The sequence below is a fragment of the Macrobrachium nipponense genome, chromosome 22 (genome assembly GCF_015104395.2).
Source record: "Macrobrachium nipponense isolate FS-2020 chromosome 22, ASM1510439v2, whole genome shotgun sequence".
NCBI classification, from domain to species: domain Eukaryota; kingdom Metazoa; phylum Arthropoda; class Malacostraca; order Decapoda; family Palaemonidae; genus Macrobrachium; species Macrobrachium nipponense.
In genome coordinates, this window is record NC_087213.1 from 77947097 (window position 1) to 78074732 (window position 127636).

General features: G+C 41.2%; 2 protein-coding genes across 2 annotated transcripts; one reads left to right on the top strand and one right to left on the bottom strand.

Annotated features, from left to right (window-relative positions):
* Positions 1–12990: 12990 nt before the first annotated feature.
* Positions 12991–14341, top strand: LOC135198326 (golgin subfamily A member 6-like protein 22). The gene has a single exon (XM_064225896.1). The coding sequence runs from the start codon at positions 13010–13012 to the stop codon at positions 14339–14341; it is 1332 nt and encodes a 443-aa protein (XP_064081966.1). The 5' UTR covers positions 12991–13009.
* Positions 14342–38268: 23927 nt separating this feature from the next.
* LOC135198816 (3-ketoacyl-CoA thiolase, mitochondrial-like) lies at positions 38269–120475 on the bottom strand. Its single transcript, XM_064226783.1, has 9 exons — positions 120320–120475; positions 103231–103397; positions 102534–102665; positions 79004–79126; positions 67301–67442; positions 62231–62406; positions 55085–55285; positions 49524–49678; positions 38269–38560 (listed from the first exon to the last, which is right to left on the bottom strand). Exons 1-9 carry the CDS (start codon positions 120336–120338, stop codon positions 38479–38481), a joined length of 1197 nt encoding a protein of 398 aa, XP_064082853.1. The 5' UTR covers positions 120339–120475; the 3' UTR covers positions 38269–38478.
* Between the last annotated feature and the right edge of the window lie 7161 nt (positions 120476–127636).

Sequence of the window (127636 nt, forward strand, 5' to 3'; positions counted from 1 at the left end):
AAAAAAAAAGTCATATCACAACCACTGATATACATTACCAAATAGATAGGAGACACCTATCACTAGTAGTATCGCATAAACATAGTCCTTACATTATCATTTCAATATTAAGTTGAAGGTAGTTGCACTATTCCATTTGTTAAATTTTACAGAAAACATTTGAATCTCACAAAATGTTATCAAATAAAAAAAAAAAACGATAACCTAACAGTGTGAACCATGAGACCTCACTATTCCTTTTGATGTCGTTATATGCACGGGAATCTAATGTCAATGTGTCATTTATCGGTCTAAGAAACATCCCTCGATGAGCGAGAGACAATTATTGCATTGCATTCGGTGCAAGTTCCTGTTGGAGAGATATCAAGAAAGCTTAATAAACTGGAGAGAATCATACATAGATGAATCAAATTGTTTAAAGAACGGCAAAGTTTAGAACATGGGCCTAGAGGTGGAACACCTCGAAGCACCGCAAGAAAGCAAGATAATACAGTAGTGTAAATGTTGCTGAGCAACATTCATTTGTGAATTTTGAATTCTAGTGCCTCGTCACGATATTGCTGAACCAGGAGTCATGACTAGCTCTACGCTTATGACTGGTGTCTGATGAATACTTTAAATGGAGAGGAAGAGATTTTTAAATCTACATTTGAAATCTTTGATAGGAGTCTAATGAATAAGCAAACTTATCTTTGATGGATGAGAGATTCAGTTAGGCTTACTCTTTTTGTTTGGTTTTTTTATCGGTGGCCAGTGAATACCACAGACAGGGGGGAAACAGTTTCAATGATGCATGCATTTTTTTCTTCAAAACCTAAAAAATACATTTTATTGGGAAATACTTTATTAACATCGGCCTAATCCCTCCATCACTCCTATATGCCACCTCCGCTCTCTTCTACATCTCAGGCGACTTGATCCGACTTCTCGCCACGAACTCCATCGCGTGAAAGCATCACTAATGATAATGTTTATTTTAAAATTCTCCGCACCGACAACGGACGCCTTAAAATGCATGTTTATAAAATATTTTCTATTTAAAGAAACTTTATCTTTCATTCCCCAAAATATGTACATACACTCGTGTTACACGTTACACCCTGTATGATTGTTGTAGCCGTCAAAGAGCAACCCTTGATTAAAGCAGTAGGTTGTTCTTGAAAAAAAGAAAAAAAACATATGAAATAGACTTAAACGAGAACGTCACCTTTCATATTTCTTAACCTTTCAGCTACTTATAAATATATGTGAAACTAATTTTAATTAATTTCTATTTCGAAGAAATGAATAGTTACAGAAAGATCAACCTAAGAAAACTTTAATGAAAGTAAGCCTTTCTTAATGTATTCGTCAGTTTTGACTCCCACAGCTTTCCAACGTGTCCAGATGAAACAGGATAATATGCAAGGAATTCGATAAAAAATAAAAGACTGAATTATATTCGTCACAGTTGCACTTTGTTTCTCTGACCTGTTATCTTATGCTGCTGTAAAGGACTACCACCATTAGTATTTACAGAATTTTACTTACACTGATCCAGCTGACTGTAAAAATGCTGCTTTGTATGGATTCCTTGGGTCTACTGGATGTTTACCTGTCTGCTTAGAAAGACAGCCTCGTGCTACATGTCCTGGTTTATTGCAATTGTAGCACTTTCTCTCACGTCTTTTCTGCAACGAGTCTGTATACTGCACTTGCAATTGTTCACTGTGGCTGGCACCTCTGGAACTGTTTCCAATTAGAGAGAGTTTCTGAAAAGCCTGCGAGTCTTTAGTAAAAGAAGAGTAACCATGAGCTTCAATAAACTGATCAGCAAGATTAGACATTTCATCCACTTTAATAATTGCTTTCCTTCTAAGATCTTTTATAGAATTTTAAATAAACTACTCAATAAAAGGGTTTCTGAACAGCCTATTAGTTTTAAGGCCCCCAAGCTCCCTCTTTATGCCAGTTTCCCGTATCTGTTAAATGATAATTTTCGAAAAGAGTTTGCCAAGATTGTGCATAGATATTTTGGAGCCGTAAATCTAAAACCTATTCCTAAGAATCCCAAGAGCATTGGCTCGCTCTTCAAGTTTAAAGATCGGCTCTGCCCTTTGATAACGTCGGGTGTCGTTTATGAATACACTTGTCCCAGATGTAATCTGGGAAAATATGTGGGATCTACCCGGCGTCTTCTCAGGGTCAGGGCCGATTCCCATCGGGGCGTTAGTTACAGAACTTGGTGTAAATTATCTAACCCTGAAACATCTTATATAAGGAAGCACACTATTAAATGTAAAGCTACAGTCAAATACGAAGATTTTAAAATAATTGGCCAAACAAGGGAACCCAACGAACTGTTGATTTTGGAGACTCTGAACATCAAACTACGAGTTCCAACTTTAAACAACCATTCCTCTGCTGTCCCATTGTTTTTAGCCTAATTATTCTGTCATTCCTTGTGCCTCTTGACGTTGTTTACTTTAGCGTGTTTGTATCTTTGATGCTGAAAGGTTGGTTAAGTGTTGAGCTGTTTTTGGCTGTGGTTTTGTGAATATATGACTTTTACTTTTTATGATATTTATTATTACTTTTATGTTTGTGTAATTTAGCTGAAATTTTTAAACTTTCTTCTCGTCATTTGTAAGTTGTTTGGTACTTCTGGTCTGTTTTAATCAAATGTGCATGTAATTTAAGTATGAGAGTTGTAATTTTACCATTAAACTGATTTTACCTTTCAACTATTGGATCTTGTGATCAGCTCTTATTTTATGTTAACATATTATACTTTATTTTGTGGAAAAATCCCTGAAGATGTGGCGATGTTGTCACGAAACGTAGGATTAAACCATATTGTGAATCTCTTCGTGTTCCTGCCCTTGATCATCTTTATCATATATATATATATATATATATATATTAATAGATATATATATATATATATAGATATATATGTCTTGATATATGTTATTATATATATGTACATTACTGATATATATATATATTATAGTATGGTATTATATATATATATAATATATATCCTATATATAGTAGGTTTTAAGGCCATGGTTTTTGATTAAATAATGTTATTTTCTCCATGTGTTCCTGTGGACCTATGGAATGTGGAGAACAGTGCAGAGGTAACGACCTGAGAGTAGCTGATCAATGAGTTTCTATGGGAGACATGAGATAAAAATGATCAGTTAGACAAGTCAATGTACTGAGTTTATTAACTCTTCTCAAAGTGCCTTTGTGAAACTGGATGCAGCTAGAACCGCGAGGCGCTATCGAACTGTGTGTTCGTATGTGCGTGTGCGCCTCTTTCTGTTAAAAGAGTGTCATACCCAAGCCTATGAGAGATTTTGACAGAGGGTCTTCAAGTCACAGGCAAAGATGCCGTGGCGTTCGCCGGGGGAGTTTTTGTGACATAGTGTTTAAGTGTCCGGCTGTTTGGGTGAGTGTTGAGTTACTTTAGCCAAAGAGTGGCTTATTATCTGTTTGACATTTTTGTGATGATATCCAATTTTTAGCCTCTGTCTGTTAAACTTGTGTGTGTACTTACCGGGATGTGTTCTGTATCTTTGAAACAGACGGTTCTGGAATGCAGGGGGACAAAGAATTCCCAGAGGGGTGTAGACTTTTTTTGGTGACAAATGATTACTGTCAGACAATGTACATTTCAGGGTTTTTTGAGTTAGTCTGTAAGACTGGATTACTTGATTGATTGGTTTATTTATTCGTTCTTAATAAACGTTAATGTTATGACGCAACTCTCTCATTTTCATTACCTGTTAGAATGGAGAGAAAGAGGTGGAGAGAGAGAGAGGTGTCGGTGCTAGAGAGAGAGAGAGAGAGGCTGTGTGTAATGTTGTGTGTGGGTTTGCCTTCTGCTCGTGTCTCACGCTTACCTAATGAATAATGGGGGGGGAATCCCCCCATTAACAGTGGTGGCAGGCGGTGAAAAAGGTGTTATAAAAGAGTTTTTCTTTATGCCTAGGAACGCCAATGTAGAGATGGGTGGCCAGTTAGAAAATAAAAGGGGTTATGGCTTAGCGATAGTTTTCGAACAACAAAGCCTTTGTGGGATTGTGGAAAATCGTTAAACTGTTATTTTTCAGTTACTTAGTGAGAAAAAATGAGAAAATATCTCTGTTAACTGTGCTAAAGGGAGGGAAGGATTTTATTGGACTCAGCATTTTTCCCAGGCAGTCAGCCTAGAAGCAGTGAGCGCACCCAGTATGACTTTCGCTTGTGTAATGACGAGTGCATCCCGAGATGGCCGTGAGGGTGTTGTTATTACTGCCGCGTTTTACGAGAATTTCGAGTTCTTTTTGTTCCCGTTATGGAGTGGTGAGTGTTAAAAACTATTGTTATCAAAGGGAGAGGGTTTTTGTTTAAATATTTCAGTGGAATGGGATTGGTTCAAGAGGTCAAAACAATTTTTTCTTTCCCCATAGTAGAAGTGACGTGTTTTCTTTATTCATGCCTGTTTATGATAGACGTACGTATTCGTCTTTGTTTTAAACACATAAGAGTGTATTAAGATGTGTTTTTGCATGTGAACTATGCTTAGATAAGCATATCTGGCTTAGAGACAGAGCGACCACAATTTTACGGGCTCAGCACATTGCAAGGGGAGTATGGCCTGCCTCGAGGGAGGGTATTGCGAGGGTACTACTGGCCTCCCTAAGAGGGCATTGCGAGATGGGTACTAGTGTATACCTTGGGAGGGGGTCCTCAGACACTGTTCAAGGGGAGATGGGGGTACTACTGTGTATGCCTCGGGCTGTTCTGTCGCTTGACTGAGGGGTTGTTCTCAGGGGGGGAGAAACCTTTTTTTGTTTTTTTTTCTCATTGGGGGTGAACTCCTTTTTTTTTCTTTGTGTTGGGGTATGGGTTTGCCCTTGACATTGGATGCTAAGATATCAGCTGATTGATTAGTTGATGAAGTGAAACGCCCGTAGAGTCTTTTTTTTAGAAAAGATATTTTCTTTATCTTAGAGAAGAGAGGAAATAAAGAGAGAATTGAAATGCATTGTGTGGATGTATGTTTTACTTGTGCCTTGAAAGACACAAATATAAGGGGATACACAGATTATTTTTTTATTGTGTTGGAGAAATTACTTTGAAATGCCGATGATTGGTGTTGTATCTGTGTTGTGTGGCAATGGTGTTATGTCATGGTGTATGCTGGAGAAATTGTATGTCAAATAGCATAGTGTATGCTATTTGAATTCACCCTTACTTGAGATTTTGGCAAGAGAATTGTTGCTATGAAGAGTTATTATTATTATTATTATTGATAATCATTATACTTGAGATGTGTCACGGGAGGGTTGCTTAAGTATAATTATCATTACGGGAGACTTGTTTTGCGAGAGAGTTTTGAGATATTTCATGGGAGATTATTCTATAATTATTACAGATAATTATTCATGGAGAATTATTACAATGAATTAATGGGAGAAGTCTTGTGTTAATTAATTGTTGAGTTTTTGTAACTTTGGAGAATATTTCAGTGATTCATGGGGATGAGTTTTGCTGAATCTTGATGAATCTGATTGAATCTTGGTGAATTGTGTGGAATCTTGCTGAATTTTTGCTGAATTTTTTGCTGAATTTTTGGAGAATGGACAAGCATTAACATTGGTGATATTTTTTGTACTGATACTATGATTTTGATGATAGCAATTTTTTTGGTGATTTTGTGATAATGATATTTCTGATACTGATTTTTTATATACTAATACGTGGGCGTTTTAATGCTGTCAAGGGTGGTAAAATCCTTTTTCGAATTTGGGAGGAACTAACAACACATTATTATTTTTTTTTTTTTTCCTTTTTTTTATGTGTTCAGCAGATAATTGCTTGACATCTAGTGAGTCACGGGAGATAGTTAACAAGGCCTTTGATTTTTCTTTTCTCCTTTTTTGGAAATTAGCCATAGCTGACACAAGTTTTCTTTTACCATGGGTGAATTTGAGTTTGGTTTTTTCTCTCCAGTTGGTGTGAATATTTTTTAATATCCCAGTTCATGACTTAGAGTCATTGTTCGGGAACGTGTTTGTGTTTCAGCTATTTGATGCTATAGAGAAATATATGGGAGAATTTTTCTTGCATGTTTTGAATGCATACGTAGTGGCACTACATTTTCTCTCTGGATATTTGTGTTCCAGAAATTGTGAATTTTCTTGCACAATACCTTTGTTGTATTTGTGATAACTTTGTGAGAGATAGGAAACTTGGTTAAGTTTTCTAGTGACTTATGTCGTAGTACATATGGAGAAGTCTTTGCTAAGACACTTTGTATTTGGAGTTCTGTTATAATGACTTGTGGCACATTAGTGATTTTTTCCAGAATTTTCTAGACAGTTTTATTTGCCGAGTTTTGCCTTTTTTTAGCAATTATGCTAAATGGAGAGAGTTTTTATAGTTTTTGACTATAACATTGAGTTATTCTCTGGAGAATTGGAGTTATAATTGGAGGTATATATTATTTTGGAGTTATAATTTGAGATATAATATATTGGAGATATATTTTTGGCCATTGTTGATATTTGCCAATAATGTGATGAGAGCTATGTTTAGTTCAATTATTTTGCAGCCATCTTTGTTGCAAATGGAGACACATATTTGGAGATTATGGGGCAATATTTGTGAGTGTGTGAGTTAGATGCCTTGAGTGCACAATTTTTTTTGGAGTTAGGATTTCATTTTTTTTATATTCCTTTTTGGAGATATATTTTTTGGAGCCTTGTTTTGTTCCACATGGAGTTATTGGGGAAATAGAGGTAAATATTTTGTATTTGCCGAAATAGAGGTGATTATTCTCTATTCCTGGAGTGGTGTTTTTTTTTATTGACATGTGGCTATTGGAGAAATAAGAGAGAAATATAATGGGGTTGGTTATTAACCAAATGGAGGAAATATTTTTATAACTGGAGTGGTGTTATTATTTATATGGTGAAATATATGGAGTTGGAATTAATCTTTGGCGGGTGACCCTTTTTTTTTGTGGTTATGGGAGTTTTTTTGAGCCAAGAGGAGATTTCCGTAGTTCTTTCTCTTTGATTTCGTGACTATTTGGAGAGAAGTGGCATTACTGCATTACGAGTCATTTGGAGATGTGTGCATTTTTTTTATGTTCACAAGTGTGTTATTCTTGGAGGCATATATATAATTTGGGCAGAGTCATGTTGAGAGAATAAGTCTTCGAGACAAATTTTTGAACACATTAGTCATATCCTGGAGTTAATTCTGTGAAATGTGTCTGTTAGACCTTTTTCTATAGAATCATGAGTTTCCGAACTTGTGTGTCTGACTAGACAATTCCTATGCTGATGTTAGAGCATACGTCCGCAGGCGATTTTTCTGCTGACAAGCGATGTGATGAGCCGTGTGCTGACTTTTTTCCTCTGATGGTGATAGATCAGAATTTTTGCAATATCTGGAAATGTTGACAATAGCATTTCACGAAAGCGCATGTGTGAGAGTTTGCTTTCTGGCAAATTCCATAACTTTACATGGAGCATTTCTTGGGAAAAACGCGGGAGTTATGCATATTATAATGTTATTTAATGTATTTGGGTGACTGGGGAAATCTTCTTGTGATTATCCTTTTTTTTATTATTATTTTTCTTCCTTTTCCTGTGAGAGATGTAATTTGGGGATTGAGTTTAAATAGCATTTCTTTTTGGATGGGAGATGTGATTTTTCTGGGGTTGTTACTTACGTGAAAGGGAGTTTGACATTAAGTCTCATTGTGATTAATTATTGAGCAGTAAAGGGGTTTTTGCTGTTAAACATTGGAGATTTTTTTCTGATTTTGTGGGTTGTTCAGATATCAGAGCTTGAGAGAACATTTTTTGGGTCTGGGTGTGTTACGTGATTCTTTTTTTTCTTGGGTTCATTACAGATTTCTTGTGAACACATTCGAGTTTGAAATGTGAGTACAGTAGTCCGTGGAGTTGCTGTGATTTCTGAGTTGTGTGTGTGCTGATGTGTGAGTTTGGAGAATTGAGTTGGAGAACTAGAACTTGATGTTTTTTTTTCTTTGAGAGTTGTGATAATGACTTATGATTTGGTAGTCATATTAAAGGGAGTTAATTGGGAGACGTTCAGTTAGTATTTCTGACTTTTTGAGATCATTGTTTGATAGAAGTAGTATGTCTGGGTTAATTTTCTTAGATTGACCAAAGACTTGACTGACATACTAACACCAAAAAGTAGTTTCCCGATGCCAGCAAGACGTCCACCAGCCGTGAGGATGCTGCCGTTTTTGGTGATTACAAGAGTTTCCACGTGGGTGATCAAGAGAATTCTACAGCGTGTTTTTTGGGGATCTACAGAAGCTGTGAGAAGTCTTCTACAATGAGGGAGGCATTCCGTCTTCCAACAGTTGCTACAGTCTGCTACAGGAGCAGCTACTTGCAGACAAGCAAAGAGGGATATTCAAGAAATGCAGAAAAAATGAGAGAAAATGCAACTAGTGCTATTCGGAGATTAAAGCGTGATAAGACTTTATTTTATAATGCCAGAGACGTGCAGTTTTTACTTGTATTTTATTTTAAGCCGGCCAGTGTTTTGTGTTATGAGCTATTTTGCTAGGCGGGGGCTAGCATATGGGGTGGCCGAGCATCTGTAAGGCCTAGGGTTTTTGATTAATAATGTATTGGCCATGTGTTCCCTGTGACCTATGGAATGTGGAGAACAGTGCAGAGGTAACGACCTGAGAGTAGCTGATCAATGAGTTTCATTGGGAGACGTGAGATAAAAATGATTAGTTAGACAAGTCAATGTACTGAGTTTATTAACTCTTCTCAAAGTGCCTTTGTGAAACTGGATGCAGCTAGAACCGCGAGGCGCTATCGAACTGTGTGTTCGTATGTGCGTGTGCGCCTCTTTCTGTTAAAAGAGTGTCATACCCAAGCCTATGAGAGATTTTGACAGAGGGTCTTCAAGTCACAGGCAAAGATGCCGTGGCGTTCGCCGGGGGAGTTTTTGTGACATAGTGTTTAAGTGTCCGGCTGTTTGGGTGAGTGTTGAGTTACTTTAGCCAAAGAGTGGCTTATTATCTGTTTGACATTTTTGTGATGATATCCAATATTTAGCCTCTGTCTGTTAAACTTGTGTGTGTACTTACCGGGATGTGTTCTGTATCTTTGAAACAGACGGTTCTGGAATGCAAGGGGACAAAGAATTCCCAGAGGGGTGTAGACTTTTTTTGGTGACAAATGATTACTGTCAGACAATGTACATTTCAGGGTTTTTTGAGTTAGTCTGTAAGACTGGATTACTTGATTGATTGGTTTATTTATTCGTTGTTAATAAATGTTAATGTTATGACGCAACTCTCTCATTTTCATTACCTGTTAGAATGGAGAGAAAGAGGTGGAGAGAGAGAGAGGTGTCGGTGCTAGAGAGAGAGAGAGAGAGAGGCTGTGTGTAATGTTGTGTGTGGGTTTGCCTTCCGCTCGTGTCTCACACTTACCTAATGAATAATGGGGGGGGAATCCCCCCATTAACATATATATATATATATATATATATATATATATATATATATATATATATATACATATGTGTGTGTTCATGCATATATATAATTTGAAGGTCAAATCTTTCACGAAAACAGTTTTATTTCGACGATAGAAGCGATTTCACCGGTAATTAATTCATGATCAGCGTTTTACCATATCTTTCGTTGGGGGGTTACCTTCCTTCATTTGTTAACGTCAACGAGAAAATAATTGCCTGAGGGAATTCCCCCTCGTCCCCCGTAAGAATGATAGTTGGGGCAACGGGACGTCATAATTAATTCCGAAGGAAAACCTTTGCTCCCCGGAGGGAAAAAAAGAAACAAAAGACTGCTGCGCTATGTGAGACTCAAAACTCTAAGGGGATTTGGGAATTAGCCTATAAACTCGACGGAGATGTAGAGTGTTGTTATAGAGCTGTCGACAATGATATTCGAAGAACGCAGATCAATATAAAGGTTCTAGAGAAGTAAAATTTCACACACACACACACACAGACAAAGGCGTGCCGGCAAAGGGACGAGGGGCATTGCCCCATCCCTGGGTCCGAGAATCAGCTAAAGTTCGGGCAAATCGTTCGAGATATTCGGGCATTCGGAGGAGGAATTTTTTATTTTATATAAAAAATAATAAAAAATAAATAAATAACACACACACACACACACTTATAGTTTTTTCTCAAGTGCAAGAAAAAGAAAGAAAGGTGATAAACAGAAAGACAGAGTAAATTAGTACTGAAGCAATACAGGACTCTTTCTCTCTCTCTCTCTCTCTCTCTCTTATAGTCTTTTTCTCATGTGCAAAGGAAAGAGAGATGACGAGTAAGTATTGAGGTATTAACCTCACTGACCATAGTTCCCTTAAATTATCTCCCTAATAGTTTAAGGATATTAAGTAAGGATACCATAAATTGATCTTCGTAGAATTACTGAGACGTTAACCAAAGTTCCCTTAACTATAAACATATATCTCCATTTTAGTACTACAATATAGCTAACAAAGGTTCCCTTAAATTAACCCCCATATTAGTATTAGACCACTAACCAAAGTTCCCTTAAATTAACCTCCGTATTAGTATTGAGACACTAACTAAAGTTCCTTTATATTAACCTCCGTATTAGTATTGAGACTAACTAAAGTTCCCTTAAATTAACTTCCGTATTAGTATTGAGAAACTAACCAAAGTTCCCTTAAATTTATATACCTCTGTATTAGTACTATAAAACCAACCAAAGTTCTCTTAAATTTACCTCTGTATTAGTATCGAGACACTAACCAAAGTTCCCTTAAGTTTACATCTATAATAGCATTAAGGCATATCCAAAGTTACTTTAAATTATTCTCCGTATTAGTATTTTTTGGCACCTACCAAAAGTCCATTTAAACCTATCCCCATAATACTATTAAGGCACTAATCAAAGTTCCTTTAAATTTGTCTCCATATCTCCATACCCTAACCAAAGATCCCTTAAGTTTCTCTCCATAATAATAACTAAGGCATATACATAGTTCTTTCAAATTAATCTAAGTAGTATTATGGCACGAACCAAATGCTCCATAATCATTCAAAGATTCTAACAGAAAAATCCTTAACTCTATCTCCATAACAGTAGCAAGACATTAACAAAAGTTCCGTTTCTATATATATATATATATATATATATATATATATATATATATATATATATATATATATAGATGAGTAATATAATAAATAAGGGTCTTTCGCATAGCAACTGTACGCACACACACACAAGCGTACACACACACACACACACACACAAGACTTGTTTATTGCATTTACTGATATTTTTGGATCCGAAAAATTCAAATTAAGATCCTCTGAAAATGAGGGATTTCTCTGCCTCCTCATCTGCATTTAAACAAAATAAAAAGTTCAAGATAAGAAATGGACTCGGTGCTGACACGCTAAGTTGCAACAGAAAGTTATTTCTACGCGAACAGAACATACTGTGATATAGTAAAGACAACACACACACGCACGTACACAGAGGACGTTCGGTAAGCTTCTGTCTGAAGACCATGATTCTCCTTCGGGAGCCAGAAGAATCTGCCATGAAATGATTCCTGGAAATCCCTGGATCCCAACTCGATCCAAGCGACCGATTCTAAAACTATGCGTCCCTCTCGTGGGTACTTTGGTCATTCATAATCATGAATTCATACAGCTACAATATTGTGAAATTTTGTGAAATGACATTGAGTCATGCTAATAACGACCTTGGCTACGGGTTTGGCGATGTTGCCCGTAGATGTATTCTTTATAAATTGGGTTTGTTCCTCGGAACATTGTTTACACTTGGACATGTTGGAAAAAGGATTTGGATGCTATGGAAGGAGAGAGCTGAACCCACAGTTCACCTGGGGGGCGGCTGTGACAACCCTATAACGGCTCTGAAAGAGGACGACTGCAGCATGATAAACGGAAAGGCGGGATTTAAGGAAGTTTTCGATCAGAAGGTCCAGAGGTACGACGAAGAAATCCACAGACTGAAAAGTGAAAACTGTCGGTTTCGAACTCTGTTGAAGGAGAAGGAAGACCTCTACGACCAAATAATTGAAAATTTCGACAACGTGAACCATCGTACCATTGCTAATTACCAGGAGCTCAGAGCAGAAAAGGACTTAAAAATTCGAGATCTAACGGAGGAGCTGCAAAGGCTTCAGTGCGATAATGATGAAAAGGATATACGAATTGAAAGTCTTAACGCGGAAATCTCTCAACAAGAGAGAGAAATCGGATTAATAAAGGACCTTGAAGGAGAAAATATGGAAATGAAGACTCAAATTGACCAACTTAGAATAGAAAAAGTAGAGTCTGGAAAGATAATTAACGGTTTGAACATGGAAATCCAGACTTTGCTTAAGGAAAACGAAAAACTGGAAGGTCAGGCAGATGACTTGAAAGAAAAGCTGGCTAATTGTGAAACTTTGAATTATGAAAAGGACTTGCTGTGTGATGAACTAAGAAGCGACAAATTGGAACAAGAACATATAATTAGCAGTCTTAAGAGGCAGGTCCAGAAATGTGAAGAAGAAAAGGAAAAGACGAAAAACGAAATGGAAGAGAAGCTGGCTAATAGTGAAGCTTTGAATAAGGAAAATGCCTTGCTAATTGGTGAATTTATTAAGGAAAAATTGGAACAAGAACATATAATTAGCAGTCTTAAGAGGCAGGTCCAGAACTGTGAAGAAGAAAATAAAAAGACGAAAAACGAAATGGAAGAGAAGCTGGCTAATAGTGAAGCTTTGAATAAGGAAAATGCCTTGCTAATTGGGTGAATTTATTTAAGGGAAAAATTTGGAAACAAGGAAACAATATAATTAGGGCTTTGGGAAATAAGGATGCCTGGGGGCCTAATTTGGGTTGAATTATTAATGGATTGGGAACCCAGGGGGGGGGAAAACATAATAGGTAGGGGGGTCCTTAAGGAAGGCAGGGGCCGAACTGCGAAGAAGAAAAAGAAAAGATGAAAAACGAAATAGAAGAGAACAGGGCTAATTTTGAAGCTGACAATTATGAAAAAGACCAAATGATTAATAAGCTCAGGATAGAAAACCTGGAACAAGAAATTAAGATTGACCATTTGAAGAGGACGGTCCAGAATTATGAAGAACAAAATGAAAAATTGAAAAGGGAAATGGAAGACATGATGGCTGATTTTGAAGATTTGGACCTTATGATTGATGTACTAAGAAACGAAAAATTGGAACAAGAAAATACATTTTGGAGTCTTATGAGGCAGGTCCAGAACTGCGAAGAAGAAAATGAAAAGATGAAAAACGAAATGGAAGGGATAGAACAAGGGGAGTATGGAAATATGATTTGCGATTTCCTTGAACTACAGAGAGATGAGAAAGAGAAAGAGATGCAAATAAGAAAAATTGCGGAAGAAATAAATAATCTGAAAGAGGGGATAAGGATAGCAAGCCCAGAACAAGAATCAGAATTGGAAAGAAACGACGAGCAGGGAACGAAGACCCAAGAGGAAGAGGAAACTGGAGAGAAGGACGACGCCGAAGAATCAGACGATAGCGACGAATCAAAGGACGAAAGCTCCGACGACTTAAGAGCTGACGAGAATCAGCCAGGAGGAGAGGTGGAACGCGTAGAAGAACCAGAAGAGGAAGACACCTTCGAAGAATCTGTAGGAGAAGATGGCGATAATCAGTCTGGCGAGGAGGAAAGAGTCGAGGAATCAGGAGAAGCCAGCAAAACACAAGTAGAAGAAATAAACCTCGATGGCCCAGAGGAGACTGAGCTGGATAGCTTTTGTTCAGAGTCTGAACAAAAGTTGGGCTTAGGACACAAAGCCCCTGAAAGCAAAGGAAAGGAAATGGAAGATGATATGAGCCAGGAAGAGGTGGAAGAATTATTAAAGGAAATAAGAAAACTGAGAGAGGAGGAAAAACTCATGTGGGAAGAGCTATCACAGCGGAAGAAACTGGACGAGGATAAATGTCAGGAATCAGAAGACGATGATTCGGAAGACATTTTCCTTCAGTCGATGATTAATGGCCCTGAAACACAAGGGAAGGAGGATGTAGGCGAGCAGGGCCAGCAAGAGCGAACGAGATGTCAAGATGAAGAAGAGGCGACAGCATGGCATGAATTAGAGCAGGAAATAATAGGAATGAGAATGGAGCAGGAACATATGGCTAAGGAGATGTTGGAGCAGCAGAAAAAGAGGGAGGAGATGGAGAGCTTATTACGATTTATTGGAGGCGACACCCAAATGAAGACCAGGAATAAAAAGAAACATAGGAAAGGGAATAATAGGAGACGATACCAATGGAAATAGTAAAGGAAATGAAAAAAATAGAGTAACGTTCATTGACAAGAGCCAACGGCTGCTCGGCGGACAGACAAACTCTCCCAGCTGGAGTCAACGGCTGGCGAGATTCCCCCATCTTGTCAGGCGGAAGAACTCTCACTGGATGGGAGTCAATGGCTGTTCGACGGACGGACAAACTCTCCCAGCGACAGTCAACGGCTGGCGAGATTCCCCCATCTTGTCAGGCGGAAGAACTCTCACGGATGTCAGGCTTCGCGGCGGGACAAACCTCCCAGCGTCAGTCAAGGCTGGCGATTCCCCACTTGTCAGGCGGAAGAACTCTTCTGGATGGGATCATGGCGTTCGACGGACGGACAAACTCTCCCAGCGGGAGTCAACGGCTGGCAAGATTCCCCCATCTTGTCAGGCGGAAGAACTCTCACTGGATGGGAGTCAATGGCTGTTCGACGGACGGACAAACTCTCCCAGCGGGAGTCAATGGCTGGCAAGATTCCCCCATCTTGTCAGGCGGAAGAACTCTCACTGGATGGGAGTCAATGGCTGTTCGACGGACGGACAAACTCTCCCAGCGGGAGTCAACGGCTGGCTAGATTCTCCCATCTTGTCAGGCGGAAGAACTCTCACTGGATGGGAGTCAATGGCTGTTCGAAGGACGGACAAACTCTCCCAGCGAGAGTCAACGGCTGGCAAGATCCCCCATCTCGTCAGGCGGAAGAACTTTCACTGGATGGGAGTCAATGGCTGTTCGGCGAGTGGGCAGATAAGCTCTCAGGGTGAGAGACAATGGATTGCAAGGTCCCTCCCTATCACTTCAGTAGGCAGATAAAATCTCGTGACCCATTTCATCTGGAAGAGGAAATCTTACTAACAACACTCAAAGGCTTCTTGGAGCCAGGAGGACAAGCTCACATTGTGAGAGCCAACAGCTGTAAGGAGGCAGGAGGAAAAGCTCTCAGTGTGAGAGCCAACAGCTGTAAGGAGGCAGGAGGACAAGCTCTCAGTGTAAGGGCCAACATCTGTTAGGAGGCAGGAGGATAAGCTCTCAGTGTGAGAGCCACCAGCTGTAAGGAGGCAGGAGGAAAAGCTCTCAGTGTGAGGCAAGCAGCAGCGTTAGGACGGCAGGAGGACAAGCTCTCAGTGTAAGAGCCAACATCTGTAAGGAAGCAGGAGGACTAAGCTCTCAGTGTGAGAGCCAACAGCTATTAGGAGGCAGGAGAACAAGCTCTCAGTGTGAGAGCCAAAAGAGGGATTTCAGAAGGCACATAGAGAGATGCCAGAAGGCACCCAGATGGATACCTGAGGGATAACAGAAGGATACCAGAAGGCTTTTACAGAAGGGAGTTCTGTTGGAATAGTCTAGATCACCGGCTCTGCAGAAAGTCAAGTATGCTATGTCCCTTGATGAAGACTCTTCGAATAGAAGATCTCTGTCATGCGGGCAAATAGTCGGATATCTAGATCTATTCTTGCAATGTCTTCCTTCTGGTCATTCTGTTGGAATAATCTAGAAGACCGGCTCTGCAGAAAGTCAAGTATGCTATGTCCCTTGATGAAGATTCTTCTTATAGAAGATCTCTGTCATGTGGGCAAATAGTCGGATATCTAGATCTATTCTTGCAGAAGTCTTCCTTCTGGTCATTCTGTTGGAATAATCTAGAAGACCGGCTCTGCAGAAAGTCAAGTATGCTATGTCTCTTGATGAAGACTCTTCTTATAGAAGATCTCTGTCATGTGGGCAAATAGTCGGATATCTAGATCTATTCTTGCAGATGTCTTCCTTCTGGTCATTCTGTTGGAATAATCTAGAAGACCGGCTCAGCAGAAAGTCAAGTTATCTTATGTCCCAACTTTGAATGGAAGACTCTTAAATAGGAAGATCTTATTGTCATGCGCAACATAGTCAAGATATCCCTAAGATCGATTCTGCAATGTCCTTTCCTTCTTGTCATTCTGTTGGAATTAATAATAGAAGACCGGCTCTGCCAGAAAGTCAAGATGCTATTGTCTTGGATCAGATTCTCTATAAGAAGATCTCCTGTTCAATTGTGGGCAAATAGTCGGATATCTAGATCTATCTTGCATTATGTTCTGAGTCTTCCTTCTGGTCTTCTGTTGGAATGAAGACAATCTTAGAAGACCGGCTCTGGGCAGGAGTTCGAAAGTTATTGGCTAATGGTCTTGAAATGAAGACCCCTTCTCTTATTGAAGATCTCTGTCATTGTGGGGCAAATAGTCGGATATCTAAAGAATCTATCTTGTAAGATGTCTTCCTTCTGTCATTTTGGTGAATTATTCTAGTAAGACCGGCTCTGCAGAAAGTCAGTATGCTAAATGTGGCTCTTGATTGAAGACCTCTCTTAATATAGAAAGACCTCCCTGTCATTGTTGGGCAAATAGTCGGATATCTAGATCTAATTTCTTTGCAGAATGTTCTTCCTTCGGTCATTCTGTGAATAATCTATAAGACCGCCTCTGCAGGGAGGTCAAGTTATGCTAGGTCTGATGAAGACTCTTCTAATAGAAGATCTCTGTCATGCGGGCAAATAGTCGGATATCTAGATCTATTCATGCAGATGTCTTCCTTCTGGTCATTCTGTTGGAATAATCTACAAGACCGGCTCTGCAGAAAGTCGAGTATGCTATGTCCCTTGATGAAGACTCTTCTTATTGAAGATCTCTGTCATGTGGGCAAATAGTCGGATATCTAGATCTATTCTTGTAGATGTCTTCCTTCTGGTCATTCTGTTGGAATAATCTAGAAGACCGGCTCTGCAGAAAGTCAAGTATGCTATGTCCCTTGATGAAGACTCTTCTAATAGAAGATCTCTGTCATGCGGGCAAATAGTTGGATATCTAGATCTATTCTTGCAGAAGTCTTCCTTCTGGTCATTCTGTTGGAATAATCTAGAGGACCGGCTCTGCAGAAAGTCAAGTATGCTATGGCCCTTAATGAAGACTCTTCTTATAGAAGATCTCTGTCATGCGGGCAAATAGTCGGATATCTAGATCTATTCTTGCAGATGTCTTCCTTCTGGTCATTCTGTTGGAATAATCTAGAAGACCGGCTCTGCAGAAAGTCAAGTATGCTATGTCCCTTGATGAAGACTCTTCTAATAGAAGATCTCTGTCATGCACGCAAATAGTCGGATATCTAGATCTATTCTTGCAGATGTCTTCCTTCTGGTCATTCTGTTGGAATAATCTAGAAGACCGGCTCTGCAGAAAGTCAAGTATGCTATGTCCCTTGATGAAGACTCTTCTAATAGAAGATCTCTGTCGTGCAGGCAAATAGTCGGATATCTAGATCTATTCTTGCAGATGTCTTCCTTCTGGTCATTCTATTGGAATAATCTAGAAGACCGGCTCTGCAGAAAGTCAAGTATGCTATGTCCCTTGATGAAGACTCTTATAGAAGATCTCTGTCATGCGGGCAAATAGTCGGATATCTAGATCTATTCTTGCAGATGTCTTCCTTCTGGTCATTCTGTTGGAATAATCTAGAAGACCGGCTCTGCAGAAAGTCAAGTATGCTATGTCCCTTGATGAAGACTCTTCTTATAGAAGATCTCTGTCATGCGGGCAAATAGTCGGATATCTAGATCTATTCTTGTAGATGTCTTTCTTCTGGTCATTCTGTTGGAATAATCTAGAAGACCGGCTCTGCAGAATGTCAAGTATGCTATGTCCCTTGATGAAGACTCTTATAGAAGATCTCTGTCATGTGGGCAAATAGTCGTATATTTAGATCTATTCTTGCAGATGTATTCCTTCTGGTCATTCTGTTGGAATAATCTAGAAGACCGGCTCTGCAGAAAGTCAAGTATGCTATGTCCCTTGATGAAGACTCTTATAGAAGATCTCTGTCATGCGGGCAAATAGTCGGATATCTAGATCTATTCCTGCAGATGTCTTCCTTCTGGTCATTCTGTTGGAATTATTTAGAAGACCGGCTCTGAGAAAGTCAAGTATGCTATGTTCCTTGATGAGGAAGCTTATTATAGAAGATCTCTGTCATGCGGGCAAATAGTCGGATATCTAGATCTATTCTTGCAGATGTCTTCCTTCTGGTCATTCTGTTGGAATAATCTAGAAGACCGGCTCTGCAGAAAGTCAAGTATGTTATGTCCCTTGATGAAGACTCTTCTAATAGAAGATCTATGTCATGCACACAAATAGTCGGATATCTAGATCTATTCTTGCAGAAGTCTTCCTTCTGGTCATTCTGTTGGAATAATCTAGAAGACTGGCTCTGCAGAAAGTCAAGTATGCTATGTCCCTTGATGAAGACTTTTCTTATTGAAGGTCTCTGTCATGTGGGCAAATAGTCGGATATCTAGGTCTATTCTTGCAGATGTCTTCCTTCTGGTCATTCTGTTGGAATAATCTAGAAGACCGGCTCTGCAGAAAGTCAAGTATGCTATGTCCCTTGATGAAGACTCTTCTAATAGAAGATCTCTGGCATGCGGGCAAATAGTCAGATATCTAGATCTATTCTTGCAGATGTCTTCCTTCTGGTCATTCTGTTGGAATAATCTAGAAGACCGGCTCTGCAGAAAGTCAAGTATGCTATGTCCCTTGATGAAGACTCTTCTTATAGAAGATCTCTGTCATGCACGCAAATAGTCGGATATCTAGATCTATTCTTGCATATGTCTTCCTTCTGGTCATTCTGTTGTAATAATCTAGAAGACCGGCTCTGCAGAAAGTCAAGTATGCTATGTCCCTTGATGAAGACTCTTATAGAAGATCTCTGTCATGTGGGCAAATAGTCGGATATCTAGATCTATTCTTGCAGATGTCTTCCTTCTGGTCATTCTGTTGGAATAATCTAGAAGACCGGCTCTGCAGAAAGTCAAGTATGTATGTCCCTTAATTAAGACTCTTATAGAAGATCTCTGTCATGCGGGCAAATAGTCGGATATCTTGATCTATTCTTGCAGAAGTCTTCCTTCTGGTCATTTTGTTGGAATAATTTAGAAGACCGGCTCTACAGAAAGTCAAGTATGCTATGTTCCTTGATGAAGAATCTTATTATAGAAGATCTCTGTCATGCAGGCAAATAGTCGGATATCTAGATCTATTCTTGCAGATGTCTTCCTTCTGGTCATTCTATTGGAATAATCTAGAAGACCGGCTCTGCAGAAAGTCAAGTATGCTATGTCCCTTGATGAAGACTCTTCTAATAAGAAGATCTCTGTCATGTGGGCAAATAGTCGATATCTAGATCTATTCTTGCAGAAGTCTTCCTTCTGGTCATTCTGTTGGAATAATCTAAAAGACCGGCTCTGCAGAAAGTCAAGTATGCTATGTCCCTTGATGAAGACTCTTCTAATAGAAGATCTCGGTCATGGCGGCAATAGTTGGATCTAGATCTATTCTTTGCAGAGTCTTCCTTCTGGTCATTCTGTTGGAATAATCTATAAGACCCACGGCTCTGCAGAAAGTCAAGTATGCTAATGTCCCTTGGATGAAGACTTTTCTTATAGAAGTCTCTGTCATGCGGGCAAATAGTCAGATATCTAGATCTATTCTTGCAGATGTCTTTCTCTGGTCATTCTGTTGGAATAATCTAAGAAGACCGGTTCGGCAGAAAGTCAAGTATGCTATGTCCCTTGATGAAGACTCTTCTAATAGAAGATCTCGGTCATGCGGGCAAATAGTTGGATATCTAGATCAATTCTTGCAGAAGTCTTCCTTCTGGTCATTCTGTTGGAATAATCTAGAAGACTGGCTCTGCAGAAAGTCAAGTATGCTATGTCCCTTGATGAAGACTCTTCTAATAGAAGATCTCTGTCATGCACACAAATAGTCGGATATGTAGATCTATTCTTGCAGATGTCTTCCGTCTGGTCATTCTGTTGGAATAATCTAGAAGACCGGCTCTGCAGAAAGTCAAGTATGCTATGGCCCTTAATGAAGACTCTTCTTATAGAAGATCTCTGTCATGTGGGCAAATAGTCGGATATCTAGATCTATTCTTGCAGATGTCTTCCTTCTGGTCATTCTGTTGGAATAATCTAGAAGACCGGCTCTGCAGAAAGTCAAGTATGCTATGTCCCTTGATGAAGACTCTTCTAATAGAAGATCTCTGTCATGCGGGCATATAGTCAGATATCTAGATCTATTCTTGCAGATGTATTCCTTCTGGTCATTCTGTTGGAATAATCTAGAAGACCGGCTCTGCAGAAAGTCAAGTATGCTATGTCCCTTGATGAAGACTCTTCTTATAGAAGATCTCGGTCATGCACGCAAATAGTCGGATATCTAGATCTATTCTTGCATATGTCTTCCTTCTGGTCATTCTGTTGGAATAATCTAGAAGACCGGCTCTGCAGAAAGTCAAGTATGCTATGTCCCTTGATGAGGACTCTTATAGAAGATCTCTGTCATTTGTTCAAATAGTCGGATATCTAGATCTATTCTTGCAGATGTCTTCCTTCTGGTCATTCTGTTGGAATAATCTAGAAGACCGGCTCTGCAGAAAGTCAAGTATGCTATGTCCCTTGATGAAGACTCTTATAGAAGATCTCTGTCATGCGGGCAAATAGTCGGATATCTAGATCTATTCTTGCAGGAGTCTTCCTTCTGGTCATTCTGTTGAAATAATTTAGAAGACCGGCTCTGCAGAAAGTCAAGTATGCTATGTTCCTTGATGAAGAATCTTATTATAGAAGATCTCTGTCATGCGGGCAAATAGTCGGATATCTAGATCTATTCTTGCAGATGTCTTCCTTCTGGTCATAATATTGGAATAATCTAGAAGACCGGCCTCTGCAGAAAAGTCAAGTTTATGCTATGTCCCTTGATGAAGACTCTTCTAATAGAAGATCTCTGTCATGCGGGCAAATAGTCGGATATCTAGATCTATTCTTGCAGAAGTCTTCCTTCTGGTCATTCTGTTGGAATAACCTAAAAGACCGGCTCTGCAGAAAGTCAAGTATGCTATGTCCCTTGATGAAGACTCTTCTAATAGAAGATCTCGGTCATGCGGGCAAATAGTTGGATATCTAGATCTATTCTTGCAGAAGTCTTCCTTCTGGTCATTCTGTTGGAATAATCTAGAAGACCGGCTCTGCAGAAAGTCAAGTATGCTATGTCCCTTTTGATGAAGACTCTCTTATAGAAGATTCTCTGTTCATGCGGGGCAAATAGTCGGATATCTAGATCTATTCTTGCAGATGTCTTCCTTCTGGTCATTCTATTGGAATAATCTAGAAGACCGGCTCTGCAGAAAGTCAAGTATGCTATGTCCCTTGATGAAGACTCTTCTTATAGAAGATCTCTGTCATGCACACAAATAGTCGGATATCTTGATCTATTCTTGCAGAAGTCTTCCTTCTGGTAATTATGTTGGAATAATCTAGAAGACCGGCTCTGCAGAAAGTCAAGTATGTTATGTCCCTTGATGAAGACTCTTCTTATAGAAGATCTCTGTCATGCGGGCAAATAGTTGGATATCTAGATCTATTCTTGCAGTTGTCTGGCTTCTTGTCATTCTGTTGGAATAATCTAGAAGACCGGCTATGCAGAAAGTCAAGTATGCTATGTCCCTTGATGAAGATTCTTCTTATAGAAGATCTCTATCATGTGGGCAACTAATCGGATATCTAGATCTCTTCTTGCAGAAGTCTTCCTTCTGGTCATTCTGTTGGAATAATCTAGAACACTGGCTCTGCAGAAAGTCAAGTATGCTATGTCCCTTGATGATGACTCTTCTTATAGAAGATCTCTGTCATGTGGGCAAATAGTCGGATATCTAGATCTATTCTTGCATATGTCTTCCTTCTGGTCATTCTGTTGGAATAATCTAGAAGACCGGCTCTGCAGAAAAGTCAAGTATGCTATGTCCCTTGATGAAGACTCTTCTTATAGAAGATCTTTGTCAAAGCAGGCAAATAGTCGGATATCTAGATCTATTCTTGTAGATGTCTTCCTTCTGGTCATTCTGTTGAAATAATCTAGATTCTAGAAGACCGGCTCTGCAGAAAGTCAATTATGCGATGTCCCTTGATTAAGACTCTTCTAATAGAAGATCTCTGTCAAAGCGGGCAAATAGTCGGATATCTAGATCTATTCTTGCAGATGTTTTCCTTCTGATCATTCTGTTGGAATAATCTAGAAGACTGGCTCTGCAGAAAGACAAGTATGCTATGCCCCTTGTGAAGACTAGGCGTAAAACAATATGTTTTTGTTGGATTCCTGGTCATCTTGGGATCCCAGGGAATGAAGAAGCAAAGAATGCCTGTACCTAAGGAGAAATTGATGCAAATAGAGTGCCTCACTTAGATATAAATATCTCTGTTTGTAATTACGTACTGACCAACTGGTAGGAGCGATGGTCATCTCCCTTTCTTGCTAATAATAAGAAGTTAAAAACTATTATATCTCAAGTAGGATTTTGGCAGTCATCCTATCAAAGCGACAGGAGGGCTAAAGTTATTTTAACAAGGCTGAGGATTGGTCACTGCAAACTGACACAGTTTTCTTCTTGATGGTGGTAGTGCTCCAGTGTGTGTTCACTGATATAGCTCTTTGACAGTTGAGTACATTCTGGTCCACTGCACCAGTTAAGTAAATGAGAGGCAGATGTACCATCTAGAATCTAGATGGTAAAACTATATCTGAATTTTTAGGAGATAACATTGATGTTGGTCCTGTTGTGAGTTTTTTAAAGGCTTGTGGATTTCATAAATATACCTTGTAATTTTATATAGATATAATTTATTTTCTTATTTATGGCAGCCTTTAATTCCATTAGAAATCAAATTTCTAGATTTTACCATTTAAACCATTTAAATATTGATCACTAGGATGTCTATTTTAAACTCATTATTTATATAATTTCTGATCATCAGGATATCTATTTCAAACTCATTATTTGTATCATTTCCATTAAACTCATCTCTTATTTCCATTAAACTGTGGGTCACAGTGCTTGGCTTTATGCCTAAAATCACAAATTCTTGGTAATTTGTATTTTTCCTAGCTATACTTACCTCGAACTACTTTAACAGGAGAATCCTGGATGTCAATCCAGTACCGACCAGAAAAATCCGGTTATCCCTTCCACACCTAGCCAGGTACATGCCCCGAGGGTCAACAGCCATGTGACCCACGACCTCAGTGCTTTCCTCTCCTTAAGGTTCCTGCCCTAAGGTACTCAGGGCCTGAAACCTAATTAGTTTGAGGTAAGTATAGCTAGGAAAAATACAAATTACCAAGAATTTGTGTTTTGTTCTGATACCATATACTTACCTTGAACTACCTTATTAGGAGACTTATCCGTTGGAGGAGGGAGTAGCTTAGGGGGGAATGGACCCAGAGGTTGGTCTAGGGGCATACCTGTTGCAGTCCCAGCCCTGCTCAAAGAGATGCATGGGCTGGGAAGTGGTCCACCAAGGGCACTGGCTGGAATGGAAGGGTAACCTGGGAAGGCGACTACAATAAGGCAATGGTTTGCACTTCCAAATCCTATCTTATACCCTTTGTCTTACCTGAAGGCTCATTGGGTTCTATGAAAACTTGCCGGACACCCAGGGAGAGGTTAAGGAAGGAGAATGGAGGGGTGAGAAAAGGGGGATACACATTCATACTACCACTCACACCCCTGGAGTCCTATGCTTGGTGGAGGTCTAGATCTTTCAAGCAAAAGTGGATTGCCTGTTCCACACTTAGAATCTGGCTGACTGCTAGGTTCTTCAAGAAGGTTAGGGAAGCTCCAATGCCCCTGATGTCGTGAGGCCTGGCTTTCTTCAGGGGAGGAATACCCACTCCTTCATAGGCTCTCCTGATCGTTTCCCTTAACCAGAAGATGGTGTTCTTCAACACCACCTTCTTCTCCCAGCCAGTGGACACAATCAGGTTCCTAATGGCTGGCCTGAACCGGGCTGTCCTTCCGAGGTACTTCCTCACCACCTGGACTGGACACAAGAGCAGGTCCTGAGGATCCTCTGATCTCGTTATGGCTGGGATCGAGAACTCTAAGAACCTGTCGAATCTTCAGTGTCAGCTCCCTGTCTAGGATGTCCTTAAGGGGTTCAAAAGGGAGCTTCTTCAGGGAATCCAGCACCCTAGCGACATACCACTGTAGTGCTTTCAAGGCACTGGGGGGGAAAGACTTTTCAAAGCTCATGATTAGCATCAAAAAGTGCCTGGAGTTACCTATCCAAACCTTTCAGGAGGATGACTTGGCCTAGGGCGGCCCTGACCCGCTTCAAGACTGCTACTGAGAGGCCTTTGTCAAGTCTCGGGTGTACCAGGAAGTCCACTATGTGGGGAATCTTGGCCTTACAGACCTTACAGACCTTACATCTTGTTCGGGTTGCCCCAGGTCCCTCAGTGTGAGGCACCTCTAATGTCTATCAGAGAGTTGCTAGTACATCTTCCGGTATATTTTGCATCTTCCAATCTTGGATGGTCTGGGATGCAGCTTAGATATTTGTCGAGCTTATTCTTAAACACATCTATGCTCACTCCTGATATATTCCTCTGATGAGCTGGCAATGCATTGAATAGACGCTGCATTATCGATGCTGGTGCATAGTGGATTAATGTCCTGTGTGCTTTCCTTATTTTTCCTGGTATAGTTTTGGGCACTATTAATCTACCTCTGCTTGCTCTTTCTGATATTTTTAGCTCCATGATGTTTTCGGCTATTCCTTCTATTTGTTTCCATGCCTGAATTATCATGTAGCGTTCTCTTCTCCTTTCTAGACTATATAATTTTAAGGATTGTAGTCTTTCCCAGTAGTCAAGGTCCTTAACTTCTTCTATTCTAGCTGTAAAGGACCTTTGTACACTCTCTATTTGTGCGATATCCTTTTGATAGTGTGGGTACCATATCATATTGCAATATTCAAGTGGACTACGAACATATTCTTTATAATGCATAATCATGCACCAGTTCCCAAACACCGTCCATTTGTGGTCTGGTAAACAGCCGCGGACAACTTTCTCAGGTACCCTGACATCTGGGAGGCTACTCAGCAGCCACTCGATAGTCTCCACCTGTGAAGGGATAGAGCTGGGAGACCTTCGTGAAACCTCTTAAAGTGGAGCTGTCTTGAAGTGGAGCTGTCCAGGTGCCTTGCACAGTTAGGGCCTGGAGATCCAAGAACCATTCCCTGTCTGGCAACATGGGGTCCACTAACGTCATCTGCATTCCTCTTGAATTTCTTAGGCGGTTTACCTGATCACCCCAAAGGGTGTGAACACGTGTACGTCCAACCCATCCCAAGGGTGTTGGAACGCATCCTCCCAGGCCGCTGCTGGGTCGGGTACCGGGGAGCAGAATACTGGGAGCTTGGCATTTAGCTTCATCATGAACAGGTCCAGGGAGGGGGAGCCCCACATCTCGATTAGTTCTGTCGCTTCCTCGGGGGTGTAGGACCATTCCAACCCTATCACCTGCCCCTGCCTGCTTAGCCCATCTGCGATCACATCTCTCTCTCCGGGAATGAACCTCACTGTCAGGGTCGTGCCGATGCTTGTGGCCCACTCCAGGATGGTCTCCACGAGATCACACAGATAACGGGACCTCAGCCCACCCTGCATCTTGACGTAGGCTACCACCGTGGCGTTGTCGCACATCAGAGCCACCACCGAGTTCCTGATCTTGTGTTCGAATCCCAGCAGGGCTCTCTGGTTTGCCAGTAACTCCAGCCTGTTTATGTGGAGCTCTCTCTCCTGTTCCGTCCAGACCCCTTCCCTCATTTCGGACTGCAGGTGAGCTCCCCCTCCCTCCCTCAATGCGTCCGTGAACAGGAGCATCTCTGGGGGGAGGTCCGAGAGGGGCAACCCCGGAGAGTGTTCGACCGGTCCAACCACCACCAGAGGGCATCTCTGGTGGCCTGCGAGGGGAAGATGAGTTTCTGAAGGGGGTCTACTTTCGGCAACCAACCCTTTCGGCAACCAACCGGGGGAAGATGAGTTTCTGAAGGGGGTCTACTTTCGGCAACCAACCCTCCTTCAGGTTCCACTGGACGAGTCTCAGCAACCAACCCTCCTTCAGGTTCCACTGGACGGGTCTCAGCGACCAACCTTCCTTCTGGTTCCATTGGAGGGGTCTCAATTTTAGTCTGCCTTGGGGAACTAGCTTCTCCAGGGAGACCAGATGGCCCAGGAATCTCTCCCACTCCCTCACTGGGTGGTGGGAGTTTTGTAGGAATGGCTGAGCTATCTTATGTAAGTTGGTCAGCCTGTCCTTCGCTGGGAAGGCCCTGGCCACCTTCGTATCCAGATCCATCCCCAGGGTACACCATCCTGGTGGTTGGGGCCAGATGGGACTTCTCCCAGTCCAGAACTATGCTTAGGACCGAGCAGAAGGCTATAAGTTTGTCCCTCTGCTTCTCTAAGGTCTCCCTTGAGGAGGATAGCAACAACCAGTCGTCCAGGTACCGCAGGAGACGGATCTCCCTCCTGTGAGCCCAAGACGACACGAGGAAGAACACTCTTGTGAACACCTGTGGTGCCGTGGAAAGACCGAAGCAGAGATTCCTGAACTGGTAGGTCTTGCCCTCCCATCTGATCCTTAAGTACAGTGGTGCTCAAATCTCATGCGACATGATTCTTTTTGTATCGTCTAGATTCTCGATTCAAAGTGACGTTGCCAAGTAGTGTTAAACTTTTTTTTAATGTCATAAATGTCAAAAAGTTTGTGAATTCACAACTAGCCCTATGATTATATAAATATGGTTATATAAATTATGAATTGATATAATTTGTAATCTGTGCAATTGGAACTTATTTTTTTATGTTGCTTAGTTCACAGTGTGGTGTGTTAAGGTTAGTGGTGCCATCAATGAAAGCACACTTAACATGCTCCTCGTACTGGTCAACGTAACTACGTCTGCAGCATTATGACAGTAGACCTCATAAGCTCAACGGTCATAACATTTTCAAAGTAGGAATATGAATTAAAACAGGTTTTCTTTGAATTTTGAAGTTTTTGGCTGTGTTTAAGCTGCCTGTTTGTTGCAAAATCCTTTATAGGCCTAAAAAATAATCTAAGCCTTCTGAGCTGTAATCTGTTACTAATGCATTTATTGTAGAGATTACCTGTTCTTTGAGGAATACAACAGGAATATGAATTACAACCAGTTTTCTTTGAATGTTGCAGTTTTAGGCTGTGTTTGAGCTGCCTGTACATTGCAAAATGATTTATAGGGCTAGAAAAATATTCTAAACCTTCTGAGATGTAATCTGTTACTAATATTTTTATTTGTTGTGATTACCTGTTCTTTGAGGATTAAAAGATGATGATGATTTTGATTATATGGAGAAGATGGCTATTAATCGAAATATCATAATTATTAATATCAAAGCGTATGGAACACTTTTTTTGACTGGTTTAAAATATTTTTTTTCATAAAAGTTCTGCTTGCTTTTGGTGTATAATTTATTTTTGTCATAAGTAACTTGAAGTGTAATTGTGTGTAGATAACCTCATTTGCTTTCTGGCCAGAAATTGTTAATAGAGAGATGTGAATGCTAAGTGTAAAATAAAGAAATCTAACACCTAGGCCTAGGAACAATATCTTGGCTGATAAAAGAATAATTGCATAGGGCAAATATTTGGAAGTATGCCATCATTTTTGAAATATTTAAGAAATATAACAAATGACCTTACCTTACCTTACAGACCTTACATCTTGCTCGGGTTGCCCCAGGTCCCTCAGTGTGTGGCACCTCTAATGTCTACCTTGAGTCCCTTGACCCCCCCAAACTCAGGATATGGTTTCGAGGTTGGATGAGGAGGGCTGCACCCCGTGCCTCTGCATGTTGTCTTGGCCGGGGGCCTTCCTGTGCCCTATGTTGGGCTGGGTGGCTGAAGCAGGAGGCCCTGTGCAAGATAGAGTCTTGGCTTGCCTTCCTCCATCGTTTCAGGAACACTTCTACAACCTCCTCAGGGAAGAGGGACTCTCCTGTAAGCGGGGAGTTCCTCAGGGGCCTTGGCCTCTTTGTCGGGAAGGCTCCTGGGCAACCTGGCTAGGACAGCGTCTCTCCTCCGGAGGACCCAGTTGGTCCACTGGGTTGTCGGGAAACTAATCAACCTCCCCCTAATAGGACCAATTCCTTGAACTGAGGTAGCTCAGCCTCATCCCGCAAGTCGTGGTAAATGGTGAACCTGGCCACTAGCCTGGACCAGAGGTCGAGCCAGGAGGCTACGTGGACCGTAGCTCAAGCCGTGGCTTCCATTGCCATGGCCTCCAGCTGGGAAAAGGCGACTGGCCCCACCAAAAGCCTCTCCTCCGAGAGACCTGGAGCGAGGGAAGTAAGGGCCCCTTCCACGGACTTAGGGGAAGCCGCGAAGCCGTCTGGAGTGTAGTCTCCTCTGCCTGGTCTTGGCTGCCGGGAGGAGTTTGAGGGACCCGTGGGACCTCAAGGAGTTCTTGGGGCCTGCAACTACCTGGTCTACATGGGCCAGGGGCCTGGGCCATGTTCCCAGCCGGGGGAAGAATCAGAGGAGGCCTGGCCTCCTTAAGACCCCTTAAGAGGAAGTCCGCAGTTACAGACCTCTTGGCGTCAGGAGGCAGGGTGGGCTCCGCCAGATGGTTTTTGGCCCTAATGAGAGCCAGGACTCGCCTAAAGGTTGACCCCTCGTCTGTGGCGCCCTGCCCTTCCAAGGCACTCTGGATCTCATCCTGGACAAATGCCTCGTCTTCGATGTCCTCTAGGTGGCAAGCAGGGGTCGTCATGGGCAGAGGGGTAAAGGTTGGTGATGGAGGGCAGCTCCGACTGGGGGCCGCCAGTGGGAACGAGTGCTCATCTAGTCATCTAGGCAAGGAGCCTTGGAACCGAAACAGCGGGGCTGTCATGGGACTCCCACTGGCCTGGTCTTGCACCCCAATCCCAACCGGAGAGGGCGAACGGCTCTGCCTCAATCGCAAGGTGGAAGGAGGGGGAGGGATGCCAAGGAAAGGAGCCTGCCTGGCACAAGCGGCCACCAAGGGGCTCATTGGTACTGGCACGGGATCCACCGAGACCGCAGGGGGAACAATCGTGGTGGAGCATAGCCCCCAGCTCATGGGACCGTCATGGGAGCCATGAACTCAGGAGCCCTCTGCAAGGACCGACCGGTTGGGAAGCTGTGGCGCCCGTGGTGGCGCAACCAGTCACGATGGCTGCCGCTCTTACTCCAACCCCTGCGGTCCCGACTACAACAGGTAGAGCGGGAGTAGCAGGCTGGGGAGAAGGAGGAAGAACGTGCTCGACTCCTTTCGGCACGGAGCCTTCGCTTCACTCTTCGCCTCCTCAGTAGGTTTAAAGATCTGAGGACGGATAGACAAAGCTATCTCGGAAGTTTTCCTTTGCAGGAAACTAAAAAATGATGGAATTTTTGTTAAAATTGCTAACTATTGCTGTGGCTTTCATAACACAGACAATATAAATCCAGATCGAGTGCCAGCTTAGACCATGCCCGGTCCTCACAATGTCTTTTCAGTAGGGATTCCCTCCAGCAAAATCTATAGATGGTATCTCCTGCAAGACTCGTGTGGGTAACATCCTCGTAATTAGCGTCTTACTTTTGGCTTCACTTTTATCTCGTGTTTATCATCCGACAGACCTGGCAGTTTCTGAAGGTGTAGATTGAACTCTTTTATGTCATAACGAGTCTTAGGAGTGGATGGTGTGTGTATGTGTGTGTTAGGGGGTGGATGGTCTGTGTTTGGTCGTCTTTAGAAGACATCTTCACAACAATCGTCGCCCTCGCAATCGTCACAACTGCAATCCTCAAATAAGTCGCAATCATCACAACTGCAATCCTCAAATAAGTTGCAATCATCACAACTGCAATCCTCAAAGAAGTTGCAATCGTCACAGCTGCAATTTTCAAAGAGGTTGCAATTGTCATAGCTGGAATTTTCAAAGAGGTTGCAATCTTCGCAGCTGCAATTTTCAAAGACATTACAATCTTCACAGCTGCAATTTCCAAAGACTCCAAGGAGGGCCTGGCGCTCAGACCGGGCTGGAGCTATGTCCACTGGCGGCGCCTCATCTTGGGGGAGTCTCGGCCATTGGCTCAACATCACGGGAAGGAGCGGTGGCAGCCCCCATCCCTGAAACTTGTCCTCCCTCAGAGGCAATCTGAAGGGGTGCCGGACCAAGACCAGGACTGCAACTCCGTAGATCTCGTCAGCTCCTGCTGCCTCCTTTGGCAGCCAAACCCCTCAGGGGAAGTGAAAGGGAGCGCAGACGAGGTGGGCGACATACCGACAGCCACCCCGGCTGACGCTGACAGAGCACCCGGCTCCGAGACCACGCTCACTGAGAGTAGAGCAAAGGCAAACACCTCGGCCAAGAGGCCATCGTCCCCGGGCAGTACAACCTGTACGGAAGACACAGACTCATAGGGCTCTGCATTGGGCAGAGGCCCGGCAACGAACTCACCTAGGTCCCCTCACTGGGAGGGAATGGGAAGACTTCGGAAGCGAAGCTGGCGACGGAGCAGGTCTAGCAAACGAGGGCTCTTCTGAGCACGACTTCCTCATGGGAGACCTGCCCTTCTTCTTCCTCTACGGGCACGTGGACTCTGGCAAGCATGGCCCGCCTCTATGGAGGAGTTATGGAGTTACATTTGACGACGACTGTGTGTGTGTGAGAGAGAGAGAGTAATTGGTGGTTGGATGGTTAACGATTGTATTAGCTGTTGGTGAGTTCTGGCTGGGTTGTCTGCTGGTGGAGATCAGAGTTCTGTGTTTTGAGTGAGTTTTCAGTCAGTCTTTGGTGAGAGCTGGTGAGAGTTAGTAGTGTCGGAAGCAGTTATTTGAAGGCATTGGAAATTGCTTGAGTTTTGTGTTTTGTTTTGTTGTTGCTTAATTGTTGTTAAGTTAGTTTTTTTTTTTTTTTGCTTAGAGTTGTTGTGCCTGTGCTGTTGTGTTGTTTGTGCAGTGGTCTTTTGTTGTGTTGTTGTGTTTTGTTGTTATATGTGATTTTTTGTGTTGTTGTTGGTATTTCTGTAACCTCAACCAGCGGACAGCACAGGATAGCCCCGGAGTAACTGGATTGATTGGTAAGTACATGTGTTTTTTGTTTTGTTTGTTTTTTGTCAATTATCCTGCTGTATTTTGTTGTATAAAGAAGAAAGTGTGACTGAGGGTGGGTTTGGCAGCTGGAGTGACTAGGTTAATGTGGGGAGGGTTTTGCCATTCGTTTTTTTTTCTAGCTTGTGATCCCGCCATATTATTTTTTGTCACCCGAACAGGGACTGTTGGTGCGGCAGCTGCAGGGCAATTGAGGTAGTGAGTTGTGTGATTGGTGGAGAAAGTGAGGATGGAAGGGTTGAAGGAGACAGAGAGGCTGAAGGAGGAGTTACAGTTGGCGAGGGAAGCTAAGGGAAGGTTGGAAGTGGAGAATGAGAGGTTGAGGGTTGAGAGTGAGGAGCAGAAGAGGGAGTTAGAGGAAATGAGAGGAATGCTAAGGAGTGCGAAAGTGGAAATGAATGAAGAGGTGAAAGGAGCGGAAGAGAGGATGGTTGAGAAAATGGATGAAAAATTGGGGGTAATGATGAATGCAGTGCAAGAGATGATGCAGGAAATGATGAAGGGATTCGTGGGAGAGGGAGCTGTATGAGGTAGCCCTACTGGGTCTTGTGACGGGCTAGGAGTGGTAAAGAAAGTAAGAGAGCAAGTGGATGAGAGTATGAGTGACGAAGGTGATTTGGTTGTGATAGGTAAGGGAAAGAAGGGGAAGACACAGGATAAGGATAAACCTGAGGACAAGAATAAGAAGGGGGCTGGGGAAAAGAAGACCAAGGGAAGGAAGGTTAGTAAGGATGACGGACAGGATGAGATTAGGACAGAATACATTGGGGAAAGGGCTGAGAGTGATTTGGATAGCGGTGAGTGGAAACAGGTAGGTAGAAAGAAGGGTAAGAAGAGCGTAGTCATGGGTATGGACGTGAGTATGGAAGTGGATTCGCTGTATTCGGAAGAGGGAAAGAGGGGTCAGAATGGAAGTAGCGAAAGTGAGAGTGAGCAAGAGGTACGAAAGGCTGTGTATATGAGAGAGGTACCCCAATGTGCACAATATGAGGAATATGGTAGTAGGGACATAGGGGACTTTTTTAAAGAATATGAGAGGTATTGTGAGGCAAAGTATGGGGATAACAAGAGAGTTAGGTAGCTTTTTGACGGGATTCTTGTTGAGTATGTATGGGGTAATGAAGAATGTAGGAAATGTGCCATATGAGAGTGTAAAAGCTAGGATTGTAGAACAGGCAAAGAGGATAAAGAGTAGCGTTAGATATAGGAGAAAGCAAGATTTTGAAGAGGCAATAATGAATGTTGGTGAGTTGTTGTCATTGTATGTCTGTAGGTTAGAAACATTAGCCAGGAAAAAGTTTGGGGACGAAGGAATAAATGAGTGTAAGGAGTTAGTGCGAAAGTTGTTGGCAACTGTACCAGAGAGTGTATATGAGTTTATAAATCTGAAACGTAAGGAGAAAATGCAATGGACGAATGAAAGGTTAACATGGAACGACATTTTAGAAATAGTAGAGGATTACGAGTTAGATAGGTGTATGAAAGAGAGTAGAAGTGTTAGTGTTAGGACTGAAGTAGCTGAGGTTGTACCAGAGTTTAGAAGCTATAGGGAGGCAGTTTTGGAAGGGCTGAGGCAAATGGCAGAGTGAGTGGTAGATAGGAGCATTAGGGCAGGTAATGTGAGTGTGTAAGTGTTTACATAATAAAAATATGGAATGTTAGTCCATATATATAAAAGATTGCTTGCAGGAATGTGATCAGACTAGAGACGCTAAAGATGACGTATACAATAAAAGTACGCTAAGATAACATGCCGTCACCTGTAGTCATTCAATTGTTTATAAACTTTAGTCCAAGCTTCCTGCTTGAGACAAACACCGTGACCTATAGCTCAAGCGGCCTACGTGATCTGTAGCGTGTCTCATTTGATTGTGTGTTCGTATGAAACTATGTCATTTGTATGTATGTTCATATGTTCGAACTACTGTCTGTTCCTTCATAACTTGTAACAGAGATGGTAGACAGGCAGAACAGAGTTAGCTATCGTCATTAGAAGACCTGTATCTCTTTACCTAAGCTTTATCATGTAGAGAGAACAGAAGTAGCCATCATCATTGGCAGAAGCGATCAAGCTATCGTTATTAGAAGACTTGTACAATCATATCTGATCTTCAGCATGTAAAACTTCAGAAGAATATATCTATTTTTATACTTCGTGTTTTCTACAAGAACCTCCTCACCATGAGTTTAACACATCATCGTCATAAACAAGAAGATAATCCCGACTTCGTAAGTGATCTACAAACCCCAAAACACTCCATTGAAGATGGAAGTGCAATACCAACCGACTTAGCGTAAGATTATCGCAAGTCTAACATTACCTCATAGGGCGCCTTATCATACAAGGCACAAGCCCTAATAAGTGTAGTTAGCCCTAAAAGAGATAAGAGTGTGAGTGTTGGAAGAGTAGGGTCAGTTAGTCGTGAGCGAGGAGATCAGTGTTATAGATGTGGTAAGCCAGGACATAGGAAGAATGAATGTCGTTGGCCACTAGGAGCGTGCTTTGGGTGTGGGCAAACAGGGCATTTGGTGAGTGAGTGTAAGAAAGATAGGGATATTAAATGTTATAGGTGTGGACAGGTAAGGCATATAGCTAGTGGATGTCGGGGTACCCATATGAACATAGTTTGCGGCAACTGCGGGAAGAACGGGCATTATGCTAGGATGTGTAAAGAACAGCGTGCAAAAAATGTGTTGAATGTGGAATGGAAGGTCATGTGGCGAGTGTGTGTAGGCGAAAGAGGATGAGTCAGGCTGGGAATTCGGGAAACTAAGTGAAAAGGGGATTCAGTTGGGTGGGTCCTCTAGTGTGCGGCAGTATGTTCAGGAGAATGTGATGAGTGGGTGGTTAAAAGTGAATAAATGTGAGCCGAGTGTCAGTGAGCAAATGGGTCTGGAAGATCGGCAGTTAGTGTTGGTTGAGTATGGAAGAAGGCGGAAGAAGGTAAGGAAAGGGAATGAAAAGGAGAAACGTGAACTGCATGATGGAGGGGTTAATGTTAGGGTAAAAATAATGGATAAGGCATGTAATACAGATGACTTTGAGGGGAGGAATGATACATATAGCATGTGTGGGTTTGAACTGACAGGGTTTAGTGAAGTTTCACCGGGAAGGGAATCAGGTGGTAAGGTTGTAGATAGCAGTATGAATGAGTCTCTTCGGGAGTTTGGCAGGAGTGTAAATGAGGTAAATGATTTGGTGGCTGAGTTACGAGAGATGTTCGGACAAGAGTTAGAAGGGGTAGATGAGATAGTGAATGGGATTTGGGGGGATGGTAGTGAGGGAGATAGTAATGGTAGTCTAACTGGAAGTGATCTGGGAGAAGTTGATGGCGGTGTAACTGAGAGTGTGTATGAGGGCCCTCAAACAAGATCCAGGGGACCTGCATCTGAGCATCCGTGGATGCTGCGGAAGGCTATTTAGTGTGGGTGTTGTGAGTGAAAGAAGACATTGTTAAATGTAACAGGGGAGAAAATATAGAGGAGTTATGCAGTTCCATTTTGATGTGTGTGTGTGTGTGTGAGAGAGAGTAATTGGTGGTTGGATGGTTAACGACTGTATTGGCTGTTGGTGAGTTCTGGCTGGGTTGGCTGCTGGTGGAGATCAGAGTTCTGTGTTTTGAGTGAGTTTTCAGTCAGTCTTTGGTGAGAGCTGGTGAGAGTTAGTAGTGTCGGAAGCAGTTATTTGAAGGCATTGGAAATTGGTTGAATTTTGTGTTTTGTTTTGTTGTTGTTTAGTTGTTGTTAATTTAGTGGGTTTTTTTTTTTTGCTTAAGAGTTGTTGTGCCTGTGCTGTTGTGTTGTTTGTGCAGCGGTCTTTGGTTGTGTTGTTGTGTTTTGTTGTTATATGTGGTTTTTTGTGTTGTTGTTGGTATTTCTGTGACCTCAACCAGCGGACAGCACAGGATAGCCCCGGAGTAACTGGATTGATTGGTAAGTACATGTGTTTTGTGTTTTTTTGTTTTGTTTGTTTTTTGTCAATTGTCCTGCTGTATTTTGTTGTGTAAAGAAGATAGGTCACAGAAATACCAACAACAACACAAAAAACCACATATAACAACAAAACACAACAACACAACAAAAGACCGCTGCATAAACAACACAACAGCACAGGCAAAACAACTCTAAGCAAGCACTAAATTAACAATTAAACAACAACAAAACAAAACACACAATGCCTGAGGGTGGGTTTGGCAGTTGGAGTACTAGGTTAATGTGGGGAGGGTTTTGCCATTCGTTTTTTTTCTAGCTTGTGATCCCGCCACACCTCGACACAAGTTACACAGAGCGTGGGGTCTATTTTCGTAGAAGATAAGGCGGCCCCACACATCTTGGCCTCAGAAGGGCCTCGGCAACGGTGTTGAGGAGTGTCGGACTCCATGAGTGAAGGGCACGCACACACACACACACACACACACAAGGGGTGAAGAAGCCACTAACACAAGGAAATGCACAAAGGGGGAATCGGGCCAATACACGGAAGATGAGCTGACATATGTGGACGGGTCAGCTACCAGGAAAGCACAGAGGTCGTGGGTCGCATGGCCGTTGACCCTCAGGGCATGTACCTGGCTAGGTGTGGAAGGGATAACCAGATTTTAATGGCCGGTACCAGATTGACATCCAGGATTCTCCTATTAAAGTAGTTCAAGGAAAGTATATTTCGTTGAACAATCACATATTCCATTCCATTCCATAGGGTATTGAAGGCTGGTACATGGTTCACTAAATGGTCTTCACCTCCTACCTACAGAATATTGCCCATAGATCCTTGGACACTTTTTCATTGGGTCCATTGGTAGCTGCTCTAAAAGTTGTACAGCTCATCCATTGGCCCTAGGGGGACAGATTGTATCTTGTCTAAGATGCAGCAGGGGAGAGATTTGATCCTTGATTTGCTAGAACTGGCTAGATACAGGTGAGTGAGCACCCATTCTATTTTCTATACGATTGCTCTTACACAATACAAATTCTAGAGGTAGAAGCAAGTCCTACCTTCTCTCTTGCAAGGGGAGAGAGGGGTTGACAATAGAACAAGGTCGTTAGCTACCATTGGTTTTGTTTTCTGCAACAAATTACAGGTTCTTTTCCATTGTATACTGGAGTTCCTGTTGTGTCAAAGCCAGATGTTTGCTGTTGCGTAATCTTTTACTTAACAGATCAGAGGCATATAGCTTTTTCCCATGCTCTAACAGTTGACCAGGAAGTGAGCCAAACCACCAGTCATTTCTAAAGCTTACGTTATCCTCCCACCTAAAGTAATTCTCCCTATATGTAAAGACCTAGTTTGTTCCATATACAGTGGAACCTAGGTTTTCATACATAATCCGTTCCAGAACCTCCCACGAAAACCGAATGTACGAAAACCTAAACAATAATTCCCATATGGAATAATGTAAATATAATTAATGTGTTCCAGACCCCCAAAAATATTAATAAAAATAGGAATAAACCCAGTTTTACTTACAGAAGACAATGAGAAATACATACAAATGACTAATGAAATGAATAAATTAACATTTAACATCACTTACCTTTATGGAAAAACCCTGTTAGCATATGGAAGACGAAAAGGAGGGGAGATTATAGTTTGTTAGGGGAATCTCCCTCCAGAGGGACTTCAGGTATCAAGGACCTACCTGGGGTTACTTCTCTTCGTTTTTTACTGGCACTATCTGTCCCACCTTCATTTTTTACTGGCACCAGGACAGGCTTAAGAGTTACTGGACCCCTGTCGCACAACAAAACTGTCCAGAGACATTTTTTTCTGGCATTTCTTCAAAATTTGCCTAAATTTAAACACGACATTGTCATTAAACATGTTGGAAACAGATTAACACTTCTTTGTTGGGTTGATAATTCTCCACAAATTTTTTTACATCATTCCACTTTGCAAACATGTCCTTAATCCCTGAAGAAGGCACATTATATATGCCAATTCATTTTCTGAATTTTTCAAACCAGCCTCTGCTAGCCTTAAATTCACTAATAGCAACACTTGTTGGCATTTTCTGATAGCAAGCAACTCCCTCCAACACTTTGCTACTAGTTCTTTCTTAAATTCTATAGTGTTTCTCACCTTTTTTACACAAGGGTAGCACTTGGAACTTTCTTTGGCCCCATGATGGCATATTTAGCAGTTGCACTTGATTATAAAAAGCACAAAAACAACAAACACAGAAGCAGAATGGGTCACGAAAGCAGATGGGATGCTTTGTTTGGGCACTCAATACTGGACATGGTCACATGCTGGACCCCGGATGGAGCGTTTCCAAGTGTACGAAAACTGAGGAAATGTATGATAACCAAGACAAAATTTCATACTAATAACAAAATCTATGAAAACTGAAATGTATGAAAAGAGAGGCATACAAAAACCAAGGTTTAACTGTATGAACAAATGAAAAATTTTTAATCAGTCTGTATTTTCATGACTAACAGTTACTTGAGCTGGCAGACAACTAACGAGTTACGTTATATGTGAAGGAGAGGAGAGGTCAGGCTCCACTTACTCGCATGCACCACCAAAACCTTGTTCTCCTTTTTAACTGGATCCAGCTTGCTTTTGACATTTTCCCCATTTGTAAAGCCTCAGGCTTGTTAGTTATGAAAATGCATATTGATGAAAAATTTGCCATGTTAGCACAGTCCTGATACATTACTTCAACATTCTTGTTCAAAATTGTGAAAATTGCCACAACCACATGACTGCATTAGAACAACAGTGGCAAAGAAGTATTAGAACTAAATTTTCATTAGTACACTGGGAAATAAGTGATTTAGGCATTGAAACATAAGAGCACATAAGATACTCAGAGTAAAGGCTGCAGCAAAAGTACACCACAGTACTTATGAAGATAATAACAAAAATTAAGGATAATTATACAAAAATTATACAATATATATACTATATATTTGATTAGCTTTATGGCTACATAATCAAACTACGGCATAAAATTAGTATAAAATTGCATTGATACGTGCTTAGACAATGAAAGTCCAATAATAATGTATTATGAACACCTAAATACTGTATGTTCATTTAAAAAGGTGGACTTTTCAGTCTTGGATGGATTGGTAGTAATTAATGTAAGATATCTCTTAAAGGCTCTCTAGCAGGAGTGCAATGCCTTGACCACCACCAATACAAGCTGATCCAATGCCATATTTTATTCCACGGCGCCTGGAAAAGAGAGAAAAATTTGTTAATTACTTCAGACAGTGAAAGCAAAAATCTGAATACATAACCAGACAGTGAAAGCAAAAATCATAATACATAACAAAACAGTCTAAAAATTGCACTTTGCCATGTCCAGGGAGACTAATTCCTGAAAAAATGAGAAATTTTTTTAACATAATTTGTATTTTTTCTAATATACAAATCAGAAGTTTTTACGCATGGGATTTTCTTTCAGCGCAAGCTGGAACTGGTCATTTAACTTAAGACAAGGTGGTTAGTATTGGTAGTTTGCTACCAACGGTAAGGGAGGAAGCCTCACCATCCAGTTGGTATGCATTCACTTTGCCTTTTGGCCCAGGTAGCAGAATGAGGGGTGGCTAGAGGTGGGCCATTTATGTAAAGACCTCGGGTTTGTATGTTAGGAAAAATATAATTATTTAAAGTTTGTCTTTTGTTCTTCCATGTATACAAACCTTCGGTCTTTACATATGGGGGGATTTACTTCACGGTGGGAGGATTAAGCAAATCTCAGAACTGACTGGTAGTTCACCTTACCTGGGGCATCGCTTCCTGGCATGTAAGAGCAATGGAAGGAGACCCCTGCTTCTGATCTGTTGAAAATGTGGGATGTTCAACTGCCAGTTTTTAGCCTTTCAAATTAATGGGATATAGCATCACGGATTTGAAAAACTGCTGCAATGAACCCATAGTATCAGATAACCAAGTTTGTTTATTATCAGTTCCCCTCTCCCCTTGCTAGAGAGAGGATAGGACTTGCGTCTATTTATCCAAATTGAGCTGGATTAAAGACAGGATACACAGTTGTCTGGAACACCTCCATACAAGCCTATCCAGCAAGTAATGGCTAGCTAACCATCCCTTTGCCCACTGGGAGAGGAAGGGTATAAGAAGGCCAGTACTGCACACCTAGGCCAGATGCCACCATAGAACCTAAGGTAAAAGCAAGAGAAAGTGGCCTGTCATAGTACCTGTCCGACAGCTTCTACCTGAATGCGAGGGGCAGACCAATGCCCCTGACCTTGTGAAATCTTGCACGGAATGTATTGTCCACCATATTGGCTATGGAATACACCCATTAGATCATTCAAAGTCAAAAGAAACTGCATTCTTGTACACTGCTTCTAAACCAAGCCAGAACTGAATATGAGTCATCAGCAATTGTGCTTGAAAGTCAATCCTCTTAGGTGGTAACCCAGATAGTCAGGCATCACTTAGATCCACCCACCAGGGTCCTTAGATTTGTAATGATTTTACCCTGTTAAAGACTCATTGAATCAGACAGAACAGTGGGAAGACATTAGCCTCAAGACTTGTGTGCCATGGACACAAATGACATCTCATGGATGCCAATAGCATCTGGTGTTCTCAGGCAGTCACTCACCCCAGTACTGACCGGACCCAACATTGCTGAACTTGCTGATGAGACAAGAAGCGGTACCAACCATAAAGAACCAGTCTTCCCGGTAACGACTGGTGACCAAGAACGTCATGCAACTGCAAAGATGGTTGTTCCAGTTGAGAAAAACCTCACTACTGTATTTGTCAGCATTACAGATACGTATTCCTGCCCAGGTGAGAGTTAGAACTTCTCCAGTCCATGCAACTATTAGGCAGTAACCAAATCTTAGAAGTCGGTCCTGTCCTAAAGACACTGCGCATGAGAGCTCACCAGGAGATATACCCTGAATGAAAGTTCCCTAGTCAAAGCCAAGGTGAGGTCATGTGAAAACTTGGTGAGAGGTTGGATGCTCACTACAGAGATTAGAGATGGAGCTATCTGCTCTGAAGGGGTATGAAGTCTCCCCAAGAATGAAAGGGAGGAACTTGTGATAGGATTGACAGGTGAGTATTCGGAAACACTAGTCCCTCAAACCAAGCAAAGGAATCAAGTTGAACTCCCTGATGGTTGTAAGTACAGAGCGTGTTGTTTCTATCTTGAACTGAGCCTGTTGAAACGGGTCAGGAACGAAGGATCTATGAATGGTTTCCAATTACCTGTCACTTTCTGTACAAGAGGGGGAAGAATGAAGAATCTTGGAACTGGACTGTAACAATTTCCACCACATATCCATTCAGCATTGCCTTCACCTTCCCTGCATGGGAAGATTCTTCAGCATGCTGGAACGAATTTGTGGACATGGAATGGAGCGGGTGGTTGATGAAGATCCAAGGATAGGCACTCTGTGGTGTGGTGTTGACAAGCAACAGTATGGTAGTTCCATCCATAGTCAACTAGAAAGGGGGCTAATGTCCTTTTATCTCCTCAATGTGACTGGAGGTGCATGGGTGGCCAGTAGCACACTCAGCACAGTGGTCAACTAGACACTTTCCACGCAAGATGGCTGTAATGACAAGTTGAGTCACTACGGTCCGTGTTAGGGATAATTGTTCTCTGCACCTCGACACTCTAAAAGGATTGTTTGACCTTGAAAGGCTGCTGAGTTAAAAATTCAATCTTGACACACTGAAGCTGTTACTGTTCAGGTCTGTCTTTCTGGATTGAGTGCATTAACAGCCAACAGCCATACCATCATGTATGGCTGTTGGCTGTTAATGCACTCAGACCAGAAAGACAGACCCAAACAGTAACAGCCTCGGTGTATCAAGATTGAATGTCTTACTCAACTGTCTTCCAAGGTCGAACAATCCTTTCAAAATGTCAAGGTGCCGACCAATTATCCCTAACCCCGACCCTAGTGACTCAACTTGTCTGTCATTACAGCCATCTTGCCTGGAATATGTCTGGTTGACCACTGTGCCGAGTATGCTACTGCCCAGCCATACACCTGCACAGTCAAACTGAGTAGATAAAAGGCCATTAGCCCCTTTCTTGTCAACTATGGAACTACCATGGTACCATTGCTTATCAGCACCACAAAATGCCTATCCTTGAATCCTGAGGCTTTTGAAAGCTAAGGAGTTCCAGGATATTGAAGGGCACATTAGGTTAAGCTCAGTTTGGTTACCCAATCTAACCTAACATTAATGTAGTGCAGGTGACTGCCATTCAAGTCGACGCTTTGTGACACAAAGTATCACTGAAGGGACAGTGTGTAACAGCACCCAAAAGGAGATTCCTGTCATCTAATCATTAGGCTAAACTGACTGTCTTTCTTTGAGAGAGTGAGGGAAGGAACGGGAAGTCATTTGTCAAAGACCAGGGGAAGGAACGGGAAGTCATTTGTCAAAGACCAGGACCACTTCAATCAGCACTAAAGGGAATAAAGAAGCCAACCATGAAGAACCGGACTCCCTGTTGATGACAGGGGACCAGGAACTTGTTACTGCAGAGATGGTTGCCACTGTTGAAAAAAGGACAACCTCATTGCAGTATCTGTTGGCCTCGCAGATACTTATTCCTGCCCGGGTGAGTTAGAACTTCTAAAGTCCATACAACTCTCAAGCAGTGACCAAATCTGAGAAGTCGGTCCTGTCCTAGAGACACTGCGCATGAGAGCTCACCACAATCAATCAATCATCTATACATGTATACATCAGGAGATATACCCTGATCTAAAGTTCCCTAGTCAATGCCAATGTGAGGTCATATGAAAACTTTGGGAGAGGTCGGACGCTTACAGCAGAGATTAGAGATGGAGCTGTATGCTCTGAAGGGGTATGAAGTAGACCCAATAATTAAAGTGAGGAACTTGTGGTAGGACTGACATGTGAGTATTCGGAAACACTAGTCCCTCAAACCCACTGAAGGAGTCAAGTTGGACACCCTGATAGTTACAAGGATGGTGTGTGTCTTTCTATCTTGAATAAAGTCTGTTGAAATGGGTCAGGAAAGAATGATCTATGAATGGTTTCTAATTACCTGTCACTTTCTCTACAAGAGAGGGAAGGCTGAGGAAATCTGTAACCAGACTGTAACGATTTCCAACACAGTCATTCAAAATCTCCTTTTCCCTGCATAGGAAGATTCTTCAACATACTGGAATGAATTTGTGGACATGGACCGGATGGTTGATGAGTGTGTTGAGTGTGTTAAAGAACTCAAAAGGAAGTCGATATCCTACCAAAGGACATCTACTATCCAGGTTTCAGCCAATGTCACGATGCTTAAGGCCACGGGCACTCCCCCACCAGCAGCCTCTCATGGGGAAGAAAACCATTTCAGCATCTTCTTACCCTACTTCCTCTTCTGGAAAGGGAAGGGATTTGATAGGGACACCTTTGATTGCTTCTGTGATCCCAAATGAATCAAAGAACTTATCTGCAAACTGATTGATACTGAGGAGTCTCAAACGCCTGACACAATAACTTCCAACACCTCCGTTACAAACATCAACTGGAGTCATCGAGAGAGACTGACGGAACCAGAGAGAAGTGTGGTAGTACTATACTTTTGAGCTGGACTGAAGACTCAATGGTAGAGGACAGCCATGGATGACCAGTGAAAAGAGACTCCCAGTATTTTGCCTCCCGGTCAATTTGCCTTCCACTTTTGTTTTAGTTCAAAATACGTACATATAAGATAAGTATTTGCAAGATAAACAAGTAACAATACATGTAACAATACAGTTACTATTTCAGAGGAATACTAAGAGCCATGTTAACTCATTTTATTTAATATACAGTAAGTATATGAGGAAATCAAATAAAAAATTTAAAATGATAAAATGTACATTAGTAAAACCTAAAAAAAATAAAATTCTAATAATGCTGTAGGTTATGAGCTATTGATCGTAAGAAAACTATTTTATTTTCGGTACTATATCTCTCAAATTATCTGTAGCCGTTTGTTTATATTTTTATACTTTTTTGTGCCACAGATCTGACCCTTATCAAATTAAACCTTATTCAGCTGAGCTAATTGTTCTTCTTTCTTCAGTACAGCAATTAATTTCCATAAATTAGGGTGTGAGCAACTTAAAGAACTTTGTAGGGCATTGTGATAGCCCTCTAAATTGTTATTTGTGTGAGGTATCTCAGATTCCGTTCTAAAGTGGACATTCCAACGGGAAACATAGGAGTTCTTCGTTGTCAGGTTCCTCTACCTCAGACACATCCTATGTAAGTAATTTCAAAATAAGACAAGTTCTTGAGGAGATTTTCATCTCAACAAGCTCTTCAAAGCCATCAATTACATCATCGAGAGGAAGAAAGGCTAGTGCTGATAAACATCTCATTTTCATACTATACTCATTGTCATGATGGCATCTAGCCTTGAAGCCAATTTTACATATTTTTTTTTTTACACATTTTGAGAAAGATGAAAAAGACAACATGAAATGGAAGTACAGTGGTACCTTGAGATACGAAAGGCTCAACTTATGAAAAACTCTGAGATACGAAAGCAAATACGTACAAAGATTTTTGTGGCTCTACATACAAAAATTGTTAAGATACGAAAGGTTGTTGCTGTAAAGTCCGAGATTCGCTCAGACCACCGATAACAATTTTAAAACTCGCTCGCCGCCAACTAAGTAGACTCGCCACCATCCTCCCGCTCTCACATTGGTTCCTGATGCTAGTCACCATCATAAGATCCTGCTCTCCTATTGGTCAGCATCTCTCCCATCGTGCATCTACGTAGCGGCATGCTTCTTCAGCCACTTCGCGGCATCATCGGTATCGTAAGCATGAGGAATTCGTTTGTTCTATACAATTTTGTTTATTAACATAAATTCGTCGGTGATTTTGTTGTAGTACTACTTTATTGTGTTGTGTGAGAACTTTACTTCATACGTATACGTACTACATAACTTAATTATGTACAGTATATACGTAGTTATGGGTCCCAAGAAAGTTGAAGTAGGAAAGAAGAGGATGCTTTCGTTGAAGACGAAGATGGAAATCATTAAAAAACATGAAGCTGGTATGCAATTGAGTGTGATCGCCAAGGAATACGGCCAAAATCCGTCGACAATAGGCACCATCCTTAAACAGAAGGATGCCATCAAAGCAGCTACACCTTCTAAGGGCGTGACTATTTTGTCTAGCAAGAGGAGCCACGTGCATGATGAGATGGAAAGGCTGCTTCTTGTCTGGATAAAAGACAAAGAAATTGCTGGCGATACGATAACGGAGACGGTAATCTGCCACAAGGCCAGCGCTATTTTCGTCGATTTGATTGCCCAAGCTGAAGACGACGGAGAAGGGACATCGACGCCAACCCCAGAGTTCAAGGCTTCTCATGGTGGTTCAAAAAATTCCGTAAACGGACTGGCATCCATTCGGTGGTGCGACATGGGGAGGCGGCCAGCTCGGACACAAAAGCAGCTGAAGCCTTTATTAAGACGTTCGACGAGATGATACTCAAGGAAGGCTACAGTCTCAGCAAATCTTCAACTGTGATGAGACTGGCCTTTTTTGGAAAAAAATGCCTGGTCGGGCGTACATCACGCAGGAAGAGAAGAATCTACCCGGGCATAAGCCCATGAAAGACAAGCTTACGCTTGCACTTTGTTCAGACGCCAGTGGGGATTGCAAGGTGAAGCCCCTACTTGTGTATCATTCGGAGACTCCTCGAGCCTTCAAGGCCCACAAAGTGCTTAAGGAGAAGCTTCCAGTGATGTGGAGGGCTAATGCGAAAGCCTGGGTAACAAGACTTTTGTTCACCGAGTGGGTAAATCTGTTTCGGCCCAACAGTGAAGAAATTCTTGGAAGAGAAGCGCCTCCCTCTGAAATGTTTGCTGTTGTTGGACAATGCCTCTGCTCACCCTCCTGGCCTCGAGGAAGATATCCTAGTGGAGTATTCGTTTATCAAGGTTTTTTATCTTCCGCCTAACACCACCCCTCTCCTCCAGCCCATGGACCAGCAAGTGATTTCGAACTTCAAGAAGATGTATACGAAACATCTTTTCAAGAGATGTTTCGACATCACCGATACCACAAACCTCACCTTGCTTCAATTTTGGAAGGAGCATTTCGATGTTGTGATATGCATCCGATTCATCGACCAAGCTTGGCAGGAGGTTTCGAAGCGAACCTTGAATTCTTCATGGAGGAAGCTCTGGCCTGATGCCGTATCCGCCCGAGACTTCGAGGGATTCGACGTGGCGAAGCTGGTGCTGCAGATTCAGGAACAGTTGACGATCCTAAAACTGTTTCGCAACCAGATCTTGACGAGATCATTGCACTCGGCAAGTCCATGGGGCTGGTCGTCGACGAGGACGACATCAATGACCTTCTCGAGGAGCACCAAGAGGAGCTTACGACGGATGACCTGAAGGAGTTGGAGGCCATGCAACATAACGTCGTTCAAGAAGAGTTCTCTAGCAGCGGCAAGGACGACAACGACACTATGACAATGACAGAAATTAAGGATGCTCTAGCTGCTTTTCATAAGGTGTAATCATTTGTAGAAAAGAGACACCCTGAAAAGGCTTACACAGGTCGTATGCTTGCACAGTTAGGTGTTACAGTTCGATGATGTTTGCCCGAGTTGTATCAGGAACATTGTCAAAAGCAGGCAGAAGCATTCTTCCTTGTATAGTTATTTTTTAAAGAGGCCTTTCGTAGGAGTAAGCAAAAAGGAAGAACCAAGTGATACTACAAAAAAATAAAGTTGAAAGTGGTGAAGAAATTGAAATTTTGTAAAAAAAAAAAAAAAAAAAAAAAAATTAGTTTAAAAAAGTAAAAAAAAATGTAAAAATAAAAAAAAAAAAAAAATTTAATTTTAAGTTTTTTGTAAAGTTAAGTGTTACAGTTTTGTTAATGTGTTTCGTAAAGTTAAGTGTACGTACTATTAGAAGTTTTCTGCCATTTGTCCTCCTCCTCTGTCGCCACTTTTGGAAATAGCCTCACTCGAAAGATAAGCTTCCACATTTTACTACATACGTACGTATGTACGTACAGTATTTCTTGTATACCCTGTACACTAATACACTTTATTTACAGGTACGTACATATTAGTACTACTAGTACGTATTAAGTTAGGTATTGAATGGTCCAAATTGTTGTAGTATTTCATTGTTTATAGGTCAATTTAGCTTTATTATGAAATTTACTGGGGTGATTTTAGAGGGCTTGGAATGGATTCGCCATTTTACATGTAAAATGCGGTTCAAGATATGAAAAGCTCATGATACGAAGGCCGCCTCGGAACGGATTAATTTCATATCTCGATGTACCACTGTAATAAGAAACACATAAAATACTATTAATGTTGCCTTTTTCAAAATCCATCATAATGTTTTCAGGGTAAGTTCCTTGCTTTAATTGTTTTAGTTGGTTAAAAAGGAGAGTAAGTTTATTGCTTCTTGTTTGGTAGCAATGCAAATAGTCGTGGAACACTGAACAAACCTACTTGAATATGTACTATGTACAGTTGATAAAATATAGTTGGGGCACACTTAAAAGTTGCATCAACCACCCAATGTTTTGCTTTCACTAAGTCATCAAGGCCTTTATTTGTTGCAAACACAAGTAATCTGTCTTCATTAGATTCACCACTATCAAACTGCAAGAAAAGTTTGCTACTATCAAGGAACTTGTATCCATCGGGTATCACATAACCAAATCGATTTTGGGGGATTGGAGGAGCACTTTCTTTTGTTCGATGCAAGTTTCTCATATTGCAACTTACACAACTTGTTGATGGGATGTTAGCCATTTTGTTTTCATCAAGGTTTTTACAAATAGATGAAATTAATGAACGACAAGATTCTTGGGAGGGAGTTGCCTGTGTTTTTAGGTCTGCTATAGTTTTGCGCACTTTCGGTTTCGAAGCATTTGAAATATGATGATGTTCACCTGCACTCTTGATTATTACATAATCTTCGATGTGCGACATGGTGTGGATTCAAGCTTTACATGACTTGATTTCACATTTCCAGTAAGTCTTGGATCCATCGGTATTCCGTTTCTGCACTTTATATAGATAATTTAAGTCATCCACAAGTTTCTTCTTTACTGTAGTACTGTTAAACACGTGAGGCATGGTGTATGTATAATTCCTTTTTAAGTAATGACTAAAGAGGAAAGATGTTGATGTAGAAATATAAAGTACTGGAGTGATATATTCAGTTAAGTATAAACAACCAAAATAAGATAATTATGCATCTAAACAACCAAGATATATTACTGAAGTGATAGTTTCAGTTAAGTACATTAGTCTGTATTATGTGATGGTTTCATTTAACTACTTATTATGCATATAAACAACCAAGGCAAGATTGAAATTCTATTTTCTGTTAAAATTGTATACTCCTTTTATTTATCTATATTTTGGATATTTGGAGTGAATTTACCGGGCGTCAAATTGACCGGGTGTCAAATTAAGTCACCAGCCATGGGGCTTACCAGAGACATGACCATCCATCAGAGCACCAATGCTATGAGGAAATACAACTGGAGGTCTACATACACTTTAACTACAGTCGTAAACGTACAGTGATCCGAAGAAACTTATGACCACCCCAATCCCTCTCTCTCTTCCTCCTCAGTCATACAACATGAAGCAAAGACACGGGTGTGCAACATTTGCACAGACGTGTATCTTCCTTCGTTGGAAAGCTTATCTTTGGTTTAGATGTCCAGACACTGGACCGACATTGATGACAACTGCAACTGTTCTCATAAGGAAATTTGCAGGGGAAAAGTAAGCACAAGTACACTAAGAATTCTCATCCTGGTACAAAGGCAGAATTCCTGGTACAAAGGCTACACTTGGTCTTGCTCTGAAGGATAAAAGGAAGGGGATGTAGACAAAATGGGTGAGAATAACACTGACAGGAGAGACTTCCTTCTTGCGCCAAGGGAGAGGGGATTACATGGCCAAAGGCAAGCAGCAGCTTTCGTATAACGGGTTGTGACATTGCCCACTATAGCAAGAGAACCCACCTCCGTCTCAAGCCTCTCACAAGCTCTACAACATCTGACAGACTAAAACGTTACAACATTCCAAGTAATTGTGTAGTCAAAATAAAATCCCTGCTAGTTTAAGAGAGAAAACACCCAGAATAAACAAAGAAGAGATGTAGAACCAGATGTTTGATCAAACAAAGTTGAGGTGTCTACATATAGAAATCAATCAATAAAGGAACAAACAACAAGGGTAAGACAAGATCTGAGTTTGAGTTATATAAAAAAAGAAAACAAGTTTGAGAGAATATCAAAGAGAAAGGCTCATACATTACATCTCTCTCTCTCTTGGGCATGGATCAAATGGTAACTGAAGCATCTGCTCACAGTTCCCACATATTCCACCCCATACTGATAAAAAAAAACTATGCAGAAGAAAGAGCTAATATATAAAAAGAATCGTATACTATGTAAGGTTGCAGTACGCATTTTTAAATAAGCAAAATTTCTAAAAACTACAATTATACTTAAGAAGGAAAGTAGTTATGAAGAACTAAGTTGAACAGCAAAGCAGCAGAAGAGACATGTCTCTCTCAGACTATGGCCAAAATGTAAAATGGACTAGGTGGTGGGGCTTCCTCCCTACCGTTGATAGCCAATTACCAATAACAACCTTGTTTAAAGTTAAATGGCGGTTCCAGCTTGCATGATTATGTAAAGATGGAAGGTTTGTATACGTGTAGAAACAATTATGCCATGACCAGTAATGAAGACATCCCTTCTTCAATTTAGTTTTCTCTTATTTTCCTTACAAAGACAATCAGCATGCAAATATTAACACAAACTTTAAAACCCTTGGCAAAGGATTATCTTCATTTTTTTATCTAGCAGCAAATACATTAAAACTATGTTTGGAAAGCTAACTCTACCAACAAAAGTGAAACCACCCTCTATAAATTTTAATAAGGTAAAGTGGTATGCAATGAACAGTTTTCTCTGTATGATTTTCCCAAATTATTTGTTGTTACAAGAGAACTGATAATTGGAGCACAGTAAATTTAAATTATTTCTCTAGTAGGTGAAGCAAAAAAAAAAAAAAATACTATAGTCTATGTAGCATACTTAACTGGTGCCCCCTATGGGGGAACTGATACAAGTATAGTACTATACATAAATACATATATATATATACCTGATTTCATGAACAATATGAGCAGTAATACGAGAACCTGATGCTCCCAAAGGGTGACCCAAAGCAATTGCTCCTCCATTCATATTTAAAATGGCTGGATCAAGATCAAGGGCTCTTTGACAAGCAATGGTTTGTGGAGCAAATGCTTCATTAATCTGTAAAAGAATTTAGATTTAATAAGTAATAATGCACGAATAAAAAACATGCTACAATGCATGAATAAAAAAATGTGTTAAAGCAACCAAAATTCTTAATTTCCATAATTATGGTTCTATCTTCTAATATATTAAAACGCCAAATTTTACCCTTTGTAGTTTCAATGACAAACCCCTCACTTAAATTCTGTCCCAGAACAAGATATCTAGCAGCATACAACGAGGTGTGCACATGTGTGCTAATACATATTAAAAAAAAAAAAGACTGCACTCCTATTTACCAATTTTTAATATTATCCTTTAATGGACAGATTGATCCTGTAGATAAACAATATTAAGCACCATCAATTTGGAAAGAATCGGGCGGGAAAGAAGTACCAATACTTCTATAGCCCATAAATTCACTAAAGGCAACTTTTACACTGGGTAAAACCAAGAATCAGGCATCTCAAGACTCCAGTTCTGCTTGTAACTTCAAGGGAGATATGTATTACATCTCTCTCATGTGGCGTCTTTTTGTAAATTTGCTCGTAAATATACCAAGGGATTGCTGTTGGTTTTGCAATGATTTGTCACTCATGGTGATAAAAGTGAAACAAAATTGTCAATTAACCCGACTAAAATTTTTCTTTAGCAATAACACTTCAGGATATGTTTATTTAAACCATAACTCTTAATAACTCGATTTTGATCATCCCTTGAAATTTGAATATCAGAATGCCCCTAATCAAGATAGCCAATTCATCCTAATCCTCAGTCACTCATAATGGCCTCCTACAAGACAAGTTTTCTGTAATACAGAAATATAATTAATGGCTGATTTGTACTGCTACTTTAGTGACTTTAGACTTACAATTCACAGATGCAATCTGCAATTTTTTCACTCTAGGCTTAAAATTTGTAAGAACACATTTAATTCTTGTATATCTCTTGATTTTCTATCAAGTGTTGCTTTTTAGCAGTTCCTAATGGATTTGTGGGGAAACTAAATTTTTTTTCATTTTCAAAAAAATCTTTCTGGGTCGACCTGTGTTTGCCGGTGAAAAGATCCTTCTAGCCTCTTTTCTGATATAAATTCTTTCTAAATATACCAGAAAAAAAGTTAGCATTGGTATGCAGAGGTTACTACCCTCGCGCGAGCACCCAAAGGACGTCATGTATAAAGTTCGGGGCATGTGAAAGCCACTATTCACAGGTCTCCTGCCATTTAGAGTATTCCTTCCCAAAAACCCAATATGGGGTGTGCCGCGACAACGGTCACTCCCACATCGCCTCAGAACTACCACTGCTGACGCCCGATGTGAGCGCCCTCACTCAATCTTTTCTAGAAACTCTTTAGCAAAGACGCGTTCTCGCTTTGTGGTTATTTTCGTGTAATTTTGTGATTTATTTACGATGGCTTCCGCTCAGATGTCTCCAACACCTAAGTTGAGTACCCCAATTTCTGTTTTCAATATATATTATGAAAATAGCAGTCTCTTTATAGACCTGTGAGCCCGTTTATGGTATTGCGGGAACACGGCGTCACGGCCATCTTGAATGCTACGAGTGGGAACGCGTGGCATTTAGGATGCTAGTGTTTACAAGTTAATATCTTAGCTATGGCTATCTCACTATATGTACCCTTTTTCACATGTTGCTTAAGCAATACATATACTGTAGACATGTAGAATATTTCATGTAGAATACAACATAAAACAACCCATGGTTGTAGCTTTTATCATTTTGAAATATTTTCATATAAATACCGATAATTGCCAAAATTTCAACCTTCGGTCAACTTTGACTCGACCGAAATGGTCGAAAAACGCAATTGTAAGCTAAAACTCTTACATTCTAGTAATAGTCAATCATTTACCCTCATTTTGCAACAAACTGTTAAGTCTCTAGCACAATATTTCGATGTATGGTGAATTTTTGAAAAAAAAAAAATTTCCTTACGTCTGCGCGGTAACTGCCGAAAAAATCAGAAATTCTTTCATCCGATTGTCGTAATGTTTGCACCGTTTTATATTAGCCGTTACATAAAGGTTTATATATGAAAATGTGCGCAATTTCATGTACAATACAACAAAAAACAACCCATGGTTGTAGCTTTTATCAGTTTTTAAATATTTTCATATAAATAACGATAAGTGCCAAAATTTCAACCTTCAGTCAACTTCGACTCGACCAAAATGGTAAAAAAAGCAATTGTAAGCTAACACTCTTACATTCTAGTAATATTCAATCATTTACCTTCATTTTGCAACAAATTGTAAGTCACTAGCACAATATTTCGATCTATGGTGAATTAAAAAAAAAACTTTTTCCTTACATCCGCGCAGTAACTGCCGAAAAAATCTGAAATTCTTTCGTCCGATTGTAGTAATGTTTGCACAGTTTTATATTAGCCGTTACAAAGTTTTACATATGAAAATGTGTGCAATTTCATGTAGAATACAACAAAAAACAACCCGTGGTTGTAGCTTTATCAGTTTTGAAATATTTTCATATAAATAACGATGTGCCAAAATTTCAACCTTCGGTCAACTTTGACTAGACAGAAATGGTCGAAAAACGCAACTGTAAGCTAAAACTCTTACATACTAGTAATATTCAATCATTTACCTTAATTTTGCAACAAATTGTTAAGTCTCTAGCACAATATTTCGATTTATGGTGAATTTTTGGAAAAAAAATTTTCCTTACGTCCGCGCGGTAACTGCCGAAAAAATCAGAAATTCTTTCGTCCGATTGTCGTAATGTTTGCACCGTTTTATATTAGCCGTTACATAAAGTTTTATATATGAAAATGTGTGCAATTTCATGTAAAATACAACAACAAAAAACCATGGTTGTATCTTTTATCAGTTTTTAAATATTTTCATATAAATAACGATGTGCCAAAATTTCAACCTTCGGTCAACTTCAACTCGACCGAAATGGTAAAAAAAGCAATTGTAAGCTAACACTCTTACATTCTAGTAATATTCAATCATTTGCCTTTATTTTGCAACAAATTGGAAGTATCTAGCACAATATTTCGATTTATGGTGAACTTAAAAAAAAAACTTTTTCCTTACATCCGCTCGGTAACTCTGCCGAAAAAATCAGAAATTCTTTCGTCCAATTGTCGTAATGCTTGCACCATTTTATATTAGCCGTTACATAAAGTTTTATATATGAAAATATGTGCAATTTCATGTAGAATACAACAAAAAATAACTCATGGTTGTAGCTTTTATCAGTTTTCAAATATTTTCATATATATCACGATAAATAGAAAAAATTTTACCTTCGGTCAAATTTAACTCGACTGAAATGGTCGAAAACTGCAATTGTAAGCTACAACACTTACAATTTAGTAATATTCAATCAATTACCTTCATTTGGCAACAAACGGAAAGTCTCTAGCACAATATTTCGATTTATGGTGAATTTTTTAAAACAACTTTTTTTTACGTCTGTGTGTTATGAATTCATGCATCATTTTGTGATAATATTTTCTCTGTTGCTTTGATCGTTTTACAATTTGTTATATACCAAAATCATCGCAATTTAGTGTACAATACAACAAAAAAATCATTAACTCATTAGCTTTAACCATTTTGCTCACAGTGCGATTTGTATACAATTATATAAAATTTTATTTTTGCGCTGTCATATATTCCAATATTTATGTATGATAATGATATTCTTTTTCAATTCTGATAGTTGCATACTAAACTTCAGGCAATGACAAAAAAAGGAGCCAAAAATAAACTCTTAATCTTGAAAACTAAGCGTGCTGTGATTTTTTGAAAAATAAATTTTTTCAGCTTCAGTGCTCACTCCCGAACGCCGCCGGCATATGGGAGACACTTTCAGAAATACCAGCACAGCGTTTATGGGTTAAAAAGATTTTAATAACTTGAACAAGTTTAAAATTACGCCCAAGATGGTGAAAACTCCCACTCGTAAATACTGCCACTATTGGGTGCAAGTGTACTGTACGATAGTCATTTCCTTTAAAAAACCTTTTGGATGGAATTTCCTCTACCTATCCTCTGCCAAAAAAACCTTCAAACTCCTCTATTTAATTGTTCGCTAAGAGTTCCGCTGAAGGAAGACTTTGTGAACCATTTGAGGTTTCGGGGACTGGTGGATCATGCGTGTCTTCACTCCCGTTAGGTCTAACAAACTTGGCTATGAGCACCTCTCTCTCTTACTTCCTGTTCAGCAATGACAGATTTCAAGTTGTCGACTGCTGCCAAAATGGAAGTTGCTCTTTCCTTCGTCTTTAACTTAAGAACAAGCTTTTTAGTTTCGAGAAAATAGGTCTTCTTCTTCGACTTCTAGGCAGATGCATACATGATGCAGATGATCAGAATACACTTCACAGATCTGAATAAAATGTATGGTGATGATGATGATGATACTGATCATTCACACACACTGTGCTATATCACAAATGTGTGAGGGTGAGCATTCCGTCTTAGCTGATGGCCGATCAGAAGCCTTCAGAATACACTTCACAGATCTGCATAATACATATGATGATGATGATGATACCGAACATTCATACACACTATGCTATGACATCACAAATATGTGAAGCGGAGCCTTCCGTCTTAGCTAATGGCTGAGCAGGAAATTTTTCTCTCACATTCCCCCCACCCCTTCTCTCAGATACCAGCGAACAACCCCCCCAAACTAAAATACTTGGAAAAAACAATAGATTTGATACGTTTGTGGCGTGTGACTCCCAGACTTTGAATGGCTTCACAGATACAGAAAATCTATTTTTGAGAACTAGCAACTGCATTAAAGGGGAATCGCACAATTCGAACACGTGTATTTCGGGATCAGACTGTACACTGCATAAGGTTTATTTCGGGACTGGACTGTACACTGCGTAAGGTTCAGGGGTATCTTAATTTGCTCTACAAATCTCCAAAGACACTTTAATAATGCCTATAGTACACTGTATAAGGTTCAAGAGTATCCTGATTTGCTCTAAAAATTTAAAGAACACTCCCAATAAATTTGAAAAGGTAAACACACTAAAACTCCATTTGAAACACTCATTGTTACGAACACTGTTTTGATACAGTAAGAACAGTAATGCACAGTACTGTACTATATGAATTAGCCATACAGAATACCCAAATTTTCATGAATATCAGCTTGGCATGGAAAACAACACATTCTGTTTAAGGAAAATCATTCTATGAAATAATGACTATCATGGCAGAAAAAAATGAAAAATAATCCTAGTTCAGAAAAATTAATGCTGATCTCTAGATACAGAAAAACTAACACCTTCAATAAAAGACATTTTTTTCTAAGGTCTATTGGTACACTGAAAACTAAATAAATCAAAGTTCAATGATTCCCAAAGCAATTAACACTGCATTTAACTTGACAGCGTAACAGAAAACTTACCTCAACCATCCCAACATCCTTCAGTTCTAAACCTGAAACTTTTAGTAATTTCTGAATAGCTGGCACAGGACCAATACCCATAATGGTTGGGTCAACTCCAGCAACTGCATAACCTACTAAGCGTGCTAAAGGCTTGAAACCATGCTCCTTACAAGCTTCTTCTGAAGCTAATACAACTGCTCCAGCCCCATCACATATTCCCTGAAAGGAAGTAAGAATGAATTTCAGATAATATAATGATAATATTCAAGTAAAATGGCTTCCCTTCATTATATATTCCCACTAACATCGTATTGTTGATTGAATTATGGAAATTTGACAATCAAGTCCAAGAACTGGGGCACTTTCAGTATGAGTGTTTGAGACACCCAAGAGAGGGAGATGGAGTGTTTGAACAGCAAGAGGAAAGTAAAGAAAAAGGCTAAAAATTGGGTGCAGCTAGGGGCAGAGGGGAAGCTGCAAACCACCTTTCATAATGCCTACAGTGTGCTGGCATCACTACCTTTCCCCACCACAGGAACATCAGGTATTAGTATTGCCAATTACAATACCTGTTATTAATACAATACGCACTTATTGTAAGACCACTTGTTTCATTACGCATCATGGCAACACTGCATTTATATGCGGCAACACCACTATTGTTTCTCACCTTATATACAATGCATTAATCAGTTCCTGCCCTGTGGTCACTGAGGAGTGAAGCACGGAACTTCCTTCCGCCTTCACATCGCTGTAGTTGTCAATATATGGAATTTTAAGAACCTACAGTTTCATTTCTTCACCCTTCATTCCATGGACATATGTGACAGGGTTACAAGTCACACAATAACAGAGCCGACCAAAGTAACGTGACAAACTGCAAAGTGATCTTGGGAGAAGCGTGTCTTAAACAGCATGGGTTGGTGATGATGGATTTCAAAATGAGCGGTAGGAAACCCAAGAAGAGATAGAAAAGATCTAGAATTAAGATTTGGGAACTTAAAGAGGGAAGGGGGGAGCAATTTTGGAGGACTGTGAGAGAGAAACATCTGGAAAGGGGGAATGTAGAATTTGGACAGGGTAATAGAGTGGAAAATATCTGGGCAGACATGAGAGACACATGTGTGGGGAAGCAGAGAAATTCCATAACCATCAGTTATGGAGTGTCGAGAGGAGGAAAGTGGTGGTGGAATGGAGAGGTGCAATAATCAATTAAAAGAAAATCAAAAGCATTTAAGGACTGGAAAGTAAGACATGCACAGGGTGCAGAAGAAAGATACTGAGAAGAGGAAAGAGAAGTGAGGAGGGGGGTAGGTATGGCTATAGGAAGGGCACCAGAGCAGTTGAATGAAAGACTGAGAACAAGAGAAGGAGAAAACAATATCTATAAGATTTCAAACTTGAGGAAAATGAAGAATGGTAAATCACCAGGTCCATCAGTTCCAAATTGAAATGCTCAAATTACTAAGTGCAGAGGGGGACAAAAGGATGCTGGATTTATTAAAAGCCATATGTGAAGAGGAAGAAATACCAAGGGATTGGGAGGAGAGTCTAATGATGTATGTATGTATATCTATATATCTGTATATCTATATATATATATATATATCTATATCTATATCTATATCTATATCTATATCTACTATATCTATAATCTATATCGATATCTAATATCTATATCTATATATATATATATAGAATCTATCTATCTATCTATCTATCTATCTATCTATCTATCTATCTATCTATCTATCTATCTATCTATATATATATATATATATATATATAATATATATTATATATATATATGTAAGTGTTTACATAATAAAAATATGGAATGTTAGTCCATATATATAAAAGATTGCTTGCAGGAATGTGATCAGACTAGAGACGCTAAAGATGACGTATACAATAAGTATGTAGGCTAAGTTGACATGCCGTCATCTGTGATCATTCATTTGTTTTGAAACAGTCCAAGCTCCCTGCTTGAGACAACTACCCCGACCTATGATTCAAACGGCCTACGTGATCTGTAGCGTGTCTCATTTGATTGTGTGTTCGTATGAAACTATGTCATTTGTATGTATGTTCATATGTTCGAACTACTGTCTGTTCCTTCATAACTTGTAACAGAGATGGTAGACGGGCAGAACAGAATTAGCTATCGTCATTAGAAGACCTGTATCTCTTTACCTAAGCTTTATCATGTAGAGAGAACAGAAGTAGCCATCATCATTGGCAGAAGCGATCAAGCTATCGTTATTAGAAGACTTGTACAATCATATCTGATCTCAGCATGTAAAACTTCAGAAGAATATATCTATTTTTATACTTCGTGTTTTCTACAAGAACCTCCTCACCATGAGTTTAACACATCATCGTCGTAACCAAGAGATAATACCGAATTCGTAAGTGATCTACAAACCCCAAGTCACTCCCATGAATATGGAAGTGCAATACAACCGACTTAGCCGTAAAATTATCGCAAGTCTAACATTACCTCATAGGGCGCCTTATCATACAAGGCACAAGCCCTAATATATATATATATATATATATATATATATATATATATATATATATATATATATATATATATATATATATATATATATACAGGCGGCCCTCGGTTAGCGGCAGGGGTTCCGTTCCTCGCCAACAACGCCAAGCGATTTTCGACGCTGAGCGATTTTAAAGCCTACGGCCGCCGCACACCTTCTTTCGAAACTCTAGACCAGTCAAAGGGGCCGTAATCCCACAACGGCGCAATAAGTAAAATTATATTTATGCAGTATAGTACTATAGAATTTACTGTACAGTACATGTGGGTGTCTAGAGTATGTAAAGATATAATAAAGTTTATACATGTACAGGTAGCTGTAGTGTTCAGGTTACAATCATTAGTCCTTACGATAGTTCGATTTTATGAGAGATCAAATTACAATGGCCTAACTTTATCCATCTTCTAGTTACATAAGTTCAATAACAGCAAAAGAGAATGATGAAAGTATGGTTTTAACGTTATACTCGTTGCGTGAACGTGTACAACCATGAACAACCGAACGAGAAAACGACTTTTTTTTTTCTAAGTACAACCGAACTGGATAACATCTGTTTGGCTTGTATTTCGATCATCGTACTACAGTGCAACATTACCGTATTTGTTATAAATGGCGTTATGTATAGAATAGAACTGAGATATCTTAATGTAATAACTTTATTCGCTATAGATCAGAGATCAATATAGATTAAAGATCAATCGGGAAATATACCGTTAAATTTAAACCTACTTATGACTGAAGCTGAGAAAACTGTTCAAGCTGCTAATGACTATTATCGTACATCGGCAACAAGGATAAAACTGCAGTAAACGTCTGCCATCACACACAACCATAGATAAAATCATTTTAATCAAAACTACTGTGCTTGAAAGAACACATTTTACTGTTGGTTTCACGCCGATATAAGATAAATAACGTAAAGTTCGTATCACGATGATATAAAGGATTACGTATTGCGAACGGAATCACGTAATTTTTTACGCAATAAACATGCCGCCAACGTAATCTGTTAACGAAAAAAATAGTAGTTCACATTCACAACGAGACAATTCAATAAATATTTCCACCTAAAAACACGCTGTATAAGGAAAAATAACTTTGACTCATATAAGTCAAGTATCTAGATATTCGTTTATGCTAACTAGAAGCAAGAGCATTCGCTCAGAATTGCGTTATGGTGAAACAGACTCGTATTCATCAGCTGATTTCAAACCACAACATTGGCCGCTCCGCGGAATACGGGCTTAAGTTTGCCGTAGTATTTTAAAATACAATAATATGAGAATACATACAATATTCTTGGATACAGTGAAATAATGTATAACTTTTTAAAGGATTTATGGAAAAGATGCATAATTAATAAAATAACACAATGCATTTTTCGGAACTGGCGGACAAGAACGAACATGAAAAACCATCCCCTGACAACGTGGAGCGTAGTTACAAAGGCTGCCTTAATTTGTATCTTATTTCTGTACAAAAATGAAAATACCTTTACGCAATATATTTTCATACACATATTAAACAGAAAAGCATAAACATTTGAAAAATCGACAAATCGATCGCTAAATTTGCACTCATTTTTTTTTTTTAACTCTATATTTTTGGAAGAGCGGCAGACGGCGGCAAAAAAAGTGCAAATTAGCGATCGATTTGTCGATTTTATAAATGTATATGCTTTTATGTTTAAAATGTGTATGAAAATGTATTACAAATAGGGTATTTTTATTTCTGTGCAGAAATATGATAAAAAAGCAGCTTTTGAAACTCCCCTTCAAGTTATCGACTACGATGTGTTTTTCAAGTTCGTTCTTGTATGCCGCCGCGGCATACAAGAACGAACTTGAAAAACACATCGTAGTCGATAACTTGAAGGGGAGTTTCAAAAGCTGCCTTTTTATCATATTTCTGCACAGAAATAAAAATACCCTATTCGTAATACATTTTCATACACATTTTAAACATAAAGCATAAAACATTTATAAAATCGACACATCGATCGCTAATTTGCACTTTTTTTTAAAAATAACGATATTTTCGGAAGAGCGGCAGGCGGTGGCTTACAAGAAAGAACATGAAAAAACATCGTATTTGGTATCGTGAAGGGCAGTTTCAAAAGCTGCCTTTGTATCATATTATCATATTTCTGTACAGAAATAAAAATGCCTTTCACATAATACATTTTCACACACATTTTAAACAAAAGCATGAACAATTATGAATCGACACTTCCATAGCCAAATTTGCACTTATGTAACTCGATATTTTCGGCATAGAACAGCGTCAGAGGCATATATTTTACCCTAATACCTACGTAATAACTCCATAAAATTTGTTAATATAATTTGCATAACCTTTATGGTCTGAACGGCATTTCTACATATGTATGAACTCGTTAGACAACGGCGCTAGCGGCGCTGTTAACTGAAATTTGTGCCGTAAAGATACCTTTAAAATGCCTTATTTTTTTAATGAATATTTTTGACGACCGCCGTAAAACCGATTCGCCGTTGAGTGATTGCGCCGTTAACCGCGGGCCGCCTGTATATATATATATATATATAGATATATATATATATATATATATATATATATATATATATATATATATATATATATATATACTATATATATATATATATATATACACACACAAGCAGAAGGGAGATGTCATGAATTAAACTAACAGAGCATGGAGTGAAAGTTTTAGAAAGTACTGAATGAGAGATTAAGAGAGATTGTAAGGATCAGGAAACAGCAGTGTGGATTTATAAGAGGAAGAGGGACGGTGGATGCCATCTTCATAGTAAGACAGCTACAAGAAAAGAGGCTAGAGGGAAACCAGGAACTCTACTGTGCATTCATAGACCTAGAGAAAGCATATGATAGAATCCCAAGAGAAGTGATGTTTTGGTGTTTTCCTTAAAGGAAAGTCCCAGAAAAGTTGGTTAGGCTGGTCAAGATGATACGTAAAAGAACGCGCACAAAAGTAATAACAGCAGTTGGGGAAACAGAAAACTTTGAAGTTAGTGTTGGATTACACCAGGGACCAGCATTAAGCCCATTTTTGTTTGTGCGGGTCACGGATGTGTTGCGTGAAGCGATCAGGAATGAAGAGCTGTGGGCATTGTTGTACACCAATGATTTGGTGATTACCACTGAAAATAAGGAAGACCTACAGAGAAGGGTTGGAGAGTGGCAGGAACCTTTAGAGAGGGGTGGTTTAAAGGTGAATGTTAGATAAGAGGTTTTGCTGAGCAGTAGGGAAGATAGAGACAGAATAGTAATACAAGAAAGAAGAGGCTCGATTATAAAACGGGCAGAAAAGTTTAAATATTTAGGATCCACTTTAAGCCAAGAGGGAGGATGTGAGGCTGAAGCTGACAGTAGGATAAAAGCTGCATGGAGGGAAGTGGAAAGAGGTAGCTGATGTGGTGTGATAAGAAAATGCCAATCAAGCTAAAAGTCAAGATATATAAACACAGTGATAAGACCAGTGATCTTACAGTATTACTGTACAATTTGATCTCTTCTGTCTATGCTTCAAATAGAAGACTGATATATCAAATGATGAGATGGTTTGGACATGTGATGAGAAGGAATAGAACAAGTAACAGCTGGATAGATAAATATGAGATTTGGAAGTCGCAAGAACAATAGAGGGGCCTAGGAAAGCATGGAGAAAAGGGACACCATAGAAAGCATTGGGAAGGGGGACACATAGCCTAGAATGCATGAAGGGGGGGACATATAGCCTAAAAAAGTATGGAGAAGGGGGACAGCCTAGAAAAGCAAGGAGAAGGGAGATGCATAACACCTAGACTTTGTGGGAGTTCAGAGAAGAATGAAGAGAAATCCATTTCACATCAAAGCCCTTGTAGGGAAAACCACTAAAAATATGTTTATGATGATGACAAGGATAAGCTGCTATTAGTCAACAACCTCTATATGATTTTCCTTGTACAGGCAGTCCCCGGTTATTGGAGATCTGGTTTTATGGCGTTTGCCCATCGCCAAAAATTGGCAATGTTCAGTGCCATAATGCTTTGATTTCCAGTTATTGGCGCTGATAATAGAGTTATGGCATTAATACATACCCAACAGAGGTTGCCAATTTTTGTTTATTGGCAATTTTCGCTTATCACCAAGCCGTCAGAATGGAACCCTTGCCGATAACCGGGGACTGCCTGTATTGTAATACATTTTATGATCAGAGGATATGCATCCATTTTTGAGAGGCTCTGAGCTTGTGCTGTCATTTTATTGACTCAATTAATGAAATTTCTTACCACACTTTAGCTCGTTAGAATTCTAACATTTCTGTGGCATAATAAAGGTAACTGGATTACATACATATGTGTATATCAAAGAGTTTCATTTTGATGAACAACACAAAAATAACTTTAGTTCACAGCCATTACATGAATATTCACAAAAAATTCTGCATTTTCAATAGTAAATATTCAACATACATGAAAATGTTTACATTTTTAAACATTTGGTTATCACTAAAGAGCTGCTAATAAAATCCCAAACTCCTTTAGATCATATTAAAACATGTAAAACTCAATCACAAAAAACAAAATGGAAGCAGTTAACTTACAGAGGCTGTAGCAGCAGTAACAGTTCCATTTTTCTTGAAGACTGGTGGCAGCTTTGCCACACTTTCCAAAGTAGATTGTGGCTTTGGGTGTTCATCTACTGTCATATCAACAGGCCCCTTCTTAGTTTTAACAGCAATAGGTGCAATCTCAGCAGTAAAATGACCATTATCCTGAGCTGAAATAACGTAAAAAAAAAATTATATATATATATATAGAATACTATTATAACATTAAATACTATTATAATATTACTAATGTATTAAGTAATTTAACAACACCACTTAGGTGTTACTACTCATAATGCTCACCCAAAGAATGTGTTCTTAAATCATATTGAAGAAAGACAGTTAGACATCCAAGTGAATAGAGAAAAGGATAAAATAAAATTTGCAAAATCAAAGTAATGCAGCCAAGACCAAAACGACACAACGATGAACTTTTAGTACTATCTACAGTGTTCTCATAAAACATGCCACAGATATATTCCTCTGAATGTGTTCAGGTTATATTCTTGAACCCCATACATAGCTCATATATGAGCTTACATCATGAGTTGATGATGATGGGAAGGTGGAAGGCAAAGGAGATAAAGATGACTTAGGTTTAGCCTCCAACATTAAGACAGCTAGGATGTGGCTATAGTATCTATTTAGCCACTTAAATTTTTCCCTTAATGTTAACCCCTTGTTTACAGTTTTGCCTGAAACCTATCATTTACTCTACTTCATTTCCTTAAGAAGTGGTACTAAGGATATTTTGGTTCTTTGATTTACTTTCATTGCAGTGCTTGAGGAATAATAATAACCATAATAATGTAATAAGTTCTCCTGGGTCTGTCTTCAGGAATATTTTTCCTCAAGCAATTTTATCTATTTTCTTTTCAAGTTATTATTTACAGGATTGCATTTTCTCAATTGATATTTTGCAAATTTGCAAATTCAATGACAAAATTTTTGCAGCTACAGCTGTGTAAGCAGTGGCCTTTGCAACATCAGTTGAAGAACCTCTTTATTGCTTCTCTAAAATGAAGTTTCAAAACATTGCAAATTATTTCCTTGGACTAAGAGTAGAGCTGTCCAGCAGTGTGGAGAGCTTTGCATTTTCATAATGTTTTACCACAACAATAGGTTTAAAATTAAGTCATTAAAGTGATGCTGACCGGAGTATCTAGTGGGGTTGGTAACTACATGTGTTTGTTTTTTTGTGTGTGTGTAGGTGTAGGTCAATTGTCCTGCTTGTGTTCTGTAGTGTTAAGAGGAAAGTGTGACTGAGGGTGGGTTGGGCAGCTGGAGTGATTAGGTTTATGTGGGGGGGATTTGCCCGGCAGTTTTTAAGCTTGTGGTCCCCCCACAATGAGATTTGACTACTGTCGACAAGACCTAAAAAGCTAAAGAAGTATGTTAAAAATCTAGAGTACGACATGAACATAGGCATAGATAAGTACTGGGAAGCCTTTCTAAAGGAATACACAGAAAAACGCTCTAGATGTATAACATTAAGGCAAATACTAACAAATTGCAACCCTCAGCCTAAGTGGTTCAACAGAGAAATTAAAAACAAAATAAGAGAAATAGACAGATTGCACATATTAATGAACCCATACCCAACACCAGAAGAAGCAAGCAGGCATAAAGAACTTTGTAGAATGGTGGACAAATCAGTAAGAAATGCAAAGATGAGTGAGGAGAGAGAGTTGCATCAGTTTGTAAGGAAAATCCAAAAGAATTCTTTACGCATGTTAATAGTAGGAAACCAATAAAAAATAGCAAAAGTCCCTTTAGGGACAATAGAGGAAAGCTGGTGAACTCAGACTTGGAAAAAGCAAAACCTGGAGCACTCAGACTTGGAAAAAGTTAGAATAAAATTTTTACTAGTGTTTTCACAATTGAAGACACTACCTCAATACCGGAACTTGCAACTGAATATGAATGGGCAGAACCATTGGACAAAATTATATTTACAGAAGAGGACATTACAAACAAAATAGATAAACTCAATAAGTTCAAATCTCCTGGCCTGGATGGGATTCATCCAAGAGAAATTAAAGAGCTAAAAGGGAAGATAGTTCCTCACCTATATAAACTCTACAGGAAAAGTGCAGAACAAAGAAAGGCACCAAAAGGATGGAAACTAGGAAATGTGCCGCAGCTTACAAAAAAGGTCCAAGAGAAGAGGCGGGAAATTATAAACCAATCTGTCTAAAGTCAGTCGTTTGTAAGATTTTTGAGTCCATAATTGCAGATCAAATTGTGAATCACATTGATACAAACAACTTGTTTTTAAACAGCCAACACGGTTCCAGACAAAACAGATCCTGCGTATCAATCCTCTTGGAGTTTTTTCATAACATGCCTGGTATTTATGACAGTAGTAGAGCATTAGATATATTCTACTTAAGATTTCAAAAAGGCCTTTGACAAAGTTCCACACAAGAAACTAATGACAAGAGTTAGAACTTAGGAACTGAAGGAGAAATAGCAAACTGGATAGAAGACTGGCTAACTTATAGAAAGCAGAGTCGTAGTAAATGGTGAAGAATCAGAATGGGCATATATGGCAAGTGGAGTTCCTCAGGGTTCAGTCCTTGGCCCTCTCTTATTTTTCATTTACATTAATGGCATTGATGTAGGCTTAACTAGCAGGATAGCCAAATTTGCAGTCGACACCAAACTAGGTGTAAATGCAGCAGACCCACATACAGTGGAAAGTTATAGAAATATAAAGAAAATGTGTTCAAAAAGATGGCAAATGCCTTTTAACTGGGATAAGTGTGAAGTGTTACAAATAGGAACAAACAACCCACAGTGCATAAAGCAGAAAAGAAGGCACAGAAACTAGTGGGATACATAAAGCGGCAGTTCAAATACAGAAACAAGGAGAGTGCTGCAGCTCTACACATCAATAGATAAGACTTGATCTTGAGTATTGCAATACAGTTTTGGTCACCAACACTAAAAAAGGATATAAATAGATTCTATTGTGGGAACTTCTTTACATGCAAGATATGTGACACATGGAATAAACTGACACCAGAAGTTGTAAAGAGCAACAGTATGGAAGAGTTTAAAAGAAAGTTAAGACAAAATCATTAGGACACTGTGAATGAACAGTAAAACCCACTCCAAGAGATATGTGAGCACATGATGTCACCTCAGATGGACTATTAAGTCTTTGAGACACCCTAATCCTTGTAACTCTATCTCAAGTTAGCTGTGCATCACCGCAATGACGTGTGATTTTGTTCATCGTTTATGCTAAATTTTATCGTGAAAAGCTTTATTCTTTCACTTACTGTTTTGTTGAATATGGTTATCATTAAACTATACCGTGTCTTATTCAGTGCACTGAACACTGGCTCAATTAAGACTTTTTATGTTTTTGTTGTTTCTGTATTGCATCTGATTTCAGATTTTATCATGATAAGTTTATTGTGAAATTCCCTTTTTAATACATACAGTATACTATTTTAACTCTATTCTCTCCTTCTCTCTTAAATATCAACACTCCCTTGTTCAGTCTCAAGTCAACTGCGCGTGACGTCACCGTAGTGATGTATCATTTATACTAAATTTTCTATTGAAATGTCTTATTCTTTTTATTTATTTTGATGAATATGGTTATCATTAATTTATAAATTACAAGGAAAAAACATGTTAATACAGTTTTTCTTGTAGAACACAGTAGACCGTCGAATAAAAGTATGAACAAGATAATTGGTCAGTTCAAAGTACAAGTAGTATTATTTGTTTTAGAAACAATACAAAATTTTTTTTGGGAAAATTTCTTTAAAAAAATGGAATGTTCAACATAAGCAACATTTGGCAAACAAGGTACCAAAATATCAGGATGTGAATAGCATTCATAAACTGAAACTGGCTAGAGAAATCATTTTTACTGAATACTATACATATAGGACGAACAAAATTGACTGTTGTTTTCCTTTAATTATGTTAAGCAGAATCGGTTGATTTATCTTTTGATGTTGTTCTTTAATTATATTCAAAACCGTTTATTTAAGTTTTATTACCCACTACCAACAATTACTTATGCTAATTATATACGGAAATATATGATTTTTATTTGACTTTTACCCCACTATGAAGAGTAGTATGTACATATAAACATTTTTCTCTCAAGTAGTAAACAATTCAGTCCTAAAGCATACTGGCTCAGAATTAGGGCAAATGGACAACTGAGAGAGCCATTCAGCACTATGATGATCAATTATATATTTTCATAACTACTGTACAATACATTATTGATTGTGAAAATCTAAAAGTACAAATATAATTATTATTAAAAATCATAATGAATATTATAAGATAGTACTCCGCTTTTCACAGATAAGGCAAAGGATCAATAGGCCTTGCCAAACATTTATAAGTTAATATTCAACATTTTTCTATATTTTCATTAAGACACAAACAAAATGTAATATGTATTTTGTTTTTTACACTTTATATGCAAAACAAATAGACCTACAAATTTTGTGCTAAAATAAACCCTCTGCAGACCATAAAAAAAATAGTGTCAGCAGTGACAGTCCCAAGTAAAAAACTAACCAAGCTTTCAAAGATAGAATATATGACAGAACAATACAGTTAAAATCTCCTTAAAATGGAATGTTATTTAGCTGGCTACCAAGATACTGTTACCTTGGCCTATGAATCTTTATTTCACATATGGATGCTATGTGTTATGGCACTTAAACCAGGCTTGCTGCTTACACAAAAGCTGCTGCTTCTTGGCACAGATCCAATCTCATGAATGCAGACCTGTGGCTGTCTAAACTCCTCACAGATATTTAGCCAAAATTAAAACTTATTACAAATTTGGGGTAAGAGGTTAAACCATAAAAATATTCAGAGCATAAGTGTTAATATGCATACAACACCTGGATCACCTACAAATATCTTTTCAATAACTAAATTCTAACCTTGTTTTGCAAAGGGTTCAGATAGTATCTACTTAATGGGATTCCTCTTGCTGATGTTAAATCAATATTTGTTTCTATAGTCTACCACTGTATTAAAGGATTTATATACAAAAATTACAATGTCAAAACTTACCATTTTTCCAGTTTGTTTGACTTTTTAGTGCAAAATCATCAGCATCTTGTCGAGTAACATTATATTTTTCTGCCAGGTTTTCTGCAGTAACTCCCATTGGAGTTTTGCAATAAGCATCTGTTAGTGAAGCCCAGAGTGTGTCCTGTGAATATGTAAATTTGACAGGTTAATCAAACTTATGTGTGTTGAGCAATTTGAAAAATATATCAATGCATCCAGGAACCATTTTCAAAACAATATATTCAGATTAAAATTTATCCCTAATCATGAACTGATCTGCAAGCCACTTGCTTGAGCTAACATGACTCGTCTCGACTTTGTCAGAGCTGTGTCCAGAGTGACAATCAGACCATCACTGGCAGACACCGAACATTCAACGTATCAAACTAATACATGAAATAACTAAACACAACGCTTTTCCTAACTAAATACAAGTATAACAAAACATAATATCTTCCTTTCATACAATATGTGTTTCCACTTACATAAATGAGGAAAATACAGTAGTACCTCAGACTCTGAACTTAATCCGTTCCAGAAGGCTGTTTGAAGTATGATTAGCTCAAAATATGAAACAAATATCCCCATAAGAAATAAAGGGAATCAGGATAATTCGTTCCAACCAACCCAAAAACATTTTTTGGATATACTTACCTACTGTTAAAGTTAGCTATATCTCCACGCCAATCAGGCGAGTTGGCATTCACACAAAAGATGCTGTCCAGTTTACTTGTTCTCCACCCAGTGTGTTTTGAATGTTTTAGCTCTTGTCAGAATTCTCCTTGACAGACCACTAAGTTGTGGGGAGGCTGGGTGGGTCTACTTTAACAGTAGGTAAGTATCCAAACAATAAATTTTATTATGAAAATTTATATTATTTGTGATGAATCTTACCTGCTGTTAAAGTTATCCGATTCCCACATTAAGAAGAGGACGGTGGGCAGTGCAGCCAGACAAAAATCTGCTCAGCCATTCGAGCTAAAGGTTTCTTGCATGAAACCCAAAACATTCTCACCTGATCTGGAATCCTTTCTGGATTTTACTACCACCAGAAGTTGGATTCCATTCATGTAGCAAGGCTCTACATGTGCAGCAAAGAAAAGCCTTGTGGAGAAAACCATTTTGATTCAGCAGAATGAAACACAAGTGGTATGAGGGACCCTTGTGCCTGGGTCCAAAAGCCCTATAAAACTTGTCACTTAAAATAAATACCTTTATGATATAAAGGTATGCTCCATACAAACTTTGTACCTTCACGCACCTCAAAATATTAAAACCCGGGATTTAAACAAAAGAGCCCAAAGAACTGCTCTTCGGTTCAGAAAAAGACTACCTACTAGAACTAGTAGTGGATTAAGGGCTTTACTGTTTTCAAACACTATTCTGTACACTAAGGTAGTGAGCGGGTAAAAACTGAATTGCACTTCTACTGCACCACATCAATCCTATTCTGAAACAACAAATTGACTTGACACTAAATCAAGTTACAACTGCTCACATTATGAATACTTAGCTTCAATAAAGGTAGAAGATATTGAGCTAGTTCTCATGCACTAGCCTAATCAAATACGTCACAGAGGACCTCATGTTCCTTGATAAAGACGTTATAAGTTTCTCAAAAACACAAAACAAAAGGTTAACTTTGCCTCTTCCAAGCTTAACCTTCACAAATACATTCTGGGTTTTCTAAAACCACAAAACAAAAAGTTAACTTTGCCTTCAAGCTTAACCCCTTCAGCACTGGGGCATACACATGTACGTCTTTTACGGTCCAGTAATTAAGGGGGCCGGCCGGCTAATGCCATTTTTTAAGGACAGGACTTTGATATTCATACCACTTAATAAGGTGACTTGGGACATCTCCAAACCGCATATGATTTTCGCCTCTGACCTTCGGTTTTGTGACGCCAGGGCGATTTATTCCGAAAATAACCATTTTTCAAATTCTATCTCCTCCCTTGATATTTAATATTAAGACCTGGGATTACTACCATATATAGACATGATGTAGACATCCAATCGAATCGAGTTTTTTTTTTTCTAAAAGTAATTTTTTTGCTAGATATGAATTTTTCAATATGGTAAAAAAATAAACCCTATAAATCAGGAGAAAAAAATTTATAAAAAAAAGACGAAACAAAAATTGGAAAAAAGGGCTCTATTTGATTGTTCTATAATGTCTTTCTGAGTTATATACCAAATTCCAATGTTATAGCTTTAAAACTAAGTGAGAAGATAGATTTTGAAGGTCAAGAAGTATAGTTTTGAGATACGGGCGTTCAAAGTTTTCCTTCGTATTTCTATAAAGACAATGTTAATAAATAATGATTATTATGAATGTATATTTCTTTTTTGTGTATTAATAAACCAAAACTATTTTATTTATCATAATTCAATCATAAATGATGATCCCTTTGCTCATATATCGCAGCCTGGGGCACTGCTTGAGGCAAGATGGGGCACTCCTTCCTACGCAGTTCTCTCTCTCCCCTTCACTAACTCGGCTTATTACAGCGAATTTTCTTCTTCTGTATGTTAGCGAGATGTTTTCCTTGTATTTTCCTCTTTGGCATGATGAAATTCTTGCCCGAAACAAAGATAAACAAACGTAAATGCAAGAGAATGTCAGAGGTGAAACTCGAAGGTGTACTCTTTTTTTACAAAGACAATTTAATAAATCATGATTATTATGAATTTCGTATTCCATTTTGGGTATTAAAAAACCAAAACTTTGTTATTTATCATAAATGAAGATCTCTTTGCTCAAAGATCGTAGCCTTGGGCAGAGTGTGACGTGTGCTGTCAGGCAAGACGGGGGCGTTACTAAGCAACCCTTACTACGCAACCCTCCCCTCTCTCTTCACTAACTACGCGTACATTATGATATTCTGTAATAATACTAGAGCGATTTTTCTTTGTCTGTATGTTAGCGAGATGTTTTCCTTATCTTTTCCTCATTGGCATGATGAAATCCTTGCCGAAACATACATAAACATACGTAAAAGCAAGCGAATGTCAGAGGTGAAATCGAACGTGTAGACAACTTGTAGTCTGTGATCGCACTAAATCATGACTGGACTTGGTAGCTGAGCCTGAAGTCTCCTTCTCGACTCGGGGAATGTTTACAGATGCCATTTCTCCCAATTTCTTTGACAATAATTATCAAAATTTACGATAATAGAAGAAATATTGCATTTTCTTGTACAGATCAATGTTTTAGGCTTATTGAGTTACGTTAACTAAATACCTGTAACTACGAAAGTAACAGGAATTTTGACGAAATATTTTGTATACGTATTCTCAATTGCCATATGAAGCTCAATGAATTTTTTCATGACTTTGCATTTTTCGCCCTATACCACCATATACAGGCGGCCCTCGGTTAGCGGCAGGGGTTCCGTTCCTGGCCACCGACGCCAAGCGATTTTCGACGCTGAGCGATTTTAAAGCCTACGGCCGCCGCACACCTTCTTTCGAAACTCTAGACCAGTCAAAGGCGCCGTAATCCCACAACGGCACAATAAGTAAAATTATATTTATGCAGTATAGTACTATAGAATTTACTGTACAGTACATGTGGGTGTCTAGAGTATGTAAAGATATAATAAAGTTTATACAGTGTACAGGTAGCTGTATTGTTCAGGTTACGATCATTAGTCTTACGATAGTTCGATTTTATGAGAGATCAAATTACAATGGCCTAACTTTATCCATCTTCTAGTTACATAAGTTCAATAAAAGCAAAAGAGAATGATGAAAGTATGGTTTTAACGTTATACTCGTTGCGTGAACGTGTACAGCCATGAACAACCGAACGAGAAACTACTTTTTTTTTTTTTTCTAAGTACAACCGAACTGGATAACATCTGTTTGGCTTGTATTTCGATCATCGTACTACAGTGCAACATTACCGTATTTGTTATAAATGGCGTTATGTATAGAATAGAACTGAGATATCTTAATGTAATAACTTTATTCGCTATAGATCAGAGATCAATATAGATTAAAGATCAATCGGGAAATATACCGTTAAATTTAAACCTAGTTATAACTGAAGCTGAGAAAACTGTTCAAGCTGCTAATGACTATTATCGTACATCGGCAACAAGGATAAAACTGCAGTAAACGTCTGCCATCACACACAACTGTAAATAAAATTGGGATAAAATCATTTTAATCAAAACTACTGTGCTTGAAAGAACACATTTTACTGTTGATTTCACGCCGATATAAGATAAATAACGTAAAGTTCGTATTACGATGATATAAAGGATTACGTATTGCGAACGGAATCACGTAATTTTTTACGCAATAAACATGCCGCCAACGTAATCTGTTAACGAAAAAAATAGTAGTTCACATTCACAACGAGACATATTCAATAAATATTTCCACCTTAAAACACGGTGTATAAGGAAAAATAACTTTGTCTCATATAAGTCAAGTATATAGATATTCGTTTATGCTAACTAGAAGCAAGAGCATTCGCTCAGAATTGCGTTATGGTGAAACAGACTCGTATTCATCAGCTGATTTCTAACCACAACATTGGCCGCTCCGCGGAATACGGGCTTAAGTTTGCCAAAGTATTTTAAAATACAATAATATGAGAATACATACAATATTCTTGGATACAGTGAAATAATGTATAACCTTTTAAAGGATTTATGGAAAAGATGCATAATTAATAAAATAACAATGCATTTTTCGGAACTGGCCGACAAGAACGAACATGAAAAACCATCCCCTGACAACGTTGAGCGTAGTTACAAAGGCTGCCTTAATTTGTATCTTATTTCTGTACAAAAATGAAAATACCTTTACGCAATATATTTTCATACACATTTTACGCATAAAAGCATAAACATTTGAAAAATCGACACATCGATCGCTAAATTTGCACTCTTTTATAACTCGATATTTTCGGAAGAGCGGCAGACGGCGGCATACAAGAACGAACTTGAAAAAAACATCGTAGTCGATAACTTGAAGGGGAGTTTCAAAAGCTGCCTTTTTATCATATTTCTGCACAGAAATAAAAATACCCTATTCGTAATACATTTTCATACTCATTTTAAACATAAAAGCATAAACATTTATAAAATCGACACATCGATCGCTAATTTGCACTTTTTTTAAATCATATTTTCGGAAGAGCGGCAGGCGGCGGCTTACAAGAAAGAACATGAATAAACATCGTATTTGATAACGTGAAGGGCAGTTTCAAAAGCTGCCTTTGTATTATATTTCTGTACAGAAATAAAAATGCCTTTCACGTAATACATTTTCATACACATTTTAAACAAAAGCATGAACAATTATGAATCGACACATCCATAGCTAAATTTGCACTTATGTAACTCGATATTTTCGGCATAGAACAGCGTCAGAGGCATATATTTTACCCTAATACCTATGTAATAACTCTCCATAAAATTTGTTAATATAATTTGCATAACCTTTATGGTCTGAACGGCATTTCTACATATGTATGAACTCGTTAGATAACGGCGCTAGCGGCGCTGTTAACTGAAATTTGTACCGTAAAGATACCTTTAAAATGCCTTATTTTTTTAATGAATATTTTTGACGACCGCCGTAAAACCGATTCGCCGTTGAGTGATTGCGCCGTTAACCGCGGGCCGCCTGTATAGGGGTTCCGGCCGGCCCCCTTAAAGACCGCGACGTACGCTTATACGTCTTTCATCCCTCCTCAAAAAGCAAAGCTGTTTCCTACAGCTAGATGGTTTCCAGACACAGTATTATGTACAAGAGAGGTGCTGAAGCTCCACCCACAATTCATTCTAGCCAATGAGCGTCCGATGGACGTCGTGATGTCATTTTCATATGGGATATTAGGAGAGGTACTGGCCAACACATGCCAGTATGCCTCAGGCTATTATCTGAGAAGGATGATCACAATTTTGTCCGTAAATCATGTAGATTTGAATTCTAAACCTTTTTCCCTTTTGATTGCAGTTATTTTATATGTTGTTTTTCAGTATCATGTCAGATGATAGTGGTGCGATAGAAGCGTTAGCGCTCATTCTGAGGACGTCCCTAGTAACCCTGTGGGTGATCGAAGCTCAAGCTCTCGCCCTGAGGACGACCTGGTAGCACTCCCTTTGAGGGGACCTCCACCATCACCATTTAGGATGAGGCTCCACCCACGAAGAGGACAGCCAACCAGCAACCGGCCCCCTGATGACATCGCTCACGACGTCACAGGTATTGCCCAATGAAAACTGAGGAACCCATCTCCTCAAACCACCCGAATGCAATAAATAGCATGAATCCATTTGACACAGACCATTGCACTCAGCGATCCCATCCCGAAGATGGCCAAATGAGGTGGCCAAAACATGTAGATGCCTATAGAAAAACCAGAAAAGAAGAAAAAACAAGGAATACTGGATAGACCCCTGACGGCTACGGCCTGTTCCCGACCTACGAGATACACCTGTATACCTGTTGACGACCCCAGCCTGTCCCTGATAACCAGTTGCCTTTAACAGTCTGAAATTCCGTTGACGACCTACAGCATGACGAATATTGAACAGCTGCTTTATAATACCAGCATGCCAGAAAGACAAATCGTTAGAATTGAAAGAATTTTATAGCAAATAAATTCTGTGAATTCTGCCATTATTTTTAATAAAATAATAATAATAAAACAGTAATAATAGTAATAATAATAATAATAATAATAATAATAATAATAATAATAATAATAATGCGTAATAATAAAAGCAACAGCATCTCGTGACCAATACAAATACATACGGGGCAGTTTATTCACCCCCATTATCATCAGCAAGCTATAAAAAACATACATCTCATCACGATCTTAACAGGTCCCGGCCCCATGAGGAAGTCCTATTTCACCTTTTACGCTTTCCTGTAGAATGAAAGTACTCCTATGCCCGAGCATTCAATTTGTCAATTACATCACCACAAAAAAGAAAAGAAAAAAATGCATCACGTAAGCAGGTGAAATCTGGTGTGTAAGCAGGAATCCCACTGTCACCCTCCATGAATGGGGGGGGGGCTGGGTCTGGGCCCACGTCACAAGGTGGATCAGTTATGAACCGCCAACCTTCATCAACAATAGGTTCAATGTCTTCCAAACACTTGTTGTCACTGTCATCCCCTAAAAAAAAACACTATAATCATCATCATCTGATAGATTTGGCTGGTACTCAGACCCTTACTCTGAAACACTTTTGTTGAGATGATAATTCTCCACAAAATTTTGTACATTGCTCCACTTTGCAATCATGTCCTTAATCACTGAAGTAGGTATATTATGTATGCCCGTACACTTTTTTAATTTTTCATACCAGCCTCTGCTGGCCTTAAATTCACTAACATCAGCACTTGCTGTAGGCTTTTTCTCACTGATCGACATGCAACATCCTCTCCTTTTCACAAATTATTGCCTCCAACAATGAGTTCTTTCTTAAATCCTATGGTGTTGTTCGCCTTATTTACAGAAGGGCTGGAACTTGTAGCTTTCCTTGGCCCCATGATGGTTTACTTCGCAGTTTCTCATAAAAATGCACAAATACAACGAACACAAAAGCAGAATTGGTCACGAGGGAACAAGGGATGCTTTATTTGAGTCCTCAGTATAGGCCTAGTCATGGAAAGAGCATTTCTGAGCTTATTAATTCCAAGGAAAGTATAGTGTACAAATTCCAAGGAAATGTATGACAGCAGAGTAAAAATTTCGTTGGAAAAATTTTATGAAAACCTGGGCATACGAAATCCAAGGTTTGACTGTATTCTCATGTGGAGTCTTTGTAGACCGATGAACTTCTCACTGGACATGAGGGTTCCTAAGAGATTCATCCACCTGTTGGCTGAACCAGAAAAGAGAGAAAACTGCGTCATCCTTGAGTAGAGAATTAGTTGAGTCGGAATCAGTTGTGACTTTTGTAAGTTGACAAGTAAACCCAGCTCCTGGGCGAGGAGGAGGGTCCTCTGTGCACTTTTCTCTTGATGGAGAGACAAGAAGCCAATCATCTGGGTATACAGGGAGATGCTGATGCATGTGAGGTGGGGAGACTTCATGAAAGGAGCGAGAAAATGAGTAAACACCTGAAGAGCTGTAGAGAGGCTGAAGTACAGGACTCGAAACTGGAAGAGACTGCCCTGGAACACAAACCTGAGGTAATTCCTAGAGTCTGGATGTACGGGGATATAGAAGAATGTGTCCTGCATATTAATGGTTTCCAGTCAATCGCCTCGGTGAATGGGGGACAGGACTGATTAGTTCGTTTCCACTGTGAATTTTATCTTCTGGACAAAGAAATTCAAGGCACTGATGTCAAGAACAGGTCTCCAACACCCCAATGACTTGGGGACAACAAACAGCTGGTTGTAAAAGCCCTCTGTGCTGACATCCTCAACCACCTCTACAGCTCTCTCCCAAGAGGAGAAAAGAGACCTCTTCCACAAGGGCCGAATACCTCTCTGAGCCCACTGAGTAGGCTGTCAATGCAATGAGCATTTATGCTATGGGAGGATTCTCTCAGAATGGGATGGAGTAGCCCTCTCTCAGAACCTACAAAACCCACCCAACATGTTGAATTGAATTGAATTGAATATAGGATTTAGGCATTAAGCCAAGCACCTCAACATGTTGAAGTCTGGTTCCCACTGGTTTACAGAGGACTGGATTTTCACTTTTCACTTTCAAGAGGAAGATTTGGCCGAGGTCTTCTTAGGAGGTCTGGCCAAACGCAAGTTTCAGCATGGCCTGGACTGGCACCTTGCTCTACCACCAAAAAAGGACTGCTGTTGGAGAGGTGAGACTGTCTTGGTGCCAAACTATTCTGACTCTGTCAGATCTTGAGAGGACTTTTTCTGGAAGTCCGAGGCTAACTCCTGCACCGTGGTCCAAGGAAAAAGATGATGGTGATCCAATGGTGAAAAAAGGGGAGCAGACCTCTGGGTGGTAATAACCCCTTTGGTGGTAAACAAACACCAAAGTTTCCTCTTCTTTAGCACCCCCAAAGAAAACAAAGCAACCAATTCCAGAGCCCATCCGTAATGGCTTTGTCTGCACAACAGAGGACACACCAGCCAATCTCAAGACTAAGGACTCTGCAAGTTCGCAACATTCTTCGATCTTCTTTGAAAATGCTCCTATGGTCCAGTCTAAAAAGCTTAGCACTTCAAACACATTAAAAATATTCTTCACTAAATGGTCGAGCTCCAAACAACATAAAAATGATCTTGGCTGAAGCGAAAGCCGACCTGCAGGAAGAATCAATAAGGCCGGAAGAGTTCCCCTGGGAGGAGGCAGCGACTCTCAATGAAGGAACTTCCCTGTTGGCGTAGTAAAGGTACCTTCTATGTGAAAGACAAGAGGGAGGGGAACAGAAGACAGCCTTGCACTGCTCCCTCTTTGCTGAGAGCCACACTCAGATCTCACTCAAGGCTTTCTTGAACGAAAAAGACAGAACCATCTTAGGAAGCCTGGAACTCTCATCAGGTTGGTTCCTCATCATAAAAGTAGAGGCATGAGAGGCTGGGGCAGCTGGAGTGAAGAACACCAGAAAACTGGCCAAAAAGTATCTGAGGACAGCTGCGTAAGGAATAGGAGAAGGTTTGTGATCGAGAACTTCCTCATCCAAAAAAGTCGGAGGAGACAAGTACAAAGGAGCCTTTGCTGCTGTAGGAGTTCTCTGTAAAAGGCCCAAAATATCACTAAGATGGCACTGTATGGGCGCCAGTGAAGGATCATCTACCATGGATGCAGGAGAAGCCAAATCAGATAGCTGAAGACATGGCACAGAATGCTTGGAACATGGCGCCAGGTGCCTGGCAGCTGCAGCCAAGCGAATGGGAGATGGAGTCGTGTGCTCAAAAACTGGTGCTGGGCACTTGGGAGTCGCTGTGTGCTCTATAGACGATGATGGGTGGTACTGGGAAGTTGACAAGCACTCAGGAGAAAAACTTTGGGGACTGTCCCAGTAGCTACATGTTTTAGTCGTTTCGCTTTTGCGAAAGACTGTTTGTTTTTCCTTAAGACTGTCATTCGTAAGTACTTCTGGTTCCTTCTTTCTCCTATGTGATATCTTAGTAGAGTGGTTCTTCTTAAAGTAAAGGAGATGATTCAAACGGATAAGTTGAAAATAGTACAACAACTTTATTCTGAAACTCCATAACAAGAGAGACAGTTCGGTCGTGAGACCGTTCCGTTTTGACGCTAGAAATGAACTAACTTCTTAGAGCATCACGTTGATAGCGAAACATTAGCTATCTCAGCGATTCACATAAAAACATACGTAGTCCGCCGGCTCGGAAGTTACAAGTTTCCGGCGCAGGTTAACAGGTCAACCCCTTCCCATGGAAGTTGTTATGCAAAGTTATCAGTAATGCAAAACGATGACATTTCTTAACAAACTTAAACCAGGCTACTGCAGACATCGCATAGCGTGATCTAGATTTGCCTTGGTCACGTAGGACCCTCCTAATTCGCCAATGACCTCAGGTCATGGGTTTTTATTTACAGATTATGTAATTCTAAAATGTATTTATTACACATGAAGCCTGGGGGCTGTGCTCAGGCTTCTTGAACCGGAAGCGGGGAGGAGCAATCTGCAACTGCAACACACCTCTTTAATGGCTGAGATTCATCACAAAAGCACCACCAGACAATAGGCTCAGCTGAGGGGGCAACTACCCGTGGGCAAACCCCACCAACCTCCCTTGGACTTCCAGTATGCCTCTTTTCCAGGTTTAATATAAGGTCTGACAAGGACTTAAACCTAAGAGTGTCAGCGGGATGAGCAGCCACCTCCTCCAGCACTATTTACACTCCACTTTGTCCAAGAGTCCCTTTATCAATCCCCCTAAATTTCTGGTCAACTCTAAGCTTTGAGGACAATGGGGTGGGGGTCAGAAGCATGGAAGACAGGTAACGGAGTAAGATAGAATAGTTGGAGGGCTGGTTACGGGAGAAAAGGCAGTTAATGGAGAAGAGAACACTTAAATAAGCTACACCTGACTTGGGGTGGATTATAAGCTAGCTAAATTCTTAGCTTCAGTTCTAGCAGCCACTTTTCTCATCCTTGTCTTTGTCAAGTTTTCTAGATAAGTCTTTAATACCTTCCTTTTCCCTGATCCCAGTCCCTGCTTCATCACAAGTAAAATCAATTGAGCAAATCTGTCCCCTATAATTAATACAGATTGTATGTGAATAGTAAGAGGCTTTCATCAGTCTAGTTTAGCAACACTTGCTGTAAAAACAAATACTAGATAACTAGTCAGATATAGTCCATGAATAAATGTCGTAATCAGTGAACAAACTGGTCCAAAAAACCCAACCTACCTATAAATAGCATAATGGCTACCAAAAGTATGAATATTTCACCAAAATGGAGATCAAATAGTATGTATAACCATCCAGCACCAAAAAATCCAAAATGAAGCTGCTCATATAACTGAAGTTCAGTCGTTAACCAGCAGAAATTAATTAAGCTCTTCAGCTGTGTGGTACCTATTCTTCCCTGAAAGCAGGCAGGGCTAGTCACCTACACTAAAACAATAGAAGCGCTACTGCGAATTTCAGAATTTAGGCTGCCTCAAGGGTTGGAACATTAGCTATGTAATTACTGGTAAGTTACTTATATGAAATATAATTTTCTAGGCCTAGCACATATATCACATATAGTATTCAATATTTGCACTCACCTCCATTGTAAGATCACTGCCTAATCTGGTGCCAAATCTTATGTTCCTAACAGCATATGGTGCCATGCTCATACTGTCAGTGCCTCCAGTCAATACAACCTTGCTATCTCCCATGATGATGTCCTGTTCAAAACACCAAATTATATTAATAATATACCATGCATAAAATTTCCTTATGAATAGATATAATTTTCACAGTTTTACATAATCTTGTGAAACAAAGCAAGCAGTCAATTATCTTTATAATATACTATGATACCTATTAATAAACCAAAACTCATAGCAAATGAATGAAAACTAAATTCTATCCTGAAGCATCACTAAAATGTAAGTACCACAAAGCTAATCATCCCTCATTTTTTACTTACCTCTATTTGTACAGTATAGTCATACAAATATGTATATCAAACAACTTCTTTATACCAGTCCAAAACAAAAATGTTATTGTTATAATACAATTAAGTTTGTTCATACTTACCTGGCAGATATATATATAGCTGTATTTCTGACGTCCGACAGAATTTCAAAACTCGCGGCACACGTAGTGGGGCGGCCAGGTGGTAGTACCCATTCCCGCCGCTGGGAGGGGGGAATCAGGAACCCATTCCCATTTCTGTTCATATTTATTCATGACCCTTGTCTCCTGAGGGGAGGAGGGTGGGCACTCTAATTATATATATCTGCCAGGTAAGTATGAACAAACTTAATTGTATTATAACAATAACATTTTGTTCATGAAACTTACCTGTCAGATATATATATAGCTGAATCCCACCTTCGGATGGTGGGTAGAGACAGAATAGGATTTTTAGGAAACTTAAATTAAGTAAAAGATTTACTTCTTGGTTCCTTACCTGATAGCAAAGTAGACTGTGATTACTGTCACTAAAGCCTGCTTATGCTTTTATCAGAGTTGCCAGCCAGGTTTGGACCTGTAGTGCTGGTGCACTCTGGATGCTCTGTCAACGGGGACGTGACCACAATGTGACAAGACCATCTAGCCAAACATATGGCAGTAACACAGCAACTGACCACCACCTGACCAACTAACCAAAAAACCCCTGACATTAACACTAAGAATGGGAGATTTCCACAGAAGTCTCACCATCAACCAAAAACACAATAAAACTAACCTAACTAAGCTAAGGGATAGGGAGAGAGCTACCTTCAGCCCCCAAAACTGTGTCTGCCAAAATGTAAGGCCCCAAAGAACTACAGTTTCTCGTAAATCGTTCTCACATCCCGGAGGTAATGTGAGGCGAATACGGAATTGCTCCTCCAAAAAGTGCTATCAAGTATATCTTTGATAGACCATATTGCCTTTGGAAGGCAAGAGAAGTAGCTACGGCTCCGACTTCGTGAGCTTTTCACTTTAAAGAGGCTCAAATCAGTCTTCTGGCAAGATGAATGAGCCTCTTTAATGACGTCCCTCAAGAAGAAAGCAACAGCATTCTTCGACAACGGCAAATCTGGTCTCTTCACCGAGCACCAGAGATTACCTGAGGGACCTCTTATCTCTTTAGTCCTATTCACATAGAACTTGAGAGCCCTGACAGGCACAGGGCTCTCTCTGGTTCTTGACCCACGAGACTCTACATTCCTTTGATTTCAAAGCTCTTCGGCCAAGGATTAGACGGGTTCTCGTTCTTAGCCAGAAGATGGGCTCAACGAGCAGACAGCGTTGTCCCCCTTGAAGCCCACTAGGCTACTGAACGCTTGGATTTCACTAACACTCTTCGCCGTCGCCAGAGAAGCTAGGAAAAGCGTTTTTCTCGTCAAGTCCCTTAGAGAAGCTTCATGGAGAGGCTCAAAGGACTTAGCATAAGATGTTTCAAAACCACATCGAGATTCCATGAGGGCGGTCTTGCTTGTGGAATCTTGGTGGTGGTTTCGAACGACCTTAAGAGATCGTGCAGATCCTTATTGTCGGAGAGGTCCACGTCCTCTGTGGCGAAAAAACGGCAGACAACATACTCCTATAACCTTTGATTGTTTAGGAACTGCCAATTTCTGCACATTTCTTAGATAGAGTAAGAAATCTGCTATCTGATTCACAGAGGTCGTGGAAGAGGAAATTCCTTCCTTTTTGCACCATGCCCTGAAGGAGGACCACTTAGACTGGTAGACAGCTCTTGAAGAGGCTCTTCGAGCATTAGCGATTGCTCTCGTAGCTGCCTTTGAAAAGCCTCTCGCTCTGGCCAACTTTTTTCGATAGTCTGAACGCAGTCAGAGCCAGAGCGGAGAGGTTTTGGTGAAACCTTTTGAAGTGAGGCTGTCTGAGTAAATCTCTCCTCCAGGGCAACGTTCTTGGGAAGTCCACAAGGAATGTCATGACCTCTGTGAACCACTCTCTTGCTGGCCACATTGGGGCAATCAGAGTCAACCTTGTCCTTCTGAAGCTGCGAACTTCCTCATTACCTCCCCCATGATCTTGAATGGGGGGAAAGGCGTAAAGATCCAGGTCTGTCCAGTTCCAGAGCAACGTGTCCACTGCAATTGCCCCTGGATCCAGAACCGGGGAGCAATACAGAGGAAGCCTCTTCGTCCTCGATGTAGCGAACAGGTCTACTAGAGGACGTCCCCACAATGTCCATAATTGTTGACAGACTTCCTGGTGCAAGGTCCATTCTGTTGGTAGAATCTGATTTCGTCGACTGAGAAGGTCCGCCCTGACATTCTGAACCCCTGCCAGGAATCTTGTCAGGATCTTGATGCGCCTTGCGTCTGCCCATAGCAGAACTTCTTTCGCAAGGAGAAAAAGGGATCTGGAGTGAGTTCCTCCCTGATTCTTTAGATATGCAAGGGCTGTGGTGCTGTCTGAGTTGACTTGAACAACCTTGCTTGACAGTTTGTCTTCGAAGAACTGCAGCGACAGGAATATCGCTGCCAGTTCCTTTACATTGATGTGCCAGGCTACCTGTTCCCCTCTCCAGGAGCCTGACACTTCCTCCCCCCCCAGTGTTGCTCCCCAACCGGAAATGGAAAGCGTCTGAGAACAACACTAGGTCGGGGCTCAGAAGATTTAAGGAGAAGCCCTCTCGTAACTTCTGAGGGTCGAGCCACACCATCTTAAGTGGCCTTTTACCTTGTTTGAGATCCTTAGGATCGCATTCAGGTCCTCTTTCGACTTCCATTCTTCCGCAAGGAAAAATTGAAGAGGCCTGAGGTGCAGTCTTCCCAGCGAGACAAACTTTTCTAGCGAGGAAATGGTGCCCGCAGACTCGTCCACTCCCTCACCGAACAAGCTTCTCTCTCTAGGAAGGCTGCGACTTTCTCTAACCCCAGTCGCTGACGTTCCTGGGATGGAAACGCCCGAAAAGCCACTGAATCCATCTGAATCCCCAGATACACGATGGACTGTGTCGGGGTCAGATGCGACTTTTCGGAGTTGACCAAAAGACCCAGAGACTTTGCTAGGGCTAACGTAAATTGAAGGTCCTTCAGACATTTCTGCCTCGACGACGCTCTGATCAGCCAATCGTCGAGGTAGAGGGATATCCTGATCCCTGACGAATGGAGCCACTTCGCTACATTCCTCATTACCATTGTGAAAACCATCGGGGCCGTGCTGAGACCGAAACAAAGGGCTCTGAATTGCCAAACCCTGTTGTCTAAGACGAATCTCAGGTACTTCCTTGAAAGAGGGTGGACGGGGACGTGGAAGTACGCGTCCTGCAGGTCCAGAGACACCATCCAGTCGCCAGCCGTCTCAAGGCTCCCAGCACCGACTGAGGCGTCTCCATTTTGAACTTGATCTTTTCTACAAAAGATTGAGCCTGCTCACATCCAGGACTGGGCGCCAACCTGACGACTGCTTCGGCACCAGGAAAATCCTGTTGTAGAAGCCCGGTGACTCCAGGTCCAAGACTTGTTCCACCGCTCTTTTTTCGACCATCTGGTCTAACAGATCGAAAAGAATACTTTTCTTCTCTCCCTGATAAGATGGAGAGAGGTCTCTGGGAGTTGATGTTAAAGGAGGAGGATGTAAAAAGGGGATCTTGTACCCCTGCTCTACGTGAAGTTTCTTGAAAGCCCTCTTGGTCGACAGCGATGTCTTCATTTCGACGAACTCAGGGGTCTTAACGGACTTGGAAGACGAAAGTTGAGAGGGGAGGAGACCTAGGGGCTGCCGGCTGGAACTTCTCCCCGAAGGATGAACGTAACAGCCTGACAAGAACCTTATAGTCCGAGACAGCTGAAGCTACCGGAGGTTCTTCTTCGACGGAACTCCCTGGACTACTAAGTTCCCCTTCCTCCCTAAGAGGAACTGGAGAACGTCCATCAGGAGAGGGCGTACGTCCAGCAGACTCAAGCCTAAACAAAGACTTCCGTTGATTGGAAGTACCCGCTACAGGTACGGAATCGCCCTTACGACGATCCTTAGAAGGACGGACATCCTGCGAAAGAAGCGCGTCCTTAGAAGGCAAACGGGAAACTGTCTTAACAGACACGTCCCTACGAGAGGAAGTGCGAGCTTCCTGACGAAGGAGCCCAAAAGCGTTCTGCTTAGCCAAGCAAGCGTCCTGCTGAGCGTCCTCAAAAGCGTCCTGCCTCGTTCGAAAAAGCGTCCTGCTTCGAACGGCGAGCGTCCTCAAAGGCGTCCTGTCGAGAACGCAAAGCGTCCTGCTTCGAAACGCCGAGCGTCTTGCCGAGCGTCCTCAACAGCGCCCTGCCGAGAGCGCAAAGCGTCCTGCTTCGAACGCCGAGCGTCCTGGCGAGCGTCCTCTACTGAGAGAGCGAAAGATCTACTCGGAGAACGAGAACGGTGACGATCCGGAGGTGGAGAGAAAGACGAACGAGACGAGAGAGAATGAGACTGGCTTCGTCCTCTGACAGGGCAGCCTAATGTCCTTTCTACGCTTAGGCTCGACTGCTGCTGGGCGAGTCCTCTGAGCCATGAAGCGACGTAATCTGGTCCTGAAGGGACACTAGGATATCCTTCGTAGGTGACGAAGGAGCAGAAGAAGGGCAGGACTGACCCTGCGAGAAGGCGAGGGGCGAGGGGACACCTCCTTCCTTCTAGCAGGTACAGCTAACCTGCCTACTCAGGTGAAGCACGCCTGTGCGTGGAAACCAACCGTCCTCGTCGGTAGAAACCCTACCTCTCTCCTGAGGAGGAAATGCGTCATACGCATCCTCTGACGAAAGCGGAGACATAGGACGTGAAGCGTCCTCAAAACGAAAAGTCCTTTTCAACGGACGCGAGTCTCTCCGAGCGCTCCACCCTTGCGCGGGGAGGAGCTTCGGAGGACGAAAAGCAATCCTTCCAGGACACGCGCTCGTGCGCGCTCCTTGGCAGCCTGGGATTTAGCAACAAGGCCTGCCGAAGGGACGCCAGATCGGTGGGGAGACCCCCGTTAACCCTCTTGCGGCTTTCGACAATACCCACTCCCTGAGTCCTGGGAGTCCGATAGAGGTCTAGGCCTAGAGGCATTATGGGGCCGATCTGACGCCCCCTCCACAAACACTAGGGGCACTAACACAAACTTTCACAGGGCCAGTTTCTAAGGCCAAAAACTTTCAATTCAAGAGCGCGAATAGACTCAAGAATCAGAGAAAGGGTGTTACCTTCTCCAGACACAGCACTGGGCCCGAAGGCAACAAAACAGGATTAGGTTGAGCAAAATCTACCGGTGTTAGAGGAGGAGAAATGTTACATTCCTTACCTTTCGTAGAACTGCTCTTGGAGGAAGACCTCCTGACTCTATAACGCTCCAATTTACGTCGATAGGTCTCATACATCTTCCATTTATCATCAGCCAAATCCTTGCATTCATTGCACCGATCATCAACCAAGCAAACATGCCCCCTGCATTCCATACAAACTGTGTGAGGATCAACTGAAGGTTTAAGAAGCCTCACCTTACATTCACTCCTCACACACACTCTGAAACTTCCAGTACTTGATCCCGACATCATGTACACAGAAAAGCCAATCCAAAATCAAAAACCAATCCACTATTACGCGTGCCAATCCAACAATCCAGAAGTCGATACCAAAAGTCAATCCAGATAATTTAAAGCGAGATAAATCAAAAATCCTAGACGGAGGTACTGTAAACAGTTGTTTCCAGCACCGGCGACAGAAAAAATATGAACAGAAAATGGGAATGGTTCCTGATATCCGCCTCCCAGCGGCGGGAATGGGTACTACCACCTGGCCGCCCCACTACGTGTGCCGCGAGTTTTGAAATTCTGTCGGACGTCAGAAATACAGCTATATATATATCTGACAGGTAATTTTCATGAACAAATCAGATAATCAACAAGATTCAATTAAATAATACTGGCCAGCCTTGTTTGAGTTAAAATTTTTAGCTCAGTAGTCTAGCTAAACTACTCTTCACAATTAAATACCTGCATCATATTCATTTTTCACTTCCATACTAAAATTTGCAAACTAAACCAAAATCTTTATTGCTAGCCTGTTAAGAATAATAAATATGCAATTGCTGTTTCATTTCCTAAAGCATACATATGCAGGGAATGAGAAAACATGCATTGGTATCTTTATCATTTTACTTCCACTAGCAGGTACAAAATCTAATGACCAGAACTGGAAGGCAGGCAGTTTACTTTAAACCCCATTTATAAATGAAAAAAGTAAATTAATTTTTCCTTTCAACTTTGAGACAAGATGGCTAGACTAGACCAAAAGTATTCTCTACATAGGAAAAAGAATAATAATTTTAAGACAAAAACCAAATTAATTTAATTAGCAAATAAAAAACAAGTCATCTTTATGTGGTCACAATTAATGGTAGCCTGCATAACCTAAAACAGATTAAAGCTAAACCAAAACAAAGCTGAAGAATTTCAGAGTTGCTCATATGATTATGATAAATACTTTCCAAGCAATCCTCTGCCCCAACCTTCATTAAATAAAATAGCACTTCTTCACTTATTGCTGACTGACAAAAGGTGGCCTTGAACCTTGGCCCCTTCCTAAATTTTTAAATTGGGCTCTTTCTCTCGCTTTGTGTGTGTGTGTGTGTGACACACACACTTTAAGAACATCTCTTTCAGAGCACACCCTTGGCTGTGGGAAAACAGCCGGAAGCCAGGGATTGGCAAAGGTGTGGCCAGATTGACCAGGTGGCCTGCAAGATAGCACGTGTGCACGCACCCACTTAACATACAAAATGGGAAGGAATAGGAGAGGAAGCCCACGCAACTGGAAACAAGCAGAGACGATTTTGGGACCAAGGGGAAAACATCTCCTCTCCAACAGCCTTCTTCTTCTTCTTCTTCTTCTTCTTCTTCTCCCCCCCCCCCCCGCTTTCTGCCTGCCTCCTGCCAGGCGCCATTGTTGCATACTGCATGGTCAAATCCCAAGTATAATTTTACCGTGTCCCCTACCTCATCTAGGCCTCCATGCGACTTACTTCTAGTGCCAAGCCACCCCAACGACCAGGTAATGTGTTCTGTATAGATGTTCTTAATCAGTCACATTAATTTTGTAATTATTTTGATAAACCTTCGACTCTTTCAAAGAGCCCTTGTTCATATCAGCCTCACTTTAGCCAGTGTGATGTAATAGTTTATAAGTGCTTTTATTGTGTGAAAGACTTATATTAAAGCAATCCTTGGCACCTTCTGTGCACTGCCTTGACCTTGCTTGACATGTCTGCGCCTTGTCTGTCCTCAATTCGTACTCCTCTCTGTTACAGAGAGACCTTTAGCTATGGAATTCTCTTGCATTGATTGCAGCTGCCTTTCCCATGTCCTGGTACCTTGATTATTACCCAGGATCTGCTACGTCTTAGTAGTCAGTTTTACCGTCTGATCGTGTTAATGTAAATACATGTAATTTTAAAGTTATCCTAACTTGTTTATCTACAATTCCTTACAGTAAAAGCCTTCAGCTCATGTAAAAAATCCCCTTTTCTTCCTTTTTTTACAATTTCTTGCTCTTACAGCAGCCAGATCCCCGAATTTCACATGGCAAGTAATGGTGCTGTCTAAACCCAGAAACTAGCATCATCCCACAGCAGAATCATAAAAATTATTCAAGGCCCAAGAGCATAAACCTTACCAGATTAGCATTTTTGTGTCGAATAACAAGGTACTTAATAAAAAATGCTAACAACTTTAGTTGATCACCTTAACAAATGAAAATGAGGGCACTGTAAGTTAGGAAAGTCAAGATCCACTGTACTCTAACATTAATATCATTGATAGAACCAAGACATAAAATCACTACTATTACCTTTCATACCTTATTTCAACTGTTAGTTTCACCCTCTGGTTAGAACTAAAGACAAACTTCGGTCATCAAGTGAGCTGAACAAAATGCCTAAACCACATTATAGCTGTCAATTACACAAATATTCAATAGAAGAATCAGGATCACTGCTACCCAGTCCTACCCAGGCCTTCATCACACAAGTCTAATGCAATAGAATCAATAAAACGTGTAGAGCCCAGCCCATCATCTTAAAATGTGGTCATTCTCATATACAGTAAGTCCTCGGGTTACGCCGGTCTCGACTTACGATGTTTCGTGGTTACGAACGCGCCCCCATAAAAATATAAAAAATAATATTTTGCGTCGTTCCGTCTTACGCGGTTTAGCGTCGTAAGCAACGTAAACAAACGCGAACTAGTTCCGGGCGCACGGCGGAAGAATACGCTTTGTGGGGGAGAGGACGGCGTCGCTTCGCTACGCTCATTCCTCGCCCATACGCCATTTTGGTTGTTTACACTGCCTCTCTCTCCCTCGTGTTGTATCGTTTTTGTAACTTTTTGCTCTTTGTTATGGCTCCCAAGCGCAAAGGCGGACTCTTCTGATGGTAGTGCATCGAAGAAAAGAAAGGCCATCACCATGGAAATTAAAGTGGACATTATAAAGCGATCTGAGAAGGGAGAAACGCCAACAAACATTGGCCACTCGCTTGGCCTTAGCCGTTCGACCGTTGCTACCATTATCAAAGATAAAGAGCGCATCGTTGAACATGTGAAAGGATCTGCTCCTATGAAAGCGACAGTGATAACTAAGCAGCGTAGTGGTCTAATAATTGAAATGGAAAGGTTATTGGTGCTTTGGTTGGAAGCCAATCAAATTAATAAAGGTAAGGAATTGTTCTCTCGTTGTTATTGATAGGTATTTACATTAAATCATGTGGTATTTTTCAATGTTCCGACTTACGCTGAAAATCGTGTTACGACGCATCTTAAGAACGGATCAACGTCGTAACTCGAGGACCCCCTGTACTAATTATAACTTTGTGTCCCCCAGGTAGCAGTTTATTATTACGTCATGAATACATGAATAACAGCCACTCTAAAACCCAAAGGATCTAAGAAAACACACAAATTTTAAAAGTAATTTGTAATTTCCTACGATATGAACCACAGCTTTCATAACTGGAGTTTGTTTCAGATTATTGTATTGTTGTTTGCTGTTGGCGACGAAGCGTAAACGAAACACATAAAACCATTTCTTACCTTATATATTATCATCATATCTTCATATAAAAAGGCTATTCATGGAGTAATTCCATATCAGTGAAATAAACTTTTATCAATGCGAGGCCAGCCAGCTGACAAAATGTACGTACGTACGTATATGAAAATCAAATTATGGTAGCGTTTACTGCAAGAGTATCTTTCGAAATTTTAATAGTACTAGTCATGGTAGTAATAATGTTTGGAATAAACGTTACATTCATTTTCAATACAAAATATTGTTATTTTGATAGTAAATAATAGTTTAGAATGATCATATATATACACTGCATTGTTAGGAGTTTGTGGCAGCGATGAAACAAACAAAATAACATTTTCCCTTTAGGCTACCCGTTCAGGATAAACATGACATAGAATTGGCTTTGCGACTTCATTTATTTTGATATTTTTAATGATGCAATAACTATCATTTGTACTACTAACACCATCTTCACATGACTATATACAGTTCCGTAGTTGTATGATGTGCGGATCTGTTGAGTGCCAGTGTTACCAATTTAGCATTTTTAATGCTAGCTTTCATTTTCTTGAGGTAATTAGCAAGAAAATTTTCAATCTAGCATCTGGCAGGAAAACTTGCATTTGTTTTCAAATACATCTAGCATACGTATTTTGACATCACCATGTTTGATATATCATGTAAGAAAAAAGAACAAAAAATTGCAAAATCATTTTGGGAATTGAACAGAAATTATGTCATGTAATGTACAAGTACTGTGTATGTTAGAAACATGTTTGAATCGAAAAATAGAGCAATTGATTGAAATTGGCTGGGTGGCATTGTTGTGTATGATGTGAATTTTTTTTGCAATTTATGGAGCAAAATCTAGCAAGAAACTGTCATTCCCACTTGGCAACACTGGACTACCCCCATTTTTTTTATGTTTTTAAAGTGATGTTCACCGGGTTCTTTAAACTGTACCCATGTAAACGAGTTATTTATGTGGCATCCAAAAGCCCTGATTCTTTTACTCTTATGGGAAAGAAGCCTAAACGTCAGATGAAGCTTATTACATGTGTAATGGACCGCACTCGGTCCTGCAGGATCTTAAAGAAAAAAATTAAATGGAACTGGAATGCCCGACAGCAGTAGGGACAAACAAAGGAGAAGGAGCAGAGCAAAATCACAACAATTGCCTTAATATTAGTTTATTTACAAAATTTTTATTTATATTTATACTTTTTTTATATACGCTGAGACCGGGTTTAGCAAGTAAAGCAATTTACATAACATTAACATAATCAAAGAGTCAGTCCAATGAATTTAAAATACAAATAAAGCCAAGTAGTTAATTATCAAAAACTCAGTCAAAATATTAACTTGAGACAGAATTAACTACAAATTCAAAAACAATTTAGCCATATCAAACTAATTCCCATGCAGCATAAACCATTGAATAAATAATAGGCAGCATAAATAATCAACATACATCATTAATAATAAGCATATAACCATAAACAGGCAGTATGAAAAAATACTAAACAGGCAGCATACCAATTATACAATAATACATCAGTAGCAAAAATAAACATTCCACCGCACCAAACTGGCGTAAATCCAGGTAGCATTACACAGTACATTAAATCTACAAACAATCTCCATAGAGATAAAGACAGACCCAGCTGTCAACACAGAGAATGGACACAGACAGACTATCTCCGCAACACGCCAAAGCAGCAACCAACTGCTAACCGGAACAACACATCCGCAACACGCCAAAGCAGCAACCAACTGCTAACCGGAACAACACATCCATCACATAATTGATTACGGCTGAATCATCTGCTGCCAAACTGGAACAAATCCGTCCCACAGATGACCATGGTTTGATCATCTAACCATCCTCCTGCTACCAAAGCCAACAGGTAAGGTATACCCGCTGCAAACGTCTCCATGCTACTGTGCTGCCGAGGACCTGACTCTCTGCCATACTAAACCCGACTGTCGACTTTCAAGTTAAGACGACAGACGTAAACTTCCCCCAAAGAAAAACAAGAACCAGTAAGGAGGCAACAACCCACCATGGGCAAATGATTGTTCAACAACTGAACTATACCTCACACATGTAATATATTAACGTGTTGTGAAGAAGGGAAGAGATGTTTCACTGCATGCTGCTGGTAGCATTATCTTTATTATTCATCCGATTGCACTGCAAAATCATCGCCATCTTTATCAACATAGATCGTTGGTGAGTACCCTTATGAATTAAATCATTTTGATATTTTTCTTACCTCTCTCCCCCTCTTTTCTTGTAAAAGAAAAGAGGTCCATGTGAGTAGTAATAGCACATGCATATGTAGGCTTCTAGCTGTAATCCATAGGCTGGTAGGCTACATATGTACAGTAATACGTATACTACATATATTTTTAAGGCTAATGGTGTAAAATAACTTTGAAACTGGCTTGAATTTAGTTTAAGGTAATAGTTGAAGATATAATTGGTGTTTGAACTGAAGTAGGCAGTTATAAACATTGGGTGGGTTAACTATTAAAGTAGGCAGTTATAAACAATTTTTGAGGGGGGGGGTACCAAGATAACACGGGTATTTACTTATCACGTTAGGTTCTGGGCCCTATCCCCAGCGATTATCGAGGCCCTACTGCAAATGGAAAATTTCACATTTTTTAAAAATTTCTAAATATTTTCTAGCTTGTGTTAAATCAAAAACATGTTAATTAAACACACATTAATTGAGAGGTGACTTTACTACCATTTCAAATGCATCTTATATGACCCTTAGAGAGAGAGAGAGAGAGAGAGAGAGAGAGAGAGAGAGAGAGAGAGAGAGAGAGAGAGAGAGAGAGAGAGCATACCTACCGTGCTCAGTCTGGGGCTAACCTGAAATGAGCTTAATAGAACATTACTATGTTTAAGTATAGACAGTCCCCAGTTAATGGTGATCCAGTTTTATGGCACTGGTCTAGCACCAAAAAATGACAATTTGTCAAAAATTGCATTTTTCCTAACTATACAAACCTGAGGTCCTTTAACAATAGGAAGGTAACTAGCGGCAGCTGGGACGGTCGTAAGCTTCGAACAAGGGGGGAACGGTAGTTAACTGCTTGTCCGATCGTGCGCGCCCCGCGCGCCCGAGAGGTGAAGAATCACTTTTGCTTTAGGCCCATGCAAAAAGTTGCAGAGTGAGGGGTGGCATGAGGTGGGACTATATGTAAAGGACCTCAGGTTTGTATAGTTAGGAAAAATGCAATTTTCGACAAATTGTCATTTGTTCCGATACGTAATACAAACCCTCGGTCCTTTAACAATAGGAAGACTCACTTATTGGTGGGAGGAATCTGAGTCTTTTTGGTGAACAGACTGGTGTTCGTCCAACCCTGGAGTGCCTCCCTGGTCGTAAGAGCAAGGGAGGGATCCAAACCTCTGTCCGATTGATCGGGGTGTGCACCGCAGAATCAATGGTCAGACCTCTGGGCCAAGTACTAAGAGAGAGGCAAGCGTATCTCTTCGTACCAGCAAGCAAGAACTTGTTCCTGTTTGCAAGAGACAATCATAAAATGATGGGTTTGTCTCAAGTTGGCATCCACTTCCTCCCCCTTGTTTTTGGAGGAATGGTGGGGGATATTTACTCCTATCCCTACTGAAAGGGATAGGATGGTGCTCTATTGAGTAGCTCACCTGCATCTCGTCCTTACCCAGCAGGGTGACGACTGTGTCCCTCTACCCAGAGGTAGAGGGAAGAAAAAGATGGGAAGAGGAGCCAGTCACACTCTCATTCACTCATCCATTCTTACGGTCACACCAGGACTCGATGCTGTTCAGCCTGCGAGGGTCTGGGTTAACTACACAATGTGTTGAGCAACCACCACGGTTCCCAAGGAAAAAGATCCAAGGAACTGTGGGCAATATCCCAAAGGTAGAAGGAGGTGCATGCGGTCCGGTTGGACCAGGCCCCTGCCTTCACTACCTGCGCCACGGAGAAGTTCTTGCGGAACGCGAGAGAATGATGAAGAGGCGTCCACACTCATCCTGGGTGTCGAGTTTCTTCAGACAGCTCCGTCGCGCCTTCACAGGACAAAGCAGCATAGCCTTCGTATCGGAGGCGGTGAAGTTCAATAGGGAGGGTATTGTGAAGGACTCGAACCAATCGTCAGTTCCCGAAGGGTTCTGAGTCTTCGCTACGAAGATCGGTACGCAATCGAGCGTCACAAATCCCCATCCCTTTGTGCTTGACTTCTCAAGAGAAGTCATGCCGTTACCTAAGACGAAAAGAAGGGAATAGTCGTATGACCTATCCCTCTTCTCAACTTTGGTTATGTACAGTACTCATACTGACAAGCTATTAAGACGAAGTAATGATTGCTCTGGAACAACCGAACTAAGTCCACAGCATAGTTCGTAACTGACTCGGGCGCTCTGACAGCTGACGACTGACTGGTTCGGAATCGGTAGAGGCAAGTTGTCCAAGCATCCGGGTAAGTCACGTGACCTTCGCCCTTTAAAGAGTTATGCTGAGAGACGAAACAAATAATATATTTGTTAGTCACCGATGCCGGACGGCGCGGTGATGATTCTCTTAATGCATAAGCTCAAAAGGCGAAAGTCAATTGCCTTCAAAAGACCGAGGTCCCTGATGGCAAGAAAATCTCATAGACGTTGAATCTCAGCTTAAGGAGAAACAACACTATGTGACGTTGAAGACGAAGGTAGGCAATGAATGCAACCTACGTCTTCCAGCTGAATCGAGAGAAGGAATCTCAAGATTCTAAACCTGTGCTTACAAATGACTGAAAACGCTAACCGCCATTTCATTACTGTCCGGTGTGCAATGAAAGCGGGGCGTTCTTCAGTAATGAAACACAGGGGAGAGCCGCCTGAAGAACTGCTTCTCATGGGCTGAACGTTTGGAAGTAGAGCTGGCAGGTGTGGGAGTAGGCGATGTCTTTCAATACATCTGCTAATCCGGGGTGAACAATGAACAATTGCACACCTCCGAATACAAGATATTTTGAGGACAAACTCAGATTCCGCAAAAATCATTCGCATTATCGAGATACGATGCAGCAAGAGACTATTACAGAATTCTGTTCCCGTGCGGTAAACAGAAAGATGAGAGTCGAATAGATACTACTGTTTAAAATTCTCGCAATACCGAAGACGATGAATACTAGTGTCACAGCAGTAGATGGTCATTCATGTATGCGAGAATCCCCGTTAATCAGAGACTTAAGTCCGTGATTGTTGGGCAGAGATACGGTTGGTATTCAATCAAGGCAGGTGAGAAAGACATAGCCAACCGTCCATCTCAAAGCGGCAGCTGGTACTGAAATGCCTCGGGCAATTCGATACGCAGTAGCTGTCGCTGACTCGTCATCCTGAGTTGCCAAGTAATCCTTTCCACGAAGGAATGCGTTCGGCTAGAACTACCGAGCATAAAAAGATATGCTCGAGCAATTATATTTATGCGAAACTAATTTCGGTAAATATAAAAGCTTAAATGGTGTTGTTGTGACAACACCATAAGTATATAAAATTGAAACTGGAAACTCCTGGGAGGTTGCAGGCAACCCCGAGTTGTAGTTCAATTAGAATACTCGTACGTCTAAGTCGCAATCCGTAGAGTAACTAGGATATGCGCCTACCCCTCGGACAATTCAACTGCTAGCAGAATCATGTCGCGAGGTTAATATACGTAGTATATTTGTAGGATTCTGAACAACGATCTCCATCCTAAATTCTTTCCTTCAAGAAAAAAAAATAAGGATTGGAGATCGACCACCTTCGATCTCTATCAAAGAGAGTGAAGAAGTCTTCCTCGAAGGAAAGCTTCAATGGTGAACAGAATACTAAGACGATATTTCAAGCCAAACTGGATATTCCCGTCCGTTCTTCTCTATTCCAGGTTGGTCGCCTACTGTGAGATAGTCTTCTTTCAGCAGCAGTCTTCTTCCTAATGCTAGAAATTCCAGGAATTCGAGCATAGGCGAGGTTCCCGATTATCGTGTAACAATCGGGGATTCTCGTCTCGCTCACTTTGGACCGTGGTCTCGCCTAAGTGTTTGGAGATCGTAAAAAACTCGAACACTGAATGCGCTAGAAATTCCGTAGAATTCTAAGCAGTCTGCGAAACCCCCACCGAATTCGTCAAACGACATCGGCTGGTGGTCCTCTTGATTCCCGTAGAAATCGAGAATGGGGCAGGATCCCTCCTCAACGACCGGGGCTTACGTCAGGTAGGACCCGAAGGTCCCCCCGGTAGCGCAGTCCCCAGCGTGGGATTCTACAGAGAAATCTCTGTAGGATCCCTCCCCTTTCCCTCGTAGCCGTAAGGAGAGAGGGAATGGGGGAGGAATTGGATACTCGCTCGCCTTCCCAGTGGAACTAGCAGTTGGAGAAGAGTAGGAGCAGCCATCGCCTTGCAGCGATGGCCTCTCAGAGTCTGGGAAAACGTATCGTCAGGAGAAAACGTTTTCCCGAGGAGGGTTACGAACTCTCACTGTAGATAAGGGTCTGCCGCCACTGTGAACGTCGTCTGGGTGGGGCTGATCGACACCTGACAGGAGAGAGCCGATACCGTCCTCCGACTCATTCCAGTCCTCGTCGAGGTCGAAACCTCTCAGGAGGACCGAAGGAGTATTTAAATACGGTGTCCGAAGACACGTAGAAACGCCGCTGTCGCAGTAGAGGAGGTGGAAGTAGCTTGATCGACCGGGCAGAACTGAGAGAGCCTTCTTGTCCGGAGACGAGAGACTCTGGTTCAAGACAGAATCGGCAAGCTCTGATCGCGGCAAACCCACCGTCGGTTTGGGTTCCCTCTCGGGGCCCCAAAACGACTCGAGCAGAGACATGGGCTCTGCTGGTGGGAGCGGTGATCCTTCCCCCAGGTAGTTGTGCTGACGAATCAGTGCAATAACCTGGGCAAAGTTACTCTGAATCTCGGAAGTTACAGGGTCTTGAGGAGTAGGACCGTCCAGTCCCTCCAACAAGAGCAGCTCCCAAGACCCTCCTCCTTCAGAAGAAGGACCAGCAACAGATCCCTGACGGTTGTCGCCAATCACTTGCGCATACGTCCTGGCTGGTCATAAGACCATACCTGGCACGTGCGGCGTCGTGACGGGATCGTGAGCGGCGCATTTCTCACGATCACTCCTATATACCTCGCTCTTCCTGGCGTATGCCGAGGAAGTTGAAGGTATCGGAGAGACAGAACTGACGCTACCCCCTCCCCCCCTGACGGTCGCCTCCAATCACTTGCGCGTACGTCCTGGTTGGTCCTAAGACCATACGTGGCACGTGCGGCGTCGTGACGGGATCGTGAGCGGCGCATCTCTCACGATCACTCCTAATATACCTCGCTCTTCCCGGCGTGCCCCGAGGAAGTTGAAGGTAGTGGAGACAGACCTGACGCTCCCCCCCCACGCTCACTGGCAGGACCAGCGTACGTGGGGGGCTGCAGCCGATCACCAACCCGCGGTGAGGATCGATCTGCAGGCCTGGCCGTGCCGCTCACCTGTGGCGAGCGGCTCGACTGAGCACGTCGACCCCGGTCCCGTGCGTCAGACGAGCTGCTGCTGGTTACCGTATCCGCCCGGTCCCTGTGGGAGCGGTGGTCAGGTGACCTGCAGAGCTCGCTTTCGCGGTGAGACCGGTGAGCGTCCTCGCGGCACGTCAACCGCTGGTACCAGCCGAGGCTGGTACCGTCGGTCGAGGGGACCTGGGGAACCTCTTCGCAGCCTCCACCCGTGGCCGGTCAGAGACCGTCACGTCCACCCGAGGTACCGGCTGGTCGCTACGGGAGCGGCCGCTGGCCTGGCGAGTCACCTGAGCGGCTCTCGACAGTCTTCTGCTCCGTGCCTCGGTCATGACGCTGAGCGAACTCAGGCGTCTTAACTTTGGCTGCACGGTCACCCGAAGGAGACCGTACACCCGGAACTTCTCGCGGACGAGAAACCGAGCAGGTACCTGGCTTAGCAGCAGAGTTGCCAAGACCAGGCGAGGGTGTACCAGCGGTAGCCAGCACACCCTTGGTCCCCATCTTCTTCTTCTTCTCAGAAGAGGAGATGGGCCCCGTTCCCGAAGGAACAGGAGGACCAGCAGAAGAACCCCCCCGTCACACCGGAGTGAGACGAGCCCTTCGAAGTTCCCGAAGGAGTCTTCTTAGGGGGAAAACCCCGGGTTACCAGCTGGTCGCTGCGAGAGCGGCCGCTGGCCTGGCGAGAGTAACCCTTGACGGGCTTCTCGACACCAGCCTTCTTGCTCCGTGCCCGCGGTCCTTGGCGGCCGCGGCGAACTCTGGCGCCGAAACTTTGGCTGCACAGTCTCCCGAGGGAGAGCGTACACTCGGGATCTCCCGCGAACGAGAGACCGAGCCGGAACCTGGCGTAGCGGCATCGCCGCTAGCACCAGGCAAGGAAGTACCAGTGCTAACCGATACTCTCTGGTCCCGTCTATCTCTTCCTTACGGAAGGGGAGACGGGCCCCGCTCCGAAGGAGCAGGAGGACCAGCAGAAGGACCCCCCGTCCCACCGAGGTGGGACGGGCCCTTAGAAGTTCCCGAAGGAGACTTCTTAGGGGGGGGAGGCAGCCTTCTTCTTCTTCGGCTTATGGGCCTTAGAAGTCGAAGGGGAAGAGGCAGCAAGCAGACGAAGACGAAGATGACACCTTCCTTCTTCGTCAGCTCACGCAGGACAGTCGTCAGGTCCTCCATCCAGGCCGGAGTCGGGCCTATTGCCGAAGCAACACGGCACCCGACTGCACCTGTCCGGAAGGACCTGGGACTGGGGAAGACACACCATGGGCAGACCAGCATGGGACAGGCGCAGGAACCAGGAGCGACAGGAACAGCAACCAGCTCAGGAGCGGCAGGAACAGCGGCAGCGGTAAACACAGAAGGGACAGCCAAGCCAGTAGCGGGAACCACATCAGCGGCAGGTACGGCAGGCCCAGCCATCGCCTCGTAGAATCATCGGCAGCCAGCAGGAACCTGGGTACTGGCGGCCGGTCCAGGGGCGAGCTGCTGGAACAGCGGAAGTCTGGGGCAGGCAACAAGAAGAAAACACAGGCGGCGGCGGCATACCCCTCCTCGGTACAGCAGCGACCGGCCCTAGTAGCGGCAGACGGCGTCACCCGACACAGCATGGGGAGTAGACCAGCGGGGGGAAGCAGCATAAGCGGCCGTGGAGGTTGTAGTGGAGACCGCTCCCAGGTCACCGCCCCAGACCTCGCTAGACGCTGCAGCAGATCGTGGATGCTAGGCACGCTCTGCAGCCGCAGTGGCCCATACCTGTCCAAGGTCGTCTCCCACGGATGTAGCACCTGCGGTAGCACAGACAGATTAGTAAGAGGGGTTCCCTCACGCACGGGGGAGAGACATGCCCCACCCCGAACGCAAAGAAGACCCCAAATACAAAATACGAGGAAGCTGAGCGGGGGGCAGGAAAGAAGACGAAGAATCGGATACCAAGGGAGTCGCGGGAGAGCTTTCCGACGACTTCCTGGCAGACCTTCGCTTCCCCTACCCCCGCACAGCAGTGAAAAGTAATATGAAAATGAAACAGAATACTGCACTTGTGATTCACTTCATAGAACTTAAAGGGGGAAAGATCAATTCTCGGGTAAGAGCGGAAACTTGATCCATAATAATATGATGTTATCATAAAATATATATGAAAATGAAACAGAATACTGCACTTGCGATTTTCACTTTCACAGCAATAAATCGTAAGGATTAATTCCCGGGTAAGAGCGGAAATTGATCCAAAATTAAATTTGATGCAATTAATAAATGAAAATGAAAAGAAAACTGCATTGCGAATCCACTTTCATTGCATTCTATTCATACAAAATAAGAGGCTCGTGCCGAGCGCAATCACGCTCTCGGCAACGAACGCACAGGGCAAAAATATAATGAAAAAGAGTACTTACATCTTTCAATTACACACTTTCGCCCAAAATACATGACTCGGCGCGAGTGCGCCCGCCCTCGGCACCGAGACATAATTCAAGTCAATTTCATGAAAAAAGCGGAAATCGCCGCCTCTACGGCGATAGCTCCATGTTGATTCATAATTAAGTAATGAAAATGAAAACAGTGTACTTACAGTTTCATTTTCAAGTCAAACAAACCATTAGTATACTGAAAACACAATATAAACAAAGCATACGACGATGAAGAGGGCAGAGAGCGATGACGAACACGTCCTTCACACCCGCGGCCGAAAGCAAAAGTGATTCTTCACCTCTCGGGCGCGCGGGCGCGCGCACGATCGGACAAGCAGTTAACTACCGTTCTCCCCTTGTTCGAAGCTTACGACCGTCCCAGCTGCCGCTAGTTACCTTCCTATTGTTAAAGGACCGAGGGTTTGTATTACGTATCGGAACAAATGGGTGATTTATGGCATCATAATGGGCCAAGTTTCAGTTATCGGTGCCATAACGTGCCAATAAAAGAGTTATGGTGCCATATCGTGCCAATAAAAGAGTTATGGTGCCATAACATACCTAACAGAGGCACCATAAACCAAAATTTGGTGCCATAAATCACAGTTTCGGTTAATGGCAGATTTCACTTATCAGCACTCCACAGTGAATAGAACCCCCACAGATAACTGGGCACTGCCTGTACACTGAAAATCATTTTTATCATAAAATCTGTATTGAGTCACGAACAAGATATGAAAAAATATACTAATTAGTGAATAAAGTGTTGCTATAAAAAAAAAAAAATTAGTGACCATCTTAAATGTTTTACGACTTTAATACTATGAGAGAAAATGGCTTATCTTATGTACAATAGACCCCTGTATTCACTAACGATGGGTACCAGATTCCCACTGCGAATAGCTAATATCCGCAAATACTTAAAACCCCTCTAAAAATGCTTAAAACTGCGTATCTTGATAGTTAAAACATACAAAAAAAAAACCTAACAATTCTTATACTACTTGAGTTTTTCAATGGTTTTATCACAAAATGACAAATTTTTATTTCAATTGGTATTTTTCATAGCTAACAAACCTGGGGTCTTAACACAGGATAATCTAGCGCCAGCTGGATAACAGTTAAAAAACAATCAAAGATTGTAATGCAAGGAATCTGTGGCATATGGCAACTCATATGTATAAGAGGAGGAAGCTGGTCATTGACTGGGCTTGGAACCTCATGATGCGTCAAGTCTTTCCTTAACTGCCTTGGAGAGTTGATTTTTGCTTTGCTCTCCTCCCCCCCAAGTTAGCTTTTTGAACTAAGCCCATGATCTGTTTCACATTTATCATGCCCAGAAGTCCCGTGACCGTCAACATTTTTAGACAGCCTTCCAGGATTCCTGTGTTCTCGTTCCTTTGGAGCTGATGCAGATTTGTCATCAGCTGTTTTATGTGTAATGCTGGTCCACTCCCAAGGGGATATTGCCCCTTCAGGGAGAGAGGGGCCAGCTTCATTTTGTTCTTTAGCATTTTACATTTGTTATAGTGAAGATAAAATTTGTATTACACCACTAATGTTTTATTTATATGTGATTTTATCTAGTTACACATTTTCTGGTAAAGTGGTAACGTTTTAGTATGCATTTAGTCACAAAAATCATATGAAAATTCCGTAATTTGTGAATGTCTCAGTAAAAAATACTGCGAATAGGTGAATTTTCTGCAAATAATGGGTATACTATATGGTCCATAGAAAAATCTGTGAATGAGTCTGCGAATCTTAAGTCCGCTAACAGCAGGGGTCAATTGTATACAGTACAGGGGTAACTTGATTAGTTGTTGAAGACTCTTTAAGACAGATTTATTTAGTTTGTATTAAATATTTACACATTTAATTTGTATTAAATGTTTTATAAATATTTTGCTGTTTACATTAATATTATTTTAAAATGATTAAGATATTTTGCTGTTTACGTTAATATTAATAATATTTTAAAATGATTAAATAATTGTTATAAGCATTTTATGTGGTACATACACTTAAGAGTAACAGTTGTAAAAAGGTACTAATCTAAGATGACCTAGGATGCTTTGGGATGATGGTTTGCGGTGTATTTTTGTTTGCAATCATATTAAATTGTTTTAGTATGATGATTTCAGGTGTAATGTTGTTTTAACTATCAAATTAAGCAGTGAAATATTAAAATAGACAGTTATAAGCATTTTAGTTTAAGGGGTACTGGGTATTTGGCAGTTTCAAGCATTTTGAGAGGGGATTTTTGCATTAACACAGGTTTCCATGGTTAGGTCCTGGAACCTATTCCTGCACAAAAGTGGGCGAGTGCTGTGTTCCTAAATGTTATTATCCCAAGAACAGTCAATGTAGCAGGAGTAAGGGGTGGCACAAATTCATGTTGGAGTATCACCTGGGGAAAGCCTAGCATTTGCATATGGCTCATCATTAGAAGAGAGAGCAAGGAGGTTGCTCACCTTCCCCCACACACAATCCCCCTTGGACCAGCCAAAGAAGAACAAAGGAGCAGGGAGGTTACTAGAAGAGTTGGGAGGGAAGGAACTGAAAAGATTCCAAGGTATCGATGGAGGAACATTGCCCATGACAATACTGGCAAATGCTCCTCTTCCACCCAAACCTATTGCACTGAGAACTTGAACAATCTTCCCAGGGAACGTCAGGGGGTGCAGGTTCTACCCCTTCAGAAAGAACAAGATCAGTGGGGACCCACAATCATAAAAGACAACAACCATACACTCATCCACTTCAACACATTTTTTTCCTCCCCTCTTTTCTTAGATGCCTTCATTAGAAAGCATATAGAGTGTATCTTAAATACAAAAAACAGGAGAAACTTAGAATAGAGTCAAGCAGATGGCAGAAAATCTATACCTCACAGCAGACGAAAATCAAACAAATTTCTAAGACAACAGGCCGACCGGCATTTCCCGCCTATTGACCAACCTACCACCAGATAATCTCCTATAACCACATCCCAAATATGCAACTCAATCTCATTGCTGAGGAATACCCCTTAATATTAGGCTGTGATTTCTATTCCCATAAGAAAAAATTTTCAAGTGACATACCACTGCTTTTGCTACATACAGCAGCTGAATTTTGTAGATGTTATATTTACATCTATGTTCTTTGTGTAGAAATGAAGTCCAATCAATATAGTACTACATTGTAACAATGAATGCCTCAACAATACAGTGGATTTTATTTCCTTAATCATCATTTTCAGCAATAACAAATCTGCCAATTAATCATGTTCTATAACCAGTATGAGAATAATTTAAGCTTGACCTTTAGATGTTTATGAACACATTCCCAGCCCTATGCTTTAACATCAGCAGCCATGTTCACAATCACGGAATGTGCAAGTTTCCTTCACTGCACATTAAAAAAAAATGATGCCAACAGTCCAAATAGACAACAAGACGAAGGTTTGTATCCTCATGGGAACAAAAGCACATTATTTTAGAAATAACAATCTTTAAATAACTGAGGCCTTAAATATACTGTATAGTTATAACGTTCTTAAGACACAGCTGACAGAAGATGGTGACTGTAGACTGGAAAAAGTGGTAGGTGGTGTGGACTGACAAGGGTTTAGTGCAGTTTTTGGCCAAATTGTATGCCATGAAACAAATAAAATAAATATATAACCAATTTCTGTAACTGAGGGTGTAGAGAAATGAAACAGAAACAATACTTATTAGTTCCAAACAGAAATTTAAGATAAACTAAAGAAAGAATTTATCAATATGAGGATAAACTCCGCAAAAAAAAAAAAAAATTTTTAATATGAGGATAACCTCAGCAAAAAAAAATATTTTTTTAAAGACACCATCAACTTTCATGCCTACATGGTTTTATTGTTATCTGAGTTTTCATCAAGTTATCAATTTCAAAGTTAATTTTCATTACAAATCTATTTCTTACAAGTACTTCTATTCAACTATCTCAATTCCCCTAATTTTGTAGGCAAAATTTCTTATAAAAAAACATGAACAGATACTTTGTCTAGTAAAGAATCTTTAAAAATGTGTTAAGCACGGTGCAAAAATTGTAGATAAAAAATTATCATGCAGAACAGAAAACTGATACTTCTGTAGCATAGAACAAACACCGTAATAGCAGAACAAATAAAAACTTACATGGGCACCGTTCACAACTGATTGGAATCCAGATCCACACAGCCTATTAACAGAGAGGGCTGGAGCACTAATGGGAACTCCACATCGAAGACCTACATGTCGAGCAGCATAGATTGTATCCGTATGAGCGCACTAGAGAGAAATTTTTATTAGCTACTAAAAATAATAGAAGACAATCTTACTTTTGAACAACTTATTTAACTCAGAATAAGTTGAAAAAGCATTCCTGTAACAATATTTCAACTCTAAATAGGATTCTAAGAAAATTATACAAAAGTTTATAGAAATTAATACAAAAGATTAATGACTTGACAATATAGGCAAAGGCTAACTCATACTACAAAAGCATCACTTCAAATTTGAAAAATTTAACCCCAAATCAATAGATCCAACTCATACAATCAGATAAGATATTGCAAGTGGTTTCAAAGAGTACATCAACTGCTAAACTATCTGAAATGTAAAACTTAAAAATAATGGTAAAACTGGATACATACTCGTACACAACAGTAAGCATTCAAAAGATGACTTCAAGTATTGCATCATTTATCTACAGGTCTAAACTTCAAACATCCACCAGTTTGAACCTCACATTCCTATACAGAATTCCAACTCAAATATAACCAGTTCTTCAAATTCTATATTATCATAACTGAACTGATGTTTAATTAATAAATATACAAATGTATCTACTCACCCCAATCACATTACCAATAATAACTGAATCAACGAGTTCTGGGTTAACATTGGCAGCTGACAGAGCTGCTTTTGCAGCTACTTCTTGCAAATCAGTTGGTGTACGATTAGCCAATTTACCACCAAATGTGCCAAATGGAGTGCGTTTTGCTCCAACCACAAAAATACCTACAAAAAAAAAAAAATGATATTGTTATGATACAATAAAGTTTGTTCATACTTACCTGGCAGATATATATATAGCTGTATTCTCCGAAGTCCGACAGAATTTCAAAACTTATGACACACGTAGTGGGAGTCAGGTGGTTAGTACCCATTTCCGCCGCTGGGAGGCGGGTATCAGGAACCATTCCCATTTTCTATTAAGATTTTCTATTCCCACTGTCTCCTGAGGGGAGGTGGGTGGGCACTTTGATTATATATATCTGCCAGGTAAGTTTGAACAAACTTTATTGTATCATAACAATATCATTTTGTTCATGAAGCTTACCTGTCAGATATATATATAGCTGAATCCCACCTTTGGAGGTGGGGAGAGACAGAATAGGATTTTAGGAAACATATACATGCAGATGATTGACATCTTGGTTCCTTACCTGTTAGCATAGCTGACTTTGTGATTACTGTCACCCAAGTCTGCTCTGCTTTACTAGTCTCTCCATGTAGCTGGTGAGTTCTAGATGATCTGTCAACGGGGGCGTGACCACAATGCGACTAGACCATTTGACCATACAATGAGGGCAACGAAGCAAAAAATACCACCTGGCCTAGCCTACCAAAGGTTAAATCCCACATAACTAGGCGGTCGACCCTACAACCATAAACAACACAAAAATTAAAAGCTCACCTAAACAATCTCTATAGGATAGGATGAGTGCTACTTCCTGCCCCCAAAATAGTGTCTGCGGCGACGTATGGCCCAAGCGAATAGCAGTTCTCGTATGTTGTCTTCACCTCCCGCAGGTAGTGTGAAGCGAACACAGAGTTGCTACGCCAAAAGGTGGCACTCAAAATGTCACTAAGTGCCATGTTCTTATGAAAGGCTACCGAGGTAGAGATAGCCCTTACTTCGTCGGCGTTCACTTTAAACAGCTTCATATCACTGTCACTACAAGAAGAATGCGCCTCTTTGATGGTGTCCCTCAAGAAGAACGCTAGAGCGTTCTTAGACATTGGCAGATCTGGCCTCTTGACCGAACACCACAAGTTACCAGAAGGCCCTCTACAATCCTTCGTTCTCTGCAAGTAGAATTTGAGAGCCCTGACAGGTCAAAGGACTCTCTCTGGCTCCCGACCAACGATTTCGGTCATACCCTTAATCTCAAAAGTGTTAGGCCAAGGGTTGGACGGGTTCTCGTTCTTTGCCAGAAACGTCGGGCTCAAAGAACAAACGGCTTTGTATTTCTTAAAACCAACATGCTTACGCATAGCTTGGATTTCGCTAACTCTCTTTGCCGTCGCCAGAGCAGTTAGGAAAAAAGTTTTTCTTGTCACGTCTATAAGTGAAGCAGCGTGAAGCGGTTCGAAACGGCTGGACATAAGAAACTTTAGAACCACGTCCAAGTTCCATGATGGTACTTTTGGTTGAGGTACCTTCGTTGTCTCGAAAGATCTTAAGAAATCGTTAAGGTCTCTGTCGTTAGCCAAGTCCAGGCCTCTGTGTCGAAAGACTACAGACAGCACACTTCTGTAGCCTTTTATCGTCGGGACTGCCAGCTTCAAGTCCTTCCTCAGGTAAAGGAGGAAGTCAGCAATCTGGTTCACAGAGGTCGTGGTGGAGGAAATGCCCTTCTTCTTGCACCAGCTCCTGAAAGCGGCCCACTTCGTTTGGTACACTGCAAGAGAGGAAGCTCTTCTTGCATTGGCAATCGCTCTTGCCACAGGTCTTGAAAAACCTCTCGCTCTGGCCAGCTTTTGGATAGTCTGAACGCAGTCAGACTCAGAGCGGGGAGGTGTTTGTGGTACCTCTCGAAGTGGGGCTGTCTGAGTAGATCTATCCTTGACGGAAACGTCCTCGGGAAGTCTACTACGAAGGACATGACCTCTGTGAACCAGTTTGTCGCAGGCCAGAAAGGGGCGACTAGCGTCATCCTCGTCCCCTCTGAAGCTGCAAACTTTCTCAGAACTTCCCCTAGTATCTTGAACGGGGGAAAGGCGTAAAGGTCTAGCCCTGTCCATTCCCAGAGAAGGGCATCTATCGCCACTGCTCCTGGATCCAGAACCGGGGAGCAGTAAAGCGGAAGTCTCTTCGTTCTCGACATCGCGAAGATGTCCATGAGAGGACATCCCCACAAACTCCACAGCTCCTGGCATACATCTTGATGTAGGGTCCATTCGGTCGGCAGCAGCTGACCTTGCCGACTGAGGAGGTCTGCACGGACGTTCTCGACGCCTGCGACGAACCTCGTAAGGATCGTGACGTTGCGTGCCCTCGCCCACAACAAGATCTCCTTCGCTAGAGTGAACAGGGACCGAGAGTGTGTTCCTCTCTGCTTCTCGATGTATGCCAGAGCTGTGGTGTTGTCCGAGTTGCTTTGCACTATGCGACGAGAGACTTTGTCTTGAAAGAACTGGAGCGCTAGATGAATGGCTGCCAGCTCCTTGAGGTTTATGTGCCAGGACACCTGTTCCCCTCTCCAGGTGCCTGACACTTCCTCCCCCCCCAGTGTTGCTCCCCACCCCGTGGCAGACACGTCGGAGAACAACACTAGGTCGGGGCTCTGAAGCTTGAGGGAAACTCCCTCTGCCAGCTTCAAAGGATCAGACCACCATCTTAGGTGTGTTCGTTTACCTCTTCCGAGATCTCCAAGATCATATCCATATCGTCCTTGTTTCCAGTTGTCTGACAGGAAAAACTGAAGAGGTCTGAGGTGCAGCCTCCACAGGGAAACAAACTTCTCAAGCGAGGAAATGGTCCCCAGCAGACTCATCCATTCCCTCATCGAGCATGATTCTTTCCCCAGAAAGGCTGACACTTTGCTTAAGCATTGCTGCTGACGTCCCTGGGACGGAAAAGCCCAAAAAGCCACTGAATCCATCTGAATCCCCAGATAAACGATGGACTGCGTTGGGGTCAGATGTGACTTTTCGAAATTCACCAGAAGTCCCAGGGACTTCGTTAACGTCAAAGTAGTGTGAAGGTCCTCCAGACACCGGGCTTCCGAAGAGGCTCGAATGAGCCAGTCGTCTAGGTAGAGAGAGATCCTGACGTTTGAAAGATGAAGCCACCTCGCTACGTTCTTCATTAACAAGGTGAAGACCATCGGGGCCGTGCTCAATCCGAAGCAGAGAGCCCTGAATTGAAATACCTTCCCCTTCAGGACAAACCGCAGGTACTTCATCGACTGGGGATGGATCGGGACGTGAAAATATGCGTCCTGGAGATCTAATGACACCATCCAATCCCCCGGTCTTAAGGCCCCAAGAACTGACTGAGGCGTCTCCATCTTGAACCTCTGTTTGTCAACAAAGAGGTTTAGAGTGCTTACGTCTAACACCGGTCGCCACCCTCCCGACTGTTTCAGCAGTTGTAAAAGCCTGGGGATTCTAGGTCCAAGACCTGTTCTACCGCTCTCTTCTCGAGCATCTGCTCTAGCAAATCGTAAAGAATCTGTTGTTTTCCCGATGGTAAGAGGGCGACATATCCCTGGGTGTCATACACAGCGGGGGTGGTTTCAGGAAAGGGATCCTGTAACCTTTCTCGATGATGTTCAGTGACCAGCTGTCCACATCTCTCTCTCTCCAGGCTTCCGCAAACAAATGAAGTCTGGCTCCTACCACTGACTGAAGGACTGCTTGCTTATTTCTTGCCCCTGGGTTTCGAAGGGGCTCTGCCTCTGGGAAGGCCTCTTCCTCGAGGAGACGGTCTCGAGGAAGATCCGCCTCGAAAGGGCTTCGGTTTCTTTGAAGCTTGAACTCCCGAAGACGTCGAAGGGACTGCAGGTCGTCGAGAAGATTGGGCAAGCAGGTCCTGAGTTGTTTTCTCTTGCAAGCTGACTGCAAGATCTTTGACCATAGCCTGGGGGAAGAGATGGTCCGAAAGAGGGGCAAACAACAACTCCGCCCTCTGCGAGGGAGAAACTGACTTCGCCGTAAAGTTACAGAACAGGGCTCTCTTTTTCAAGAGTCCTGTGCAAAAGTGCAAAGCCAGCTCCTCCGAACCATCCCTGACGGCCTTGTCCATACACGACATGACGCTGGACAGCTCCCCCAGGATAATCGAGTCCGGACTCCGTGACTGGGTATCCAGTACCCCCAAGCACCAGTCCAAGAAGTTAAACACCTCTAACGTGCGAAAGAGGCCTTTCAGATGGTGATCTAACTCCGAGGTAGTCCAAGTCACTTTAGCAGATGAAAGAAGTGACCTCCTCGATGCATCCACCAGGCTGGCGAAGTCCCCCTAAGCAGAAGAGGGAACTCTCAGACCGACGTCCTCTCCTGTCTTGTATCACATACCTGCCTTACCGCTAAGTCTTGACGGCGGTAGAGCAAAAGAGGTCTTCCCTTGACCCTTCCTTAACTCCATCCAATCATGGACCTTGCAAAAAGCTCTCTTAGTTGACAGAGACTTCTTCATTTTGACGAAACCCGTGGTCTTGCTGGCTTTCGAAGACGAAAGTTGAGAAGGTGGAGAGCGGGAGCAGAAGGTTGGAAAGTATCTCCAAACGCGGTCCGAAGAAGGCGGGTAAAGACCTGGTAATCCGAAGAAGCAGACGTAGTTGGTTGCTCATCGTTAGCTTCCTCCGAAGCGCTGCTCACCTCACCTTCTTCTGCAGGTGAGGTAGAAGGGACCACCGAAGGCAGAGGTAAAAGACCTTTAGGCCCAAGTCTTAAAGAAGAGCGTTGCTGAGACGACGAAGGCAAAGCAGCAGAGTGAGTCTCTTCCAAAACTCCACAGCAGGGTCCGGAACTGAAGTAGAATCTTCCTTAAATGAAGAAACACGGCGCGCCTCTTGAAGGGGGGTAGCGTCTTGAAGAGCGTCAGAAAGAACGCGCGAGCTTCCAAGTCAGCGTCCGTCCGAGCGTCAACAGAAACGTCCGGTAAAGCGTCATGCATAGCGTCCTGACGAGCGTCTATACAAGCGTCACGATGGGCGGCCATACGAACGGCCCGTGACGCGGTCGAAGGAAAAGAGTCCAACTTCACATCTTGTAGGGCATCATGCTTAGCAGCAAGAGCAGCATCCTTCAGGGAAGAGCGAGAGACATCTCGGCGAGTTACTCGACTGCGCGAAGCAGCTTGCACGGAGGCGATCTTAGCAGGAAGAGCAACATCCTGCTTAGCAGCAGAGAACGTCGCGATCAGGCGACGGAGCGTCACGCAGCGAACAAAGGGGAACATCCTGAGGAGCAGGAAAGCAGTTCTTGCTCCGAGAGCTACGATGTTGCTCCTTCTCGACGGAAGAACGTTTAGAGAAACATTCCTCGCGCCCTCTAGATAGCCGCTGGGGAGCCGCACGAAATCTAGAGGGCGACGAAACAGGCGAAAGAGACGAGCGAGGAGAAGGAGAGGGAGACTGTCTGGTCCTCTTAATGGGCAGTCTGTCATCCTTCCTCCTCCGACGAGGTTCCGCCTCTCTCTTCGACAGCAATGTAGCAAGTTGTTGCTGCACAGAGCGGATGATCTTCTCGGTAGGAGAAGACTCCCTCTCAGGAGAAGGGCTGATTCTGTGAGAAGACGAGGGGCGAGGGGGACGCCTTCTTCCTTCTCACAGGAACCGCCACAGTATGATCCCTGGAGCGACTGGGGCGCTCGAAGGCATCATCATCGGATGACGTCCTAGTCCTCTTCTGCGGCGGGAAGGCTGCGAAGCTATCTGGGGATGACCGCAGATCAGCAGAAGCAAAAGGACGTAAAGCGTCCCGCTCACGAAAGCTCCTCTTCAACGGGCGAGAGTCCGACCGAGAACTCCACCCCTTGCGCGGGGAGGAAGCCTCGGAGGACGAGAAGCACTCCTTAAGGAGGCGTGCACGCGCACGCTCCTTGGCAGCCTGGGAAGCGCCAACAGTAACTGCCGAAGGGACGCCAGATCGATGGGGGTTCCCCGTAACCCTCCTTCGGCTTTCGACATGCCTTCTCCCTGAAACCGGCAGAGGTCCAGGCCTAGAGGCGAAATAGGGCCGATCTGACGCCCCCTCCACAACACTAGGGGCACTATCACTGCACTCGGATCACTTTTGCCTTCCAAGGCGAGCACTTTAGATTCCAGATTACGTAGCGATTCAAGAGTCACAGAAAGGGCATTACCCTCCACAGACACCATTTCAGGGCCCGAAGGCGTCACTACAGGGTTAGGAGTTGCAAATGCTACTGGAGGGTTAGCAGGAGAAACATAAATGCCCTGACGTTTACTATCTGATATACTTCTGGAGGAAGACCTCCTAATCCTATCCCGCTCCAACTTGCGAACATAGAATTCATACGCCTTCCAACCCGAATCAGACTTTCACACTCCTTGCAGCGATCATCAAACATACACAAATGTCCCCTACAATTCTTGCATACTGTGTGTGGGTCTACCGATGCTTTCGGTAGCCTCACCTTACATTCATCCTTACAACAAACCCCGGCGCTAGCCGAACTAGACCCAGACATCTTAGTTTAAGGAAAAATCAAGCCAAAATCTAAAACAGTCCACAAACAATGTGTGCCTAGCCACAGATCCAAAGTCAAATAATCAAAAATCAATCAGGATACTTAAGTAGCCAAAAGTTTTCCAAAATCCAAATACGGAGGTATTGAAAACAGATGTTTACAGTACCGGCGACAGAGAAAATCTGAATAGAAAATGGGAATGGTTCCTGATACCCGCCTCCAAGCGGCGAAAATGGGTACTAACCACCTGACTCACACTACGTGTCGTAAGTTTTGAAATTCTGTCAGACTTCGGAGAATACAGCTATATATATATATCTGACAGGTAAGCTTCATGAACAAAATAAAAAATTTTGGTCAAACAATTCTCTAATATGTCGTCTGCTTGCAGGTGCTTTTGGCAGCCATATGTATATACAGGGTGTCCATAAAGTCCCAATACCATTACAAGTATTTATTGCTCAGAAACCATATAACATAAGAGTAATACAGTTTTTTGTAGAATGTTCTACATTCAAGTTTACATTCGGAGCACTTCATTCTACAAAAACTGCATTACTCTGTTATATGGTTTCTGAGCAATAAATACTTGTAATGGTATACTGAGCCTTTTTGGACACCCTGTACATTAAGACAAACTGTTCCCGCCATGGCTACGCTGTCAACACTTTCTCAGCGTATTTCAAGAGCAATTTGGAGTGAGTTAAGAACAAAATGTGTATAATTATAATCAAATAAGCACTGTGGAGTGTCATATGTGATGGCAGTAAGGATAAAACCACCAATTACAAGGTAATAATGAATTCAGTTCTAAGACATCTCATTCTTTCACTAATATAGGCAACTATATGTTTTACTGTGCTGATTACAACTGCAATCTTGAGTAATTTCAATAAACGTTACATATATATGCTAATATTGTTCAAATGAGCGCTGGGAAGCAGTGTTGCCAGATCTACCGAAATTTCATGAGATCTACTGAAATTCTGATAGATCTCAAGAAATCCCAAATCACTAATATACTCTAATGAATTCTGAAAGGTTCTCTAGAAAATCTACTAAAATTATGCTTCCCTGCAGTTGAAAATATAAAACTCTGCCTCAATTTCATTATAATTTATTTCTGATAGCTTGTTTGTATGGTGTTTTAACGTTGCATGGAACCAGTGGTTATTTAGCAACGGGACCAACGGCTTTACATGACTTCTGAACCACATCAAGAGTGAACTTCTATCACCAGAAAAACACATCTCTAACCCCTCAATGGAATGCTCAAGAATCGAACTCGCGGCCACATTTCTGATAGCTTTAATGATGATGAGACTGATGATTAATACTGTGATGCATTTATAGTTAAGTTTTGTGTGAAGGAAATTGTGATCAGTAATTCAGTAAGTTAATATCCAAATGATAATGGAAGTTACATTTTGTGAAAAAAAAAAAGTTTTTCTTCAACTATTGAAGTAAGATGCTAATAAAGCTTTGCCTTAATTCATTAAAGTTATTTCTGATGGCTTTACTGATGATGATGATGATGGGGCTGATAATTAATATATGATGCATTTATATTTAATTTTTGTGTGAGCAAAATTATGATCAATAATTCAAGAAGTTATATCTGGATAATATTGGAAGTTTTACTTAGTAAAAAAGATTATATTTTTTCACCAACCGTTGAAGTAATCATATAAAGCTTTGCCTTAATTTAATTTATTTCTGATAGTTCTAATGATGATGATAAGACTGATGATTAATACTCTGATGCATTTGTAGTTAAGTTTTGGGTGAACAAAATTATGGTGACTAATAATTCAGTATGTTAATTTCTGAATGGTATTTGTTTTATTTTGTGAAAAAATTTATTTTGTTTTGTAATATTTCACCAGCCATGGCAGTAAGATATTACATATACAGCTTTTCCTTCATTTCATTAAATTCATTCCATAAATATCTTAAGGTCCAATATAGTGCGTGCATCTCTCTCTCTAACTATCTGAATATCTATCTACTATATCTCTCTGTCTATCTCTATATGAAGCCCATCTATGTCTACCTACCTGTCTGACTTTATATATATATAAAATATATATATATATGTCTACCAAATTTTTACCTATACCTAATGAATGTTTTATTTAATTTCTCCTGAAATTTCCTCTGCACCATCTGGCAATACTGCTGGGAATGCTGGAAAGGATATGATACCGATGTCGGTTACGAATGGGACCGGATGCGATAAGACGCCATTTGGATTAAAAAACTGCCTTGAAAACATATTTTACAAAGACCTCACATGCTTATTTTAGTTTGTATGGTGCTTTCATATATAGGGTAGAATATCACGACAGGCCAACCCTCATCACGGTGGACGGCTCTTATTCACTCGATATTTAATTGGTGAAACATGAATACAATTGCAACTCTAAGCATACCATTTAAAAGACTGAAGTTTCGTCAACATATTGTGATATATGAAAGCCCCATACAAACTAAAATAAGCATGTGAGCTCTTCGTAAAATATGTTTTCAAGGCAGTTTTGAAATCCAATTGGCGGCTACGTTTTGCATGGACGGTTTCTCATCAGTGACGGCCACCATCTTTCCCAGCCTTCCCAGCACTCATTTGAACAATGTTAGCGTATGTATGTAACGTTTATTTGATCTTACTCAGATTGCAGTTGTAATCAGCACAATAAAAACAAAAATGATATTGTTATAATACAATAAAAGTTTCATACATACTTACCTGGCAGATAATATACATGCTAAGACTCCGTCGTCCCCGACAGAAATTCAAATTTCGCGCCACTCGCTACCGGTAGGTCAGGTGATCTACCTGCCTGCCCTGGGCGGCAGGACTAGGAACCATTCCCGTTTTCTATCATATTTTCTCTCTTCCACCTGTCTCCTGCGGGGAGGCTGGGTGGGCCATTAATCGTATATATCTGCCAGGTAAGTATGTATGAAACTTTATTGTATTATAACAATATCATTTTCATACAATGAACTTACCTGTCAGATATTACATATCTGATTGGCACCCTTTGGTGGAGGGTCAGAGACAGCTAATATTGGAATAGACAGGTAACAACATATGTTGTAGGTATAAAAGAAAAACCTTGGTTTCCTACCTGATAGGTGGTAGACTTCGTGGCTGTAGCCCGGTAGTCTGCATCACCTCAAGACTTTAGCGAGATATTAGATCTATGGCTGAGTTCTTGTGGGTCTGTCGATGGGTTATAAGAACCGCTTACTCGGCAGAGCCTAAAAGGACTTTGTCAATGGGTACTGGACCACTTCTATGACAACACACCTTGTGAAGGAGCATAACCAATCCCGACCACCTGATCCTAACCAACCATGTTAATATATAGAATTGCTCTGAGTTATCCCCGAACTCATAACAAACAACCCATAACTCGAAACGAAAAACTCATTTATACAAAAATTCTCAAAAAAAAAAATACTCCGCTAAAAGATATCACAAGAGTTTTCCTTACTGAACAACAGTGACTGGCCGCCAGTGCAGCACCGAGCCCTCTTTGTCAGCAGGAATCTAGAACATATCTAGTAGAAGGTAAGTACAAATTTAAGGATTGGTGTTTGCTCCCGTACCCAGTATTGTATCCGCCGATACAAATGGTACCCAGAGAAAACATTTCTCGTAGGTCACGCGAACGTCTTTAAGATAGTGAGATGCAAAAACTGAATTGCACCTCCAATATGTCGTGTCAATGATTTTCTTTAATGACATATTCTTCTGAAAAGAGAGAGACGTCGCCACTGCTCTAACTTCATGGGCTTTTACTCTTAAAAGCGGAAAGAGTCGTCAGGACAGAAACTTGTGAGCATCCGTAATGACGCTCCTAATGAAGAAGCTAATGCGTTCTTAGACATGATTCTGTGGGGTCCTTAATCGAACACCAAGACTTTGTCTAGAGCCTCCCATTTGTTTCTTTTCTTTGTAAGAAGAACTTCAAGGCTCTTACCGGGCAAAGAGACCTCTCTGTTTCTCTCCCTACTAGACTCGATAAGCCTTTGATCTCGAATCTCTTGGGCCAGGGATTCGATGGATTTTCATTCTTCGCTAGAAAAAAGAGTTCTAAACGAGTAAAAGCCGAGTCTTTGTTAAGCCGACTTCATCTTCTAGGGCATGAAGTTCGCCAACTCTTTTGGCTGTCGCCAAAGATAGGAGAAACAAGCATTTTCTTGTTATATCCCTGAACGAAGCTACGTGGGGAGGCTCAAATCTGTCAGACGAAAGGAACTTGAGAACTACGTCCAGGTTCCAGCTGGGTGGAGTTAGTTCCTTCGATTTTGTCGTTTCAAACGATCTAATCAAGTCGTGCAGATCTTTATTCTCAACAATGTCTAGGCCTCTGTTTCTAAATACTGCCGACAGCATGCTCCTGTATCCTTTGATTGTCGATACAGACAAATGAGAGCCTCTCTCAAGAACAAAAGGAAATCGGCGATTTCGGTTATAGAGGTACTGGAGGAGGACAACTTCTTAGACTTACACCACCTTCTGAATACCTCCCACTTCGACTGATAGACTCGTCTAGTGGAAGCTCTGCGGCTCTAGCGATAGCGCTTGCAGCTTCGCGAGAAAACCCCCTCGCTCTGACAAGTCTTTCGATAGTCGAAAGGCAGTCAGAGCGAGAGCGGGGAGGTTTTGATGAAATCCAAATCTCGAATGTGGCTGTCTGAGAAGATCCATCCTTTTTGGAAGGGATCTTGGGAAGTCTACTGTCCACTCCAGCACCTCTGCAAACCAATCTTGTGCTGGCCAAACGGGGCTATCAGGGTCATCCTTGTCCCGTTGGACGCTACGAACTTTCTCAACACTTGTCCCAGGATTTTGAAAGGGGGGAAAGCGTATACACGTCCACATGAGACCAGTCCAGCAGGAAGGCGTCGACCACGAGAGCTCTTGGGTCTTCCACCACTGAACAAAAGACTTCCAGCCTTTTGGAAAGGAATGTGGCGAACAGATCTACGTGAGGAGTGCCCCAAAGATCCCAAAGACTCTGACACACCTCTGAATGAAGAGTCCATTCTGTGTGAAGGACCTGGTCTTCTCCTGCTCAGTCTGTCCGCCCTGATGTTTCTCGTCCCCTGAACAAATCTTGTCAGGAGGGCGATGTTTCTTTGTGGCGGCCCAAATTAGCAGATCTCTTGCTATCTCGTAAAGCAACACTGAGTGTGTTCCTCCTTGCTTCCGAATGTAGGACAGGACTGTAGTGTTGTCCACATTCACTTGGACCACACTGTTTCGTCACAAAGGGTTGCGAAGAACTTTAGCGCCAGTGAACTGCTAGAAGTTCTTTGCAATTTATGTGCCAGGACACCTGTGCTGCCTTCCAGGTGCCTGACACTTCTCTCGGTCCTAGTGTTGCTCCCCAACCCTTCTCCGATGCGTCGGAATACAACACTCGGCTTGGGTTCGGAACTTCCAGAGAAATTCCCTTGTTCTCTTTTAGAGGGGACAACCACCATTGCAGGTGTGGTTTCATCTCCATTGGAAGGAGAAAACTGTCGGAGAGAAGTCCCGTCTTCCAGTTCCAAGATCTCCTTAGGAAAAACTGAAGAGGGCGAAGATGTAGTCTTCCTAGAGGAAAGAACTGTTCGAGCGAGGAAAGGGTGCCTAGTAGGCTTAACCATTCCCTCGCCGAAGTCCGTTCTTTCCCTAAGAAGAGAGAGACTTTTTCCAAGCCTCTCACGATTCTCTCTTGCGAAGGAAATACTCGAAAACCCCGAGAATCCATCTGAATCTCCTTCTACACCTTGTGGAGAATCGGCCTGAAAAACGAGAGGATCTTCATCCCGTTCTCTCTCTACTGGTGACAAACTCCTACTAGGAGAGGGGCTCATAGAGTGCACCGACTCTCTCTCACGTCTAAAAGAAGTCTCGCGTCTGCTTGACTTCTCGCGCCTGAACAGCTCCTCGCGCTTGGCTGGCGCCTCGCGCTTGTCTGGCGCCTCGCGCTTGTCTGGCGCCTCGCGCTTGTCTTGCGCCTCGCGCTTGGCTGGCGCTTCACGCTTGGCTGGAGCGTGTAGCCTGGCTGGCATCTCGCGCCTGGCTGACGTCTCGCGCTTGTCTGGCGCCTCACGCAATGTTGACTCCTCGCGCCTGGCTGGCGCCTCGCGCTTGGCTGGTCGCCTCGCGCTTGGCTGCGGCCTCGCGAATTGGCCTGAATCTCACGCCTAACTGGCGCCTCAGGCCTGAGCGTATCCTGATCTAGAGCAACTCGCTCGGATAGATCCTGACGTTTGTACGACTCTTCGCGCCTGGAAGACGTCCCATGTCTGGCGGACGCTTCACGTCTGGCTGGTGAAAGAAGACGAGACTTCTTAATAGGAAGTCTAGCGTCCTTCTTGCGAGGGGGATCCCTCGAAAGAACTCCAACCAAAGAGGCAATCTGCTCTTGAACTGCAAGCAATATCCTCTTGGAAGCCACCCCAGCGTCCTCTTCAATAGAAGAAGCAGAAGAACTCGAAGGAGTGCGATCCTCAAATACTGCTCTAGGAGGCGTCGAAACCAGCTTAGCCTTCTTGATAGAAGAAGGAGCTTCCTCCGAGAAGCGTTCCGGGCTCGAGTCGAACGCGCGCTCTTTCCAATGCCTTTTCAGTGGCCTAGAAAGATCCGAGTCCTTCCACCCTCGTTTAGGTGAAGGAGAACCGGACGACGAGAAACAATCTCGTAGGACGCTTCTATTTGAGCAGTCCTGAGCAGACTGTAACGAAACAGAACCTGCTGAAGGGACGCCTGACCATTGGGGATTCCCCACAACCTCCGTACGACTTTCGACTTTCCTACTCCTCTGGGTATGTGAGTTTGGAAGAGGTCTAGGCCTGGGAGCACTCACTTCACTTAGTAAATCACAATCACTAGCCTTACCTTGCATGGCCGCCATCTTTGTCTTCATTTTACAGAAGAGTAGCCTTCAGAGTTGGCGATTTCAGAAGCCGAATCCGAATGCAAAGCCTGTGAGGATTCAGATACATAGGAGAATCATATTCATTAACAAAAGGAGAGTTAGACTCAGAAAAAGGAAAAGGCTCAATAGGCCTTGTACTCACACTCTTTTGTGCAGCCGCCCCGTCTAATCCTATCCCTCTCTAACTTCTTCAAGTAAGAAGTTAGAGTCTTCCATTCATTAGCATCCAACTTTTCACACTCAATACAGGTGTTAGCCAAAGAATAGTCAAACCCCCTATATTTACGACATACAGTGTGAGGATCAACCGAAGCCTTCGGTATCCTCACCTTGCAGCCTACATTCACACACACTCTCACACTAACACTTGAATCAGACATTCTATTAGAAAAATCAAAAGCAAGTCCAAATCCAGTCCACAGTAGCGAATGCCAAAACAACGATCCAGTACGTCACCAAGAAATCCAATAAAGATGATCATAAATCTTGAAAAGCGAATTCCAGTCAGGAGGCAGTAACAACAATGTTTGATACCACCGGCGACAGAGAAAAATATGATAGAAAACGGGAATGGGTTCCTAGTCCTGCCGCCCAGGCAGCAGGTAGATCACCTGACCTACCGGTAGCGAGTGGCGCGAAATTTGAATTTCTGTCGGGGACGACGGAGTCTTAGCTATGTATATATCTGACAGGTAAGTTCATTGTATGAAACAACATTTTGTTGCCTATATTAGTGAAAGTATGAAACTTGTTATTCCCGGGGTTATGGTTTGAACTGAATTCATTCTTACCTTGTAATCGGCGGTTTTTATCCTTACTGCCATCACAACTGAAACTCCACAGTGCTTATTTGATTGTTATTATACACATTTTGGTCTCAGTTCACTCCACATTGCACTTTAAACCCGTTGCTGTTCCTGGTTTCTAAGCGCGCGCGCCATAAACACAATTACGAACAGCAGACGACGACAGACGACGAAACTGCAAAGTTTTATTCCCTAAACTGTTTACTTTACTCGTTATTTAGTTTAAATTTACTTTATTTAAAAATTTTGATTTAATTCATGTATATTATCGCTTTTTTGCAACCAAATTACCCCGAAAAATTACAGATATTTCTAAAGTAGATAAAATCAAATGTTTCTAACGTTTTCGTACATCTGGCTGCCGAAAACCATAGAGGAACGAATACGGAAAAGTGCATAGAGGAACGACTTACTTTTTTTTTTTTTTTTTTTTTTTTTTTTTTTTTTTTTTTTTTTTTTTTTGCTTTTTTGTTTTTGCTAGCACTTTTCATTGATTTCAGTCTTTATTAGTATTTTGAATTTCTTTAATAATCGTATGCCAGAAATAAATGTAACCTTTAATGTTTGCATGCTTTAATGTTTGCATGCTAAGAATGGCAAAATCATCGTTGCCACATTAGTGGAGGCTTCACACATACGCCGTTCCATTATTATAAACTGTTTCCATGAATTCTAGTTGTCATAGTAATGCAATAATGATAAAATTGCTTTAATATTTATGTATATATACTTCCAATACATAGCCTAATTTCACCAATTTCAAAGTTTTTGTGTGTAGTCTTATACCCAGTTTGGAGGTCAGCACATACCGAATGGCAGACAGAGAGAGTAGAGAGAGAGAGAAAGGATGGCGAAGGAACGAAGAAGAAAAGGGATGGCGGTGGAGGGGGGGGGGGGGGGGGTTGGGGTTTAGAGGGTAGGTGGAGCTTTATACGCGTGTTCGTATCCATTTCTTTTATCGATTGTTGTGATAAAAGTGCTCCAGCGTCTGTGGGTACAAGTGGTGTGCGGATTTATCACAGGAAATGGAAAGTTTGTTGACACAAGTGACTCCGTAAACATCGAGATGGCGTCAATCTTCGAAACATTTTTAGTTTAAGTAAAAATTTCTAAAGCGTTTTGGTGAGATTTCCACTGCCGTGGGCGCCATTTTCAGTACCCTCTGTTTAAATCTTAAAATTTGGCCCAAAAAAAATTAAGGTTTCTAACTTTGGAGAAAATACTTACTTCGAAGGAGAGTAGAGGTCTTTAGCTCCGTTTCTCACCAACAAGAAGTCGCGACTGATGCCCATCTCGGGTGTCAGGACGCGTTATAATGTACTTTTTCGGAGGGTGGCTAGCGTTGATTGTAGGTGGCCTGCTTGGCCTGCTGTGATATTTTACCCTATCACATTGTTGACGAAACTTCAATCTTCTGAATGCTATGCTTAAAGGTGTAATTGTATTCTTGTTTCACCAATTAAATAGTAGGTATCGAGTGAATAATGGTGATCTGCCTGAGTAAGGTAGACTCAAGGTGGTTGTTTTCACTATCCACTGCTTTTTGTTTGTTGTCTCTCTGATACCCGCGGCATGGTACAACACAGCACGCTACAGAGCTTTTCAGTACAATTACCAAGGTACTACCTTGGTATCATATCAGCCTGAGGTAACCAAGAGTTCAAATAAAACTAGGTAGTACCTTTATGGAATTCGACTTAGATAGCAAAACCCTTTTACCAGTTAAGGATCCCACCCCCCCCCCCCCCCCCCCCCCCCCCCCCACCATGACAAAGATCATTTCCAAGATGAAATCAACCTCAGATCCAACCACTGAGTAAAGATGTAGGGTAAAAAACCGCATGTTACAGGGGTGGACCATGTACGATCAATGTGTACAACCCCATGAAAAGTACAATGTGTACAACCCCATGAAAAGTACATTATAACGCGTCCTGACACCGGAATAGAGGTCTTTAGCTCCGTTTCTCACCAACAACAAGTTGCGTCTGATGCCCATCTCCGATGTCAGGACGCATTATAATGTACTTTTTTGGGGGTTGTACACATTGATCGTACATGGTCCACCCCTGTACCATGCGGTTTTTTACCCTAATCAACCTCAGATCCAACCACTGAGTAAAGATGAAATCAACCTCAGATCCAACCACTGAGTAAAGATGAAATCAACCTCAGATCCAACCACTGAGTAAAGATGAAATCAACCTCAGATCCAGCCAGAGTAAAGATGAAATCAACCTCAGATCCAACCACTGAGTAAAGATGAAATCAACCTCAGATCCAACCACTGAGTAAAGATGAAATCAACCTCAGATCCAACCACTGAGTATACTTAGGCCACGGATTTACGGTAGGCTCCTCACTATTCGGTAGCCTACTTAGGTATCTCTCAAACGAAAAGAAGGCCGGCTCATCCTGCTAATGGACTACAGTAGGCTAGCCTACTAGCTATACTAAGCACTAGGTATTACCTAGTAGTATATTAATGACCAGGAGTATTGAATAATAACACAGATGTCCCTTTAAACAGGGCAATCTGAATATATATTGAACGTATGTTAAGCCGGCCGGTCTGTAAAGCTAACGAATCCTGGCTGAACCTCAATAGTACCTAGACTTGCTACTTATAGTAGCCAACAATAACTTAGGCCTGGGTTAAAGTTGGTTCTTTAGTATAGGTCTGCATAAATCACATCAATTCGTAGATTATACTATTAGTAATTAATGAAGTTTCATTTTTGGGCCTACCTCTTGTTAGAGCTGCCATTATTCCTTAAGAATCGCAGTAGATACACGACAGCCTACAGAAAACCAGTCTTGGGCCTGAATAATCAAATTGTCTCACGAACTTTGGGACGCGTTCAAAATTGTAGTGTTTCTATTCCTCTGGTCGTGGCGTTTTTGTGCCATAAAGAACCCTTAAAAACCATTTGATTAATGATCAGAGTATTTGAACTAAATAACATATAGTGTTATATTTTTACAACGATTAAAGACGGGTTATAGGTAGATATTGATTCAGAAACATTATCAGCAACAAGAGTGGACTCTCTTCTTAAGTTGTAATGCAAGCATAAATGTTTTCGATATCAGCTGACCGGAATGGCAACAAATGAAAATAAACTTGTTTCTATGTGAGGGAAAATGACCCTTTGGCCGATGAATGCTTCTGTGGTAAGACAGATTTGCAAGATACAATTTATTTAAAACAAATTACTTTAGCTGTCATGTATTTTTCTTATCACTGGATTAATGAAAAGGCAACACAGTTTAACATCCAGTCACAAATTTTGTATATGGCAACTCGTGACTTAATGTAAGCTAGAATCAGAGTGATTATGCAGTTTAAAAATTTATACGGGGCAACATTTAATACCAGAAACGAGACCTCAAGCACCGAGTGGTTATGGGTTTTTATGTCCGATATTAAAAGCAAAGTAAGTTTTAGTTGAGAATTAAATCTTTTGCGTAATACTGTAGTAATTGCAGAGCTTATAATATACTACTGACTTTGGCAGTTGTTTTATGATGCAAATGTTTAACCTCTCTTTTATTATAATACTAATCAACAGTCCTATGTCTATTGCTTTAAAGTAACTTATTACCCGTGAACTTGTATTAAAAAAAAGGACAACGTTAAATCTGGCCAATGCATGAGTAGCCAGCTAGGACAGCAAGACGGTTTCGGCCCAAATAAATGAAGTGAGCTTGAGACAAAAAATCATAACATTCACCAGATCTCTGCATTGTAGCCACAATGACTTCTTAACGTCTCGTTTTCCAAATATTCTTTAAACAATTTTCGCTAAAAACCTTGTCATTAAAAGAAGTGAATGGAGAAATTCTCCTTCCAAGATAAGAACAAAATAGAAGACCAAGGTAAACGTTAATCACAAATATTTATGAAAAGCACACACACACACACACACACACACACACACACACACACACACACACATGACCTATATATATATATATATATATATAATATATATATATATATACGAATATATATATATATATATGAATGTTGTATCCGTGAAAAATTGTGCCCTAGAAGTATATAAATAAATATATATATTATATATATATATATAATATATATATATACATACACACACACCACACACACACACACACACACACATATATATATATATATATATATATATATATATATATAATACACACATATATAATATATATATATATATATATATATATATATATATATATGTGTGTGTTTATTTATATATATATATATATATATATATATATATATATATATATATATGTGTGGTGTGTGTGTGTGTGTGTGTGTATGTTATATATATCTATATATAATATATATAATATATATATATATATATATATATATATTTTATATCTTCTAGGGCACAATTTTTTCACGGGGATACAACATTCATTGAATAGAATGGCTTTTTTACTGTTTACCAGCTTTTTTGAAATTGATTCATATTTTCTAATTATTTTCTTCACTTCATTGTTCAGGTTACTAATGGACACATAATGGGGTTCTTCCATTTACCCCAGTATTTTTACAAAACGCGACAGCTGTTTCGTCAACCTATACGTATTGACGTTATCAAGCGTACTGATACAAATATGTTGTTTTTGATTTAGCTGACCTTGTGTCAGCACGGGCTCTTGCTCACAGAGCAGCCCGTCAGGGCTGCCAGATTTCCACACTGAGGAAATCCACACACGGTCTCAGACAGTTGCCAGTTATGCAATATATTTGACTTAATCGAACTCGATGGAATGTATAAGTTGTTTATCGTGATCTTGTAAGTGCTCAAAACTTACGTCAAGGGTAATGAATTCCCAACCAGAAGCTTTTTTCTTTTATTTATTTTATATAAATAAGTTTTTAGCTAATATGTTTAAAACATTTAGTTAGATTTTGATTCTAGTTTTTTTTTTTTGAGAGGGTAAAAGAAACACTTCTCAAACAACAGTCGGTACTCCTTTAATTTGATGATGAACAACTGGAATGACACTTATTTATAATTTGACGATGAAAAAAGTAACATAGGTGTTTTACAACAAGTTTATATATATAAGGCATCTTAATCACATCATCGTAATGAAATGTAACAACAAATTTATAATGATGTTCAATCCGGCATTATTGCCATAAATATAATGACTAGACCTATATCTTGGGCCAACTAACACTGTTGTTATATGCTCGCAAGTGAACTTGAAAAAATAATTATCACTGTACTGTATCATTGCTATTACATAATTACAATCACTTTCATAAAGAATTGAAGCTGCAAATGTAATAGTAAGCACCGGTGTTATAAACTATGTCTTATTTTTTAGAGAAAAGTAAACTGGCAACGTATCCTGGACTTAGTCTAATGTACTGAACCATTTAATTTTACATGAAGATTTAATTACCACTGCATTATGCAATTTCTCACTTTTATCGTTGTTATACACACATTCATTTAGGGCAATATCAACTGACAACGAAATCATGAGCGGTATCATCTATACTGGTAAACTAGGCCTATGATTTTTGCTAAGGCCTTACGTTATACGAATTATAGTTATGAAATCATTAAGCCCGTTCATTTCAAAAAGTTTATGTCACCGTAGTTGTAGAATAACCAAACTGATTATACAGGCACATTAATCATTTCACTTGCAAAATTTGCAATGTGTATTGCAAAGCTGTAAAGTCATCGCTGAAAAATAATTGGCTACCAAATGGCAGTATGAATGTATGCATATATTTCACAAAATTTTCAAGAACATAAAACTATGAAAACTAGCAAAATAAGAATACTCTCTAGTATTATGAAAAAGAATAAATGTAGATTTTTGTTGAGGACCAGATTGAACATAATTTTGAATAGGTAACTGAGGCTGGTTGGAGCTGAACCAGCCAGTTCGTACGGTTCAAGATCTAGCTTACATTCTAGGTCTTGGTTTGCACATGAATCAACGGTCAGCGTTATGCATCTGATAAACACCCAAACGCATCCACAAATTAGAAAGGATAAAACTAATTTTTTTATTTTATGATGGATTTTGTGTGTTGAGACTTATAAAATAGAATAGTAAAAAATTTTCATAACTTATTATTAGATTTTAACTAGCATACGCTTTTAGAGTAAAAAGCGTGGAAATTTTTACGTGTGGATTCCACACTCCACACCTAATCACGATGTGGACAAGATAAGCCGTATTAGTGACGTCATTTCCACACTTCGGCAGCCCTGCAGCCCGTAAGATACAAATATGAGCCTACATGCGTTTTGTGACGTCATGAGGACGGAAAGGTAGTACAATTGCCAGATACCTAGTTTTAAATATTTACAAAAGACTATAGTGAAACATAAAATAAGACAAATAAATAAATAGTTAACAGAAATTATATCAAAAGTTGAAAGTAAGTTATTATATACAAATTTTACATAAATATATATTAATTACATATATGTTTAATTAACAAAATGTCAGTGTGCGCTCCTGTCCGCGTGCGGTAGTGGTCTTGTTCCACGCGGCTGAAGGGCTGCCCTCCTACACGAGGGCAAAGATCGGTCTGCCTCGCGTTGGATGTTAAGGTTTGGGCGTTGCGTGGCGATGCTGACGGCTTCTGATATCAATAAACGATTGTAGTTGCCTTCCTTGTGGATTATTTTGGTGTTTGTGAGAAGTTCTTGCAAGGATGGTTTTTTATTGTGGGTATCCACAAAGTGCTGGTGAATAGCACCTTGGTTTCTGTGGGCCTGCATGCGACGTTTGAGTGTAGTTGTTGTGTGTCCCCCAAAAATGCTATATCGGACACACAACAACTACACTCAAACGTCGCATGCAGGCCCACAGAAACCAAGGTGCTATTCACCAGCACTTTGTGGATACCCACAATAAAAAACCATCCTTGCAAGAACTTCTCACAAACACCAAAATAATCCACAAGGAAGGCAACTACAATCGTTTATTGATATCAGAAGCCGTCAGCATCGCCACGCAACGCCCAAACCTTAATGCTAAGGTCACACATTCACGTATCAACGCACGCACGGCCACGCATGAGCGGAAATTGGTAGTTGGCAACAGCTCACGTCACTAAACCGTAAATGTAACGTAAAACACACGTAAAATCGTAAACGTACGGCGACGTGTCGTCCGGGTGCTAAGCTCCGCCCACTAGGGCGCCGTAGCCCACTCCAGTTTTGAAATGTTCAAAACAAGCTGTGGGTGGTCACGCCAAATGTCTCCTGACGTAGCTCCAGCATTGCACGTGGGACCCACGGTGACTGCTCGCGGGGTACGCGCTAGGGTCACCTGCATTGTTCGCCTCGTCGTGTTTTCTTACCCGCCGCGAAACACGTGGGCCTCCTAATTGCGCTGCAGCCTACGGCGAAACCGATTCACACATTTACAACCCTGTACGACATGGCAACGCTGTAGCGTGGTATAAAAGGTCAGGTCGGCGCCCTCGGTCATCTGTTGGAAAATCAACTTGAAAATATGGCCACAGGATTATCCCAAGACCTGACGGTCTCAGTTATTTCTTTCATTGACAATGGCGGATTTTGGAATAATCCTTTAGCACTGGCTCCTAATACGATTTCCACTTTCTCCTGACTTTTGACCGCTATCATCAATCAAACAATGAATTGGAATCTGTCAGAGGGATACAGGGTAATCCCAGCTCTATTCCCAAGGTAGTATTCCAGCGTTCCGGTACACAAATCTCAACCAGAAATCAACAACCGGGTCATTTTTCGTCAACAGGATTCCGGCATCTACCGCCTATACGTCGTCTGTCACACCTGCTCAGTAAGAAATTAATTTATGATTAGCAACGCAGGAACAGTAGAGGAGTTGGGGCCTGGTGTTATTGTAAGGTTTCCTTTAGGCCATGAATAATCCCGGGTTGGACGAGTACTTATATGGACCCATGCAGTGCGAACCATTTGTGTGGGAGCAGGACTAATGGCTTCATAGCCCAGGGGCTGTTTCTCTGTGTCTCAGGTGGCTGATCACGATTCAGAATATGGAGACAAGGTTTCAATAAAAGGCGAGTGGGAATAGGATAACGAATATAAAAATACTGGGGAAATTTCTGACGAAGACAATTGTTAGGATGTCTAGTAGTCCTTTTGAAATAACTTTACTGCTTAGGCCAAAAATAACAAAAGACTTCACTTGTAGACAGCAAACGTATAGTATAATCTGCTAGAATAACTTTCACACACACACACACACACACACACACACACACACGAACACTTTCCCGGTAACACGGTATTCTCAGATTATGGAAGTGTCGAAGATATTTATTTCTTCTGAATAGCAGTCTTACAATAATGGTGTAACAAATAATGTAAATATCTAAGAGGGATTCCTATATACTCTAAAAAAATATTATCTTGAATAGGTTAGAATTCCTATTTATTTTTAAGAATGTTTGATAAGTTATTAGATGTTATTCTATATCGCTTAAATATAAATCGCCCATAGTCAACAGTTTTTATAAGTCTAGTGTTTATGTCTGAATGGTAAAATCGAAGCAAGACAATTCTAGTGCTAATCTTATATAAGAGCTCCCAAAGCGTTCATAAATCATAATTCCTAAAACTACGTATTGTATTCCTTGTCGACTGGTTACTTGGTTATTGCTATAAATATCATTCAGAAATGGTGTTAATAATATAATCAGTGATGTGCTCATTTACAACCATTATTCAATTGCGGTTCTACTGAAATGTTTTTTTTGTTTGTACAATTAGAAAGTATATATCTTGGTAAACTTCTCTCTCTCTCTCTCTCTCTCTCTCTCTCTCTCTCTCTCTCTCTCTCTCTCTCTCTCTCTCTCTCTCAATGATAATAAATCTCGATTTTGTGTGCATATAATTTTCAACTGTAATATTCAGCTGTGCTGTAGATGTCTTTCGCGGATTCAAACAGAATAAAAATAAAAAAAAATTAAAAACTGTAGTAATGTGCTCATACCCCTGGCACAGCACGCCCCACAACGGTGGGCGTGGTCTTGACGTGAAGTTGATCGGCGTAAGTTCCTCCAGTTTAGAACGTCCGACCTTGCTTTCTTTGCGCGTACATTTGCGGCGCAATTTACGTCGCTGGCTTTACGTCCGGTAGCCCGTGTCCTGTTTACCAGCTGTTCAAGGTAATTTCACCGCGATGATACCCAAGATCCACATACGTGGGCATACGCCGTCGTGATACGTGAATGTGTGACCCCAGCATAACATCCAACGCGAGGCAGACCGATCTTTGCCCTCGTGTAGGAGGGCAGCCCTTCAGCCGCGTGGAACAAGACCACTACCACACGGGGACAGGAGCGCACACTGACATTTTGTTAATTAAACATATATGTAATTAATATATATTTATGTAAAATTTGTATATAATAACTTACTTTCAACTTTTGATATAATTTCTGTTAACATATTTATTTATTTGTCTTATTTTATGTTTCACTATTAGTCTTTTGTAAATATTTAAAACTAGGTTTATCATGGCAATTGTACTACTTTTCCGTCCTCATGACGTCACAAAACGCATGTAGGCTCATATTTGTACATTACGGGCTGCTCTGTGAGCAAGAGCCCGTGCTGGCACAAGGCCAGCTTAATCTTAAACAACAACATATTTGTATCAGTACGCTTGATAACGTCAATAGTATAGGTTGACGAAACAGCTGTCGCGTTTTTTGTAAAATACTGGAGTCAAAATGGAAGAAAACCCCATTATGTGTCCATTAGTAACTGAACAATGAAGTGAAGAAAATAATTAGAAAAATATGAATCAATTTCAAAAAAGCTGGTAAACAGTGAAAAGCCATTCTATTCAATGAATATATATATATATATATATATATATATATATATATATATATATATATATATATATATGTGTGTGTGTGTGTGTGTGTGTGTGTGTATGTATATATATATATATATATATATATATATATATATAGATATATATATATATATATATATGTGTGTGTGTGTGTGTGTGTATCACGACAGGAAGTATAGTAGGGAAAGGCATCCT

Bases quoted from the DNA above. Each gene is read 5' to 3' on its own strand.
- LOC135198326 (XM_064225896.1), top strand. From the start codon at position 13,010: ATGAAAAACGAAATAGAAGAGAACAGGGCTAATTTTGAAGCTGACAAT.
- LOC135198816 (XM_064226783.1), bottom strand. The intron at 79,127-102,533 runs GTAAGTTTTTAT...TGTTTTGAACAG, and splicing joins CAGTTGTGAACGGTGCCCAT to GACATCATCATGGGAGATAG. The intron at 67,443-79,003 runs GTGAGTGCAAAT...ACATATTCACAG, and splicing joins GCAGTGATCTTACAATGGAG to GACACACTCTGGGCTTCACT.